This window comes from Muntiacus reevesi, chromosome 3 (assembly GCF_963930625.1).
Source record: "Muntiacus reevesi chromosome 3, mMunRee1.1, whole genome shotgun sequence".
NCBI classification, from domain to species: domain Eukaryota; kingdom Metazoa; phylum Chordata; class Mammalia; order Artiodactyla; family Cervidae; genus Muntiacus; species Muntiacus reevesi.
In genome coordinates this window covers 109522818-109629543 of record NC_089251.1, presented here as the reverse complement: position 1 = coordinate 109629543, position 106726 = coordinate 109522818, and the positions used below count along the sequence as shown (strand labels likewise).

Genomic DNA, 106726 nt, shown 5'->3' with positions numbered 1-106726 from the left:
GTGTCCAACTCTTAGCGACCCCATGGACTGTAGCCCACCAGGCTCCTCTGTCCATGGGATTCTCCTGGCAAGAATACTAGAGTGGGTTACCAGCATATTTAAAAGCAGAGACATTACCTTGTCAGCAAAGATCCATCTAGTAAAAGCTATGGTTTTTCCAGTAGTCATGTATGGATGTGAGTTGGACTATAAAGGAAGCTGAGCGCCAAAGAATTGATGCTTTTGAACTGCAGTGTTGGAGAAGACTTTTGAGAGTCCCTTGGACTGCAAGGAGATCCAACCAGTCCATCCTAAAGGAGATCAGTCCTGGGTGTTCATTGGAAGGACTGATGGTGAAGCTGAAGCTCCAGTCCTTTTGCCACCTGATGCTAAGAACTGACTCATTGGAAAAGACCCTGAGGCTTGGAAAGATTGAAGGGAGGAAAAGAAGGGGATGACAGAGGATTAGATGGTTGGATGGCATCACCGACTCGATGGACATGAGTTTGAGCAAGCTCTGGGAGTTGGTGATGGACAGGGAAGCCTGGCATGCTGCAGTCCATGGGGTGGCAAAGAGTCAGACATGACTGAGTGACTGAACTGAACTGAATAGTCTAGTGGTTTTCCCTATTTTTTCAATTTAAGCCTGAATTTTTTTTATAAGGAGCTCATGATCTGAGCCACTGTCAGTTCCATGTCTTGTCTTTGCTGACTGTATAGAGCTTCTCCATCTTTGACTAAAAGAGTGTAATCAATCTGAAATCAGTATTGACCATCTGGTGATGTCCATGTGTAGTGTCATCTCTTGTGTTGTTGGAAGAGGGTGGTTGCTGTGACCCAAAAGTGTATTCTTTTGGCAAAACTCTCTTAGACTTTGTCCTGCTTCGTTTAAGTTCAGGAACACAGTTTCTTCCTCTTGCTGGGGAAGAGTGAGGATGTAGGATTTTCCAGGTGTTGCTGGCAGTCACCTTGCCACCGAGTGTCGCCACTTCCCTTGGGTTGAAGCCAATGTGCACAGCAGGAGACAGATTCTAGGTCTTTATGCCATCATAGAACCACTGCCTCAATCAATCCTGAGGTCAAGAATGCCCAGGGACTTCCAGTTGATGAAATAACAAATTCCCTTGTTGTTTAACCCCATTGAGTCAGATGGTCACATCTTCACTGATGCCACTCTTGTGCTTCACTGTGAGCACAAGAGCTCACATTTAATTTATTATGTGCCAGTACTTGTGGCGCATAGAACTTACTCTGTGCCAGTCCATTCCCCGTCTTGTCTTTGCTGACTGTATAGAGTTCCTCCATCTTCAGCTCAAAGGACATAATCCGTCTGATTTTAGTATTGACCATCTGGTGATGTCCACGTGTACAGTCATCTCTTCAACTGTTGGAAGAGGGAGAAAGGCAATGCCAAGGAGTGTTCAAACTACCACACAATTGCATGCATTCACATGCTAGGAAAGTAATGCTCAAAATTCTTCAAGCTAGGCTTCAATAGTGTCTGAACAGAGAACTTCCAGATGTACAAGCTGGATTTAGAAAAGGCAGAGGAACCAGAGATCAAATTGCCAATATCCATTGGATCATAGAAAAAGCTAGAAAGTTTCAGAAAAACATCTACTTCTGCTTTATTGACTACTCAGAAGCTTTTGACTGTGTGGATCGTAACAAACTGTGGAAAATTCTTAAAGATTTGGGAATACCAGGCCACATTACCTGCCACCTGAGAAACCTGTATGCAGGTCAAGATGCAACAGTTAGAACCAGACATGGAACAGAATGGTTCCAAATTGGGAAAGAAGTACATCAAGGCTGCATATTGTCACCCTGCTTATTTAATTTCTACGCAGAGTACACCATGCGGAATGCCTGACTGGTTGAATCACAAGCTGGAATCAAGACTGCAGAGAGAAATATCAATAATCTCAGATATACAGATGATACCACTTAAATGGCAGAAAGCAAAGAGGAATTAAAGAGCCTCTTGATGAAGGTAAAAGAGGACAGTGAAAAAACTTGCTTGAAACTCAACATTCAAAGAACAAAGATCATGGCATCTGGTTTCAACACTTCATTGCTAATAGATGGGGAAACAATGGAAGCAGTGGCAGACTTTATTTTCTTGGGCTCCAAAATCACTGTGGACAGTGACTGAGCCATGAAATTAAAAGACACTTGCTCCTTGGAAGAAAAGCAATGACAAACCTAGACAGCATATTAAAAAGGCATATACTTTGCCTACAAAGATCTGTATAGTCAAAGCTATGGTTTCTCCAGTAGTCATGTACGGATGTGAGAGCTGGACAATAAGAAAGGCTGAGCACCAAAGAGCTGATACTGTCGAACTGTGGTGTTGGAGAAGACTCTTGAGAGTCCCTTGGACTGCAAGGAGATGAAATCAATTAATCCTAAAGGAAATCAGTCCTGAATATTCATTGGAAGGACTGATGCTGAAGCTGAAACTCCAATACTTTGGCCACCTGATGAGAAGAATTAACTCATTGGAAAAGACCCTGAGGATGGGAAAGATAGAAGACAGTAGGAGAAGGGGACGACAGAGGATGAGATGTTTGGATGGCTTCACAGACTCAGTGGACGTGAGTTTGAGCAGACTCTAGGAGATAGTGAAGGCCAGTGAAACCTGATGTGCTGCAGTCCCTGGGGTCGCGAGTGTTGGACACAGCTGAGAGACTGAGCAATAGCAACTATGTGCCAGGCACTGGTCTGTGAGACTTACACGAGTGTATTCATTAAACACTCACAGCTCCCTTAGTGGGTAGATGTGACATGTGTCATTTGAGACCTCCTGGGTTTTCGCAACTCTGCTACTTATTGTATAAACTTAAACTTCTTATGCCTCAGTTTCCTCATCTGAAAACAGAAGGTACTTCATAGGGTTGCATTAAGAATTTTAAAAAGGGTAATCCACATAAGGTATACTGATATCAGCGTCGAGCATGTACTAGGTGTTGAAAAAATTCATCTTTATTATTCCCATTTTATAGATGAAATCAAAGTTCAAGGAGTCTAAGACAGATGTAGTGAGTGTGTGACTCACATAATCTAGCTCTAAAGTTTGCACTCTACCACATGACTCAAGCCTCCAGCGCCTGCCTGTAAGAAGCCCAGGAGATGTGCAGGTTACAGACAGCCTGATTCACCAGCCTCCCAGGACTGCATTTACTGAGTTCTCAGTCTCGACATCTCTTGTGTCCCATGTGTGCTGTGCATACCCCCAAGTCCCATTCCAGGAACATGGCCCCACCCTTAACACCCTCACAATTTATCCCACAAGGCCATCTGGAAGGTTGGTGGTGATGGTGGGTGGAGGCACCACTAAAAGATAAAATCTGAATATTAAATATACTTCCTCTTAAAAGTTCAGCAACCATTTCCATCTTAGGAGCCTTCAGAGTCTAGACACGTTGCTTCTTTCTTCCGATTGCATTTCTCTGCTCTCGTCCCCTCCTCCCACTTTCAGACCTCAAGTTTCTCCTTATTTCCTTCCCGGGGCCTTTCTAGGCTGCCAGGCTGTGGTCAGCAAGTGGGCAGTGCTCAAGGAGGCCAATACTGAATTTGACCGTGCAGAGACCCTCATCTTCTTAGAGGGGTGCTGTGGCCAGGCTTTAATCCAGTATGTGTGGTCTGGGAGCATCTTGTGGTTCTGGGTGGGAGGATTCAGGCCTCTGGCTCCAGGGCCCAGCCTTATTCCAGTGAGTGCCCAGGAAAGGAGGGATGAACTTACTGTGCTGCTCGCCCTTCCCTCCCGGCTGCTCGCCCCGCCTCCCAGCGAGTCAGCACTGCAGCCAGGCCTCTGCCTTTCCTGTTAGCTCCTCCGGCTCCGGAAGAACAGCAGGATGTGAGCTGTTCCCAGGCCGTTTTTGGACTTGGCAGAGCGGCAGGTGTTGGCAGACTGTCCCCAAGAGGCTAGACCCATTGCTCAGTTCTGCGCATCTCACGGCCAGTCCCCGCCTCTCACCCTGAGGATGGGAGAATCCCAACCCAGGAGATGTGTAATGGATACCTGTGGATGGATGGGTACACTGTGTATGTCCGTTCTTGAACAGAGAGAGCAGGGTCAGAGAAGGTCTGAAGATGAACCTGGAGCCAGAGGACCTGGGTGTAAATCCTGGGTACGCTATCCTGACTCCCTGCCTCAGCTGTTTCACTTGTGAAAAAAATGGAGATAATAAGAATCCCTCCTGGAGCTTCTCTGCTGGTCCAGTGGCTAAGACCCTGGGTTCCTACTGAAGGGGAACCAGGTTTGCTCCCTGATCAAGGAACTAGATCCCGCATGCCAAAACGAAGATTGAAGATCCTGTGTGCTGCAACTAAGACCTGGTGCAGCCAAATACATAAATTAATTAAAAAAAAAAACAAAAAACAGTCCCTTCCTCCAAGATCACAAAGAGTGAACGCATTTATATCTGTCTGTAAAGACTTCAGAGGAGTGCCTGGAACATAAAAATCTCTAAATCAGTGTTTGTTTCATTTAAAAAAAAAACACACATAAATTCAGTAAACATTTACTGAGGGCCCATCATGTGCCAGGTCCAGGTCAGGCTTTGGTGACCCAGCAGGGAGTGAAGTAAGATGAAGGAGGACACAGCGACTCCCAGAGAAAGGATATCTGGCCTCTCTCCCAGAGGGAGTGATTCAGTGGTGGGGGCTGGAATCAGAAATCTCAGGAAATGGCCCCAAGAGCCAAGTCTAAACTTCACTTAATAGATGGGGAAGCCAAGTCTTGGGGAGGGGCTGGTTGTCTCCCAAGGTCTTACAGCTGGAGAATAATAACAACAAGCACTGAAATGTTTGGAGCATCCTTAAGGTGCCAGACACAGTTGTTTCATTATGTCTTGTCATTGTCCCAGATTCGCAAGTGAGGAGCTGACCACAGAGAAGTTGAGTAATTTGCTCAAGGTCCCACTACTAGGAAATAGTAGAGCCAGAACAGAGTCCCAGACAGCCTGATTGAGCAAAAAGCAAAATGAGACTGATACTCAACTGTCTTTCACTGAGTGCCCGCAACACATACTGCAAAACACACCATCTTTCATCTTCACACCACCAGATCAAGTAGATATCACAACTGTCCCCACTTTACAGATGAAGAAACTGAGGCCCAAGGTGATTAAGTGATCAAGTCCTCATATCCAGGCAGTGGCAGAGTTGGGGTTTCTAGAAACGAGGTCCTCTGGCCACCCCAGACCTCCCAATTCCCAGAAGATTTCCCTAGCCTGGCTGGAGTCCATGCTGTCCTCTTCCACCCCTTCTGCGCCCAGGGAAGTGCATGCAGAGAATGCAGAAGCCATTGACCCACAGTCTGGACAAATGAGCATTATGAGCAGAATCCTTCTGCCAAGCAGAGAGAGCCCTAAAATGCAGCCAGAGCCACGTGGACACTGTCCCGGCCAAGCCACAGCCCCACTGCTTCCCTGGCCCAGGATTCTCTGGGAAGACTGGACTTTACCAGGCTCAGAACACACCAGAGGTAACAGCAGTGCTCAGCTCTGCTAGTCCTCTGCACACATTATGTCAAGGTTGACTGTCACAACAACCTTGAAAAGAAGGTGCTAGCACTGTCCTCATTTTGCGAGGGGCAGGACTGCTCTGGCGACTGACTGTGAGTTCCAACCCCAGTTCTGCCACCTCCGAGTCATGGCTTCAGGCAGCACTTAACCTCTCTGGGCCTCTGTTCCCTCATCTATTATGAGGATATTATTAGTGCCTCCACCCCAGAGGGTGGACAGAAGAATGAGGCACGCTGGCACCAGTAAAGCATTTAGAACAATGCCCAGCATGTAATAAACCCTATGCACTTGCCACTTTAAGGAAACTGAGGCTCAGGGAAGTTCTATGACTCACCCCATAAACACGTGTGCCGTGTGGAAGGGCCAGGACTTGGACTCAAGTCTGTTCAATTTCAAAGCAGCCTTCATCTCATATATTAAGAGCTTCGAGCTCCTTGATGGATGAGCAGGATTTATAGGTTGAGGGGAGACAAACTTTTTTTTATTATTAATCTGACTGCATCAGATCTTAGTCACAGCAGATGAGCTCTTACTGATGGCATGCTGAATCTAGTTCCCTGACCAGGGATCAAACCCACATCCCCTGCATTGGGATCATGGAATCTTAACCACTGAACCACCAGGACGGGCTGAGACAGATATTTTAAGCTGAAGAAAGAGCATCCACACAGAGGTGGGAACGGGCCGCAGAGTTGCCAATAGTGATGCCAGAGTCAGGGCCCAGCCCCATGATGCCAACCCCAAGTTGGGAGCCACCCAGTCTGATGGCAATTCAGATCATTTCACGATGTGCCAGACCAGGTACTGCACACTGAGAAAAGAAAATCACAGTTGCTGCCCTCGAGAAGCTCAATAACCCAGCGAAGGAGATGGATTCACACACAAACTACTGTGATCCAGCCAAATAATGGTTCTATAGTGACCAGGGGCAAAGAGCAAATTCTCCCCGGGGAGGAGCTGGCAGAGGCTCTGTGGAGGAACTGGGTGTTTGAACTGGACCTTTAAGAGCTGAGCAAAAGCAAAAGGGAAAAGTGAGCTCACCATAGGCAGAGAGCCCAGTAGAGTCATAGGGTACACGGGGTGTTTGGGAGAGCAGCAAGTTCGGTATATCCAGAGGGAGGCAGAGAGCATGCTCCACGCTGATGCGGTGGACTAGGGAGGGTCTCTGAATTGGTCAGAACTCCTGGGTTGCAAGACACAGAAAACACAATCCCAAGAGGCTTAAATGAGAAGGAAATTTGCCCCCACCAAAACCAAAAACTTCATTTTCTCTGCTTCAGGAAAGAGCTGGATCTAGGGATTGAAATGCTGCCACGAGGACTTATTCTCCATCTTTCTGCTTCTCCCTGTGTTGCCTTCCTTCTGGAGCAGTTCCTTTCCAAACGAAGGCCTCTCCAGACTGGTCCCATCCCAATTTCCAGCCCAGGGGAAGGAAAAAATCAATTTCTCCCAGGGTTTAAACACAGGTTCTGCAGTTGACTCTCCCTGGACTGGTCTGGGTCACATGACTACGCCTGAACCAATCACTGTTTGGGGGTGGGGCTTGACTACTCTGATTGGCCAGGTTGGGGTCACCTGCCTTTCCCTATATCCCTGAGCCCCATCCAAACCGCACGGACAGAGGGAGGGAGGGATGGCTTCCCTGGAATAAAGGAAGTTAGAGATAATAAGGAAAAGGAATGGCTACTGGGTGGGCAAAGTTGACAGTCCAGACTTTGAGGTCATGGTCCTTTGGGTAGTGGGGAGCCAGTGAAGGCTTTAATTTGGGGATTGAGTGGCTTAGATTAGATTTAGGCACTAGGAGTGGAGAAGGGGGCAGCTAACAGGGACAGAGTGCCGAAGAACTGACGCTTTTGAACTGTGGTGTTGGAGAAGACTCTTGAGAGTCCCTTGTACTGCAAGGAGATCAAACCAGTCCATCCTAAAGGAAATCAGGCCTGAATATTCATTGCAGGGACTGATGCTGAATCTGAGATGCCAATACTTTGGCCACCTGATGCGAAGAGCTGACTCATTTGAAAAGACTCTGATGCTGGGAAAGATTGAAGGTAGGAGGAGAAGGGGATGACAGAGGATGAGATGGTTGGTTGGCATCACCGACTCCATGGAGATGAGTTTGAGTAAACTCCGGGAGTTGGTGATGGACAGGGAGGCCCAGCTCTCTGCAGTCCATGGGGTTGCAAAGAGTCAGACACGACTGAGCGACTGAACTGAACTGAACAACAGGGACAGAGATACTTGTAGAAAGATGCGAGTTCCTTTAAGAGCTCCTGGAGGCCTGGGGCAAGAGGCATGGGGACAAAGGGGAAGGGCAAAAGGTGCCTGGCTGGGATGCCCGGATTGTTACGGGAAGGGCTGTTTCAAGGACCAAGACCACGTCACCCTTTTGCTATGGGCCTGGAGATGCCAGCCAGAGCGTGGGCTGAGGGCCCAGCCTCCCTTCCCCCAGAACCCCATGACTAACTCCTTCCCTCCATCTGCTCCCACACTTATTTGTCCCCCCGCACCCGGGCCCCGGGGAGTCTGATCTCTGTGGTTTGGCTGTGCTGCGGGCACCTTGCTGTCTGTTGTGCGGTGGTGGCGGCGGCAGGGCCTCAGCACCTTGCTCTCTCCCAGCCTCGGCCGCCCCCTCCTGAGTTCTGACCTCCTCCTCCCTGCCCCTGGGGCTGGGACGTCACCCCTGGGGCTCCAGGGTAGCCAGCTCTCTCCCTGGTGAAAGGGGCCATTGTGAGATCAGCCTGAGAGCTGGCAGGCGCTGGGCTGGCACACGTGGCTCTCCCAAAGGCGCTGGGTCCAGCCATGCCTGTCTCTGGCTGCTTGGGCCTGCTGGCAGGGGAGGGCAGAGAAGGTGTGAGGAGGCTTGGGCAGCTATGGGGGCTACTGAGCGTGCCGTAGGTGGGCCCTGAAGAAGTGCTGAGTTCTGATTTCTATCTGCTTGGGGGCTGAAGGAGGCTGGAGGGTAGAACACCCTGCTGGAACCTTCTGAACCTTGGAGCAGGAACGACTTGACAGCTGAGCCCTGGTATATCTGGAGCCTTTGCCAAACTGAAAGCCACGGTGTGCCTGACAAGGCCAGAACCCTGTTCCTCAACAGCCCAGCCAAGCCTGCAGGGCCCTGGAGGAAGAGATCAGGCGCTGAGGCCATCCAGGAAAGGTTAGGAGGTTTGGGAGTGGGCGGTGAGAAAGCAAGGCACTTAGGACCTGCAGTTTCACCACAGACTGCCAGACACCTTCCAGACAGAGCCTGTGATGAGGGTGTCATGATATTTAGCTACTATTTATTGAGCACTTACTAAGTGTTGGGCATGGTGCCAAAGACTTTATGTCATTTAGTCCTTAAAACAACCGTATAAGGCAAGCAGCTCACTGATAAAGAACCCACCTGCCAATGCAGGAGACTTGGTTTTGATCCCTGGGTGGGGAGGATCCCCTGGAGAAGGAAATGGCAAGGCACTCCAGTATTCTTGCCTGGAAAATTCCATGGACAGAGGAGCCTGGAGGGCTACAGTCCATAGGGTTGTAGACATGGACTACAAGAGTCAGACAGAACTTAACAACTAAACAACAACAATCTGTCTCCAGGGCTGTTGTGTGTAGTTGTTCACTGCACAGCGGAGGTGCTGTTGTTGTTTTAGTCGCTCGGTTGTGTCTGACACTTTTGCGACCCTATGGGCTGTAACCTGCGGGGCTCCTCTGTCCGTGGTGTTTCCCAGACAAGAATACAGGAGTGGGTTGCCATTTCCTTCTCCAGGGGATCTTCCCAACCCAGGGATCGAACCCACGTCTCCTGCAGTGGCAGGCAGGTTCTTTACCACTGGACCATCAGGGAAGTCCCCTGGCCCTATCTCTTATCATTCACATTTCCACTCTACACCTCATCCCTCTTACCTGTAAAGTGGGTATGTCAGTTAGAGTTCTTAAGAAACCAGGACAGAAAGCAACTTGGCTTTCCCTAAACAACAATAAATGGAATGCCTTGGAAGGATCTGGGGCTGCCCAGAGAATGGGAGGAGGAGCTGAACGAGGCTTTGGAAAGGCCAGCAACCAGGGTCACTCAGGGGACCCAGCGGCTGGGACTGATGAACAGTACCTTTAAGCTGATTCCCTAAACAATCGACCAGGCCCTGTTATCAGAAGCCGGTATGATTGTCGTGTAGCCTCAGGCAGCCCATGTGCACCTCAGGGAGGAAGATGGTCTGCTCGTAGGCATGGCCTCCATCAGGTGAGCTCTGATGGGGAAGCTCTTTGCAGGCTGTAAACGAGTAGGGAGATGAGATGGTTGGATGGCATCACTGACTCAGTGGACATGATTTTGGGTAGACTCCGGGAGTTGGTGATGGATACGGAGGCCTGGTGTGCTGCAGTCCATGGGGTCTCAAAGAATCGTTGGACACGACTGAGCCACTGAACTGAACTGAACTGAGCAGGAGACCCACGGGACTACCCCGTGTCCCTCCTATGGGATGAGGAAGCAGGGCTGTCTTCCGCTCCTGCTTTGCCACTGACCAGTTCTGTGCCCTCAGGCACGTTCCTTCTGGACCAGAGTTTCTTCATTTGTAGGAGGAAGGTGATCGTGTTCAAGACCCGCTTTTAGCTCAATAAGGTGTTGGTGACCCACTTCAGAGGGATTTGGGGATATTACAGGATGTTTCTGGGAGCCGTTGCTCAACTTGAAAGAATGAATCATGAATGCTAGAATTTCAGGCATCCATGAAGATAATATGGATTGGGTGGGGTTTGGCGCGGTCCCACCAAGCGGAAACACCCAGTTCCCCTGGAAGACCAAGTAAGGAGCGGGGCAGTGTGAGCACAGGGTCCTGACCTTGTCCCTCCGGAAACTCTGCCTTGAAAGGCTTGTGGAGATCCCCGCACAGAGGTCAGAGGTCAATCACAGTTGAGATTTCGTTTGCTGAAGGATTTATGGGCAAAGGAAGCAGAGTTACCTGACAGGAGAAAGGCCCACTCATGTGGGAGTGTCTTTGTTTTTATGTTTGGTTGTTTGGTTTTTTTTAGCTTGTTGGCCACACCCCACTGTGTGTGGGATCCTAGTTCCCTGACCAGGGATCAAACCCACACCCCCTGCATTGGAAGGCAGACTCTTAACCACTGGACTGCTAGGGAAGTCCCCAGTGTGCCTTTGTTAAAGGGACACATTGATTTGTGCCTGTAGACAGAGGCACTGTGCAAAGAGGACATCCATGCTCCTCTCTGGGCCTCAGTTTCCACCTCTGTCAAATGGGGAGAAGGTCACTGTCATGCCAGCCTCATGGACTCTTTCTGGGTTTTTTTGTTGTTGTTTGTTTTAATAATCTCTTCCTGAGGATCAAAAGGGACAATACTCATGAAAGAAAACTTGAGGAAGCCTAGGGCCCAAGTGCTGGATAAGGACAAAAATGTAAGCCTCATGTGGCAGGGCTTGTGTCTGCCTAATTCTCAGCTGCATCCTCAGTGCAGTAAGGGGTCCAGCATAAAGATTTTTTGTTGAACTGTTAATAGCTAACATGTAATATCTACTTATGTTCCAAGTACTATTCTAAAGGTTTCCAAGTATTTGCTCTTTTAATCTTTATAATAATATAAATACTGTTATTATCATTCCTGTTTAGAGATAAGGAAGCTGAGGTACCAAGAGATTATGTTACTTGCCCAAGGCCATGGTGGATATGGGTAGGAAGAGGTAGAAATGGGCTTTGAACCCAGGCAGTCTCTAGAGTCTGGGTTCTTAAATATACCTGTCTGTCTGAATGGGTTACTAAATGAGTGAATGAATGGATGAATAAATGAATGAATGAGTGAATTAGCATGGGCATTGACGAATGAGGACTGAGGTTCTAAGCTGAAGCTTCCAGAAAGAATTCCTCTTTTTTTCTCAGTCTATCTGCAGGCTCTTGTATTTATAGAAGACACTTGGCAAATGCAACATTGTGTACAGAACTGATCTCATCATCTCCCTCCAAACCTGCTCATCCTCTTGCTCTCCTCTTTTCCAGTTTCATCTCCTGCTATCACCGAGGACAGTTGCTCAAGATAGAAACTTCCAAGTCATTTTTAACACTTTCTCTCACCTGGTGAGTCTCTGGCCAACTCCTAAAGGTCACAGCAGAAACTTATCTCACTCCAATTTCCTCCAGATGTCACTGCTTTCGACCTCCAAGTTTAACAGCTTGCTAGGGGTCCCCCTGTGCTTTAAGATCTCATGAAAAATGGGCTTTCCTATCCTATCCCACTGTGAAAGGATTCATAGCTCGTCTCCTATTCCAGTTAAACTTTTGCTGTAAAAGGAGCCAACCAAAAAACTTAGTTGCTTGAAACAATATCATTTGTTATTATTTCTCATGAATCTCGGGTCAGTTGTACTCAGCTAGGCTGGGTTCTCTGTCAGGGTTCTTCGTGTGGTTGTGATCAGATGGTGGATGGAACACTTCTCGGCCTTTTGACTGAGATCAAGTGTAGATGGTGGATGGAGTTGGAGTATTCTAGAGGCTTCCCCCACTCACATGTCTGGCAGTTGATACTGCTTGTCAGCTGGTATGTCAGCTGGGGCTGTTGGCCAGAACACTTACACATGGCCTCTTAAGGTACCCTGGGCACAGTATGGCAGCTGGATTCCCAGAATAAGTGTTCCTGGAAATAGGAAGTGACCTTCCAGTCTCTTAAGATTTGGGTCATTTCCTATACTCTATTGGTCAGTCACAAAATCCATATTCAAGGGGAAGGCATACAAAACCCCACATTCTTATGGGAGGGTCAGAAAGCATTTGAACACCATGTTTTAGGACCACCACACCTCCTAATCTCTATGGGAATTCTTGGGAAGGGGATCCATTTCTCCTAGTCAGCCTCTTCACTTCCTCCTTTCATAAAACCTACTCCTGCTGAATTCTTGATCTCCTTCAGTTCTCAACTCCCTTAAAGGCCCTTTCCACTCCATTGGCAGCCCAAAGGTTGAACATAGCCCGCCCACTTTGTAAAAACTTTCTCCAAGGTCATGTGTGAGGATGTGGTAGACTTTCACTGATCCATGGGTGACGGGTGAGGGGAGTTGCCTTTCAGTGAAGCTGCATACAGATGGGGAAACTGATCCCAGAGAGGGGAAGGGAATTTCCCAAACACGGAAAATTAGATGGCCAAGCTGAGGCTTGAAGTCAAACCTCTTCTCTCTCCTGGTCCAGCTTTTGATCAACTTAACTAAGGGCTGATGCCAAAAGGAAAGACCAACACTGAGTTTGTTTAGGATTCAGTTCTGTGGAGCTTGCCCATACATGGACTCCTTTCATCTTCTCAGTAATCCTGTGAGATGAGAGCTAGAAGCCCAGCATTGACTTCCCAGTTGGCTCAGTGGTAAAGAATCTGCCTGCCAGTGCAGGAGATGCAAGAGATGCGGGTTCTATCCCTGTGTCAGGAAGATCCCCTGGAGGAGGAAATGGCAACCCACTCCATAATCCTGCTTGGAGAACTCCACGGACGGAGGAGCCTGGTGGACTACAGCCCATGGGCTAGGACGTGACTGAGCAGCTGAGCACACACACACACACACACACACACACAGCCCCAACATACACACAGAAAAACTGAGGTTCAAAGAGGATAAGAGACCTGCTCACAGCGATACATGTGATCGTTGCTTGAAATGATCAGAACTGTGTCCAAAACGCACAATTGGCAGGCAAAAGGTGGAGAAACACTAGGAAGGAGAAGAATAAGCCTCTGTAAACAATGAGCAAAGAATTCTGGTGAAAGAACTGGCCCAGACCCGCAGGAAACTCAGGATAAGAGGAGAAAACACTTTCAAAAGCCAAAGCTAAAAAATGACCCCAAACGTCTCTGTCCAGAAATGGGTGGGGCTCTGGTCTTTGGACAACCATCTATAGGTTGGCTAGCAACCAGTGGGCAAGCTGGCATGAATGCTCTGGCCAACAGGGGAAGCATTGGCAAGCTAACAAATGAGAGAACCAGTCACATCCTCTCTTACATGAGGTTTGGCTCTACAAGGTATAAAAATTATTTAGAAAGAAGCAGAATGAGGAAACAGGTTGTTGCCTTGACTTAAAACTGTGTAAATGCTGCAGCCACAGATGTGAGCATATGAGCAATGGTGAGTTCAGCAGAAGGGATTACTTAAGAGCCTTCAACCAATAATGAGTAATAAGGGACAATGGTCCGATGCCGTAAAGAACAATTGCATAGGAACCTGGAATGTCAGGTCCATGAATCAAGGTAAATTGGACACAATCAAGCAAGAGATGGTAAGAGTGAATATCGACATTTAGGAATTAGTGAACTAAAAAGGATAGGAATGGGTGAATTTAATTCAGATGGCCGTTATATCTAGGGTTTCCCTAGTGACTCAGTTGGTAAAGAATCTGCCTCAATACAGGAGACCTGGGTTTGATCCCCAGGTTGGCCATTATATCTACTGCTTAGGCAAGAATCCCTTAGAAGAAATGGAGCACTCCCCCACAATCAACAAAAGAGTCCAAAATACAGTACTTGGGTGTAGTCTCAAGACAGAACAATTTTGGTTAATTTCCAATGAAAGCATTCAACATCACCGTAATCTGAATCTATGCCCCAAACACTAAAGCCAAAGAAGCTGAAGTTGAAGGTTCTGTGAAGACCCACAACACCTTCCAGAGCTTACAGCAAAAAAAGATGTCCTTTTCATCATAGGGTATAGGAATGCAAAAGCAAAAAAGTCAAACGATACCTGGAATAACAGGCAAGTTTGGCCTTGGAGTACAAAATGAAGCAGGGAAAAAGCTAGAAGAATTTTTCCAAGAGAGCACACTGGTCACATCAAACCTTCTCTTCCAATGACACAGGAGATAACTACACATGGACATCACCAGATGGTCAATACTGAAATAAGATGGGTTATAGTCTTTGCAGCCCAAAATGGAGAAGCTCTACACAGTCAGCAAAAATTAGACTGAGAGCTGACTATGGCTCAGATCATGAACTCCTTATCGAAAAATTCAGGCTTAAATTGAAGAAGCTAGGGAAAACCACTAGACCATTCAGGTATGACCTAAATCGAATCCCTTATGATTATATAGAAGAGGTGGTATACATCTCTCAAATACATTTAAAGGATTAGATCTAGTAGGCAGAGTGCCTGAAGAACTATGGATGGAAGTTCATAACATTGTACAGGAGTTAGTGACCAAAATCCATCTCAAAGAAAAAGAAATACCAGGAAGCAAATTGGTTGTCTGAGGAGGCCTTACAAATAGCTGAAAAAAGAAGAGAAGCGAAAGGCAAAGGAGAAAGGGAAAGATACACCCAACTGAATGCAGAGTTCCAGAGAACAGCAAGAAGAGATAAGAAAGCTTTCTTAAGTGAATGATGCAAAGAAATAGAGGAAAGTAATAGAGTGGGAGACTAGAGCTCTTCAAGAAAATTGGAGATACTAATGGGACATTTCAGGCAAAGATGGGCTCAATAAAGGACAGAAACAACAGGACCTAACAAAAGCAGAAGAGATGAAAAAGAGGTGGCAAGAATGCCCAGAAGAACTATACAAAAAAGGTCTTAATGACCCAGATAACCATGGTGGTGTGGTCACTCACCCATAGCCAGACACCCTGGAATGTAAAGTCAAGTGGGCCCTAGGAAATATCACTACGAACAAAGCTAGTGGAGGTGATGGAATTGCAGTTGAGCTATTTCAGATTCTAAAAGATGATGCTGTGAAAATGCTACACTCAATATGCCAGCAAATTTGGAAAGCTCAGTAGTGGCCATGGGACTGGAAAAGGTCAGTTTTCATTCCAATCCCAAAGAAAGGCAATGCCAAACAATGTTGAAACTACTATATAACTGTGCTCATTTCACATGCTACCAAGGTGTAATCCTCACAGTCCTTCAATTAGGCTTCCACAGCATATGAACTGAGAACTTCAAGATGTACAAGCTGGATTAAGAAAAGGCAGAGGAAACAGAGACAAAATTGCCAACATCCATTGGATCATAGAAAAAGCAAGGGAATTTCAGGAAAACATCTCCTTCTGCTTCCTTGATTATGCTAAAGCATTTGACTGTGTGGATCACAACGAACTGTGGAAATTTTTTGAAGAGATGAGAATACCAGACCACCCTATCTGCCTCCTGAGAAACTTTATGCAGGTCAAGAAGCAACAGTTTGAACCAGACATGAAACAAGAGATTGATTCAGAATTGGGAAAGGAGTACCACAAGGCTGTATATTGTCACCCTGTTTATGTAACTTACATGCAGAGTACATCATGTGAAATGCCAGGCTAGCTGAATCACAAGCTGGAATCAAGATTGCCAGGAGAAATATCAACTACCTCAGAGATGCACATGATACCACTCCAATGACAGAAAGTGAAGAGGAACTAAAGAGCCTCTTGATGAGAGCGTGAAAGAGGAGAGTGCAAAAGTGGCTTAAAACTCAACATTGAAAAACTAAGATCATGGGATCCAGTCCCATCACTTCATGGGAAGAAGTAGAAACAGTGATAGATTTTATTTTATTGGGCTCCAAATCACTGTGGATGGTGATTGTAGCCATGAAATTAAGAGAGAATTTTCCTTGGAAGAAAAACCATGACAAACCTAGACAGCATATTAAAAAGCAGAGACATCACTTTACTGACAAACGTCAGTATAATCAAACTATGGTTTTTCCAGTAGTCATGTGTGGATGTGAGAGTTGGACCACAAAGAAGGCTGATTGCAGAAGAATTGATGCTTTCAAAATGTGGTGCTGGAGAAGGCTCTTGTGAGTCCTTTGGACAGCAAGGAAATCCAACGAGTCAATCCTAAAGGAAATCAGCCCTGAGCATTCATTGGAAGGACTGATGCTGAAGCTGAAGCTCCAATACATTGGCCACCTGATGGGAAGAGCTGACTCACTGGAAAAGACCCAGTGCTCGGAAAGATTGAAGGCAGGAGGAAAAGGGGGCGACAGAGGATGAGATGTTTGGATGGCATCACCAACTCAATGGACATGAGTTTGAGCAAGCTCCATGAGACAGTGAAAAACAGGAAGCCTGGCGTGCTGCAGTCCATGGGTCACAGAGTCAGATGTGACCGAGGCGCTGAATAACAAGGGACAATGGATGGCATTGTGCTGCATGGGTAATAAGAGCGCCATCACGGGAGATACTCAAGACTTCTTGAATATCCTAAAGGATGGGGGCTGTGAAGGCATCACTTCCTCTACCCTCCATGTTCCTGTTAGAGAAGGCATGTGCACTGGCATTTTCAGGGTCTGCCCCCACCATCATGGGTCCTGGGCGATGGCCCCTGAACCGGAGGTGGCTTCCAACCCCAGCTAGCCAATCAGATTCACTCTCAAAGAATTTGAAATTGAGACCTAGACACCAGTCTCAGTTGGGTGCTGGAACTGAGAGGACCTGCACACCTGGGGTTGAGGTAGCCAGGAGTCCTGAGAAAGCTAGTGTTCAGAGAAGGGGAGAGAAGAGGAGGTATTCAGCCCAAATGGGCAGGGGTGGTGGCGGGTGATGTAATTTTTTCCCCTCGTTTTGTTTCTGACCCTTTGGAGCTCAGGCTGCTTTTCCTGATCTTACCCTTATACAAGGGTCCTGCCAGTGACCCTCTCCACCTCCCGCCACCCCGTTTATGCTTAAGTAGGCTGAGGGGAGTCTGTCCTTGAAACCAAAGTGAGGTGTGTGTGTGTGTCTGCATGTGTGTGTGTGCATTGGGGGAAATGTATTAAATGTTGTGTCTGCGAGAACCTGTGTGCCTTGTGAGGGATACCCCCAGTACTCTCCCCATGTGGGACGTCAGGGACTGAAGAAGAGGCTGCTCTTTAAAAAAAAAAAAAAGTATTTATTTGGCTGCACCAGATCTTAGTTGTGGCCTTGGGGATCTTTTCAATGGTGGCATGTGGGATCTCGTTCCCGGACCAGGGATTGAACCCTGCCCTCCCCCACCCCAGCATTGGGAGCAGAGTCCTAGCCATTGAACCACCAGAGAGAAGTCCCGAGACTTGGTTCTGATAGTCAGCTTTCTGTTGCAATTCTAAGTGCCTCCAGAAAACCACCTTCATTCAACAAGTCAGTCATTTTAAAAATGTTTATTTAGTGCCTACGATGGGCTAAGGACTGTTCTAGGCCAAAGGATGAGGCAGTGAATAAAACAGATAAACCAGACTTTTATGCAAGGTCAGCCTCAGTTTTTCCATCTGGAATGTGGAGCAGGGGGCTCAGGCAAGAATCTTGGAACTTGAGAATCAGGCAAGGTGGGTGGCTGGGGTAGCCTCCTGGGCTTGTGTTACGGGCTGGGCTGGGCTTGCCGGCCAGCCTGGCCCCAGACCTATTCCTGGCAACTGGACTTCCCAAGCAGCTGACCCTTACCTGTCACTGCTCAGCCATCACTACTTGGCCTGGGGGCTGCCCCACCTGCCCTCTGATTCACTCACCTGGGCCTTCTCTAAGCCCCTCCCTTGATCTTTGTGTGAGGTGGGATCCAAATACCAGTTCAGTTCAATCACTCAGTCATGTCCAACTCTTTGCGACCCAATGAACCGCAGCATGCCAGGCCTCTCTGTTCATCACCAATTCCTGGAGTTTATTCAAACTCATGTCCATTGAGTCAGTGCTGCCATCCAACCATCTCATCCTCTGTCGTCCCCTTCTCCTCCTGCCTTCAATCTTTCCCAGGGTCAGGGTCTTTTCAATGAGTCAGTTCTTTGCATCAGGTGGCCAAAGTATTGGAGTTTCAGCTTCAACATCAGTCCTTCCAAAGAACACCCAGGACTGATCTCCTTTAGGATGGACTGGTTGGACCAGTAACGCTGAAGAAGCTGAAGTTGAACAGTTCTGTGAGGACCTACAAGACCTTCTAGAACTAACACCAAGAAAATGTTCTTTTCATTATAGGGGACTGGAATGCAAAAGTAGGAAGTCAAGAAACACCTGGAGTAACAGGCAAATTTGGCCTTGGAGTAAGGAATGAAGCAGGGCAAAGGCTAATAAGAGTTTTACCAAGAGAATGCACTGGTCATAGCAAACACCCTCTTCCAACAACACAAGAGAAGACCCTACACATGGACATCACCATATGGCCAACACTGAAATCAGATTGATTATATTCTTTGCAGCCAAAGATGGAGAAGCTCTATACAGTCAGCAAAAACATGACTGGGAGCTTGTTGTTAAGCCAAATTCAGACTTAAATTGAAGAAAGTGGGGAAAACCACTAGACCATTCAGGTATGATCTAAATCAAATCCCTTATGACTATACAGTGAAAGTGAGAAATAGATTTAAGGGATTATATCTGATAGACAGATTGCCTGATGACCTATGGACAGAGGTTCGTGACATTGTACAGGAGACAAGGATCAAGACCATCCCCAAGAAAAAGAAATGCAAAAAAGCAAAATGGCTGGGGAGGAGACATTACAAATAGCTGTGAAAAGAAGAGAAGTGAAAAGCAAAGGAGAAAAGAAAAGATATACCCATTTGAATGCAGAGTTCCAAAGAATAGCAAGGAGAGATAAGAAAGCCTTCCTCAGTGATCAGTGCAAAGAAATAGAGGAAAACAATAGAATGGGAAAGACTAGAAATCTCTTGAAGAAAATTAGAGATCCCAAGGGAACATTTCATGCAAAGATGGGCACAATAAACGATAGAAATGGTATGGATCTAATAGAAGCAGAAGAGATGAAGAAGAGGTGGCAAGAATACACAGAAGAACTGAACAAAAAAGATCTTCACAACGCAGATAATCACGATGGTGTGATCACTCACCTAGAGCCAGACATCCTGGAATGTGAAGTCAAGTGGGCCTTAGGAAGCATCACTACTAAACAAAGCTAGTAGAGGTGATGGAATTCCAGTTGAGCTATTTCAAATCCTGAAAGATGATGCTGTGAAAGTGCTGCACTCAATATGTCAGCAAATTTGGAAAACTCAGCTGTGGTCACAGGACTGGAAAAGGTCAGTTTTCATTCCAATCCCAAAGAAAGACAATGCCAAGAATGCTCAAACTACCGCACAATTGCACTCATCTCACATGCTAGTAAAGTAATGCTCAAAATTCTTCAAGTCAGGCTTCAGCAATAGGTGAAATGTGAACTTCCAGATATTCAAGCTGATTTTAGAAAAGGCAGAGGAATCAGAGTTCAAATTGCCAACATCTGCTGGATCATCGAAAAAGCAAGAGAGTTCCAGAAAAACATCTATTTCTGATTTATTGACTATGCCAAAGCCTTTGACTGTGTGGATCACAATAAGCTGTGGAAAATTCTGAAAGAGATGGGAATACTAGACCACCTGACCTGCCTCTTGAGAAACCTGTATGCAGGTCAGGCAGCAACAGTTAGAACTGGACATAGAATAACAGACTGGTTCCAAATAGGAAAAGGAGTACGTCAAGGCTGTATACTGTCACCCTGCTTATTTAACTTATATGCAGAGTACATCATGAGAAATGCTGGGCTGGAGGAAGAACAAGCTGGAATTCCAGAGTTCAAATACCAGGGCCATCACTTTCTGGTTGTGTGACCTCAGGCAAACTTCTTGTTCTCTGAGCTTCCATATCTCCCTCTATAAAGTGGGTGTGATGTTAGCATCTCACCTCATGGTGGTGGGATAATACCCAGCTGGCACATCGAGCAGTAGGGCTGCCTAAGGAAGCTTCTGGTTTCCATAACAGGAGCCACAATTTTCTCCTCTGACCAGCTAGATGACATTGTGCAGGCCTCTGTTCCTCCCATGGCAGATCCCTTCTTCCTCTAAAACAAGACTCCCCTCTCAGCATCCAGCCTCCAGAGGGATCCCACCCTGGAGGTGGGTCCGGATGGGTCTGGGCCACAAGTGAGGTCCGGTCCCTAACCCAGTGATGGTTTTAGGCAATTCTGGCTGATGGTAGGGGTTTCCCAGGTGGCGCTAGTGGTAAAGAACCCACCGGTCAATGCCGGAGACATAAGAGACATGGGTTCGATCCCTGGGTCAGGAAGATCCCCTGGAGGAGGGTTTAGCAACCCACTCCACTCTTCTTGCCTGGAGACTCGCTTGGACAGAGGAGCCTGGCCGGTTACAGTCCACTGGTCACAAAGAGTCAGACACGACTGAAACGACTTAGCACACACACAGCTGATGGTAAGTGAGGGGAAGTGTGCTGGGAGCGCCAGGAGGGTCTCCTCCCTCTTACACGGGGTAGCAAGGGGGAGAGGGTTCTCTGTTTGCCTTCAGTTGTCATGGTTGGCTTGTGGCCCCTGAAACCGTTACAGGCTTTCTCAAGGCTGTGAGGGAGGGATGAGCCAAGACATGAAGGATGAAGGCCTCCATGAGGGGAAGAACCCAGGTCCTAAGGGGCCGTGGGGCCTCTGGACAGCAACCTGGCTCTTGCCGAACCTAGAGCTTTGGAGGTTTTGTCAACTAAATGTATTTATGGTTTAAGCCACTTATTTATTTATATTTTTTTGACCCAGGATCTTAGTTCCTCGACCAGATATTGACCCCGGGCCCCAGCAAGGACAGAGTGCTAACCACTGGACTGCCAGGGGATCCCCAAAGCCACTTTCAGCTGGCTTTTCTGCTACTGGAAGCTGACAGGATCCTGACTGAGAGGCCCTCCCGAGCCTCCGTTTTCCCATCTGGAAGATGGAGATGGTCATTCTCACGTCTAGGAATTGCGGTGGACATTATAGGAGAGAACCTGTGCGGGAAGCCTAGTGACCTCTGCCTGAGGTCTTCCTCGGCCGGGCCCCCGACCCGGTGGCCCTCATGAGTGTGGCTGGCTGACTCACTTCCTGCCCCTGCTCTGGCCCCAGCTCCCCGCTGTGCCTTCCAGGCTTGACTGGTTATCCCCAGCGGGCCCAGTATGACAAAAGTCAACACAGACGTCATCGCCAGCCACACAATGAGTCAAGAAGGAACCAGTGCTGGTTCTCTTCACAGGCGAGGGGCAGCTAGGCTTTGGGCCTGAGTCATGGCTCTGCCCCAGCCCAGATATGTGGCGTCAGCTAGCCGCATCCACGCCTCTAGGTCTCAGCTATTTTATCTGTAAAGTAACAGTGGCACCTGCTTTCCAGATGTGCTATAATTAAATGAGCAGATGTGGTCAGGTTCTTGGCACCAGTAGGAGAGCAAAACAGCAGCTCCCTGAAGTCCTTGACTCTCCATGACGGCTTTCTGGTCCTTAAAAGCCTTCAGTTGGGAGGAATCACATTGTCTAGCTTAAAAAAAAAATATGTACACACGTATACATTTTTACCTGCCTCTTGAGAAACCTGTATGCAGACCAGGAAGCAAAAGTTAGAGCCAGACGTGGAGCAACAGATTGGTTCAAAATAGAGAGAGGAGTTTGTCAAGGCTTTATATTATCACCCTGCTTATTTAACTTATAAGTAGACTACATCATGTGAAATGCTGGGCTAGATGAATCACAAGCTGGAATCCAGATTGCCAGGGAGAAATACTAGTAACCTCAGATATGCAGATGATACCACTCTAATGGCAAAAAGTGAAGAGGAACTAAAGAGCCTCTTGATGAGGGTGAAAGAGGAGAGTGCAAAAGCTGGCTTAAAACTTAACATTGAAGAACTAAGATCATGGCATCCAGTCCCATCACTTCATGACAAATAGATGGGGGGAAGGGGAAACAGTAGTAGATTTTATTTTCTTGGGCGCCAAAATCACTGCAGAAAATCACTGCTGATGGTGACTGCAGCCATGAAATTAAAAGACACTTAATCCTTGTAAGAAAAGTTATAACAACCCTAGATAGCATATTAAAAAGAAGAGACGTTACTTTACCAACAAAGGTCAGTATAGTCAAAACTATTGTTTTTTCAGTAGTCATGTATCGATGTGAGAATTGGACTACAAAGAAGGCTGAGCGCTGAAGAATTGATGCTTTTGAATTGTGGTGCTGGAGAAGACTCTTGAGAGTCCCTTAGGCAGTAAGGAGATCAAACCAGTCAATCCTAAAGGAAATCAACCCTGAATATTCATTGGAAGGAATGATGCTGAAGCTGAAGTTCCCATACTTTGGCCACTGATGGGAAGAGCTGACTCATTGGAAAAGACCCTCATGGGTGGGTCATGATGCTGGGAAAGTGAGGGCAGGAGGAAAAGGGGACAACAGAGGATGAGATGGTTGGATGGCATCATGGACTCAGTGGACAAGAGTATGAGCAAACTCCGGGAGATGGTGAAGGGCAGAGAAGCTCAGCATGCTGCAGTCCATGAGGTCACAAAGAATCAAACGTAACTTAGCAACTGAACAACAGCAATACCAATTAAAACATTTATTTATTTATTTATTTGCTTGTTTGGCTGCATCAGATCTTCATCGCAGTGTGAGGCATCTTTGTTGCATGCTGCTGGGCTTTCATTGTGCGTAGGGGCTCTGTAGTTGTGGTGTGGGCTTAGCTGCTCCATAGCATGTGAAATGTTTGTTTCCGGACCACAGGTCAAACCTGCATCCTCTGCATTGCAAGGCAGATTCTTAACCACTGGATCACCAGGGAAGTCCCCTAGCTTTTTTTTTTTTTTTTAAATAGTGCAACTTTTTCAGATAAAATCCTGTGAACTGGAACACTCATAGCAGGAACACGCATTTGAAATAGCTAAAAATGGGAAGCAACCCAAATGGCCATCACCAGGTCAGTGGGTTAACAACTGCAGTGCATCCACACAGCAGAACCCCAGGCAACATTAAAAGGGGATGGGCTACTAATACAGGTGCCTACATAGACGAATCTCAGAGTAATTATCCTGAGTGAAAGAAACCAGGCAAAAGACCGTACTAGGTGAGTACATTTACATAAAAAAATGTCGAACATGATCACTGGTGTGTGGTGACAGAAAGCAGACTGGTGGCTCTTGGGTAATGGGGGGAACTAGAAAGGGGCGTGGGGCAAGTTTTGAGGGTGATGGATACCTCCGCCCTCATGATTGTAGATGATTTCCTGTGTGTACATGTATGTCAAAACTTATCAAAGCATACACTTTCTTTTTTTAAGTCTTTTTAAAAAAAATTATTTTTGGTTTCTCTGGGTCTTCGTTACAGTATACCAGCTTCCCATTTTAATAACTTCTCGTTGCAGAGGACTGTCTCTAAAGCACAGGCTGCATAGTTGTGGTGCATGGGCCTAGTTGTCCCATGGGATGATGGCTCTTCCCAGACCAGGGATCCAACCTGTGTCTCCTGCATTGGCAGGAGGATTCCCTGGTAGCTCAGCTGGTAAAGAATCCACCTGCAATGTGGGAGACCTGGGTTTGATCCCTGGGTTGGGAAGATTCCCTGGAGAAGGGAAAGGCTTCCCACTCCAGTATTCTGGCCTGGAGAATTCCATAGACTGTATAGCCCATGAGGTCGCAAAGAGTCGGACACGACTGAGCAACTTTCACTTTCTTATCCACTGGACCACCAGGGAAGTCCAAAAGTGTCTACATATTAAATATGGCTGTTTATTGTGCATCAGTTTTGCCTCAGGAAAGCCTTAAACACACACACAACACAAATCCCAGGTTTGCCCAGTGCATACAAGTTAAAAGCAGAGCAGCTCTGGGGGCAGGGTGGTATTGAGGTCTGAAGTACCGGCTCCTGCCCTGGGCCTCACCCCACCACCCAGGAATACCCACTGCTCACTCTCCTTGGAGCCGCAGTGTTCACTGGGTCTCCACTGAGCACGTTTCAAAGAGCCACGGATGCTTCTGGGAGAGGGGATGGGCCCTGAACAAAATCATGCAGTCTGAGTTGGGGGCAGCTGGGGTCAGAAAGCAGGACTGCCCCATCTCTTTGGCCAGAACTCTTTACGACAGGCACTGGGAGTGGACTGAGTGTCCATCAGGGGTCCCCAGGAGGGCCCAGCAGCACGATCAGGAAAGAGCTCAGCCTTGGGCTAGGCTCTGAGCGGTGCAGAGAAGCGAGCAGGCCCCCCATACTCTCAGCCTTAAGGACCTCTCAACCTTACTGGAAGCAAGAAAGACCTAGAATTCAGGAAGCATCAGAGATACAGAATTATAAAGATGGCAGGCAGGTGGAAGCCCTGGGCTGGAGGACTGTGACCGCGACCCAGAGGGCAGCCTGGGAAGAAGGATGAGAGGGGCACTTTGTGACCGGGTAGCAGGGACTCTGACTTCACCCCAGGGCTGCGGTGCCCTTCCCTGACATTCCTGGTCCACAGGGGGGACACTGAGGTCCAGAGAGGGGAGAGGACTAAACAGAACAGAGGCCAGGCCCCCTGAGTCCAAATCCCAGTCGCCCTTAAAGCTGCCGCTCCGGAGGGTTGGGCGGTGGGCCATCACTGCTGGGGCCTGCGGTCTGCGGCTTCTCTTGGGCGGACCAGTCTCTGGGGCCTCGGGTAGGACAGTGAGACCAGGGCAGGGCGAGGATGGAGGCTGCAAGGCCTGGATTTCCGCCAGCCCTTCCGGGCCTCTCTCTGGCTGCTGCTGGCTCGGGCGGTGACAGCCTTCCTCCCCGCTGAGCCCTTTGGAATGCCTGGAACTCGGTGGTGACAGTTCAGAGTTGCTCTTCCCCTGGAGGGCCCGGGGCGGAGGGAAGTTCTAGATAAGAATCCGAGCCTTGGGCCTTTCGTCCTGCCCTGTCTCTTCCTTTCCAGGGGACTTGGTGGACGCCAAGCGTGGAAACAGCCACTCTGGGACACTTGGACCATCCCGATCGGCCTGCCTACTTCCTGGCCCAGCCCCTGCTCCGGGATTAAGAAAAACAACAGTCTCTTCATTTAGACCGCTCTGCAGTACACAAGGGATGCTCACTTACACACCCTCGCTACAAACATTTTCCCCCGAGTCCTCACACTTCCGATGAGAACCATTAGCCCCTTTTTAAAGAAAAGGAAACCGAGGCTCAGTGAGATGGGAGATTTTTGCCCTGGCCACAGAACTAGTAAGTGTATAGAGCTGGGTTTTTGGTTTGTTTTTTTTTTTTGCTGTCTTTTCTTTTTTTTCAACTTTTTTGCTTTGTGCGTGTGTGTGTGTGTGCACGCACACCCCCAGTGTGTGCTAAGTTGCTTCAGTCCTGTCCTTGAGACCCTATGGACTGTAGCCTGCCAGGCTCCACTGTCCAAGGGATTCTTCAGACAAGAATACTGGAGTAGGTTGCCATTTCCTTCTCCAGGGGATCTTCCCGACCCAGGGATCAAACCCACATACCTTATGTCTCCTGCATTGGCAGGTGGGTTGTTTATCACTAGCACCACCTGGGAAGCCCTTTTTTAGTGAGGTATAATCAGTTTACAGTATAATATTAGTTTCAGGTATACAACATAGTGATTCAGAATTTGTATAGCTTATACTCTATGTAAAGTTATTATAGATTATTGGCTATATTTTCTATGCTGTATAATATATAGCAGGGCTGTGGTTTTTCCAGTGATCATGTGTGGATGTGGGAGTTGGACTATAGTGAAGGCTGAGCACTGAGGAATTGGTGCTTTTGAACTGTGGTGCTGAAGAAGGCTCTTGAGAGTCCCTTGGGCAGTAACAGGATCCAACCAGTCCATCCTAAAGGAAATCAGTCCTGAATATTCATTGGAAGGACTGCTGCTGAAGGTGAAACTCCAATACCTTGGCCACCTGATGTGGGGAGCTGACTCATTTGAAGGGACCCAAATGCTGGGGGGGATTGGGGGTGGGGGGAGAAGGGGACGACAGAGGATGAGATGACTGGATGGCATCACCGACTCCATGGACATGGGTTTGGGTAGACTCCGGGAGTTGGTGAGGGACGGGGAGGCCTGGCGTGCTGCAGTCCATGGGGTCACAAGGAGTTGGACACGACTGAGCAACTGAACTGAACTAAACTGAATTGATAGCTAACTTATTTGTTTTTATTAATTTTTATTGGAGTCTAGCTGCTTTGCCATGTCTGTCAGTTTCTCCTGTGAAGACCTGGTAAGTGTTCAGAGCTTATTTGCCATCCCGAGTCCCTGCATTCCTGTTTTGCCCCTCCCTACCCCCATCCTGGTGCTCCTGTTAGCACCAGAGTGAGTGCTGTGTGATGGAAAAGCACAGGCAGCCTCTGAGACATTGGAGCGGCATCCGAATCCCAGCTCCACCGCTTCCTTTTCTTCCTTTTCCTTGGACAGTTACGTCACCCCTCTGAGTTTCAGGGTACTTATCTGGAAAAGAGACTAATAATAGTAGCCACCCAGCAGGGCTGACGTGAGAGTGAAACAAAATGATCACACATAAAGGACTTGGCACACAGTCAGCAGAAAGTACTCAATAATCCACGGCGGCTATTTTATCCCAGGCCCTGGAGGTGAGACCGTATCTGTCCGCAGTTCTGTCTGTCCTGTCTCCTCACTGGCTTCTGGGAGGATCAAATGAGATGGCAGATGGCAAAGGGCATAGAGTGTATGCCTTTATCTCTGCTAGGATACCACTGACCGCGCAAGACTCAGATTGTCTGAGCGAGGCTCCTTCTTCAATTTCATGTCTTCTCTGGACAGAAGGGAACTAAGGACGTCCTAAAGCAGGTTCTGACATGTTGGTGTAACCTTCACCTCCTTTTGTAAGGGAGGGCGCTGACAACCAGAGAGAAGCAGGTACCTGCTCATATTCACATGGCGAGGCAGGGTGAAGGTGGACACAAAACTCTCTCCCCTTGGAAACTGACAGTCCCCATGGGAACTGAGTCCTCTGTCTCTCTCCTCCCAGAGGGGCCTGACTCAGAAAAACTCGGAAACTGTTGCCAAATATCTAAGGGCAGGTTGTGGATGGAAGAGGCATGTTTTAGCAGGAGCCACCAGTGGAAAAATCAATCTGAAGGATCATGAGTCAACAAAGCAGAGTGTTTTCCCACATCCGTCTTCACCAGTGGCCGTGGGACTGTGGCGTGTACTTTGTTGCGGGATAAAGGACTTCTCCTGGAGCCTGGGCCAAGCTCTCTTCTCTGCACTTCAGAGGGACACGGTCAGAAAAGGCAGGCCTGGAGAAGGAGAGGAGGCAGACAAAAGCTCTTCCCGTGAGGCACCGGAGGTATTCACCAAGGCTCTTTGATTTGCCGGGATCAGAAAACCCAGCCCAAACTGGCTTCAGCAACAAGGAGAACTTGAGGACTTCCCTGATGGCCCAGTGGTTAGGAACCCACCTGCCAATACTGGGGGCCCAGATTGGATCCCTGGTCTGGGAAGATTCTACATGCTGCAGGGAGCTAAGTCTGTGCGCCACAACAAGAGAAGCTACCGCAATGAGCAACCCATGTACCGCAACGAAGAATAGCCCCTATCCGCTGCAATTAGAGAGAACCTGCATGCAGCAAGGAAGCCCTCTTCCCTCCAAAAACATAACAGCAACAAGGAGCATGAACTAACTCGGGTATCAGAGATGGATCCTCAGGTGTGCGCTTGACTGAGCAGCTCCAGTGGTATCACTGCTGCTGCTGCTGCTGAGTCGCTTCAGTCGTGTCCGACTCTGTGCAACCCCATAGACGGCAGCCCACCAGGCTCCCCCATCCCTGGGATTCTCCAGGCAAGAACTCTGGAGTGGGTCGCCATTTCCTTCTTCAGTGCATGAAAGTGAAAAGTGAAAGTGAAGTCATTAAGTCGTGTCCGACTCAGCAACCCCATGGACTGCAGCCTACCAGGCTCCCCCGTCCTTGGGATTTTCCAGGCAAGATTACTGGAGTGGGGTGCCATTGCCTTCTCCAGATATTGCTACAGTGGTGGGTTAAAACCAGTCCATAAGAAAAGGGAACCCTCCTACATTGTCAGTGGGAATGTAAATTGGTACAGCCACTTATGGTCAATAGTATGATGTTTCCTTAAAATGCTAAAAATAGAGTTCCCGCACTCCCTGGCACATATGTAGACAAAACTATAATTCAAAAAGATACACACACCCCCCAGTGTTCATAGCAGCACTGTTTACAACAGCCAAGACATGGAAACAACATAAATGTCCATTGAAAGATGAATGGGTAAAGAAGGTGTGGCACATATATACGATGGTATACTCAGCCATAAAAATGGATGAAATAAAGCCATTTGCAGCAACACTGTTATTGTTGCTCAGTTGCTCAGTCCTGTCTGACTCTTTGCGACCCCATGGACTGCAGCACGCCAGGCCTCCCTGTCCTTCACCCCTCCTGGAGCTTGCTCAAACTCATGTCCATTGAGTCAGTGATGCCATCCAACCATCTCATCCTCTGTTGTCCCCTTCTCCTCCTGCCTTCAATCTTTCCCAGCATCAGCGTCTTTCCTAAAGAGTCGGCTGTTTGCATCAGGTGGCGAAAGTCACCTGAGCTTCAGCATTGGTCCTTCTAATGAATATTCAGAGTTGATGAACCTGAAGATGATCATACAAAGTGAAGTAAGTCAGAAAGAGACAAATACCATATGACATCTCTGATCTGTGTGTGTGCCCAGTTGGGTCTGACTCTTTGCTCCCCCATGGACTGTAGCCTTCCAGGCTCCTCTGGATCATATCCAGGCAAGAACACTGGAGTAGGTTGCTAGTTCCTCCTCCAGAGAATCTTCCTGACCCAAGGATCGAACTGTGTCTCCTGAGTCTCCTGCAGTGTCAGGCAGATTCTGTACCACTAAACCACCTGGGAAGCCCCACTTACATGTGGAATCTAAAACATGACATGAACTTATTTATGAAACAGAAACAGACTCACAGACATAGAGAGCAAACTTCAGGTCACTAAAGGGGCAAAGGGGTGGGAGAGGAAGGCAATAGGAATTTGGGATTAGCAGATACAAGCTACTACCTATGAATAGATAAGCAACAAAGTCCTACTGTATAGCACAAGGAACTAGATTCAGTATCCTGTAATAAACCATAATGGAAAAGAATAGGAAAAAGAGTATGTATATGTATATCTGTGTAACTGAATCACTTTGCTATACAACAGAAATTAATACAGCACTGCAAATCAACTATACTTCAATTTTTTTTTAAAGTCTCCACTAAAAAAAAAGCCAACTGGTCTACAAATTCTTCAACACTCCCTTCAAAGGAAGCCTAATGATCCTCCCCTTGAGTGCAGGCTGTACCCAATGACTTGCTTCTGGAAGACAGTAAAAAATGGAAATAATAGCATGTGACTTGAGAGACTAGTTCTAGAAGGCATGGTTGGTCCTCCCTGGCTGTCCAGGGTGGGTGGGAGTGGGGGAGCCACGTGCCATGGAAAGGTCTACTTGGTGAGCATCCGAGGCCGCCTCCCAACGTTCATGTAAGTGAGTCATCGTGGAAAGGGATCCCCCAGCCTCAGTCAAACTTCAGATGAGTGCAGCCACAGCCAGCATCTTCCTATAAACTTGTGAGAACCTGAACCAGAACCACACCCATCTGGGCTCTCCAAACTCCCAACCCTTGACCATGTGGGAGAATAAATGTTTGCTGTCTTTACGTTGTTAAATTTAGGGTAATTTGTTATACAATAGTAACTAATGAAAAACGCAGACTGGGTTCTATTTCTCAATGAAGTCTCTAGGCTCTGCCTGCCTCTGTATATTGACTTCATCCTCAAGAGGGATCCTGCTTGGACAGAGGAGCTGCTGCGCCTCCAGCTCTCACATCCCCTCAGTACACTCTGCGGGCAACCATATCCCGCCCAATACTTCGGCAGAAGCAAAAAGCAGCTTCTCCCCTCTAAACGCTGTGCTTTTCCTTTTTTTTTTTTTTTTTAAAGAAAACCTTTATTGAAAGTTACAAAAATGCTTTTGTTTTTTAATGTTTTGTGTGTGTGTGTGTTTTTGGGGGGGGGTAGCAGTGAAGTTTGTGATATCTTAGCTTCCCAATTAGGGATCCAAAACGCACCCCTGCTTTGGAAGGTAAAGTCTCAATCACTGGGCCGCCAGGGAAGACCCCCCGCTGACTTCCTTTGGCAGCTCCCTGGCTCAGGTAGGGTCTGTCTCTGTGACTGAGTGTAAGGGGATGAGGCATTGCTTGGTCCAAGCCGTCAGAGCCCACCCTGGAGGTGGAGGTGCCAGCCCTACCCCCAGCCAGTCACATGGGGTTCCAATAGAGCCAAATATGGTTCCGACGTGGGAGAGACGAGGAACGCGTGATGAGAAGCCACACAATACCATGACGTCGCGGTGGTGGTGGTGGAATGCTCAGGAACAGGAAATGAACCACAGGCTCCAGCATCCTCCAGAGCGAAGGGATGACAGGACTGAGGGTCTAAGGTGCAGGCTGCGATCAGACAGGATCCAAATTCTGGACCTATACTCACCAGCTTATGTGACTTTTCTGGGGTAAGTCCTACTGTTCATCCAAAATCTTCACTGAGCACCCACTGTTGCTTCACTGTCTCTTTCCATGGCTAGACAAAGAGGCACCCAAAGAAAACACCGTGATCAAGTCTTTGTTGTAGTCACCCAAGTGCCTGGCACACAGCAGGCGCATGTGGCTTGCAGAGTTGAAGCATTTGGAGAAGTGAGCAAATGCTCTTCATGGCTCCAAGGAATAGAGCTAAGCTGAAAGGAGCTCTAAAGGACAACTTTCAGATAAGAGGAGCAGAGATACTGGAAATACAAAAGAAAATGAAAGAAGTAATTATGATACTTACTATGTGCCAGGAAAAAGCTTGTTTCAGGTCCTGTTGTGTTAATTCTTCGCAAACATATGAGGTGAACACTGTTATTAACCCATTTCACAGGTGAAGAAACTGGATGCAGAAGACAATTGACTCTGTTCATTTACTTATTTACCAGATGAGTGCCTTTCCTCTGCCAGACCCTGGTGATTCACTCATAAACAAAGCAGCAAGGGTCTGAATCACTCGTTGAGCAAAGAGCAAAACTGGGACATTAGAACCCAGCTGGGTTTATCTTCACAGTTTGAGTGCTTGACTATTATATGGAATTCCTTGCAGAACAGAAGCCTCATAATGTAGCGAGTTTCTCCTCACTGAAGGTATGCAAGTGAGAACTGGAGAGAGACTGGCTACAAAAGAATTACAACTTGGGATGGACTAGGTGAGCTGCAAGGGCCCTGGAGCTGTTTTTCAAGCTCTGGAAGCCTCCAGAGAGCCTCTGAGCACTGAATCTAGTGTCTCACTGACCAGAAGAAAGATAAGGATGGAGGGAGAAGGAAAGAAAAAGAGAAAGCAGGAGAGATGGACTAACATCTAGGGCGTCTGCTCCTGCTGCGGGTCCCAGGGTCCGGGCGCCACCTCGTGGAAGAATGTGAGAAGCTGCTGGAACAGGAAAGAGAAATCCTTTCGGCAGCTGGGAGTAGAGTCCAGTCGCTAAGTCCCGCTCTCTGAGACCTCATGGACTGCAGCTCACCAGGCTCCTCGGTCCTCCACTATCTCCCAGAGCTTGCTCAGATTCATGTCCACTGAGTCGATGATGCCATCCAGCCATCTCATCCTCTGCCAGCCCCTGCTCCTTTCGCCTTTAATCTTTCCCAGCATCAGGGTCTTTTCCAATGGATCGGCTCTTCACATCAAGTGGCCGAAGTATTGGAGCTTCAGCTTCAGCATCATTCCTTCCAGTGAATATTCAGGGTTGATTTCCTTTAGGATTGACTGGTTTGATCTCCTTCTGACAAATCATGGTCCACTGGAGAAGGTAATGGCAACCTACTCCAGGATTCTTGCCTGGAGCACCCCATGAACAGTTTGAAAAGGTAGAGATGAGGACAGAGAAACTGAGTGTGACAGATGAGTGTGTTCTTTCTTCAGGGTTCCAGACCCTTCTGTGCATAACATTGTATATAATGTAAGATATATATACATTGTAAGTTATAGTGTAAGACCCACCCCACCCCACCCCCCGCCCGCCCAATTTTCACTTCTCCAGAATTACCACATGCCTTTACAATGAACAGATAACATTTACTAGATGGTGGTACATCCTCTAATTGCCAGCATCCAAGTTTTGATAAAACTCGGTCATAACTCTCACTAATGAAGTCCTCATGATGCTCCAGGCACAAGCTAAGCCCTTGATGTGCATTATCTTATTGAATAATTGAATTTATGCCCACTTTACAGGAGAGGAAACCGAGGCTGGCGATAGATCAAGAAGGCAGAATCAGAGGACATGAAGCTCATCTCCCCCCACAAACACAACGAAGATAAATGTACATGTGGAACAATTCTCAGAGAAAACCAACTGGAAACAGGCTGAGGGAGGTGAAGTCACTTGCCTCGTCGTATCTGGCTGAGATGCTGCTACGGAACGTTACTCCTGACCATTGCAGCCAGCACTGCACCGCTCCTCTCTTTTATGTCCTTGAGCATGAGGTTTCACCCCTGATTCATCACCCCTCTTCCTGGTCGTGTGCCAAGAGCTTCACTGGGGCCGGGACTACATTTCGTTCATCTCATTCAATCCTCCTCACAACCCTGTGAGGTGGGTACCATTATTACCATTTTACCCAAAGAGGCAAGAGTTCAAATAAACTAGAAGTATCTAATATATACATAAAAAAGACTAGATATTAATAATAAGTATACAAAAGGGAGAACTGTAGCTGTGTTTTGATGTTGGCATGAGTTAATTCACTTTCTATTTTCCAAATTTCCTGGTTGTAGAAAATCTTTACAATGTATCCACAATTTTAGTTCATGGTATATCAAATGGAAAAAAAATTACTAAATTTTACAAGGGACTTCTCTCGTGGTCCAGGGGTTTGGAATCTGCCTTGCAATGCAGGGGACGCAGGTTTGAGCCCTAATCAGGGAACTAGGATGTCACATGCTTTGGAGAACTAAGCCCATGTGCCATAACTAGAGTCCCTGCACCCCCAACAAAGGACCCCACATGATGCAACGAAGATCCTAAGTGCCACAATTAAGACCTAACACAGACAAATAATAAAATGTTATATATACATGGTTTGATCCTGATATGCTCTGTGAGTACTTCTAAATATATTTGGGGGAAAACCTGGTTTGTTCCACATATTAAAGGAGAGGTGCTCAGTGATGGTTGAGTATTTTCAAGTACAGTACTTGACCTGAAGTAGGGGCCTTTGGTTGTATTTGGATGATAGGATTGATAACAATTTCTTTTGTTTTTTGAGGGGGATGGGGTGGGGGGCATGCTGCTGTGTTGTGTGGCTTGCGGGATCAAGTTTCTAGACCAGAAATGGAACCCAGGCCCCCACAGTGAAAGCCTGAGTCCTAACCACTGAACTGCCAGGGAATTCCCCAAGTTTTTCTCTTCTTGTTTTCCAATTTCTCTAAAAGTGAACATATATATATATATATATATATAATGGTTAGAGATCATCATCTTAAATACACTTCTAAGTCCCAAAAGGACTTGGACATTAGGAGACAAGAAAGGGTATCCCAGGTAGAGAACAGCAGGAGAAACACAAAAGAACGGAAGTGGGAAATCACAGGGTCCCTCCGGGCTGCTCAGGACACCTTGGCTGGCTGTGTGGGTCCCCCTGGTTAAGGTGAGCTTCTCCCCCCAGGTGGGGTCCAGACCCGGCAGGCTTACCACCCACTCTGAGCCTGTGGGCTACGTAAGCCAAAGCCTCCACGCTTAAACTGCTAGAAAGGTCCCTACCCAGCTATGCTCTAGGTAAGGAGCGGATTTTCCTTCCACGTCTCCACTCTTCACTGAAAGCTACTGCTACCCCTGCCTCAGAAGCACCTGGGTACTGCTTCCTTTGACTACAACAGAATTAAAGCTGGGCACCCTCAATTCCTTGAGGGGATGGAAATAAGTCTATCTTTCCTGTAGTAGTGTTTATATGACTGTATACATTTGACAGGGCTTCCCTCGTGGTTCAGCTGGTAAAGAATCTGTGCAATGCAGGAGACCTGGGTTCGATCCCCTGGAGAAGGGAAGAGCAACCCACTCCAGTATTCTGGCCTGGAGAATTCCATGCACTATCCATGGGGCCGCAAAGAGTCGGACATGACCAAGCGACTTTCACTTTCATTTGACAGAGTTCATAGAATGATGCTCCCAGGAAAGCTGGATTTTACTTATGCAAATTATATCTCAATAAACCTGCCTTGGGCTTTTCTGATGGCTCAGACGGTAAAGAATCTGTCTGTAATGCAGGAGACCCGTGTTTGATCCCTGGGTCAGGAAGATCCTCTGGAGAAGGGCATGACAACCCACTCCACTATTCTTGCCTGGAGAACTCCATGGACAGAGGAGCCTGGTGGGCCTATGGTCCACGGGGTTGCAAAGAGTTGGACACGACTGAGCGACTAACACTTACTTTCAAACCTGCCTTAAGAACAAAAACTAAAAACACTCAGTGCCCCTAACTGCCCTCGGCTGAGGTGGGGGGAGGAGTGGGCAGGGCACCTGGAGGAGCGAGGCTTTGCTTTGGGGCAGTCAGTTCCCCTTTGCAGTCTTTATCTGTTGATCACCAGGTCTAAGCTAAACGGCTGGTTTTCACATAGTTTTGGTTGTGGAACCCCAACAGGGAAGTTCAAAGTTAAAGGGAACAAAACCATCAGAGCAGAGCAAAGCCCTTGCAAAACTTGTATCATATCTCAATCTTACCTGTATCATCTCTCAATCCCTCAAAGATCGGTATTGCTAGAGACCCCATCCTACAGAGAAAATCTGAATCATACCACCACCACTCAGGGCTCTGCAGGGCAGTTTAAAAGCTGGTGGACTAGGCAATCTGTGAGGTAGCAGTTTTCCATCTTGTTGACTATATTAATTACATTGTAACCCAGTACACAAGCACATACGCACATACATACTTCATGAAATAATATTTAACCTACTATATGTGATTCATACTTCAATTCACTGTTTCATTTTCTTCTTTATATGCTGTGACCCATTCAACTTTACAAGTCACTGCTGCATCTCAACCTGCAGCCTGCAAAACACTTCCTCTTAAGGAAATCGCCAGCTGAGTTTACGACTGCCCTGTTGGGTGAGAGGTACCACAGTCCTCTGTACATATGGTGTCACTCGGGAAATCAGCACATCAGCTTCTCCTACCATGATACACCTGAAATAAAAGGGCATCTTGGCAAAAATCCCTTATGATGTGAAAGCATGCCAACTTAACATCATTGACATATGCAACATATGATGTGAAACTTGACAAATGTGGAAGATTTTGCAAGGAGCTCTGGACAAACCTGTATTTCAGATCCTATCTTTCTTTTAAAAAACAGATTCGCATAGACCAGTTAGGAGTATAGCAATAACTGAGTTCCAAAGGGCCAAAAGACATGTTTTGTATGAGCTAAGATGGATCTTTTATGTGAAGGATACTGCAAATAAGCTTTCAAAAGACAAAACAGTCTTACAGACTTTTGGAACTAGCCTTTCAGAAAGGAACGAGCAGAGTTGGGCCTTTAGAATATTAATGCCTTTCAAATTTCAACCTCTAAACTTGGATTTTTCAGAGTCATAAGCTCCATCCTTAGTTCCAATGCCTTTCTAAGAACCATACATATTTGGGTAGAGTTTCTACTTCCATCATCTAGTGTGGTTTTAATACCAGGCAGGTATATTGAGAAAAAGTGTTCTCCACCAGATGATAGGAGGGACAATATCAACCAGACCTGCATGGATCTTAAGGAAGTCACACTCTTGCTCAGTCTCCTGATCCTTTTTACAATATGGGAACAAACTTTTGTTTGGCCATATCCCCCAGCCCCAACCCCGGCAACAGGCAGTTTACAAATGCATTATCGATTTGTTTGTTGGTGGTGGTCACTAGGTCGTGTCCGATTCTTTTGCAATCCCATGGACTGTAGCCCCCCAGTCTCCTCTGTCCTTGGGATTTTCCTACTGGAAGGGGTTGCCATTTCCTCCTCCAGGAAATCCCGACCTAGGGATTCAACCTGCATGTCCACTGCCTACTGGATGGCAGGTGGATTGTTTACTGCTAAGCTCTACTCTGCAGAAACCCTGAGAGCCTACAATTTCAGAGATGTTCTCATAGATACAAGTCTGCCTTAATATGGCGTTGAAGTCTGTCAGCACATGGAAAGGCGCTCAACATCATTAGCCATCACAAGACAAGCGTATCAATCCACAGCGAGATACCAGTTCACACCCTAGGCTAGTTATCATCAAACAGTATTATTAAGAATGTGGGGAAGTAATAATCCTCATACTCTGCTAGTAACAGTGCTAGGTCAGTATAGCTGCTTTTGAAAATAGTCCAGCAGTTTCTTAAAAAGTTGAATTACATATGACCCAGCAATGCTACTCCTAGGTATACATGTTTATGTATATACATACCCAAGAGAATATATGTCCACATAAAAACTTGCATGCAAACATTCATAGCAGCTTTATTCACAATAGCTGGAAAGCGCGAACAGCTCAAGTGTCCAACTGATGAATGGATAAACAAAATGTAGTATATCTATATAAGGCAATACCACTTAAGAAATAAAAAAATATGAAGTACCATTGGTGAACCTTAAACACATGATGTTGGGCTTCCCAGCTAATGCAGTGGTAGAGAATCCACATGCCAATGCAGGAGATGCAAGAGATGCAGGTTCTACCCCTGGGTTGGGAATATCCCCTGGAGGAGGAAATGGCAACCCATTCCAGTATTCTTGCCTGAAATATTTCATAGACAGAGGAGCCTGACAGGCTACAGTCCATGGGGTCGCAGAGTCGAACACAACTGAACAGTTTATAAATTAAATGACAGAAGTCAGACACAAAAGGGCACATACTAAATGATACCAATGAAATGTCCAGAACAGACAAATCTATAGACAGTTGGGTCTGCTAGGACTGTCAGTAGAATGGGAAGTGACTGCTAATGCAGTTTCTTTTTAGGGTAATGAAAATGTTCCGGAATAATGGTGATGGTTGCATAACCTTGTGAATATACTAAGTACCACTGAACTGCACACTTTAAAATGGTGAATTTTATTTAAAGAAAAAATTACATTGAAAAGGGATGATTAAAATCCCTTTCAGACAGCCAAACTAAAAGTTGTCATAGTTAACAGGATGACCACACATTATGTTACCTAAGAAAATGGGGACTTCGCTTTGTACTATCACTGCTTTGTATGTATTAACTAACACATTTAACTCTTTAAACACTGAGGTAGTTCCATTATTTGACTCCGATCCAAGAAATGGAAGCACTTAGAGGCCAAGTAACTTAATCAAGGTCACACAGTGGAATGCTACGGTAGAAACTTTGGCCTGCCAGAGTCTTATGTTCTTGCCCACTCCAGATTGTATGTTTTTATTCCCAGTAGGCAAATACTAGCTAGCTGGCAGCAATCACCATGTCTTCGTTTTCCTCACCTCAAGCCCTAGCAGTGCCTGGCAATGACAGTCAATTAAACTTATTTCTCATCTGTTCATCAAATATTTGTACTTCTACAGTGTACTAGGCACTGGGGACACAGTCACAAGCAAGACCAAGTTCCTAGAGACCAAAAATACATCATTTCAGGTTGTAATCATCACTACAGATGAAAAAAGAGGAGTTAGGGAAGCCTGTCTGAAGAAAACCTAGTAAAGAAACAGGTCAGATTGGGCAGTGAAAACAAAGGACCCTAGAGAGAACACTTTGATTGAAGCAGAGCAAGGAGGTAGATATGGCTTGAGCAGACTGAGGGGAGATGAAGATGCCCAAGCAGGTGCTACTGGGTCTTGTGGGCCAGAGCAAGAAATTTGGATTTTACTGAGGGTTTTGAGCAGTACTATGATTTGACAAGGCTCCCTGGTAGCTCTGTCAGTAAAGAATCCCCCTGCCAACGCAGGAGACCTGGGTTGGAAAGATGCCTGGAGAAGGAAATGGCAACCCACTTCAGCTTCTTGCCTGAAAAAATCCCGTGGACAGAGCAGCTGGGCAGGCGACAGTCCATGGGGTTGCAGAGAGTTGAACACAACTTGGCAACTAGACTACCACCATGATCTGACAGGCTACTGGGAACAGGATGGCCTTGTGTGCCTGAGTACTGGAGGGTGGACAATGCTGCCACTGACGGCATCAACTCAATCTTCAGCGAATGTGACAGGTACCAAATGAGACTGAGACAAGATCAGAGGATGCGTTCAATTTGGTATGCCTTTTAGACACCCAAATGAACCTATCAGTCAGGTAGCTGGATAGAGGTCTAGGTCAAGGCGAAGTTTAACTGGAAAATTTGACACATCAACAAAAAGATATTTAAATGTTCCATCTAGAAGGTGAAGTGTTTCAGCAAAGGAGTGAAAAAGTCAAAGTCTGCCAACAGGGCTAGTAAAAGATGGAGACTGATTGTTCATTTTGGCAAAATGAAGGCTGCTGCTCACCTTAACAAGTTCAGCCAAGTGGAGGAATGAGCCTACTGAAAAAATGGGACAAGTGAATAAATGGACTGAATGAGCGAATGGCCAGACAGATAGAAGTAACCCCCAGTGATGTTCACTGGTTTGTTCATATTGGAAGGGGTAAGTCAGGAGCAACCACCTTAGGAACTGGATATTCTGTACATTTCCAACATTACTGAACTATAAAATCAAAAGAAGTCACATGGAAGATCCTTGAAAGCTCTATATTCTTGCCCCATACACACAGAAGATGTGAATGCTACTGTTTTACCTTATATAAGTGTTATTACCTTCTAAGTTCTCTCAAATTATATTACTCTCCTCAATCTTAAAATTCAAAAATGGTCTGTAGGGAGCCAACCACCATACCCACCCACACCATACACCACCTGTACCACCCCCCCCCCACACACAAGTGCACGCACACCCCTCTGATACAGGAAGACAGCTCCAATCATTTTTTAGCCTTCATTCACTTCCTAGAATGTGCCAGACTCCTTCTGCCTTGGGGTATACACATACTGTGTGCTCTGCCTGAAACTCTTCTCTTCCCCTATGCCTGGCTGACCTGCCCATTATATATGTTCCAATCTCACTGTGCACTTCCCTCTCATGGCACTTATCACATTAATTACTAACATAAAGATGCAAGGACAATTTTATCACCTTGCATTTCCCTCGCCTAATCCTCCCTCTGCCAGAGTTGCCAAGAGGGTAAAATATAGACACTGTGAGATTTCTAAGGTTGGTTTCCTGCAGTATTCAGATGGGTAATAAAAGTGAGTGGCCAACATTTTTAAATTTAGAAATTTATTCTGTTTAATCCACAAGCTTTATATAGCTTTAGTTTAAAAAAAAAAGAAACAAAAATGAAACAAAAACAGTGAAAACAAGACACTATTTCAAAGTCTGGGCCCTTCCAGCTTTCCAAATACAAGAGCTCTGAAAGTTGTATATACCGACTGGAACAAGACAAAATTATGAATGGAGCCATGACATTTCATAAAACAAAATTTTATGTAACTGAAGGATCCTTCCTGGGGCTAGTTAATTGCCTTTACAAGAAAAGAGAAAAGAATGAAATTCCAGTGTTCCAAATCAACTTGTTACACATCTATATAAACCCACAGTGTCCTGGCAAACAACATGCTTTCATTTTCTGTCTCATCTTAGAGCTTGAATCCTGATTCATTTCAGCAGAGACTCCACAGGCAACAGGAAAGATTGTGGCATTAAAATATTCATTTATACTTTTGTGGTAGTTCAACAGTGGTCTTATTTCTGGGCAAGCTTGCAAACCATCAAGGTTGAAAGCCTCATAACTTAAATGGGTGCTAAGACTCAAATGAGAAAAATGAAAAAGGAAAGAAAAAGTAGAAAGAGAAACCTCTGGGAATAGCCAGGGGTATTTAAAGGAACCATAAGAATGCCAACGATATTTAAACCCCCTTTTTTAAAAAGGGGATTTTTCTTTTTTGGCTTAAAATATTTCAGTCTAAACAAATTTATGTCAGCTGTCAATGAAAGAATGTCACTAATACACTGTGGACACCTTTTGCAATGTAAATCCATGCCCTTTTTTTTTACATGGTGAACTTCAACCTAGCAATTATTACAACAAATGTTATAGTCTAAAGCTCAAACACATTTTAGCAATTTTGAAATTGAATTGCGTACAAACCAAATAAAATTTACATCATAACAAACATTTCCATCTAGGACTGTGGGGACACTTGAGCCTTCCGCATTGATCTCAGGGCCTTTTCACGCAGGTGCTTTTCTAAGTCATCAAGGTTATCTTCAGCCTCACTTTCAGTCTCCTTAAAAAAAAAACACAAAAAACTAGAAAGGTCATATCATTAAATCTTGAGACAATGGCTGGCAATGTTGAGTCTATCTGTGGTGATGGCAGCACAACTATGAATATATTAAAAACCACAAAATCACTATACTTTAAATGGGTGAATTATAAGTTTAATAATATCAAAGTTCTTTTTAAAAATATAAACTTTTTGGACGTTAGGATTCCTAGTCTCATCTTTAGCCTTAGCAAATCCTGCTCTTGGTAGGTGGTCCTAGAGACAACAATCAGAAGACAGTTAACATGGGGCATCTAATTATTAGAAGAAACTTCCTCAGCTGCTTCTCAAACCAAACGACTTAGCTATTTGTACAAACTTCAGGACGGGGCCCACAGGTACCTTCTTAGGCTCTGGCTCTGGCTCTGGCTCCTCCTGTGCTGATGTGGTTGTGGGAGCAGCCACGGCTGCAGGGGTCACGGCAGCTGCAGCCGCAGCGGCTACGGCCTTCTCCTTCTTGTGTTTTTTGTGCTTCTTGTGCTTCTTATCCTTTTTGTGTTTCTTGTCCTTCTTTTTCTTCTTTTTCTTTCCACCTCCTTCTGGGTCTGAATTCTAGAAATCCAGAAAAACAAAAACCAATAAAGTCAACCTGTCCAAAGAAACATTTTATTTCAAGGGAATAACCAGTTGGATTAATCTCAGGATTTCATACAGCTTCAGGAGGAAGAAGGTCCAAGGCCAGTCACCACCAAGAAAAGTACTCCAAAAGATGGGAGTAAAGACTTCCAAGAGCTGAAATGGACCCTGAAGGTAAATGATTTAAATTTCCCCAACTAACTTTAGGCTTTCCCGGTGGCTCAGAGGTGAAGAATCTGCCTGCATGCAGGAGACGTGGGTTCGATCCTTATGTCAGGAAGATTCCCCTGGAGGAGGGCATGGCAACCCACTCTAGTATTCTGGGAAATCCCACTGACAGAAGAGCCTGGTGAGCTACGGTTCACGGGGTAGCAACATGTCAGACATGACTGAAACTACTGAGCACGCACACACCTAACTTCACACGAAACCAGGCCTCCCAGTCGCACACTATGAATCAGGTCTCCAAGAATGGCCTGAGTCTAGGTCTACTTCTAGATGCAAGGAAAAGTGCCATGATGAATAGGAAGAAAAGTCTCTGAACTCACTCAAATTGAATTCTGGTTTCTGAACCTACTGGTCAACCTCACACAAATTGCTTGACTTGTTCTGAGGCATTTTTATTAACCCCAATTGGGTATAACAATCCCTAATAAAGCTGTTTACGAGAATTAAATGGGAATATCTGTAAATCACCCATCATATCACCCTAAATAATAAAAAACTACTATTACCCTAATTATAAGTGTGTGTGATTGCCACATCTCTAGTCACTGATCTCTAGAATGCAGGGTTATATTCTCCACTGCATACATTCCAAATTTAAGCCAAGGGTAGGCTCTGCTATAAATTAGTCTGTAATGTAATTTTTCAATCTCATATTTCTAAGCAATTACTTAAAATTCCTCATCATTCAATTAGTCTGCACAATAACACAACCCTATTAAGATGGACAACTAGCTACTGATGTTTTTTATACAATATAAGAATCTGCCACGATTAATGAATCACAAAGGCAAACAGTTTAAGCTCTGATATGTTAATATCCCAATGATATGTAAGCTTGATGATGTAAAAACAAGAATGTGATTTTTATTTATGTAGCCTGCCAACGATAAGACTACCTGGGTCAGTAATGTGCTTTGTATTCCATCTAATATTTCACACTTTGCAACATTCATTTGTTATTATAGAAATAATGTATTTCCACTATAGGAAAAATTAAGAGCATTAAAATGTAAGGAAGAAAAAGATCACTCATTATTCTCCTCCAAAACCACTGGTGACATTTGGATATCTTGTGATTTTTTTTTTTTTAAATAAAATGTAATCATACTAACAGACATGATCCAAGATCAAAACTTTTCATTGCCTGTGTAATCGTAACCATCCCCAAACCTGTCAAATACTAGAGAAAACAACAGAAACACTAATTTCCTCCTAGATAATTAGGACTTAGGAGATAATTTCTCCTAGACAATTATCTCCTAGTTAATATTAGAATCAAGGTTTTTATTTTTTTCCTGTTTTTCTAAGTTATCTATATAGCCCAGTCTCCACCACCAAGATTATAGAAATTAATACTATAAGACACTGGAAATTAATGGATGTCTAGAAAATTAAGCATGCACAGTGATGCAAACACCACCACTTAATATGCGCCTCCTTTTGAAGTTCACCTGAATCAGAAAATTATGCTCTGAACTACTAAAAACAAAAACCCCTCTCATTGCAAGTAACCATGTACACTTATAAAGGATGTCCACAACAGGGCAGACATACCCTTGCCGGTGATGGGCTTGGTGTTGGGCTTTTAGCCTTTTTAACCGGTACCGCTGGTGACCAGTTGGTGGAGGGTGACTGAGACTGGACAGGTGATGGAGGTGCTGGGGGCTTTTTAGCTGCTGGCTCAGGAGATCTCGAGACAGATCGGGAAGATGAGACCCTCCTTACTGACTGAGGGCTTGGTGAGGCAGCTCTAGAAACAGAAGGAAAAAATAAAACATTTAATCTTCAAAACAGAGATCCTGCTTTAAGAGAAAACGACCAACTACCATTACACAACCTGATCACCAACTTTAAATATTTTACAGCACTTAGCTTGCTGGTTGATTGTTATCGACACAGTTTTTATCATCTAAGTCTCCTGGAGAGTAGTTCCAAGTCCCACTATCCTCTACCCATTCTGTTAATGGTTCTTCCTGTAGGAAATTAGTAATGCCAGTTGCCATATTTAACACTGCTTTTATCAGTCTTACAGACATGCAAGAAACATTCTATACATCACTTCAGAGCTGGGTTTGGAAGCACACTTCTGAATTAACCTGATATCCTTAAGAACCAAATAAAATCCTCATTTAGCTTATACCACAAGGAACTAGCCTGAAAACAGAAAAGGATATATGAATAGGACCAAGAATTTGCCTTAAAATTTGTATTCACAGCTGTTCTTTCCTGTGATTTCTCAGTAAGTGTGTGGGGTGGGGAGGAGTTTTCAAACATAAAGAGCTATGCAAGGTAAGTGTTCCTAACCAAAAAGGAGAAAATATTTTTACTTTTTTATCTTTTTGGGTTCCGGAGTCCTGGAGACTCTCCTAATGGGCCTAGAGCTTGGAGATGGGGACTGCCTTCTTTGGGGTGACGATGATGCTCCTCTGCGAACAGGTGGAGGACTTGAGGTCTGAGGAGCGCGAGGCCGTGGTGAGGGCGAGTGCCGTTTGTTTGGCTGTGGTGACCGGGCCTCCCGGGCAGATCGGCTCGGGGAAGACCCTTTCCTATGCTTTGATGACAATGAAGGCGAACGTCTCTTGGTGACTGGGGAGCTTCTTTGTTTGGGAGGTGGTGAATGGGAGACCCGACGCTTTGGTGGTGGAGATGGTGATGCCCTTCGTTTAGGAGGGGGAGGGGGTGAAGCCGTTCTTCTCTTTGGAGGTGGAGAAGGAGAGTATCTCCTCTGAATTGGAGGAGAGTATCTTCTTGGGGAAGGTGAGCGACGACGTGGAGGAGGAGACGGAGTCCTAGGAAAAATACATCATGAAAGCTTAAAGGTCCAACAGACTAGAAACAGAATACAAAGAAAATTATGCACTTACAGCACCAGACAAAGAAAATATCTCTAAGTGGAAATGCCATGCCTTTAAGTTTAAAAAGAAAAATCACTTAGTAAATTACTGTGTATCCTAGATGATTACAAATAGGACATTCTGGTTCGTGGAGATTTAGTGTTCAGATTGAATTCAAATTTGTCAAGTCATTCAGTAAAATCCATGTAGATTCAGTTTAATTTTTTTTTCAGAAAAGAATCTTGCATTGCTCTGAAGAAAACTGAAAATCCATTACTACTATGTAGTAACTAGATAACTATTAATAAGATTCTATTGACTGTGTTCAACTTGAACTCAGGACGTCTGTGCTTTAAAGAGCTCTCCTATGGGGAACACTCTCTACACTGGTGTTTGGACTCTGTATTAGTAAAGAGCGCTCACTTGCACAAGGTTTAAAAGACAACACCCCGCCCTCATTGAGAGACTTGCACTTTGGGAAGAGTAGTATTCAATGGAAATCTACTGCTAGGGAGAATGCATTCCTGCCACCCACTTGGCCTTTCTCTTAATGTTTAATCCCTATATAACCTTAACTTGCCTCTTAGAAACTAAACCTCAAAATAACATTGTCTCAACCACTTGATTTTCTCCTGAAACATTCAGACCTTGAGCTCAAAAGTTTTACTGTCTAAAAATCAGCTTTTAGAAAGGCCATACACAGTGCAACATCATAGAATGCACTTCCATTTAGCTCTTATTATTAAATCTGAGCCTAGATTTCCTCACCTGGAAAATGGGAATACCACTATTACGCAAGATCATCTTGAGGACTGACGATAAACTACATAAAGTGTCTAATGCTTTAGCTAGCACATAAAAGGCATTCAGGGTGTAGTCACTATACTGCTTGATAATACGTTTGAGCAATTCTCTTAAAAAAAAAAAATCCCCCCTTTTACTTTGAAATCATTTTTCATTGACAGAAGAGATGAACAACAGTAGGCTTACCACTTAACATCTCATATACTATAGAAAAACTACCAAGACTATAAAATTAACCTTAGTGCTAATTTGCTATTAACTAAAAAAAATACTAATGCCGCCTTAGTTTTCCCAGTAATGTCCTTTTTCTGTTCCAGGTTCCAAAAATCAGAATCCTACATTGCACCCAACTGTCCCATGCCCTTAGTTTTTCTGCCAATTTGTAATAGTTCCTCAGTCTCTCTCACAATCGATTTTTTTTGAAGAGTACTCATCAGTTACTATGTAGAATCGCTTTCAATTTGGGTTTGTCTGAGATGGTTAGTGCTCTGTGTTCAAAGACCCAGTATCCAGAGATTCAACTAACCCATATTCAATGGGTTGAAAATATCTGAACATAAAAATGTTCCCTCTATAATGACTAGAGTGACTCTTTTAATTTACTTAACCTCTTTTAATGATATATGATTTACAAATCATAAAATTCACCCAATTTCAATTGTTTTAGTATATAGGTTACCCCCGAACATAGGTTTAACTGCATGGGTCCACTTATATGTGGATTTTTAAAAATATACACTGCAGTACTACACAACTGGCCACTGGCTGAATCCACAGATTTGGAAGGCCCAACTGTAAAGTTAGAGTCAGGTTCTCAGCTACTTGTCAGAACCCCCAACCCCTGACCTTGCTCAAGGTCAACTGCGTTCATGGTCTTCAACCATCACGACTCCTGGTTCCCATCCCACCCTGGGCACCATCATGAATCTACTTTCTCTCTCCCTCTAGATTTGTGTGTCCTGGACTTGTCAGGTAAATGGAAATGTTAATATGTGATATTTTGTAAACAGCTGAACAAGGCCACTTGAATAAATATTTCAATCACAGAAATCCAAAGTTGCTCCCATCAGCACCCACGAGCCTATCTCATAAATACCTCCGCCGTGGTGGTGGTGTGGGAGACCTGCGTCGACGAGGCGGAGGAGCAGGAGAAGGAGAACGTCGCCTTCTGGCAGGAGGTGGGGTGGGACTTCTCCTCCGTCTACCACTAAACCAAAGAAGAATTATAGTTGATTCAGAGTCGGTAACATCTGTAACTAAGTGACTGAGATGATTTAGTTTCAGGCACTGTCAACCCAAAGGGCAGCAGCCATCGCTTCATCCCTCACAGCAGTGTTTCTCAAACCACACTGCAGTCAGTCAAAACTCCATGAGAACAGATTAAAAAAAAGAAAGAAAAGAGAAAAGCTAAGTGTTTTAACTATGGCAAATTTTGTTGTGTGAACCTTTTGTTGCAGTATATAAATATGCAGTCTGGGTCACACAGAACATTCTTAACATGACACAAAGTGAAAACACTTTGATAACACTACCTCAGGGAGTTGCTTTCTAACTAGACTGTACATTGGAAACAGCTAGGAAACTTATCTGAACTTTGTGTTCACCAGGTCTTGGCTATGGTCCAGCTGATGTAGGTTAATAAAAAGGTTCTTCAAGTAATTTTTGATTCCTTGTTAGGAACAACTGCTGTAAAGCCTAGAAACATGCAACGTGCTAATACAGACATTTAAAATTAAAGGCCCCAAAGCTGAGTGTCAGTGCTCCAAGTTCTTGCTCTTTAAAAAAATACGTTCCTATGGTTGAACAAGAGTTCAACTGCAAACAATTAATTAAAAACACTACTCCAAAGACAAAGAAACAAAGTTGCCTGAGCACTTAAGCCATGATAAGGAGCACTATGGTTAAAATATAGACAAGAATCATAGACCTTAATTCTGAGCTCTGCTGCACAACCACAAAAGGCACACCTGTAAAATATGATTATCATCAACCGGACCAACTCATGGTAGTCTCCCAGTAGACCTACTAAAGTACATTTTGACATCTATTGGCTAAGTCTGTGTATAAAAAGCAGTCAAATAATGTACAATTGATCCTTGAACAATGGGGAGCTTGGGTTACTGAATCTGTGCAGCTAAAAATCTGCAGATAACTTTACAGTCAACCCTCTATATCCAGATTCTGCACTGGCAGACTCAATCAACTGAGGTATTACTACAATATTTATTTATTTGAAAAAAGAATTTTTTTGTGTACGTGGACTCCCACAGTTCAAATGTATGTTGTTCAAGGGTCAACTGTAATTAGTTCCTAATTTCTTGCCCAGTAAAGGACTGAAGCTCCCTGTGAATCTGGAAATATTTTCTCAAGTTTACTTGGCTTGATTCCCCAATAAAACTAAGGAGAGATCATTAACACAACAATGAACATTCTAACATCCACTAATAAATTTGATTTTTAAGTTAAACTTGCTTATGCTTTATGGAGACTAAGATTTCACTTTAAGCAGATTTAAAATATAAACTAAAAGAGGCAATAGGTCAAGACAGATATGTTTCAGATGACATGCAGACACCAAATTTTTAAATACAAGAAAGACAGTAAAGGAGAAGTCACTTTATTAGCAGGGTTAATCTGAGAATTATAGGACCTAGAGAAACAGGGTGGACTACTGTACTCCTTCAATAGGTAATGAAGATTTCAAATGGGTAAAGACATCTGGGTTTTGACTCAAAGAGAAAAACACTGACACTCACAAACCTGAGTGATGAGAAGATACAAAGCAGAACTCTTAGTGTGTTATCAGCAGATGTAATAGTACAAGAGGCTATTACTGTTGATTATATGGCTCCCCTTTTAAAATATTCTCATTAAAAAAAAAAAGTGAACTCAGATTAGAATCTATTATGATATACTAATGACCTGAGATATTCACCCTGTGCCTCAGTTTCAGCTGTAAAATGAAAGGCTTGGCATCACTAAAAGGTCCCTTTCAGTGATAACTTCCAATGACCTATGTTTCCATGTGAGAAAACTGCAAAGTAGAGAAGTTTCCCACCACCCCAAATTTTGTAAGAACCAGTTTCATTAAGCTTCAAAACACAAAGCAGCCCTCAAGAATTAGGAATAGACAAGTCACAGAATGAAGACAGCTTCCTGTCCGTGCAGTGACCTCTTCAGAACTACATCCTTTCCTAGTCACACTGGTAATGAGGACAAGTTATACATGCAACAATCTTTTTACACTAAGTATGATTAATATTTGGGCTTCCCAGGTGACACAGTGGTAAAGAATCTGCATGCCAATGCAAGAGATGCAAAAGAAGAGACGTGGGTTTGATCCCTGGGCTTGGCAGTGTCCCTGGAGAAGGAAATGGCAGTTCACTCCAGTATTCTTGCTGGAGAATTCCACAGACAAGAGGATGGGCTACAGTCTATGGGGTCACAAAGAGTCAGACACGACTGAGCACATGATTAATATATCTTTAACTGTTAAGGAAGAAATGTTCAACAGCCAGAGACAAAAGTTTAGAAGCATGAAAAATACTGCTTTAAGCCTTAGTCATTTTTTAACCTTTTAAATGTCTCTCCCAAATTTCTCTTGCCTTCCCTATTATTATCACCAAGTCCCTCCCCACTTAATCTAAAGAGCTATTATTACTGTCCTACCTCTTGTCTTACCTCATTAATTTGTTGTGTAAGAAAATATAATTAAATCAAACTAAGGAACTTCTCCATCATCATAACCTATAAACCTGTGAACAGGATGTTACCTAAACAGTAAATTAAGTCACTAGAACTTTGACATGTAATCCTAATTTACAAAATAGCATCTAACCAACCTTTTAGTCATTGGCGATTGCCATCGCTTTCCCATCTGCATCCTGAGAGCAGTGGAAAAAAACAAGTGTCAAGAATTCCATTCACCAAATTAATGGAAATATATATATATTTTAGTTGTTCGAAGATAGTCAGAAGTAATTTAACTGGTCTATTCAAGTCATGCACATGCACGACGACATGCTGGTACAAACTTACTAAATTCTCATTAAACAGTAATAATCACTGAACGAAAACCCAAATATCCCAAAATCTGACCATTTCCTACTATAAGCTCTAATGAAATGGAGTTAACCAAATTGTAAGCCCACAGCCCATCCCTTAAGTTATGAAGCTTTATCACAACTACAGATCAAGAGTGAAGACATTACCGAGGGGAAGCCTCTTTCTGGCGCTTTCGAGGTGATGGAGAGGCACTCCGGGAAGGGGAATGTCTCCGTCGCCTGCCTACCTCACCATTCTTCACATGGGACCTTTTGGGTCGTTCATCTTCTGAGGAAGAGGAGGAGCCAGAATCTATAATTATACAATAAGCAAAAATTTACATCAGATGTATGCTTAACAGCCTGTACCCGTTTTTGGAAGCTAAGTAGAGGGAGTATCCAAATTAGCAAATCAAGTTCACTAACATAAGTGAGCACACATACAAGCCATGAGTTCTGGAAAAAAAAAAGACAATTACCATTTGTGTACTCAACGACTTCAAAGTCAAGCATACATAAATACATATTATTATATAATTATTTTATACAAATCATTTCCACAGCACAAGCCGAGAAGACAGCACTCCTTAAGAATCTAGTGATTTTCCAAAAAGCTCAGTAAAAAAAGCATCTCAAGCAATTACTTAATTCTAGTTACTCTAAGCACTTTTAAGGTTACTGAAAGTCTGACTGGGGTTTGAATAATTTACTTCATATCCCTATTATTTATCAAATAAAATGTATCTGACATTTCCTATAAATATCAAAAAATATCCAAAACATAAATGCACTTTTCAAACATTTCCATGATTAACCACACCTTAACGGAGTTGCAAAAGCTATATAGCTTTAACTGACTTAATGTCACTGTGGAATGCTTTGGTTTCCATTTTATAAGTGAAAAGGAAAAGCAGTGCCTAGACTCCATCACAAATACCAACTGAGCTAATAAAACCAGGATATCTGATTTTAAAATCAGTTTTCTGTGTACACACTTTTTAATTCAGAAATTTCATTTTATAGATACACTCATATAAACACATACACAGAAAAAAAACTAGAAATAACCTAAATGTCCAAATAGACAAGTGGCTCGATAGTATGTTATCAATATTTTAAAAATGTTGCAGTCAGTAAATAAATGAGGTAGACCCTTAAGAACTAACAGGGGAAGATGTCTAGATATAGTAAGTTAAAAAGGCAAGCAATATAATCTACAGCTTGAGCCTGTTAGGTGTTTTTGGTTTGTTTTTAAACTACAGATACTTAATACATGCAAAGAAAATTTCTAAATAGTAGCTCTGGGGAGTAAGACTTAGGGTTGAGTAAGACTTTTCCAATTTTTATTCCTGTTTTAACTTATGTACTCTGAAGATCTATTACTTTTACAACAATCTAAAAGAAAATAAAGTTTTAAGGAAGTACTTAATAACAAAGCTCCAAAACTAACAATCCCTCATACTTCTATGAAGGCACAAAAATATTTCTCCTAAATACACTCACTACACTTGTGGATATTTTTATTTTAAATATTTTTATTAGGATATGCAGAGAGAAAAAACATGTAATCACTGTCCATACCAGATGAAGACTGCTGGTTCTGTCGTCTATATTGGCGTCTCTGCTGCACAGAATCTGCTGCAGCCATTTTGCCACCTTTATCTTCTTCTGAAAGAAGGATGCATTTAGAAAGTGTTTCTTTAGTTGTGCATACAGAAAATATAACACATTTGAGTTGGAAAATGTTCTCCTAAACTTTTATCTGTGATAGCTGGGTCAAGCACTATCTACTCTCCCCACCACCCCCCAATAAAGAAGGAGCTTAAAATGCCAATTTAAATGCTAATTTAGACTATCTTTACCAAATATAATGAAAAAATAAACTTATCTAGGCATTTTTGACAGTTCGGGCTGTGTGCCAAGCACTTATAAACATTATTTCAGTTAACCACCAAAGACTAAAGGATGGTACTATTATGCAATTCAGAGATGGAGAGAGATGGAGGGGAGGGGAGAAGAGGCTCAGATAAATTAAGTAATTAAAACAAAAAGTAGTGGAGCTGGGGATTCAAACAGGCCAGTCTGACTTCAAAGTCCTAGCTGTTAATCATTAAGCTATAGACTATAATTAATCTTTAACCAGAATTAAATTCAGCTTAAAAAACAAAACAAACACAAAACACTTACCCGATTCAGACAACTCTACTTTCCGAGGCTTCGGTGCTGGTGAAGGGGATTCTCTTTTCTCAGTACCTTTATGTTTTGTCACTAAAATAAGTGGGGATAGGAAAAAAAAAGCCCCACTTACATACATTTAAAAAAAAAAAAAAAATGGAACAAAAGGCTACACATCTTAATGATACAAAAAAAGTGTGACTCTTCTCATAATTTACTGACAATTAAAAAGTTCTTTTAAAGATCCTGTTCATTACCTGAAGCAAAAGAAGTAATTCATAAAAGTTTGGTGAAAAGCCTCAGAAAGTTCTACAGTGATTTTTAAACTTTCAAACTTTCTCCCAAGAGAAACAGTTAAGAGAATAACATTTCAGTTTAGTTCAGTAAATCTCTATGTGCCACCTTAAAATTTCAAGCACACACTCTTGAATATGTAAGCACTTTTAAGCACCACTACAGGTTGGTCCAGGAAAGTAATGAAGATGATAACTGATTTAAGACTTAAGATTTGATGAAACTTTCACAGCGAAAAATATCTGATCTGGAAATTTGAGGAACAAATTGGTCATCTAAGAGACCAAAGGCTCTTGATGTAGAGAATAGCCTTCACAATAGCAAGAGAGACTTAAACTACCCGTAAAAAGATTTTTTAAGAAGTAAGGCTTCCCTGGTGGCTCAGTGGTAAAGAATCTGCCTGCTAATGCAGGAGACAATCCCTGGTCTGGAAAGATCCCACATGCCACAGAGCAACTAAGCCCGTGCACCCCAACTACTGAGCCCTCACCACGGTCTGAAGCCCCCACGCCCGAGAGCCCAGTGCTCAGCAACACGGGCAGCCACTGCAGGGTGAACCCGGGCACCACTGGAGTGCAACCCCAGCGCGCCACCACCAGAGCAAAAGTCCAAGAAGCAGCCAATAGATAAAATTACATATGTATACATATGTAGACCTTCACCATGGTAAAAATATTAAATGCTAAGACTAGAGGTTTCTTTCTAAAGCTTAATTTAAAAAAGCAACCTTAACCAAAGTCATGCAAATAATTCCAGTGAACTAGGATCTGAATCCAAGACACTATTTCTATGGCACAGGCATGAGCTTTAATTTCTAACAATTACTATTTCTGTTTATACTATCCGTCCCATTGCTTCAACTAAAATCAAATGTTTATACATAACCATTAATCTTACCCAAGATTAACCTGAAATATCAGAGAACAGTCCTCTAAGAACTAAACTTGAAGACAAATGATCCCCTCAGGATCCTCACACTTATTTTTGTTTCACTGAAGCAATTAACATGGACTATTTAACCTAACATTTATATAATTTTGTTTAACAGACACACATATTCAAATTTCTCTAAAGATTTATTTTCAGAGGCAGTAACAGCAATCAAATCATCTTTGCTAAAGCATTCCAATCAAAGAATTTAACACTATACTTTTTATTAATTGTACCTAATAACAAGCCTTTTGGACAAATCACTGGAATGGCTAAAGAATCCAGTGATTAATCTAGTGATTATTGAATTAGTGATCAGTAGCAAGACTGCACTTAAAACTTGCATTTTAACAAAGTCAAAGGCACAAATAGAAAGGCTTTTAAAATTTTAAACATGCAAAGTTCTTTTCTGGATAGGTCCTCTTCATTTTTAAGTGTCAGTGAATCTTCAACTCTTAAAACAATATTTTAGGGAATCTAGTTTATAAACCTGCACATCAAAGTACCACTTTAGAGAAATGGGTTCTGAAATGTGTATTTGGATGCCAGAATGCATTTTCCTCTAAGAAACATTAAAAATGTGGTTATGTTTGCTATATATTTGGAAAATGCCTGTTTAGTAAATAATGCAATTGAGCTATAACACTGTATTTCCCCCCCACAGAAGCCTGTATTTGGAGTTTTATCCTGAGTTAATCTCTACAATGGCGTGGCTGCAATAGTCTTGAGTCCTTACTGATATGATCGGTGTTAAGCACACCCCCACCCTGGCTTAGTGAGACTAACGGAGCCATTGCATCGTTGGTGCTGTCTCATAGTGCTTGCTTGCCTAGTAAGATTCTTCAACAATTCATGTTTATCATAAAAAAAAGAGAGCTTATTTTTATGTTGATGTTTCGTTTTTAGTATTCAAGGGGGAAAATCATTCTAGCATGAAATCGGAAATCTCCAAAGTCACTGAAAAACCAGTATTTTAAATTTATTTCAGTAGTCCTATTAATCATTAATCTTGCAGACTTGCTTGAAAGATCAATCTGGTAAAGATATGTCACTCTATGACCAGAATTAGTAAAAGAATCATTAAGTATTTACAGAGCACAATTTATATTGCTGCACTGATCTCAACTTAAAATCACCACCACCACTACAGGTACAGATCTTCTGGAAACATATTTCATTAAATACTTCACTAATGGGAGGTGGGAGGGGGGATCGGGATGGGGAATACGTGTAACTATATGGCTGATTCATGTCAATGTATGACAAAACCCACTGAAATGTTGTAAAGTGATTGGCCTCCAACTAATAAAATAATATTTAAAAAAAAAAAATAAATAAATAAAAAAAATAAATAAATACTTCACTAATTTCAAAGCACTGTTTTATGTACTAAGATAATGGCAATTTAACTATAACATGCCACTGATTACAAAATGCTTCCTTTCAGATGAGAATGTGTATTATATTCCAAATAGTTTACCTTTAATCCTCCAAAAGTTTTCCTTCTTTCCTCCCACTCCATCCACCCACTATTAACAGTAGAACCTTAAGGCCCTGATTGATAACTACCACATGAAATACAAAAGTAAAATATACCATTTTTCAATGGTATCACTACTCTTATTAGCAGTGGAGACAAGAAAGGAATTTCTGAAATCACACTATCAGCTACAGAAGCTGAAAAACTTGATCCTGCCTTCCATCTCTCTCCCCTAGCAATCAAAACAGGCATTTGGGGATAGGAAAGCTGGGAGACATTTTTCAACTAAGAACCCAAATTCTAGTCCTGGCTGGTTGACCCTGACTAAAATCACTTAACCTGAGAACCTGTTTCTTGATGACAATCTCTGAAGTCTTTCCTAGCTCTGAAATTTCATCACAAAGAGTTGGGATCGCTTTACTATAAAAAGCTATTTATCTCCAAGTAGTTAGAACCAATATTCAGCTTCAGTGGACAAAAGGCAGCCTCTCACTACACTGCCCAGTTTATTTCTTTGGTTGGATTTTGCCTGGACATGGAAGACCTCTCCCATAAGCTCCAGGAATATAAGTGGTCCTTTGTCTTCCACCTTCAGTTCCCTTCACTGTGACTTGTTTTCAAAAAGCAGCAGTCCATTCTTTCTGACAACATATCAAAACAAGAGGTGGTACCTGTGCAGACCCTAACAAAAGTAATAAATAATGCTTAATCAACCTATTTAATAAGGATTCAGTCCTTCTGCTGGTACTTTTATTACGCTTCAGTGATACGATGTGAATGGAAAAATCATAATCTGATATATGTCTGCAAGGTAACATTCATAACATTTTTTTTTTTACTAGACAAATTTCTAACTCCAGAGAAAGGAAATAAGTATTCAGAAGTGCAAAAACTTCACCAGAAAAGAAAAATAGGTCAAGATAATAGGCATCAGAGCTGGACACAGTGAGTGGAAACTCTTCAACAGAAAGTAATATGGGACATGACTATTATGAAAGTAAGTAATCCTAAAACACCCATACTTAAGTCCGAATCTGGAAGACCTACAAGTCTGTTTTTATCCAGCTGTCAGTCTGATGAGTCAATGCAACAAAAATGACTGCATCATATTCATATTATCAGCAAATTAACCTGGTGAAGTTCAGAAATAATCTATACATTACTCTCTACATATTACCATCATCTGACAGTACCCTCATCCCTCACTCTGATAGCGTGTCTACACCTCACACTAACAGACTTCAGAAAGCAAAATTTGTCTTTCTAGATATCACCACATTGCAGAGTTGTGGGGCCAGGGGGTGATGGAGGGGTGGACACAAACCAAGCAGCAGGGTGCTGATTAGAAATGCTGCTCTCGTCAACCTCATAAAAACACAATAGTCAAGATTTCGTCTGGGATATCCTTATTTTTTTCATTTATAACCTGAAAACTTAAATGTGTATCAGAGCAATCCCAGTATATATTAATCTACAGATTGCTCCTTAAAACCCAGTTACTCTAACAGTTCTTTTATGATCTCACCCTTCCCCCTCTACTCACCTATCAGGTTGTTTATTATTCCAGCCCTAAGTACCAGAGGCTCAACTCAAATGGATACCATAGTTTTTCTCCATTGTGTATTTAACGCTTAAGAAAGAAATGCCAGCAGACCACAACCTTCACTCAAGACTAACATTAGCATTCTACTTGCCTGGCAGGATCACAGATCATAAATTCCTCAGAAATCAATCTGCAGAATAAAGCAAGGACAACACTCAGAAGAACCTTGCCTAGAGCCTAAATTAAAAAAAACAAACCAGCTTTTAGGAGGACACCATGTCCCTCCCTAGGGAGTACAATGTGGTCACAGAAAGAATTAAAACAGATTATTAAGTCTTCAAGTAAGATATCAAACAAAATATCTGCAGGGTATAAAAAAAAGTTAACTGGTCTCAGTAATAAAATGATCCCTTTACCATGACAACACAAACTTCTGGTAAGTTACCCCAACTCTTAACAGCCCACGGCTGGTAATAGTACATTTTTTCCACCTACTCAACGCCAGAGGGCAATGCTAAAAACAAAACCATTTTACATGTAAACTCCATTTCAGCAAACCCCCAAGAGCTTAAAGCAGGAAAGAAAAGGTGAGAGTCTAAGCAAATTTACAAAAAACATGACACAAATATTACCCAGCTATTTCATATTTTGAAGGGAGTAGGGACAACATGAAGAAGAACATACTGTTTTTGCGATTTTTACCTTTACCTGAAGTTCTCCCCGGAGAGACAGAAACACGACTTTTCCTTGTACGGTTCGACTGCTGGGGTGTTGGGGAATGACGAGTTTTTGGTGGCGGAGTAGTTGGAGGTGATGGCCTATGCCTTCGCCTCGGAGGACTTGCTGAAGGAGATAACCTACGAGTTTTTCGAGGAGGGCTGGATGTCCTCTTCGGAGGCTTCTTTGGCGGTGACCGGGAACGAGACGAAGAAGATGATGAACTACTCCCAGACAAGGATGCCGATGAACGCCTTCTTCTGTGGAACAAAGTACTCATGTTCATTAACTGCATGCTTAGAGAGAATGACCTTACAGGTATGTATGCACAGTTTACACAAAAATACAGCTATTTTTATCCAACTTTTGAGTTTATGTAGCTAAGCACATAAATGAGTTTGCCTTTTTAAAAAGGTGTGAAACAAAACCATAACCCAGGATAGGAAACAGCTAGTTCTGAGGCTAACTAAATAACTTATTCTGATAAATGCTCCTGTTTGAGAGTTTTCTTCCCCATAGTCATAAAATGTCAAGTGCTATACAACTAACCGGTCTCTTCTCGCCTTAGGAATGAGTGTTTTGGAGTCTGCATACAAAATTGGGATGGCAAAGTATTTTTTCATTTAATAACACAATGTCAAGCAACCTTTTATGTTGCATTAAAAAAAAAGCACAATATTAGGAATTCATTTAGCTACATAAACTTAGAAGCAGGGGACTCTCGAATTCTGCGGCAAAATCTGTGGTAAGTTCTGTTGCAATTATGTGTACCTGCAGAATTCACCTTTGGCGGAAGAATTCCTGAGAACCTGAAAAAAAGAAACCCTACCTTAAGTGTGAGACAAAAACTGGCTGAAAGGGAATCTTACACAATCTGCAAATTATCTTGACTGCTAAATGGCTTAGTAAGCAATTAAAACACACTGTTTGCAAAACTCCAGTATGAGAAGTAGCTGTTTCCACTAATCTTATACCACAAAGCAACAGCATTACTTTTCTCCTAAGGAGGAACAATAAATTTTAGAAAAGTGGGATGCCTAAATTGACTGACCATTTACATCTTTAGTCTCTTTACTAGTAACATCAATTCCATAAATTCTAGTAGTAAACTAGTCCAACATATCTTGACAACTCCTCCCTGAAAAAAAAATACTGTTTTTTTTGTTTGTTTCTTTTTTATTTTGGCCACATTGCAAGGGTTGTGGAATCTCAGTTCCTCAATTGGAGATTGAACCTGGGCCACATTAGCTAAAGTGCCTAATCCTAACTACTAGACCACCAGAGAATTCCTCCAAAATATCTTCTTTAAAAATATGGATTCTGGAAAATTTTAGACTGCAGAAACAAAACAAAATTACAGAGCTTATTATCTCCAAGTTGATTTGGGCCTTGAAAAACCTTAAGAGACTCAAAACACAAAAAATTCTGTCCTAAATATAATCTGAAGCACAATCATCAGTTCCTCTAAAAACAGGTTAAACGCATCGTCAAGACGGCACAGGACTCTGCTACCAGAACACTATACCTCTACTCGAAGCAGGTGTGGCAATAATCTTTTTGTTAAAAAGTGTTCGATCCTAACATTTACCTTATGCTAATTTAAAAATTGTTTTGATAAAAGAACACCAGTATTGACAAAGTGACTTTTATGCCAAGTCTCTTCAAAAATAGGACAAAACTGCCATTGATGGTTATATCTACGGAATGAGACTGTAATTTTTAAATCATTTCATTTCTACTTCAACTGTTTATCCTAAGTACTCATTATTTCTTTAATATGAAAGAAACATTAAGGTATAATGGATTATTTTAACACTCTAGCATTTTTGCCTGGGAAATCCCATGGCAGGCTACTGTCCACTGGGTTGCGAAAGAGTTGGACACGACTTAGTGACTGAACAGTAACAAAACTGGTTTATTGACTCTATAATCATCTATATTCAGAAGCTAGCGGTAATTAAAAGCCAAAGGGAGAAGGTGGACAATTCCCTTACTTGGTAAGATTTCCTGGAAGGGTCCAAAATGGTAAAGATTAACAAAAATACCCAACAGGATGGTGAATGTCTTTTTTTAATCTTCCAACACTGGATAAGTGTTATCACTCAAATATAACAGCATTACACCTCAAATGAGGTATCCCTTCATGAGACATTACCCTATTATTACTCATGAGTTCTTTTTTTTTTTCCTTTCCTGAAGGAACACTAACTCAAAGATCAGCCTGAAACAAACACAATGCACTTCTGTACACCTGACAGCTCCAAATTTAGAAACCCCCCCCCAAACCCCCAAATCCTCACCGTCTCACTGGAGATCTACTCCTTCTATGCCTTGGGGGAGGAGGCATTCGTCTTGGTGGGGTTCTTCTTCGAGGAGAGGGTCGTCTTCTTGGGCTTGGCCGCCTCCTAGGCGAGTATGATCTGCCACGACAGAGTTAGAATCTGAATAAACCATACGCAAGGAATGAATTCCTTAGCATAGTTTTCTCAACATCTACATTTAAAAAATGGATTTCAAGGGACACAATTTATTTGTATGGAGATTTTTAACAGAACATAGACAGTGTTCTCAAATCATCTCTGGAAATCCAAAACATAAACCTGTGCTAGATTATTTTCTACTGCTTTGAAATAATTTACCTAATTCTACCTAGGAGAACAACACATAAAAATTCAAGATCTATTCAGATCTTAAAGCCACTACTCACCTTGATCGAGATCTATGGCGCCTTCTTGGTCTAGTATGAGAAGGAGAGCGAGAGCGTGTCCGGGATCTTGACTTCGAACGTGTCCGAGATCTTGGTCGGGTCTTCTCCTTTTCCTTTTCCTTTTTGGAGTTTTTCTCCGGAGAAGGTTCTTTAGGTTCTAGTACTGGTTCAGTTTTGGGAACTTTCAGGATGTCACTGTGGGGTGGGGGTGGGGGATTGAAAAAAAGCTTATTTTGTGCCTTTTTTACTCAGACTCCTAAGTCTTAATACAGGGATATGAAAAAGTTATTTCTCTCTTTAAAAAGTTTTCAAAATCTATGAAAACATCTAGAAAGATATATACATCACTGAAATCCAGAGAACAACTAACAATCTTAATCACATGTATTTTTTAAGAGTGCAAAGTTGTTCATGATATGGGGGATGGGGGGAGCAAGTTACAGTATATAAAATGTCTGAAACAACACAACCAGCAGATAACAGTGGTCACCTTTGGGTCATCTTACTTATACTTTACTATAAAATTTGAACTTCTTTTCAACAATTTAACTTTATAATTTTAAAAACCTGTAAGGAAAACAAGTTTACGTTTCTAACTCACAAGTATATTAAGTATATTTATTGTGACTTAATAACAGCCTAAAACTGTGATATTTAAAAATGAATTTTTATGTACTTGCCTAGTAGAAGTGGCCTCTTGTACTGAAGGTTCTTTTACTTTCACTGATGGCTCTGGGAGGTCTGGAGTTTTTTCCTTCTTCTCTGGAGCAGGGGAAGGACTCCGGCTTTTGGTTCTGTGACGGGGAGATCGAGAATGACTGCGCTTTCTCTCTCTCCTGACAGGGGAAGATCGTCTTCTAGGGGAAGGAGATCTGGATTTGCGTCTAGGATGAAAGCAATTTTTTTTTCAGGTTTTTTAAATAAGGTGGACCAGAGAAAAGGTCAAAAGTGAGGCTAACCTTTTAAGTTACACCATTATTGTCTTACACCTGTGCAATTTCCTATAAATACAAGATACTCTCACATTTATTTAGTAGGAAAAGGGCCGAGAGAACACCAGAAAATCAAGCAAATGAAGGATAACAACATTCTCTACTGTAACAGTTGTAAGTGTTAATCACTCAGTCATGTCTGACTCTTTGTGCCTCTATGAACTGTAGCCCACTAGGCTCCTCTGTCCATGGGAGCTCTCCAGGCAAGAATACGGGAGTGGGCTACCATTTCCTTCTCCAGATCTTCTTGACCCAGGGATTAAATCTGGGTCTCCTGCATTGCAGGAGGATTATTTACTGTCTGAGCCACCAGGGCAGTCCGGTAACAGTTCTAAGAAAGGAACATATTGACCTAGGACTCTAGATTTAGGTTCTTAATCATTCCGAGAGTTGGGAAGACCAAAGGACAACTTTTTACAGGAAGAGGATGTGTAAAAGGAATGAAATATGTAATAATAATAAGAAAGTTGTCTGTTGAAAGTGAAAGTCACTCAGTCGTGTCCAACTCTTTGCGACCCCATGGACTATACAGTTCATTGAATTCTCTAGGCCGGAATGCTGGAGTGGGTAGCCTATCCCTTCTCCAAGGATCTTCCCGACCCAGGAATCGAACCAGGGTCTCTTGCATTGCAGGTGGATTCTTTACCAACTGAGCTATCAGGGACACCCTGTATATAAATCAGATCTAAAAAAGCAGTTTAGATCTGGACAGATCCCATCAAAATTCATCATATACTCTTGGAATTGCACAAAAAAGTACTAGGGCAATTAAAACAATATGCTCTTCAGAAGAGGATGAATATATCAAACTTGCCTAAGATAGCTTTTTGGGAAGAGAAGCCCCTTTTCCATTTCAACAGTAGTTTCCCTAACCTGAAATAAAAGAGTAAATCTGGTTCACTTCAAATAGTTACCACTATAATTTGTGCCTAACTCTAGATATACTGCTTCCCTGGTAACAGCTTTCAATATCAAGTATATCAATAAAAGGGACAAAGAAATTATCTGCTCTCTTTACTAATTCCAGCCAGCTAATCTATGAAGATACTAGAATCCTAAAAATGGAAAGCCTAATGGAATTCTCACCACCACAAATACACAAGTTGAATCATGGATTAAAAAATGGGAACCTAACCATAGTCTCAATGGAAGGAAAAAGAAACCAAACATCTGTTTTGCGTTCAGTACAATCATCTAAGAAAAGTACAATACGAAGGGCTAGTGGGTATAGACTTCTAATTAAAAAAAAAACTAGAGAAGAAAGAGTTGGAGTACATCAAAGTAACTCAAAATAATTTAAACCAATATGAAAGACAAGCTGAGATTTTGATTTAGGAATTAAGGGACTGACTAATTTACCTAGACTTGAGAGATAATTATTATAGTCAAATGATGACCTCTTAAAAAAAGAAATATCCTAGTCTGGAGGCAAGACACAGCTCACCCTGAAAACTCTATCATGGAAAAATTTCCTGAATTGTATTGTTAGCTTCCTTTTTAACTGTGTAACTTTCTGGGTCCATCTAGTCAAGGCTATGGTTTTTCCAGTGGTCATGTACGGATGTGAGAGTTGGACTGTAAAGAAAGCTGAATGCTGAAAAATTGATGCTTTTGAACTGTGATGTTGGAGAAGACTCTTGAGAGTCCCTTGGACTGCAAGGAGATCCAACCAGTCCATCCTAAAGGAGATCAGTCCCGGGTGTTCACTGGAAGGACTGATGCTGAAACGCTAATACTTTGGCCACCTATGCGAAGAGTTGACTCGTTGGAAAAGCCCCTGATGCTAGGAGGGATTGGGGGCAGGAGGAGAAGGGGACGAAAGAGGATGAGATGGCTGGATGGCATAAGCGACTCAATGGACATGAGTTTGAGCAGATTCTGGGAGTTGGTGATGGACAGGGAGGCCTAGCCTGCTGCGATTCATGGGGTCGCAAAGAGTTGGACACCACTGACTGACTGAACTGAACTTTCTGGACACAATATTTTAATACCTAAGTTATTCATAAAACATTAGGTATGCACCATATGTAAAATAGATAGCCAATGGGAATTTGCTGTATGATTCAGGGAACTCAAATCAGGGTTCTGTAACAACCTAGAGGGGTGGGAGGGAGGTTCAAGGAGGGGAGGACATATGTATACCTATGGCTTATTTATGTTGATGTATAGCAGAAACCAACACAATATTGTAAAGCAATTATCCTTCAACTAAAAATAAATTCACACACACAAAAAACAAAATAAAATAAATTCACATAAAAAACCCAAAACATCAGGTATGCAGATTGTACCGTACCTTCTTGGGCTTCGAGACCGCTCCCTTTTTTCTCTGCTGCTTTCTTTTTCTTCTTTATCCCTCTTATCCTTGTCTTCATCTTGCTTTTTCATAGATGCCAGCTTTTCCTGTTCAATCTGTAAAGATAAGGTTTTCAAAGTAAACAGCTAAATATTTGAGATTAATGAGCAAACTGAAGACTACATCTGATAAAAACCAATGTTAAATATAACTGTCTTTCACCACCCCAATTTTAGTTAACTGTCATTTCATCAGTCTCTGCTTCTCAACAAGACTGGTCTTTTATCATCCATGCTAGACTGAATAACTGATTGGCCTATAATGCAGGAGATGCAGGTTTGATCCCTGGGTCAAGAATATACCCTGGAGAAGGAAATGGCAACCCACTCCAGTATTCTTGTCTGGAAAATTCATGGATAAGAGGAGCCCAGACAGTTACAGTTCATGGAGTCACAAAGAGTTAGACACAACTGAGCACACGAGACTACAGACAAAACTTTATGATGGGTACTGAATGCTTGCTGAACTAAAGAGAACGGCTGTTGGCTGTTTTCAAGTTTACTAAGAAAAAAGAAATCATTTCCACATTTATATTATCCTTTTGTGATTTAAAATGTACTGCCCATATGAAGAGCTTGTGCTTACCTTTTACACTGTTACTAAAGCTCAATTTTCTTTTAAGCTAAATGTACTAGAGACACACACACACACACACACACACGTATTTTTAATGTATATACATATATGGTATGTTTTAAAAAATACATATATACACACAAACATATAGTTTAAATGTTTATATATATATATATATATATAATCTACAAAATCATTGGACTCTGGGACAATGACATTTTAAACTCACTGTTAGGGGGTGGGGGTGGGGGATATGAAAGTGAGAGAAGTAGAGAACTAAAGCCAAACATTCAAACATATTACAGTAGAGAAAAACATACTGCCCCTAGCCAGGACATGTAAAATTTAAAGTGTCTCAGCAATCTGGATACTACTCTCTCCAGTCAAACATTACAAAAAAGTAAAGGTCATTACCTGTCTCTGTTTTATTTCTTCCTTCTTCAGTTCTAGGAAAGCAGAAGGGATTCCAGCGATGTTTTCTTGTGCACTTAGGAGTAGGGGCCACAGTTCTCCCATAAATTCTCTAGCATTTTTTCCATTCAAAAACCCGGTCAGGTTGATTTGCATCATTTTCGAATCTGGATTCTGCAAAAAGACATGACAGGAAGAAAAACAGGTTACTTCAAAACAAACCAACCAACCAATCTAAAACTCATTTAAATTAGTATTTTTAAGTCTATCATAGGGGCTTAGATACATATATTCTTTACTATTTTAAAAATAGCTTTCCCTAGTAGTTTCTCAGCAATGTAATCTCTAGGACAGATTACCAAATTCTCTCTCTCACTCTACCAAAAGCCATCAGAGCAGCCCGTTAATCCTTTGTGGATTTCATTAAGTATTTTTAGACTATGGCTGTTAGTGGGCCTTACATTTATCAACTTTAAAAACCAACATGGAACATCCACAAATTCTTGCATTCACTAACAAGGAAAGTGTCTGCTTGTCTGGAAATTCTCCCTCATTGAGAAATAGAAAAGTACATAAACTGTTCACTTCTAACACTGTAGATAGCTTTCTACAAAATATCTATTGTCCAGTTATGCATGCACTCTGTAACTTTTGAAGACTAAGCTGAAAGTTTCACTTCTACATAAGGAAAATCTATTATAACAACACCTCAAATTCTCAACTGTCCACAAAGGGCTAAGAGGTCATTATTTCTCAGAAATAACTGGGTGTTTAAATGCTACATCTGTTGGTCAAGCAACAAGGTCCATATAACAAGCACAGCTCAATAGCACAAAGCAAGTACAGATTCCAGGTGTCTTCAGTTTCTTCTTGGAACCTTGGGGGTTTGGAATCGCCAAGTCCCCTGTAGAGAAAGATGTTCCCTTGGCTTGCTTCCGACTCCCTACTGCAACTCAACCACCTTGAGTTTAATGTTATATCATTTATCTAAATTGCAAAAGACGAACAAGCAATAATGAGTACACAACCACAAAAAAAGAAAAGATTGTTTAAAAAAGTTCTAAACTTTAATCTCATGCTCACTATAAGGGGAATACTACCAGATACTTAAGGTTTTTAAAATGTACTAAAATACAAATCAGTAAAGCATTTCTCCAATAAAATCTATCTTTAATCATCATTTAAAAAACTTTTTCCCATGTTCCTGCTTTTCTAAGTAAAATGCATACATTTTAAAAGAAACATGTTCTTAAAATTAAATACTATTTGCAAATATTCAAAACAAAATGTAATTACCAAATTATGTCTTAAAAATAGAAATACCTTATCAGTTGAAATGTCAACTGTTCTGTCAAAACACAAGGGTGAACTCTTTGGGAAAAGTAAATTCACATTGTTATATTTGCCAAAAGGTTATATGGTGCATCTTATTGTCCTTTGGGTTGTCGTGTCATAACAGCAAACTATCTTATAATAAAATTGTTTTTAAACATCAATTCTATTGTCATCTCATATCTCATGTATGAAGAAAGGAACAATTACATCAACTGGGTCTAACAATACTGTCAATTTATTTTAGTCTGAAGTTTAACTATAACGAAAACAAAAAATTCTGTGCCTAAAATGTAATCGATGACTAGCTGACATGCAGCTACAACTAAAAACTTTAGTTTCTTGATTATTTTAAAAACAATATCCAATCAAATCAGAATTGCCCCTCATGCTTCACATAAAAGTCCATCTCATAATAGTATTTTTAAAGAGCAGTGTACAGATTTACCCATTGCTCTTTCCTGTTTGTATTTTTTTGTTGTTGTTGTTGTTGATGTTCGGCCACTTTACACAACTCACCTCCAAACACACACTGCATCATCAAGGGAGTTGGGTCAGAGCGACATTGGGACACTCACTCTGCTGTGACCTAATAAGGTGATGGTGCTATACTTCAGACGCAAGGAATAACTTCCATTTTGGTTCAGGCCTTTTAAATCATAAATCACATTATCATTAGAAAATTGCTGTCAAAGTAACTTAACATGTAACAGCAAAATTACAAACAATAAGTTTGATTTTTCACCTGTGTAGCTTTCAAAACTATGTACCTTCACTAAACTTCCAGCCTTAATAGTTGTTTACAAAGTGAATTCTTTTCACAACAAACAATGTAAAATAACCCTCCTATATTTGTACTCCATAGAAAAATTCAGTTTCCATAGATTCACAAAATTATGTCACATATTCAGAAATAAGAGCCATCTGTATATTATTACCTTCACTTCCAGCTGGTTGAATATAAACTCAATCACAACATCATCTTCAAACCCAAGGATTTCTGTTACTCGTTTTGTTATCCAAGGCTTTATAACCTCCAAATTTACTTTGCTCATGTCCACCTGATAAAAGATACAAGCAATTATTACTGAGTACAACTTCACAATCCTGAAAGAAAGCTCACATAAGAATTTTATTTAACAAAGTTCCTCTTTGGTTTAGCATGATACAATTTATTAAGAGCTCCTTCTTATTTGCTTGTCCCAGTCTCCAAGGGTTTGCTATTGTTGCTAAAAGATGGAAAATGTTTAATTATAAATGTTTTCCTAAGTAGTCATGTTACAGTCCAGCTCCAAAACAGCAAAAATGTTTGAATCAACTGTGCTGTAAAAGTGCAGAACAGTTTAACCAAAAGAATACCTTTTTTTCTAGGCATTCTGCGAATTTCAGCTGCTTCAGTAGCTTCTTCTGTTTGTTGCTGAACCGGTTATCCTGTTCTGCACTTGTTCCCTGTAGGAAGAGAAGCACATTTCAATTAAGAGCTCAAAGTTACAATCCTATTTTTTATCTGCTAATGATGGTTATGACCTTTACAGTTTTGAAATAGGGTCATCAAGTAAACAGAAATATCATAGCTAATATTCACAGGTAAAAAGTATATACTCTTTTCCCAACATAGCTAACATTTTGAAAATTTGACTATATTTAAAACTTACAAAATAAAAAAAAAACAACAAAAAATTACAAAATATATGCTCACTATAACAAGTCAAACACAATACACAGAATATAGCATAAACCTAACACCTCCCCCATTACCAAGTTACATTTGATGTATATCTTTTTCACCTCTTTCTATGCTAAGACATTTAAGGTTCTCCTTGGTTTGTTTTTTTAAATGAGAACACACTGAAATATAGTAAATATTAACATATCCTTTTAAAACAAAACCATTAAGCTTCATCCTCTTCTGAAAGCCAGTAGCATGCTTGCAAAATTATTGTAACAATGCATATAAACAGGGGGAAAAGGAAAAAGAACACCCTGAGACCAAGCTGTCTTAGGTTTCACAACTTTTAGAACTTGAGATGTATGAAAAACATAGTAGGTTTACTTTAATAAACTCAATTTCTGCAAAGAAACTGGAAAATTGAGAGCCATCAAACACCACTTGGGCCATCAAGTAATCACTATGAGTTTTGTCATTCTTATTGGCCCAATTAAACACGGAAATAGCTGGCTGAGCTATGAAAACTACCGAATGGTTCACAGAGTTGGCCACTGTCCCTTGGAAAGTGATCAAGAAAATTCTTTTAGGAAGGTAAAGAATGTGGATTAGAATCCCAACTCTGCCACTACGTTAAGTCATATGACCTCAAACTTACTAAACCTCTCTGAGAATGTTTCCTTACTTGCTAAAATCTATTCAATATCTCGCAAGGCTGTGTATACCAGAAATTATATACTTAAAGTAACTGGCAGATGGCAGTAGTCCAGCAAATGAAAGCTACTATTTCTATCTCACTATCTGAATGGCTGTGTACTAAAAGAATATCTGTCCTAAAATCTGTTAACTCAGCTTAAGTCCAATCAATCCCCCTAAGGATTATATTGTAACCTTTTCTTACTGATTTTTACCAACACTAAAAGCAAACCTCATTTGTAAATTTATCAACCGTCTTGCTCTTTTCCTTTAGGAATGCCTTTCCATGCGAAATAATGAAAATATCAAAAGAATAGGCTTGTGTTTTAAAATATTACATTAACACTACAGGAAATAGTACTTACTACAAAATACTTTGATACAATTTGCAGTGTGAAAATTTGATAAACTCAATCGAAACTATCATTACATAAACAACTACAGTACTGTTTGCACAACCTGAAAACAGTCATATAACTGGCTGTGTTAAGTCAAACGCCTGGAATAACACTTCAACATTTAATGAAAAACTAACACATTTAAAGTCAGTGGAAAAGAAATTTCAACGCTGGTTCTGGAGTGTCAAGAGTTTTCTTTACTAAAGTCCCGGTCTTCCCCTCTTTTAACTTTTCCTTTAAACACACACACACACACACACACACAAGCTGCATATTTCATACTCCAGGGAGTGGAAAGAGCCAACCTATATTCTGACTTAACCAACTGGTCTCTACACGGTCCGTTCAGCATTAAAATGAACCTGCAAACTCTAGGTCTCTTAGTGTCACTAGCCAAACCAGGATCTAGATCTCCACTGGGTGATCATTTCCTACACGAGTGAAAAAGGGGATGAACAAGCTCCAACACGCGCTGGATAAATTATGGGTCCTGAGGGCCCATTTCGAGGCGGTAACGTCCCTGCTGGCAAGTGATGGGCCCGCAAACCCTTGAGAATCTAGATGCACCTTTCCTCCGGCAGACTTTCAAAAGAATAAAACAAACTGGAGAGGTGGGGGTACGGTGAGCGGGAAGGAGAAGCAGATCCATTCCATAACCCCGCCTTCATATACGCGCACTTTTTGTTGCGCTCTCTGCTCAGAGAGTCTCGGATTCAAACGTTCTATACACAAAATTATCCGCGTTCCCCTCCCTGAAGAGATATCAAATTGGGCGGGAGCTCCCGCGAACTCTGACCCGGAGCCTTCCCGAAGGCTTAGACCCGGGGTGGGGGTGGGGGTGGGGGGATAGGCGCCCGCTTTCTCAAGAAAAGCTGCTCAACGTCGCTTCCGGACCACGCTCTCCTGAGGCGGTACCCTCAAACCCGTAGTCTCTCAAGACCCTTCTGCAGCCAGTCACCTCAGGGTTTCCCTCCGCCTCCCCCCAGGGACTTCCTCCTCGCGGGCCCACTAGGCCCCAGGACCCGGCGGGACGCGAGGCTCGGTCTGCAGGCCACGTCAGGCAGGCCGGGAAGGCGAGGTATCGCTCCCTGCCATTCCCGCCGCCATTTTCCGGCGACCGTCGTCGCCGCCGCGTAGGGGGGACGATTCCGGAGGAGGAGACTGCGCAGGGGCGCACCGGTCCCCGCCGCAGGGCAGGGGGGAGCGTCCGTTGCCACCGAGGATCCCCAGAATCTTCGAAGCCTCTGCTCGCCGGCTACCCCGTCCTGAGCTTAGGGGTCCTGCCGGGCTTTGCGGATAACCCCCCCTCCAACCTCACCCCAGGTCCCCGCGTTCCTACTTACGCGGAAGAATCCCGCGTCCATCTTGCTGCCTCGCTCGGAGATCGCTCCCTATCCCAAGGTGCACCGCGCCGCCGCGACGGAGGGCGGGACCGGCAGGGAAAGTCGAGCGCCGGGACGCAGCGCGCGCCGCTACACCCGCCCCTCCAGCCGACACGAGGCTGCGCCTGCTCAGTGTGCTGAGCGCCCGTCACACTCGCGCACGCGCGTTTTGTAAGGCGTGGGGGTTGCTACAGGGCTCTGAACCTCCCCATTGGCCGGTCCGTGAGGAGAGCCTCGCGGTCTCAGCCAATGCGAGCGTGCGAGAGTCACTGACTCGCCCTGCCCTGCGAATCCTTTTGTGGTGCCTAACTAGCCCCGTTCGCCGACCGTGAATTGACCCATCCTTCTACCCGTAGTGTGGGAGGCTTCCCGCTTTGGGGGTTCCATGGAGCGATTCAAGAAAAAGACTGTTACCTCAGCGTGACGCTAGTGAGGCCGCCGCTGCGCAGAGGAAAAGCCTACGGCCTCCTCTGTCGTTATGAAAGTTGTGATTGTGTTGGTTTTACGAGTTTGTCAGTTACTGACTTCGGCCCTGAAGTAGCCGAGCTACGTAGTATGAGTGAAGTTTGCATTCTGGCCCTGCTTCCTCGGCTAGCTCCCGTTTCCTTCCGTACAACTCCTTAGCTTTAGGGAGAGGCTGGAACTGCCCTTTAGATGAGTTTCGATTTCGGCTGTCCGGTCCCCACGCTTACGGGCAGGAAGCTGAGGAAAGCTGTGACCCTGCCGGCCAGATTGGAGAAGCGGCCGGTCTCCAGGCCGGAGGCCAGGGCGTCGACCTCGCTGGCCCAGCTCTGCCTCTCCAGCGATCTGCTCCGACTGTGAGGACTCCAGCATCGGTGTCTTCTGCTACACTTACTCTAAGCGCTCTCTCTTTTTCTCTGATAAGCATGTGATCCTTTTCTGGCCACCTTTTGTCATTCCACCAACACACAGTCTCACCTCCCTTTGCTGCTTTTTGTTCACAGCACTCATCTGGAGACTGTATTCACTCTCACGGCTTTAAACACCAGCTCCCTCCTAGCAGCTTCATAGATTTCCACCTTAGATTTCTCTCCCAAACTTCAAACGTGTGTTGGCAACGTCCTCTTGGACGTTTCCACTGGAAAGACATCACCTACTTAACCTGACCCGGAACTGAGCTCCTGATTCCTTCTCCTCTCTCTCGAACACCCTCCACTCCACCAAAAACCGACCCTCTCCTCCAGAAGTCGTCCCTGCCTTGGTTGATGGCAGTTTTAATTGCAGACAAACACTGGTGTTGTTCTTGATTCCTCTTCCTCCTATATCCCACTTCCAAACCATCAAGAAACTCGCTCTGCTATCATCCTAGTTCAAAACACCGTCATCCTTGGCCTGAGCTTCTGCCCTGGCCTAACTGGCCTTCCTGCTTCTACCTTTGGCACTCAGTATCTGTTCTGAATACAGCAGTCAGAGTGGCCCCATTAAAAAAAAAAAAAAAAACAGAAAAACTTAGAAGTGTGTCCTAAGCTCAGAGACCTCCCATTAGCCCCTGGTATTTCCACCTGACTTCCTCATTTCTTTGATTTCATCTTCTAGTACCCTAACAGCTCAGTGCTTGAACTTCTTAAGCTAGCTTCTGTCTCAACATCTTTGCACTGGTTTTAACTTCTGCCTAGAATGCTCTTCCCCCCAGATACCTACTTGCAAATGTCAAGATTTTTACTCAAGCATCACCTTCTCAATGAGGCTATCATGACTGCCCCATTGGAAATTAGTCACATACTCCCTCTGCATACGGGATACCTCTTAATCTACTTTGTTTTTCCCCATAGCATATATCACTTTCTAGTATTTGTTTACCTATATTTAGTGTGTTTATTTTGTCTGTTCCCCACACTAGAATGTAAGCTGCATAAAGTCAAAGTGTGTGTCTTTTTGGTACACTGATGGCGCAGAACAGTGTCTGGCACATGTTAATAGTATAGGCTTGATTTTGTTGAATTAACAGAAGCTTTGTCAGAGGGTCAAAGATGGGGAAGTGACTGGTTTCCACAGAACAAGGCAGTTAGCTAGATGGGCCTATGAAATCACAATGCATGTCTTACTATTCTGTGTGATTCTGATCAGTTATTCTGTTTTATGCTTCCTTCACTGCCTTTGTTCTTTTGCTGCCTATCTTGTAAAAGTTGGTTTTCCTTCTGATTCTGTCATTAACTCTTTTTCTCAAAAAAAGAAGTTGACCTATCTGTCCTCTCTTGGTTTTGATTACCTTTTTGTCTCTCAAACCTGCGTATCTCGGATATAGGTCTGCCCCAGACCTGTATTTTCAACTTCCTGCTGACATTTGCTTGATGTCTGTAGGTAGCTCAAACTGAATTCATCTTCCTTGTACTTGTCTCACCCTCTGTTTTCTTATTATTTAATGAGCACACCTTTCTCCCTGTCATCATTCTTCTCTTCACACTCTATAACCATCAAAACTTGCCTTCTCACCTCAACTTCCTTCTAGCTCCATTGCCTCTTTAATTTAGGCAGTTTGGGTTATTGTCTGGCTCATTGCACTAACCTATTGACCATTTTCTCTGCCTTCAGGGTTTGATGTCTCCATCTTATATCCAGAGTGATTTTTTAAGATGATAATCTTGATTCTTTTGCTTCCTTGCTTAAAATTCATCAGTGGCTTCTCTGTTGTTCTCCAGATAAAGTCCAAACTAGCTACAGTGACTTACAAAGCCCTTTACGGTTTGTTTACTGCTCCCTTCTCCAGACTCATCTCCTGGGTTAATCAGCTCCCTTTCCCCATCTCTCACTTCTAAACTGCAGCCACGCTGAGCTATAGACTCTAGTCTAATTATGAACAGGTTAGGTTTCAAAAGTCAGTTTTGGGTCTGTATGTTGGTAAGCCAAAAGTGACTTAAGAAGTGACTGAAGTGTCACCTCCTCAAATATGCCTTTCCTGACCAGCCTTGTGGAAAATAGCAGAACCCTCACCACCACCACCACCCCCATCCTACCTTGTTTTATTTTTTATTTATAGTACATGACTTTATTATCTATTTGTTTACATGCTTACTGTCTTTGCCCCCTTTAAAAAAAAAGGAAGCCCTGTGAGGGCAAAAGTCTTGTCCATCTTGTTCACCATTAAAGCCTTAGTGTCTGGAACAGTATCTAGCACATTCTTGGACATCAATAAATACTTATTGAATGAATGTATGAGTGAGAGTCTAAGGCTTAGTCACCAAAAGCATTTCTACCAATGAGTGAATGGTCTTTGAAATATAACCATTGATTCTATAAGGAAAAGTCCACATTGAAACTTTGCTGAGACTGAGAAGCCTTCACCCTAGAGGTGCAGTGGAGATACTTCTCCACTTGGCAGTGAAGGTGTTTACAGACACCATCTCCTGTAAGCCTGATGCTCTGCAGTTGAAAATGGGCCTTAAACCAAGAAACCATCCCAGGGAGTCACTAATGGTTCTTGGCTATGCCTGGTCTTTAAGTCCTCAAATTCTGAACTTCAAAAAGCTAATAGGCATCCAGCCTTGGTGCTGATCCTCTAGGCTCCATTTCCTCTATCACTTATTCTCATTGCTTGTTGCTTGCTTGTTCACTTGTTGCCGATTTGCTCTGTCCTCTGGAATCACTACTGAAAATACATTCACCGCTGTGCTCAAAGACACTTTCCAGTGCAAAATGTATCAGATTTTATCCAGTCATTTTTATTCAGCTATGAGATTATTTTAGTCTATATAGATTATTTGGTAAATTTCTATTTTGTTTTGAGAGTGATAAATCTCTTGGGAATGAAGAAAAATAAAAGATTAGTTGAGTGTATCATTAATTAATCAAGCTGTCCAATTGTAAGATTTGTGGTTGTGTTTGCATATATAAATATCGAATATATGAAATATAGAAGTAGCAACCTAGGATTTTCTGAACCTCACCCTTTCCTAGTCTAATATTAATAACAAGAGTCACTAGATGGCGATCTACTCTCTCAGGATAATGTACCCTTTGGCGAGAACTTGACACTAGAAATAAGTGTCTACCACAAAGGCTCGTGGTTTGATTTATTTTTTACTGAGCCTTTACTCTATGCTCAGCATCGTGTTCTTAGATATGATAAGAGACACAAAGGAAATTTAAGGCAGTCCTCAAAGATAATGTAGCCAGAAGGATAACAGCAACAGGCAAAGAAGAATGCTGCTAATTGTCTGTCTTGTTTTCTAGCCAGAAGAAAGTCCCCTCCCCCGCCCCGCCCCGAGATGTTGTGTTCAGATGTTGTGTTGGCACATGTTTAACAGAAGGACTTGAAGAACACAAAATATCCATTAGATGAGAAATGAGAAGCCATAATTGGGAGAATTCCCTTTTTCCATCTGCGTTATCTTGTGTTTCAGTGACAGTATCTTTCTTTTATATAGGGCCACAAAATAATAGCATTTCCCATTTTGCGGGACATACTATGTCAGTGCGTGTGTCCACATTCCATCATGTCCGACTCTTTGTGACCTCAAGGACTGTAGCCCGCCAGGCTCCTTTGTCCATGGAATTCTCCAGGCAAGAATACTGGAGCAGGTTGCCCTTTCCCTCTCCAGGGGAATCATCCCAACCCAGGGATCAAACTGGCGTTTCCTGAGTCTCCTGCATTGGCAGGCGGATTCTTTACCACTGCGCCACCTGGGAAGTCATGTCAGGCTTTATGTTAATGCTTTAGACACTTTAGAAAATTCAGTCCTCACAATAATACCTAGTAGGTTGTTATGGGCTGAACTGTATCCTCCCAAAATTCAGTATTAAAAGTCCTAAGCCCAGGTACCTCATAATGTGATTGTATTTGAAGTTAAGGTCTTTAAAGAGATAATTAAGTTAAAATGAGGTCGTTAGAGGAGCTTCCCAGGTAGCTCAGTGGGTAAGGAATCTGCCTGCAATGCAGGACATGTGGGTTTGATCCCTGGGTTGGGAAGATTTCCTGGAGAAGGAAATAGCAACCCATTCCAGTGTTCTTTCCTAGAGAATCCCATGGACAGAGAAGCCTGCCTGGCCACAGTTGGCAGGCCACAGTCCAGAGGGTCACAGAGAGTCAGACATGACTGCAGCGACTGAATACCCATGCATGAGGACATTAGGTGACCTTAGACCAGTATGGTTGGTGCCTTTAAAAGGACATGGATGCTGTAATTAGAGAAAGAGGACCATGTGAAGATGCCAAGAGAACGTGGTTATTTACAACCAAAGAAGGAGGGAAGTTTCACTAGAAACCAACGCTGCCAACACCTTGATCTCAGACTTCTAGCCTCCAGAATGAAAGAAAATACATTTCTGTTGTTTAGGGGCTTCTCTGGTGGCTCAGTGGTAAAGAATCTGCCAATGAATCTAACAGTGCAGGAGACATGGGTTCAATCCCTGATCCAAGAGGATCCCACATGCCTTGGAGGAGCTAGCCCCGTGAACCGCAACTACTGAGTTTGTGCTCTCGAGCCTGAGAGCCACAACTACTGAGCCCGTGTGTTGCAACTACTGAAGCCTGAGAGCCATAGAGCCTGTGCTCTGCAATAAGAAAAGCCACTTCAATGAGAAGCCCACGCACCACAGCAAGAGAGCAGCCCCTGCTCTTCATAAAGAAAGAAGAAAGTGGAAAGTGAAGTCACTCAGTCGTGTCCGACTCTTTGCAACCCCATGGACTGTAGCCCGCTAGGCTCCTCTGTCCATGGAATTCTCCAGGCAAGAATACTGGAGTGGGTTGCTATTTCCTTCTCCAGGGGATCTTCCCGAATAGAGAAAAACAAAAACAAAGCCCTCACAGCAACAAAGACCCAGTACAGCCAAAAATAAATGAATAAATATAATTAAAATAATTTCTTTAAAAAAAAAAGTTCACCTTCTAATGCAAGTGAAACCATTTACCACAGCTTGGGACTTTAACCCGTGTGCTGAGACTCGAACCCAGCCAAAACCTTTCTTGGGACTCAAACACAGTCAAAATTCTATTTGGGACTTGAACCCACGTGGCTGGAACTCGAAAGTGAAATCGCTCAGTCATGTCCGACTCTTTGCAAGTCCATGGGCTGTAGTCCCCCAGGCTCCTCAGTCCATGGAACTTTTCAGGCAAGAGTACTGGGAGTGGGTTGACATTTCCTTCTCCAGGGGATCTTCCTGACCCAGGGATCAAACTGGGTCTCCCACATTGCAGGCAGATGCTTTACCATCCAAACCACCTCAAACCCAGCCAAAACCTTACTTGGGACTCGAAACCATGTGACTGGAACTTGAATCAGCCAAACCCTGCTTGGGAGTACCAACCATATGTGTTCAAGTCCCAAACTGGGTTTTGTCTGGGTTCGAGTCCCAGCACATGGGTTCAAGTCCCAACCTGTGGTAAACAGTTTCACAGGGGACATGAATTTGATCCCTGGTCAGGCAACTGGGTTCATGTGCCACAGCTACTGGGCCTGAGTACTCTCGAGTATGCATGCCACAATTTAGAGAAGGCACACAACAAAGTATCCCCATGCCAGAAAGAAGATCCTGCCTGCTACAAGTTAGACTGTGCATGTGTGCCAAGTCAATTCAGTCATGTCCACCTCTTTGTGACCCTGTGGACTGTGGCCCACCTGGCTCCTCTGTCCATGGGGTTCTCCAGTCAAGAATACTAGAGTGGGTGGCCATGCCCTTCTCCAGGGAATCGAACGCTGGCCTCTTACATCTTCCACATTGGCAGGCAAGATCTTTACCACTAACACCACCTGGGAAGTCAACCTGATGCAGCCAGATAAATAAATCAAATTTAAAAAATTAAATAAATGCATTTCTGTTGGAATCACACAGTCGGTGTCACTTTGTTGGAACAACCCTCACAAGCTAATGCATAGGTATTATCCTCATTCTAGAGATGAGTAAAGTGAGACCTAGGAAGGAGAAGGTACTTGGTCTAAAATCACACAGCTGGCATATAACAAACTCAGGTTCAGGGTTTGGTTTATCTGCTGGGGGTTGCAACCACAACATTACAAATGGCTTGACATTCATGTAGGTATTAAGCAAGTGACTGGAGGAGGGAATGAAGACAGACCTTATCCTATTGGTCAGTAAGCAAACAAGTTTGGGCAATGAAATGCCTCCTAGTCTCACCCAGGTGAGAGGAAGGGAAAGCCAGAGAAGCCTGGATCAACTTCCTTCAGCTTCTGGCCCAGAACTCTTCTGGCAGTGGTGACCATAAGTGGTCAGTGATTGAAAATCATTCTTGATTTCCTTTAAAATGAGCAACAAGTCCTGTCATTCTGAGGTCGTTCTTTTTTCTCTTTATCTTCCACACCCAAATTCCCTCGATGAGCAGGATCCTTTACACTGTCTTGTAGGGCTGGCTAGAGACCAAACACAGGGAAGCAAGTCAGCAAATATAAGTTTGGATCACACACTTCCACTTTTGGTCTTGTAGAACGCCTGAGGGGCTATGGTCCAGTGGCCCACCGGCAATTGATAAAGACGTTTAGACCAGATGTAGAATGTATGAATTATGACTTGACCCATTGCTTACATCCCAACGAGGGTCACCATGTCTTATCAATTAATTGAGGTTATTTAATTAACCTGTCAAACCTACAACCAGATGAGTGGGGGTGGTAGAGCCAGCATATGCACTGATCATATCTAGGTACCTATGGCCACAGTAGGAATTCCTGTCATTCCTCCACTCTCCCAAGGCCCAGGCAGCAGCTGGAAAGAGTGAGGAGCTTCCATACCTGAAAGGCAACTCGTGAACCCAATAAAGGCTAAGAAGCTATGGTCTATAACCTCATTCCAAAGAAGTGTGTGTAAATGTAAAGTAAATTAATAGAAATGTTAGTCTAGCATAGGTAGATTAGACATTTTATATTGGAAAATCTTTTGTTGTATTAAATAATCTTATAATAAAATCCGTAAGTTTTTTTAAAAGGCTACTTCTGATCTGTTTGTATTTTATATATTTCATATATTAAAGCCAATTGAGTGAATACAGAACAATTCACTGCACAGACACTCTGTGGCTTTGACACCCTGGAGTTGTGGAGGGTGACTTTTCATTTCCCTTGGACATTTATGAGGCACACCTGAACTGTCTTTATTGTTTCACCCTAAGCTCAAGATGGTGAGCCTGGGCGGCCCAATTAGAAAACAGAGATTCTTGGGCCTCACCCCCAGTGTTGTGATCTATGTGGAAGGTAGGAATCTACATTTTAAATAAACATGCCCAGATAATTCTGATAGGGAATCTTACTCTGAGAAACACTTTTGATTTTTCACCAAGAAGACCCTGAGAACTGATTCTTAAAACCTTAGTAATAGACCGGTTGGAGGGCAAGCATTGCAGTCAGGCTTAGATCACAAAATGGCTTAGGCCAGAATGGGTTCTCTTATGTTCAGAAAGTCATTCCTGGTTCTCTTTCTCCAGGGACTCCATAACCTAATCTGCTCGTGAAGGTTATCTTGAAGTTCAGGTTATTTCTCCAGGATATCTGAATTTCTAGAAATACTCTGTTATCTTGATAGATGGTCCTCTGTGATCACTCTGCTATGAACTCATGGTAGATCACTTTTTTCCTCCAACGGACATTTGTGAATCCAAACACGTATTGTGTCTGCCATAAACTTCTGAATTGTGATGCCATCTTCCAGGGAAGATGCTTCCCTGGTGGCTCAGCTGGTAAAGAATCCACCTGCAATTGAGGGAGACCTGGGTTCAATCCCTGGGTTGGGAAGATCCCATGGAGAAGGGAAAGACTACCCACTCCAGTATTCTGTCCTGGAGAATACCATGGATGGTATAGTCCATGGGGTCGCAAAGAGTCAGACGCAACTGAGCGACTTTAACTTTCGCTTTCTTCCAGGGAAAAGAGAGTGAAATTTTGAGCCACAAACATTGGGTGGGAAAGGAGGGTAGAGTTCTATTTAGATCTCTTGGGTTGTTTTGAGGGTTGCTATAGAAAATTGAATTTTATAGATAATTTAGTTAATAGCATATGTCAAAATTATATTATAATCTTGTTCTAAAGGAAAAGGCTTTTAGTAGGCCAAATAAAAATTTTGCTCCAGGGACTCCCTTAGTGGTCCAGTGGTTAAGACTCCAGTATACTGGTGCAGGTTCTATCCCTGGTTGGGGAGTAAGATCCCACATGCCCATGCTGCATGACCAAAAGTTTTTTTAAAAAGATTTGCTCCATTATGGAAAAAAGAAAATGGATAGACAACCATTGTTTGATCAGATAAAGAAAAAAAGAGTTTCTAGACTCTTGATAGAAGACTCTCAGCTAGAAATCAGTTGGGTAGTGTGTATGTGCTCAGTTCAGTTCAGTCACTCAGTATATTGTCACCCTGCTTATTTAACTTTTCTACAGAGTGGTGGTGGTTTAGTCACTAAGTTGTGTCCGACTCTTGAGATCCCATGGACTGTACCCTGCCAGGCTCCTCTGTCCATGGGATTCTCCTGGTGAGAATACTAGAGTGAGTTGCCATTTCTTTCTCCAGAGGTACTTCCCCAACCAGAAATTGAACCCGGGTCTTCTGCATTGCAGGCAGATTCTTTACTGATTGAGCTATCAGGGAAGCCCGGTAAGTGCTCTCTGCAGAGTACATCAAGCAAAATGTCGGGCAGGATGAAGCGCAGGCTGGAATCAAGAGTGCCAGGAGAAATATCAATAACCTCAGATATGCAGATGACACCACCCTTATGGCAGAAAGCAAAGGGGAACTAAAGAGCCTCTTGATAAAAGTGAAAGAGGAGAGTGAAAAATTTGGCTTAAAATTCAACATTCAAAAAACTAAGATCATGACATCCAGTCCCATCACGTCATGGCAAGTAGATGGGGAAACAATGGAAACAGTGACAGACTTAATTTTCTTGGGGCTCCAAAATCACTGCAGCCATGAAATTAAGAGCCACTTGTTCCTTGGAAGAAAAGCTATGACCAACCTAGACAGCATATTAAAAAAACAGAGACATTAGTTTGCCAACAAAGGTCTACATAGTCAAAGCTAAGGTTTTTCCAGTAGTCATTGTATGGATGTGAGAGTTGACCATAAAGGAGGTCGCTTAGCTGTGTCTGATTCTTTGTGACCCCATGAACTGTAGCGCACCAGGTTTTCCTGGTGTGAGCACCAAAGGATTGATGCTTTTGAAATATGGCATTGGAGAAGACTCTTGGGAGTCCCTTGGACAGCAAGGAGATCCAACCAGTCAATTCTAAAGGAAATCAACCCTGAATATTTATTGGAAGGACTGATGCTGAAGCTGAAGCTCCAATACTTTGGCTCCCTGATTCGAAGAGCTGACTCATTGGAAAAGACCCTGATGCTGGGAAAAATAGAAGGCAGGAGGAGAAGAGGATGACAGAGGACGAGATGGTTGGATGGCATCACCGACTCAATGGACATGAGTTTGAGCAGACTTGGGGAGATTGTGAAGAGCAGTAAAGCCTGGCGTGCTGCCGTCCATGGGGTTGCAAGGAGTCGGACACGACTGAATGACTGAACAACAACAAGAAACTAGTTTCCAGAATGTCTTGATCCCATTAAAATTCATCAGAAAATTGCTTAAAGTGCGTGCTCAGTTGCTCAGTCATGTCCGATTCTTTGTGACCCCGTGGGCCCTCCGAGGCTCCTCTGTCCATAGGATTTCCCAGGCAAGAATACTGGAGCAGGTTGTCATGTCCTTCTCCTGATTTAAACATGTCAAGTACAAATTGGTACCTGTCAAAAGTGTTTGTCAACGACTGAATAGCAACAAGGCCATTCCCCATCTGCCTCTGTGGGGACAGCGTACTGTGCTGCTGCAGTTGTTGACCTTTGACATGCCCTGAAGGCAGTTTAGGGTGGAGAGTGAGCCATTCTGTGTTCTCGGGAAACTGGTGGAACAGGTCTTTGTTGTTCAGTAGCCAACTTGTGTCCAACTCTTTGTGACCCGTCGACTGCAGCAGGCCAGACTTCCCTGTCCTTCACTGTCTTCTGGAGTTTACTCAAACTCATGTTCATTAAGTCTGTGATGCCATCCAACCATCTCATCCTCTGTCGCCCCCTTCTACTGCCCTCAATCTTTCCCAGCATCAGGGTTTTCTGCAATGAATTGGCCCTTCACATCAGGTGGCCATAATACTGGAGCTTCAGCTTCGGCATCAGTCCTTCCAGTGAATATTCAGGGTTGACTTCCTTTAGGATTGACTGGTTTGATCCCCTTGCTGTCCAAGGGACTCTCAAGAGTCTTCTCAGGCACCACCGTTTGAAACCATCAATTCTCAGGCGCTCAGCTTTCTTGATGATCTAACTCTCACATCCATACATGACTGTGGAAAAACCATAGCTTTCATTATACCATAGCTTTGACTATATGCACCTTTGTTGTCAAAGTGAGGTCTCTGCTTTCCAATACGCTAAGTTTGTCGTAGCTTTTCATCCAAGGAGCAAGGGTCTTTTAATTTCGTGGCTTCAGTCATTGTCTGCGATTTTGGAGCTCAAGAAAATAAAATCTGCCGTTGTTTTCAGAAACTGATTTCATGATCCCAATTCTTTTATCTCCTCATGTCTAGAAAAGTACTAAATCCCTTCATGGTAACACCAGCTCCTCTTGACTAGTAGAAAACCTTTTGTGAGGCGCTTGATTGCGTTGAACTCCCCCTTCACCAGCATCTTATATGTTGCTCTTCCCCCACTGTCTCTTTGGAGTAATTCCTCAGAGCTATCTGAGGTGCTGCAGTCTCCCAGGCTGCAGTTCTCATTCTGCCCTAAATAAAATTTAACTCTTACTCTGTTCATCTTTTTAGTCAACAACATATTCTCAGAAATTTTGTTTTTGTTTTTCCTAGAGGGAAGCTGTGAATTAGATCCTACAAAAGCATTTTGCCCTAGATCAAATTTGGGACAATTTTGATTAAACATGTTTATATTCCTAAAATGTTTAGTGTAGTTCTTGGTATATACAAAACTCTAGAAGTCTTCAAGAGAGAGAAAAAGAGAGAGAAGAAAAGAAGAAAGAAAAAGCCATGGTTATCTTTTAAGTCTTAGCTCTTAACTCTTGTTTAGGAAAAACTACTCAAAGTTTGCAAATAGGCTAAAAGGAATTATTGCATTTCTTTTTAATATTTTGGGGTATTGCCTAGCAGGTCTTATTAGTGATTATCCAATTCTTTACAGGAGTGTACTTTTATTTCATTTATTATTTACTATTGATTAAAACATTTAAAAACTATGGGCTTTCCTGATATCTCAGTTGGTTAAGTATCCACCTGCAATGCTGGGAACTCCAGTTCGATTCCTGAGTCAGGAAGAAGAGATGGCGGAGGGATAGGTCACCCACTCCCGTGCCCTCCGCCTTCCTTTGTGGCTCAGCTGGTGAAGAATCTGCCCGCAAGGCGGATTATCCAATTCTTTAAAGGGGTGTTCTTTTATTTCATTTATTATTTACTATTGATCAAAACACTTAGAAAGTATGTAAGGTTAGATATTAATTTGTAGAAGGCTGAGGCTGAAACCGAGAAAGGCCGTGTGCGGGGCTCCAAGGCACGGAGATCTTTCTGATCCGTTTTTTTCGTAGGCAGGACTCCTGCCTCCGTCACCTTCCTCGATTTAGAAAGGGCTGATTTGAATGGTTGCTAATTAAGGGCTTCCTTGGTAACTCAGGGGTAAAGAATACTGTCTCTTATTGTCTCTTGCGTTGACAGGATTCTTTACACTAGCGCCACCTAGCAGACCCAAAAAGCTCTTCTTTTCCCACACCGGGAGTCGAACCCGGGCCGCCTGGGTGAAAACCAGGAATCCTAACCGCTAGACCATGTGGGAGAGGATGAAGGAGGGGCGGCCAGGAAACTACGTGAGGCAAGATGAAAGGGACCAGAGTCGTTCTTCAAGTTCAGGAGGGGACCCACCCGATTGGAGGTAAGGGAGTGCAAACGGTTTCACACCCAGCCTTGTCAAGCGGTGGTTTAGTCACTAAGTCGCGTCCAACTCCTGCGACACCATGGGCTGTAGCCGGCCAGGGTCCTCTGTCCATGGGATTCTCTAGGCAAGGGTACTGGAGTGGGTTGCCATTTCCTTCAAAGACCCTACATTTGACCCAGTGTTATAAAAACCGTCATTAAGTTCTCTGGATTTGAGACACATAGGTTTTCGAGGCAAAAACCCAATGTGTGTCTCCCATCGCCCGGCAAAGCAATAAATCTATCCTTTCCTGCTTCACCCCAAACTCTTGTCTCTGGGATTTGATTCGGCAAGGGTGTACAGAGGCCGAGCTTTCGGTTAACGAGATTAACCCAAATGCTTTCTGTACAGAAAGAAAGAAAGAAAGTGAAGTCGCTCAGTCGTGTCCGACTTTTTGCGACCCCATGGACTGTGGCCCACCAGGCCCCTCTGTTCATGGAAATTTTCAGGCAAGGATACTGCAGTGGGTTGCCATTTCCTTCTCCAGGTGATCTTAACCCAGGAATTGAACCTGGGTGTCCTGCATTGCGGGCAGACGCTTTACCATCTGAGCCACCACGGAAACTCCATATTATTCTGTCCGATAGCAATACAAATTTTTTTTTTTTTACTAGAAAAAGATAATTCCAGGGCTCCCGTTGCCGCTCAGTGGTAAAGAATCCTCCTGCCAATGCAGGAGACACGGGTTTGATCCCTAATCTGGGAAGATCCCACACGCCGAGGAGCAGCTAAGCCCGTGCGTGCCTGCTAAGTCGCTTCAGCCGTGTCTGACTCTTTGTGACCCCGTGGGACAGTAGCCCGCCAGGCTCCTCCGTCCATGGGATTTCCCAGGCAAGAATAGTGGAGTGGGTTGCCATTTCCTCCTCCAGGGGATCTTCCCAACCCAGGGATGGAACCCACGCCTCAGGTCTTCCTGCATTGGCAGGCGTCTTCTTCACCACTGGCGCCCCCTGGGAAGCTAAGCCCGTGAGTCACAGCTATTGAGCCTGTGTCCTGGAGCCGGGGAGCCACAACTCCTGAGTCCACGTGCTGTAACTGCTGAAGCTCGCCAACTCAATAGGAGAAGCCACTGCAATGAGAAACCTGTGCATCGCAACTATAGAGCAGCCCCCGCTCCCCCCGCCGCAATTAGAGAAAAATCCTAGCAGCAATGAAGACCCAGCGCAGCCAAGAATAAAATTAAATTAAATTAAAAAGAAAAAGACAACTCCAAAGATTACTGTGTTATTGCCCTTTGGGCATTAATTGGTTGTCCTTTCTTTTTCCTTTTTGATTATGGACCTTTCATTCTCTCGGTTGAGACCATATCCACTGATCTGTTTATCCCTCCCCCACCCAACACCATGCAGCTTTCAGATTTTCAGTTCCCCTGCCAGAGGTTAAACCCAGGCGGGCCACAGCAGTGAACGCCCTGAATCCTAACCACGAGGCCACCAAGCAATTCCCATCTACTGATCTGTTTTTACCTTCGCTAGCCATTTCCTTGGTTATATCCAACCTAATGTTAATCACATCCAAAGCATTTTTGACTGCAGATATGGCATTTTCAGTTTGGGGATTTCAACTTGGTTTTTCTTTTATAGTTTCCAACTTTCTCCTGAGATTTCCCATCTCTTCAGTCATTATGCAGATCTTCTGCAGACTCTGACAAATTCATCCATGTTATTTCAACTTTTTGCGAATTTCAACGTTTGGGTCATTTGTGGATATCTGTATATTGACTGATCTTTCTCTTCATTACAGATCACAGTTTCGTGTCTTGTTGAATGTCTAATAATTTTTTTAAATGAATTAATTTTTTTATGTTTGGCTGCACGGAGTCTTCACTGCCTTTTGCTTGGGCCTTCTCTAGTTGTAGTAAGTGGGGACTACTCTTTGCTGTGATACACAGGCTTCTCCCTGCAGTGGCTTCTCACTATGGAGTACAGGCTCTTGGCGCCCAGGGTTCAGTAGTTGCAGGACCCAGCCTCATTTGAAAGGCAGGAGTAGAGATGCTGACAGAGAACAGATGTGTGAACGTGGGGAGGATGGGGTGCAAGGTGAATTAGGAAATTGGGATTGATATATGTACATTGTCACGGGTGAAAGAGATAGCTAGTGGAAACCTGCTGTATAGCGCGGGTTGCTCACCTTGGTGCTCTCTGGTGACCTAGATGGGTGGGATGGTTGCTGGGGAGGAAGATCCATGACGAAGTGGAAAAGTGCATACATCTAGCTGAAGTGAATAGACATACTCACTTCATTGTACAATGGAAACTAACACAACACTGAAAAGCAACTATAATGCAATTATAAAAAAAGGAAATTTTATTATCACTCCAGAAAACAATTTGGCCTTATTGAATAAAATTAAAGATATGCAAACCTTATGACCCTTACTCCAAACAGTTGTATGCATGTACCAAGAGATATGTATAAAATATTCATAACAATATTCTTTCTATTGTCAAAAACTGTAAACCTAAATATCTGTCATCAGGATAAGGGATAGATTGAAATATGATTCCAAAGTGGGATATTATGCAAAAAGAATCAGGATTAAGTACAGCTCCATTCAACAAAATAGATGAAACAGAAATCTAAAGCTGAGTAAAAAAAAAAAGTTGCAGAAGACTATGCACAGTATGATGGCTTTCCTGGGGGCTCAAATGGTAAAGAATCTGCCTATAATGTGGGAAACCCAGGTTCAATCCCCAGGTAGGGAAGATCCCCTGGAGAAGGGAATGACTAACCTCTTCAGCATTCTTGCCTGGAGAATTCTTTGGAGAGAGGAGCATGGCAGGCTACAGTCTATGGGGTAATAAAGAGTTAGACAAGACTGAGAGGCCTTCACTTCAATTTAGCTTCACATGCACAATATGAGCTCATTTATTAAAAGCTGGAAAAAAAAATAGCAAAACTAAACCATGTATTATTTTAAGAAAGCACATATTTATAACAAAATTATTTTTAAAGTGAGGAACATTCAGGAAAGTGGTTCCCTGATGGGGTGATGGTGGAGAATAGAAGATAAGATAGGGAAGGAGTGAGGAGGTAGATTTTTAAACAGCCCTGGTAATGCTCCAACTCTTGAATCAGGTGCTTGTTTAGAGCCAGTTTTTAGAAATGTTACTCTTTTTTGGGCTGCTCTAGGTCTTTGTTGAGGCACAAGGGCTTCTTCTAGTTGTGGCGCACAGCCTTAGTTGCTCCATGGCATGTGAGATCTTAGCTCCCTGACCAGGAATGGAACTCCCGTCCCCTGCATTGGAAGGCGGATTCTCAACCACTGCACCACCAGAAAAGTCCAAAAATGTTTCATATTAGGTATTTTACAAATACAATACAATGTGGCAGAGAAAAATTCCTGGCCATGTTATTATATCTTTGAACTCCTTAATAGCTGGGATGCCAAAGACAATGGACTAATATTTTCAAAGTGCTAGAAGGCAAAGAACTTTGGAACAAGAACTTTATCTCTAGTTATACTGTCATTTAAATACTCCAGGAAAATAAATATTTATTCAAGACCTCAGGAATGTTGCCATGAAAGACCTTTGAAATGCCTCCTAAAGTAAACACAGAGCAAGAAGAGAACTGAATCCAGGAGAAAGTGATGAGATATGGGGAATAAAGGAGAATATATGACTTAATAAATTTTATTAGTATCTAGATAGAGATTTCTCCCCTCCCTCCCTTCTCTCCCCTCAAAAAACAAAGCAAAACAAAACAAACAAAAAAACCTTCAAACATTGCAAATGTCAGAACTTAAAACTCTATGAGCTCTTAGCTGGTGATCAGAGAAATCCAAATGAAAGCAACAATTAGATGACATTTTATATCTGTTATAATGCCAAAAAGTAGAAACTCAAGGCAATTCAAAGGGCCAGTAAAGAGATGGAGAAAACAGAATTTTCCACAAATTGCTGATGGAAGGAGGCATGAATTTATGCGTGCTTTGTCCCAAAACGCTGTGCATAGGTAAGTATATCTATGTTTGTCCTGTGACTCACCAATTCTACTCCCGAGTATGTATGTATATACCATCCCACTCCCTCCACTCCCCACCCCCCAAATACCAAAAAGACCTTTCACACAGATTAATAAGGTGTAAGTTTCAGAAGAGGGCTTACCTGGTGCCTCAGTGGTAAAGAATCCGCCTGCCAATTCAGGAGACATAGGTTCGATCCCTGCATTGGGAAGATCCCCTGGAGAAGGAAATGGCTACCCACTCCAGTATTCTTGCCTAGGAAATTCCACGAACAGAAGAGCCTGACAGGCTACAGTTCTTGGGGTCACAAAAGAGCTGGACCCACACAAAAACATAATAATACAAAAGAAGAGTCAGACACGACTTAGTGAATAAAAACAACAGTAAAATTTCAGAATGTTTATTTCATGTAATGTATGTAGCTGAAGCTGGAGGCAAACTATGGTGTGTCCACCATTAAGAAGACAAATGAGGGGAGGAGCCAAGATGGCGGAGGAGTAGGACGGGGAGACCACTTTCTTCCCTACAAATTCATCAAAAGAATAACTGAACGCAGAGCAATCTTCACAAAACAACTTCTGATCGCTAGCTGAGGTCATCAGGCGCCCAGAAAAGCAGCCCATTGTCTTCAAAAGGAGGTAGGACAAAATATAAAAGATAAATAGAGAGACAAAAGAGCTAAGGACGGAGATCCGGCCGCAGGCACCCGACCGGCGCGGGCGGGGGCTGGGGCTGGGGCTGGGGACGCGGAGGGCAGAGGGCGCACGCACCCGGGGAGAGAGCGCCCGTCAAGCGCCTGGCTGCCTGAGCCACTCGGCCGGCGTAGGCACAAAACGCAGGCGCAGCTTTTTTTCCCCGCGCTTTTGTGGAACACCCGAGGGCTGGAACCGCGCGCAGCGCAGGGCATGCTCCATATAGAGCAGCCGGGAGCCTGAGCAGTGTAGACGGGGAAAGCAGCGCCCCCCGTCCCCGCAGCGTGATGGAACTAGCAGCCTGAATAAGAGGCCACCTCCGCCCGCCTGTGTCAGGGCAGAAATGAGGCACGAGAGAGACCGGCAAACAGAAGCCAAATAAAGGGAACCGCTTCAGAAGGGACGGGTGCAACAGATTAAAATCCCTATAGGTAACACCGACTACACCGGAAGGGGCCTGTAGTTATCGAGAAGTGTAAGCTGGAACGAGGAGCTATCTGAAACTGAACCGAACTCACACTGACCACAACAGCTCCAGAGAAATTCCTAGATATATTTTTACTTTTTTTTTTTAAGTAAAAAAAAAAAAATTTTTTTCCCTTTTTTATTTTTTATTTTCTCTCTTTTATTTTCTTTTAAAATTCCCTATTACTCCCCCATTTCTCCTTAACTTTCATTTTCATAGATTTTTACTATTTTCTTAATTAGGAAAAAAAATTTTTTTTCTTATGTTTTTTTTTCCTTTTTTTCCCTTTTTCTCTTCTATTTTCTATTTTTCTTTTTCTCTTATTTCCTTTTAAAGTCCTCCATTACTCCTCTACTACTCCTTAATTTTCACTTTCATTACACTATAACCTTACCAAAAAAAAAAAAAAAAAAAGAGAGAGAGAGGCCCTATTTTTAAACCAAACTTCATATATATTTCTAAAATTTTTTTTGTGTGTTTTGGTTTTTGTTTTTAATATAGTATTTTTAAGAGTCTAACCTCTACTCTAGATTTTTAATCTTTGTTTTTCAGTATATGATATAAATTGTGGACATTTAAGAATCCAATATTCAGTTCCCATTTTTATTCAGGAGTGTGTTGATTATTCTCTCCCAATCTTGACTCTCCTTCTTCTCCCTCAGATCACCTCTATTTCCTCCTTTCCCCTTCTCTTCCCAATCCAATTCTGTGAATCTTTGTGGGTGTCAGGGCTACGGAGAACACTCTGGGAACAGACAACTGCATAGATCGGTCTCTCTCCTCTTGAGTCCCCCTTTTTCTCCTCCTACTCATCTCTATCTCCCTCCTCCCTCTCCTCTTTTTCATGTAACTCTGTGAACCTCTCTGGGCGTCCCTCATGGGTGAGAATCTTTCGCCATTAACCTAGATGTTTTATTAGCAGTGCTGTATAGTAGGAGAAGTCTTGAGACTACTGGAAGAATAAAACTGAAATCCAGAGGCAGGAGACTTAAGCCCAAAACCCGAGAACACCAGAAAACTCCTGACTACATGGAACTTTAAGTAATAAGAGACCGTCCAAAAGCCTCCTTGCCTACACTGAAACCAACCACCACCTAAGAGCCAATAAGTCCCAGAGCAAGACATACCACACAAATTCTCCAGCAACACAGGAACATAGCCCTGAACGCCAACATACAGGCTGCCCAAGGTCACACCTAACACATAGACCCATCTCAAAACTCATTACTGAGCACTCCATTGCACTCCAGAGAGAAAAAATCAAGTTCCATGCACCAGAACACTGAAGCAAGCTTCCCTAACCAGGAAACCTTGATAAGCCAATCGTCCAACCCCACCCACTGGGTAAAACCTCCACAATAAAAAGGAATCACAAAAAAACAAACAAACAAGAAATAAAAAAAAAATAAAAAGGAATCACAGACCTCCAGAATACAGAAAACCCACTCCAGACAGAGCAATCTAAACAAGATGAAAAGGCAGAGAAATACCCAACAGGTAAAGGAACATGAAAAATGCCCACCAAGTCAAACAAAAGAGGAGGAGATAGGGAATCTACCTGAAAAAGAATTTAGAATAATGATAATAAAAATGATCCAAAATCTTGAAAACAAAATGGAGTTACAGATAAATAGCCTGGAGACAAAGATTGAAAAGATGCAAGAAATGTTTAATAGAGACCTAAAAGTGCGGGGAGCGGCCTGAACCAAAAGGCTGGCTCTGGGAGCTGCCTTGATCCTCAAGGGTCTGTTCGCAGACATAGCTCTCTGTCCCGCCACCCCTCTCTGGAATTTATTATCTAAGTTAATCTTAAAGAACATTTGTAAGCCTTGAATGCACACATGACGCAGATGGATAAGCCTTTCACGACCACCCTTAAGATAAACGGGATGCCTTTCTTATCCCTTGGCGTTATCAGAGAGTTCTGGTGATTGTTATCTCAAAGTGATGTTTATGGAAAAATATTTTCTCTTCTTAAGATTCTCTTCTTGGTTTAGTATAAATGAAACCCTGAGAAATAAAGAATCATCGCTGACTGCAGCGATCCTCTCGACCCCATCTGTTCTGTGTCTTTATTTCTTAGCCTAAAGGAACGTGTCGTGTTGCTCCCTGAAATCTTCCAGCTGGCCTGGCATAGAAGAAATAAAAAAGAGTCAATTAAAAATGAATAATGCAATAAATGAGATAAAAAACACTCTGGAGGGAACCAAGAGTAGAATAATGGAGACAGAAGATAGGATAAGTGAGGTAGAAGATAAAATTGTGGAAATAAATGAAGCAGAGAGGAAAAAAGAAAAAAGAATCAAAAGAAATGAGGACAACTTCAGGGGCCTCTGGGACAATGTGAAACGTCCCAACATTCGAATCATAGGAGTCCCAAAAGAAGAAGACAAAAAGAAAGGCCATGAGAAAATACTCGAGGAGATAATAGCTGAAAACTTCCCTAAAATGGGGAAGGAAATAGCCACCCAAGTCCAAGAAACCCAGAGAGTCCCAAACAGGATAAACCCAAGGCGAAACACCCCAAGACACGTATTAGTCAAATTAACAAAGATCAAACACAAAGAACAAATATTAAAAGCAGCAAGGGAGAAGCAACAAATAACACACAAAGGGATTCCCATAAGGATAACAGCTGATCTATCAATAGAAACCCTCCAGGCCAGAAGGGAATGGCAGGACATACTTAAGGTAATGAAAGAGAATAACCTACAACCTAGATTACTGTACCCAGCAAGGATCTCATTCAGATATGTAGGAGAATTCCAAAGCTTTACAGACAAGCAAAAGCTGAGAGAATTCAGCACCACCAAACCAGCTCTTCAACAAATGCTAAAGGATCTTCTCTAGACAGGAAATGCAGAAAGGTTGTATAAACGTGAACCCAAAACAACAAAGTAAATGGCAACGGGACCACACCTATCAATAATTACCTTGTATATAAATGGGTTGAATGCCCCAACCAAAAGACAAAGATTGACTGAATGGATACAAAAACAAGACCCCTTTATATACTGTCTCCAAGAGACCCACCTCAAAGCATGAGACACATACAGACTAAAAGTGAAGGGCTGGAAAAAAATATTTCACGCAAACAGAGAACAAAAGAAAGCAGGAGTCGCAATACTCATATCGGATAAAATAGACTTTCAAATAAAAGATGTGAAAAGAGACAAAGAAGGACACTACATAATGATCAAAGGATCAATTCAAGAAGAAGATATAACAATTATAAATATATATGCACCCAACATAGGAGCACTGCAATATGTATGGCAAATGCTAACGAGTATGAAAGAGGAAATTAATAGTAACACAATAATAGTGGGAGACTTTAATACCCCACTCACAACTATGGATAGATCAACTAAACAGAAAATTAACAAGGAAACAAACCTTAAATGACACAATGGACTAGCTAGACCTAATTGATATCTATCTATAGGACATTTCACCCCAAAACAATCAACTTCACCTTTTTCTCAAGTGCACACGGAACCTTCTCCAGAATAGATCACATCCTGGGCCACAAATCTGGTCTTGGAAAATTCAAAAAAATTGAAATAATTCCAGTCATCTTTTCTGACCACAGTGCAGTAAGATTAGATCTCAACCACAGGAAAAAAATTGTTAAAAATTCAAACATATGGAGGCTAAATAACACGCTTCTGAATAACCAACAAGTCATAGAAGAAATAAAAAAAGAAATCAAAATATGCATAGAAATGAATGAAAATGAAAACACAACAACCCAAAACCTATGGGACACTGTAAAAGTAGTGCTAAGGGGAAGCCTGCATTACAGGCTTACATCAAGAAACAAGTAAAAAACCAAATAAATAACCTAACTCTACACCTAAAGCAATTAGAGAAGGAAGAAATGAAGAACCCCAGGGTTAGTAGAAGGAAAGAAATCTTAAAAATTAGGGCAGAAATAAATATAATAGAAACTAAAGAGACCATAGCAAAAATCAATAAAGCTAAAAGCTGGTTTTTTGAAAAAATAAACAAAATTGACAAACCATTAGCAAGACTCATTAAGAAACAAAGAGAGAAGAACCAAATTAACAAAATTAGAAATGAAAATGGATAGATCACAACAGACAACACTGAAATACAAAGGGTCATAAGAGACTACCACCAGCAGCTCTATGCCAATAAAATGGACAACTTGGATGAAATGGACAAATTCTTAGAAAAGTATAACTTTCCAAAACTGAACCAGGAAGAAATAGAAGATCTTAACAGAGCTATCACAAGCAAGGAAATCGAAACTGTAATCAGAAATCTTCCAGCAAACAAAAGCCCAGGACCTGATGGCTTCACAGTTGAATTCTACCAAAAATTTAGAGAAGAGCTAACACCTATCTTACTCAAACTCTTCCAGAAAATTGCAGAAGAAGGTAAACTTCCAAACTCATTCTATGAGGCCACCATCACCCTAATTCCAAAACCAGACAAAGATGCCACAAAAAAGGAAAACTACAGGCCAATATCACTGATGAACATAGAGGCAAAAATCCTTAACAAAATTCTAACAAACAGAATCCAACAACATATTAAAAAAATCATACACCATGACCAAGTGGGCTTTATCCCAGGAATGCAAGGATTCTTTAATATCCGCAAATCAATCAATGTAATACACCACATTAACAAATTGAAAGATCAAAACCATATGATTATCTCAATAGATGCAGAGAAAGCCTTTGACAAAATTCAACACTCATTTATGATTAAAACTCTCCAGAAAGCAGGAATAGAAGGAACATACCTCAACATAATAAAAGCTATATATGACAAACCCACAGCAAGCATCACCCTCAATGGTGAAAAATTGAAAGCATTTCCCCTGAAATCAGGAACAAGACAAGGGTGCCCACTCTCACCACTACTATTCAACATAGTGTTGGAAGTTTTGACTACAGCAATCAGAGCAGAAAAAGAAGTAAAAGGAATCCAGATAGAAAAAGAAGAAGTGAAACTCTCGCTGTTTGCAGATGACATGATCCTCTACATAGAAAACCCTAAAGACTGTTCCAGAAAATTACTAGAGCTAATCAATGAATATAGTAAAGTTGCAGGATATAAAATTAACACACAGAAATCCCTTGCATTCCTATACACTAACAATGAAAAAACAGAAAGAAAAATTAAGGAAACAATACCTTCACCATTGCAACAAAAAGAATAAAATACTTAGGAGTATATATACCTAAAGAAACAAAAGACCTATACATAGAAAACTATAAAACACTGATGAAAGAAATCAAAGAGGACACAAACAGATGGAGAAACATACCGTGTTCATGGATTGGAAGAATCAATATTGTCAAAATGGCTATTCTACCCAAAGCAATCTATAGATTCAATGCAATCCCTATCAAGCTACCAACGGTATTTTTCACAGAACTAGAACAAATAATTTCACAATTTGTATGGAAATACAAAAAACCTCGAATAGCCAAAGTAATCTTGAGAAAGAAGAATGGAACTGGAGGAATCAACCTGCCTGACTTCAGACTCTACTGCAAAGCCACAGTCATCAAGACAGTATGGTACTGGCACAAAGACAGAAATATAGACCAATGGAACAGAATAGGAAGCCCAGAGATAAATCCACGAACCTATGGACACCTTATCTTTGACAAAGGAGGCAAGGATATACAATGGAAAAAAGACAACCTCTTTAACAAGTGGTGCTGGGAAAACTGGTCAACCACTTGTAAAAGAATGAAACTAGAACACTTTCTAACACCATACACAAAAATAAACTCAAAATGGATTAAAGATCTAAATGTAAGACCAGAAACTATAAAACTCCTAGAGGAGAACATAGGCAAAACACTCTCCAACATGAATCACAGCAGGATCCTCTATGACCCACCTCCCAGAATATTGGAAATAAAAGCAAAAATAAACAAATGGGACCTAATGAAACTTAAAAGCTTTTGCACAACAAAGGAAACTATAAGTAAGGTGAAAAGACAGCCCTCAGATTGGGAGAAAATAATAGCAAATGAAGCAACAGATAAAGGATTAATCTCAAAAATATACAAGCAACTCCTGAAGCTCAATTCCAGAAAAATAAATGACCCAATTAAAAAATGGGCCAAAGAACTAAACAGACATTTCTCCAAAGAAGACATACAGATGGCTAACAAACACGTGAAAAGATGCTCAACATCACTCATTATCAGAGAAATGCAAATCAAAACCACAATGAGGTACCATTACACGCCAGTCAGGATGGCTGCTATCCAAAAGTCTACAAGCAATAAATGCTGGAGAGGGTGTGGAGAAAAGGGAACCCTCTTACACTGTTGGTGGGAATGCAAACTAGTACAGCCACTATGGAAAACAGTGTGGAGATTTCTTAAAAAACTGGAAATAGAACTACCATGTGACTCAGCAATACCACTCCTGGGCATACACACTGAGGAAACCAGATCTGAAAGAGACACGTGCACCCCAATGTTCATCGCAGCACTGTTTATAATAGCCAGGACATGGAAGCAACCTAGATGCCCATCAGCAGATGAATGGATAAGGAAGCTGTGGTACATATACACCATAGAATATTACTCAGCCATTAAAAAGAATTCATTTGAATCAGTTCTAATGAGATGGATGAAACTGGAGCCCATTATACAGAGTGAAGTAAGCCAGAAAGATAAAGATCATTACAGCATACTAACACATATATATGGAATTTAGAAAGATGGTAATGATAACCCTATATGCAAAACAGAAAAAGAGACACAGATGTACAGAACAGACTTTTGGACTCTGTGGGAGAAGGTGAGGTTGGGATGTTTTGAGAGAACAGCATGTATATTATCTATAGTGAAACAGATCACCAGCCCAGGTGGGATGCATGAGACAAGTGCTCGGGCCTGGTGCACTGGGAGGACCCAGAGGAATCGGGTGGAGAGGGAGGTGGGAGGGGGGATCGGGATGGGGAATACACGTAACTCCGTGGCTGATTCACGTCAATGTATGACAAAACCCACTGCAATGTTGTGAAAAATAATTGGAAAAAAAAAAAAGAAGACAAATGAGAAAATGTGACCTTTGATGTCACACTATACAGTGGTTAGAAATGATGAACTGGATTTACATTCAGCAATATGGCTCTGTCATAAACACATTCAGTGAGAAGGCAAGAAGCAGAATATCTATACCACATTTATGTAAACTTATGTACATTCAAAACATTTATTCTTAAATGAACACTATGTTTTCTAAGACACATTCATTCACTCCATCAAGTATTCAATAGTATTCTTTAATACTTATTATATGTCAGGCACCACTCCTGACATTGAGGATATAGTAGCAAACTAAGAAAATTGTGGTTTTTATAGAACTTATATTCTACTAGAAGAAAAGAGATGATAAAGAAAAATAAATGAGAAACACAAGATGAAGATTGTGGATGCAGGAGATGTGGTATCTTTTTTAAGAGACTCACTGTATTTTTCTATTATTTATTTTTGGTTGCACGGTTCTTCGGTGCTGCACATGGGCTTTCTCTAGTTGTGGCGAGCAGGGGCTACTCTTCATTGTGGCTTCTCATTGCAGTGGCTTCTCTCGTTGCAGATCATGGGCTCTAGAGCACTCAGGTTTCACTAGTTGCAGTACTTGGACTCAGTAGTCGTGGCACATGGGCCTCTGTGGCATGTGGAAATCTTCACGGACCAGAGATGGAGCCTGTGTCCCCTGCATTAGAAGGCAGGTTCTTATCCACTGTTCCACCAGAGGAGTCAGAGATGTGCTATTTTTTAATACAGGGTAGCCATGGAAGTCCTCTCTGATAAGGGAAACTCTTTAAGAGGAGGAACAAGATTGGATATGTGGGGAATGTGAACTCTGGGCAGAGAACAGTATGTGCAAAGGTCCTGAGGTGGGAGTGTGTTTGGTATGTTTTAAAAACATTAAGGAGGCCAGTGCGTGGTCAGAGTAGAGAGAGAGTGAGTTATAGGAAGTGAGAGGTGTGGTAGTCGAGGTCACACAGGGCTTGACAGGCTGTGGTATGCACTTAGGGTTTTGCCTGGAGCAAAATGAGAGGTTTTTAGGGGAGGAGTGAAATGATCTGGCTTATTTTTATAGAATCACCACGGTTTTTGTACAGAGCTAAGACTAGAGGCTGGGGAAGTGTTAATGAGGGATTACAGCAATCCAGGACAAGGTGATGGTGACTTAGAAGAGGGTGGTATGAGAGATGTGAAAGGCCAATCTTTAGAGAAAAAATGAAAAGCTACCAGCGGATATCTTTAAGGACTAGGGATGGGGAACAAATACCTCAAACAAAATATTTTCAGAAGTGCTAAGCATCAAAGAAACAAATTTGACTACATTAAATGAAAAACATTTGTTCATCAAAAGATACCACCAAGAGTAAAAGGACCAGCTATAAACTGGGAGAAAAATGAGGATTTTTAAAAGAGCAAACAATTTATGAGTGAATGGGTGTTGAGGGAACTGGAGGTACCATGGATGTTGCTGAGGATTTTGGCCTGAGCACCCAGAAGATTGACAGAAAGACTGGGAAGGAGAGTAAGTTTTGGTTAAAAAACCAGGAGTTTGGTTTGAATGTTCAGGATGCCCATTAGACATCCAAGTGGAGGTATCAGGAGTCTGTTGGCCGTTTGTCTAGAATAGAATTCAGGGGAGAGGTCTGAGGTTACACTTTTAGAAGCTGCAATAGATAGGAGGTATTTAAATCATGGGATTTTTTTTTTTTTTTTTGGATACAGTATGTACTCTTGTATCTCACTTCTTCTTCTTCTTTTAGTATTTATTTATTTGACTGCACTAGGTCTTAGTTGTGGCACCTGGGACCCTTGGTCATCCTTGCAACATGCGGGGTCTTTAGCCGGGGCACACAGGGTCCCCAGCTGCCGCACACAAACTCCCAACCGCAGCATGTGGGACCCAGTTCCCTAATCAGGGATAGAACCTGGGCCCTCCTGGGGAGGAGGAGTCTCAGTCACGGGACCACCAGGGAAGTCTCTAAATCAGGGGATTGTTTTAAAAAGTTTATTTATTTATTTTTAAATGAAACAAAGATGAATATTTTTAATGATAAAAGGTACACTTCACAAAGAAGACAGACATCATAAACCATTAGACACCTTAACCACAAAGATAAGTACAGCAAAAATAAAAGAAAAATATAAGGGAAAAGAAAACATATATAATCATAGCGAGACACACTAGCATTTCTCTGAGAATAGTTTATCAAGGGCAGAAAAAATAAGAATAGGAACACCTTGACTGATGTCATTAATAATTTCAGTATAATAGATTTGTATTTAATTAATTTATATTAATCATATCCTACACAAAAAGTCAAGGAATTAAATGAAGTCACCAAGGAATGAGCAAGAGAGACTGAGATCAAGCACAGAGACGCTTCTTTATTTAGAAGGAGGGAAGGTGGTGAGGAGCCAGCAAAGGGGCTGGAAAGAAATGGTCGCTGAGGTTGAAAAACAACTAAGAGATGGTAGGGTTCTGGAGGGCAAGCGAGAAAGTATTTCCAGAAGGTAGGAGCAATAGGCTGTACCCACTTCTACTGATAAGTTGATAAAATGAGGCAGCACTAAAGGGTTTTGGTAAAGTTAACTTAATGCAATGATGGAATTAAAAGCCTCACTAGAAAGGGCTCTAGAGAGATCAGGAGAAGTGGGTAAAGCAAGTAGAGATGGTACTTTGTGTGTGGGGGGGGGTGCGGGGGGCTTGGAAGAACTCTATTTCCAGTTACCACCTCTGCTCTCCATTCTAACAGTGATATAAAAAGAATAGAAACACACACACTCACTCACACACACATACTCATATACAAATCAGGTCATGAGATTAGCAGCTAATCCCTTACCTCCCCAGTCAATGCCGGATCAGGTCAAAAGTTTTTAAAAATATTTTTTAATTTATTTGGCTGCACCTGGTCTTAATTGCAGCTTTCAGGGTCTTCAGTCTTTGTTGCAGCACTCAGGTTCTTTAGTTGAGACATGTGAACTCTTAGTTTCGGGGTCTAGTTCCCTGATCAGGGATGGAACCCAGGCCCCTGGCATTGGGAATGCAGAGTCTTAGCCACTGGACCATCAGGAAAGTCCCAAGTTTAACTGATGTTTATCCTCAGCTCTTTCTGCTTCCCTCTCTCTCCAGGACTCAGGCCTTCCCTGAAGGCTGCACCATCAGGAGGGAAAAGAGATGCAGGAGGGAAAAGGCTGTGTGGCAGTTTGGTCATCTGAGAACAGGTGGGGGGCACACGGAGTGGGCTGCCATCCCCCCTCTCTCCTCCAGCCTTCTTCGTTGACCCAGGTACCCCCCACCCACCCCCGACAAATCCAACAACATGGCCCACCCGTGCCCAAAGGCACCATCCCTCTGGCCTCTCAATTTCATCTCTACAGGCCCTGTAAGACTGCCAGACTCTAATGGTCCTTGTACCAAAGCACTGCTTCCCTCAGATAAGACTCCTTCCTTTAGCAGAGGTCCCTGGCCAGGTCCCCCAACCTCCACAGACCCCTGACCTGGAGGAATCAGAGGCTAGAAGTTTGGGGCATGAATTTATCAGTGAGTGCATGGGACCTTTTGAAGGAGGTCGCCATTATCTTCATTACCTCCACCATAGTTCGACCTCAGGTCAAACAACCGGGAGGGAACACAGCCCCGCCCATCAACAGAAAATAGGATTAAAGATTTACTGAGTATGGCCCCGCCCATCAGAACAAGACCCAGTTTCCCCCTCAGTCAGTCTCTCCCACCAGGAAGCTTCCATAAGCCTCTTATCCTCCATCAGAGGGCAGACAGACTGAAAACCTCAGTCACAGAAAACTAACCAGTCTGATCATATGCACCACAGCCTTATCTAACTCAATGAAATGATAAGACATGCCATGTAGGGTCACCCAAGATGGACGGGTCATTGTGGAGAGTTCTGACAAAACGTGGTCCACTGGAGAAGGGAATGGCAAACCACTTCAGTATTCTTGCCTTGAGAAGCCCATGAACAGTATGAAAGGCAAAAAGATAGGATACTGAAAGATGAACTCCCCAGATCGGTAGGTGACCAATATGCTACTGGAGAAACAACTCCAGAAAGAATGAAGAGACAGAGCCAAAGCAAAAGCAACACCCAGTTGTGGATGTGATTGGTGATGTAAGTAAAGTCTGATGCTGTAAAGAGCAGTATTGCATAGGAACCTGGAGTGTTAGGTCCATGAATCAAGGCAAATTGGAAGTGGTCAAACAGGAGATGGCAAGAGTGAACGTCAACATTTTAGGAATCAGCAAACTAAAATGCACTGGAATGGGTGAATTTAACTCAGATGACCATTATATCTACTTCTGTGGGCAGGAATCCCTTAGAAGAAATGGAGTAGCCATCATAGTCAACGAAAGAGTTAGAAATGCAGTACTTGAAGGCATTCTCAAAAATGACAGAATGATCTCTTCATTTCCAAGGCAAACCATTCAATATCACAGTAATCCAAGTCTATGCCCTGACCAGTAATGCTGAAGAAGCTGAAGTTGAATGGTTCTACAAAGACCTACAAGACCTTCTAGAAGTAACACCCCAAAAAGATATCCTTTCCATTACAGGGGACTGGAATGCAAAAGTAGGAAGTCAAGAGATACTGGGAGTAACGGGCAACTTTGGCCTTGGAGTACAGAATGAAGCAGGTCAAAGGCTAACAAAGTTTTGCCAAGAGAACGCACTGGTCATAGATAGCAAACACCCTCTTCCAACAACACAAGAGAAGACTCTACACATGGACATCATCAGATGGTCAATACTGATTTTGGACTGATTTTGGCTTTGCAGCCAAAGATGGAGAAGCTCTATACAGTCAGCAAAAACAAGACCAGGAACTGACTGTAGCTCAGATCATGAACTTCTTATTGCCAAATTCTGACTTAAATTGAAGAAAGTAGGGAAAACCACTAAACCATTCAGGTATGACCTAAATAAAATCTCTTATGATTATACAGTGGAAGTGACAAATAGACTCAAGGGATTAGATCTGATAGACAGAGTGCCTGAAGAACTATGGACAAAGGTTCACGACATTGTACAGGAGGCAGGGATCAAGACCATCCTCAAGAAAAAAGCAAAATGGTAGTCTGAGGAGGCCTTAGAAATAGCTGAGAAAAGAAGAGAAGCTAAAGACAAAGGAGAAAAGGAAAGGTATACCCATTTGAATGCAGAGTTCTAAAGAATAGCAAGGAGATATAAGAAAGCCTTCCTCAGTGATCAATGCAAAGAAACAGGGGAAAAATATGATGGGAAAGACTAGAGATCTCTTCAAGAAAATCAGAGATACCAAGGGAACATTTTATGCAAAAATGAGCACAATAAAGGACAGAAATGGTATGAACCTAACAGAAGCAGAAAATGTTAAGAAGAGATGGCAAGAATATACAGAAGAACTATACAAAAAAGATCTTCACGACCCAGATAATCATGATGGTGTGATCACTTACCTAAAGCCAGACATCCTGGAATGTGAAGTCAAGTGGGCCTTAGGAAGCATCACTACAAACAAAGCTAGTGGATGCAATGGAATTCCAGTTGAGCTATTTCAAATCCTGAAAGATGATGCTGTGAAAGAGCTGCACTTGATATGTCAGCAAATTTGGAAAACTCAGCAGTGGCCACAGGACTGGAAAAGGTCAGTTTTCATTCCAATCCCAAAGAAAGGCAATGCCAAAGAATGCTCAGACTACCACACAATTGCACTCATCTCACACACGAGCAAAGTAATGCTCAAAATTCTCCAAGCCAGGCTTTAACAGTACATGAACCGTGAACTTCCAGATGTTTAAGCTGGTTTTAGAAAAGGCAGAGGAACCAGAGATCAAATTATCAACATCCGTTGGATCATTGAAAAAGCCAGAGAGTTCCAGAAAAACATCTACTTCTGCTTTATTGATTATGCCAAAGCCTTTATGTGGATCAAAACAGACTGTGGAAAATTCTGAAAGAGATGAGACTACCAGACCACCTTATCTGCCTCCTGAGAAATGTGTATGCAGGTCAAGAAGCAACAGTCAGAACTGGACATGGAACAACAGACTGGTTCCAAATCAGGAAAGGCGTACATCAAGGCTTTATATTGTCATCCTGCTTATTTAACTTATATGCAGAGTACATCATGAGAAATGCTGGACTGGATGAAGCACAAGCTGGAATCAAGATTGCCTGGAGAAATATCAATAACTCAGATATGCAGATGACACCATCCTTACAGCAGAAATCAAAGAACTAAAGAGTCTCTTGATGAAAGTGAAAGAGGAGAGTGAAAAAGCTGGTTTAAAACTCAACATTCAAAAAGTTAACTAAGATCATGGCATCTGGTCCCATTTCTTCATGGCAAATAGATAGGGAAAGAGTGACAGACTTTATTTTTCGGGGCTCCAAATCACTGCAGGTGGTGACTGCAGTCATGAAATTAAAAGATGCTTGCTCCTTGGAAGGAAAGTTATAACCAACTTAGACAGCATATTAAAAAGCAGAGACATTACTTCACCTACAAAGGTCCATCTAGTCAAAGCTATGGTTTTTCCAGTAGTCATGTATGGATGTGACAGTTGGACTATAAAGAAAGCTAAGCACTGAAGAATTGATGCTTTTGAACTGTGGTATTGGAGAAGACTCACGAGAGTCCCTTGGACAGCAAGGAGATCTAACCAGTCCATCCTAAAGAAATCAGTCGTGAATATTCATTGGAGAGACTGATGCTGAAGCTGAAACTCCAATATTTTGGCCACCTGATGTGAGGAACTGACTCACTGGAAAAGACCCTGAGCTGGGAAAGATTGAAGGTGGGAGGAGAAGGGGACAACAAGAGGATGAGATGGTTGGATGGCATCACCGACTCAATGGACATGAGTTTGAGTAAACTCCAGGAGTTGGTGATGGACAGGGAGGCCTAGCGTGCTGCAGTCCATGGGGTCACAAAGAGTCGGACACCACTTAAGGACTGAACTGAACTGAATTCTACTGATAAGTTAATAAAACGAGGCAGCACTAAAGAGTTTTGGTAAAGTTCGCTTAATGCAATGATGGAATTAAAAGCCTCACTAGAAAGGGCTCTAGAGAGATCAGGAAAAGAAGTCAGTAAAGCAAGTAGAGACAGCACTTTGTGTGTGTGTGTGTTGGGGGGCATGGGGTGGCTTGGAAGACTCGAGAACTCTATTTCAAGTTACCACCTCTGCTCTCCATTCTAACAGTGATATAAAAAGAATAGAAACACACACACTCACTCACACACACACACTCATATACAAATCAGGTCATGAGATTAGCAGCTAATCCCTTACCTCCCCAGCCACTCCCGGATCAGGTCAAAGGTTTTTAAAAAATATTTTTTAATTTATTTGGCTGCACCTGGTCTTAGTTGCAGCTTGCAGGATCTTCAGTCTTTGTTACAGCACTCAGGTTCTTTAGTTGAGACATGTGAACTCTTAGTTGTGGCAGGTGGGACCTAGTTCCCTGATCAGGGTTGGAACCCGGGCCCCTGGCATAGGGGAGTCTTAGCCACTGGACCATCAGGAAAGTCCCAAGTTTAACTTGGGATGTCTATCCTCAGCTCCTTCTGCTTCCCTATGTCTCCAGGACTCTGGCCTTCCTTGAAGGTTGCACCATCAGGAGGGAAAAGAGACGCAGACCTTGGAAAATTCTGTGTGTGGCAGCTTTGTCGTCTGAGAACAGGTAGCGGGGCACACGGAGTGGGCTGCCATCCCCTCTCTCTCCTCCAGCCTTCGTCCTCACCCCAGGTAATACCCTTCCCAAATCCAACAATGTGGCCAGCCCGTGCCCAAAGGCACCGTCCCTCTGGCCTCTCAGTTTCATCTCTACAGGCCCTGTAAGACTGCCAGACTCTAGTGGTCCTTGTACCAAAGCCACTGTTTCCCTCGGATATGGCTCCTTCCTTTAGCAGAGGTCCCTGGCCCGGTCCCCCAACCTCCACAGACCCCTGACCTGGAGGAATCAGAGGCTAGAAGTTTGGGGCAGTTGATGCCAACTCTCACCTGAATGGACCGTGAGCACCATCATGACAACCTGCCCTGGCATATTCCGAAGTGACTGCAATGGCGATGCCTCCTTTAACAGCTCAGGCCACCCGCACACAGGGCAAAGTTGGTCTGTAGATCAGGCGGTGAGTGGCAGAGCCCAGCTAGGATTGAACCACCGGCACGTTACTGCCCAGGCCCCTCCTTGAGTGAGGAGGGCACAGCCTGTACCCACTGGCGCCCCTATATACAGACTGGACCAACAAGGCAAAGTCCCCGACTCCATGCGGCACTTCCTGCAGCAGGACAGCTCGCTGTGGTCAGCCCTGGACTTCCAGACCACCTGTGAAGTTGGTGCCAATCGGCAGCCAGATTCAGCCCAAGGCATACAGGCCTGAACCTGGTTTGTCCTCTGGTTCTCGGGGGTCTGCGGGCCCATCTTTGAGTCTTGTGCCCCTCCCTCTGCTCACCTGAGACCACCCAGCTCCCACTTCCTTTTCTTCTTCCTCTGAGCTGTGCTTCTCCTTCAGAGCATTCCCCCCACTCACCCCCCGTCTTCCATGTCTGTGACTTCGATGTGTGATCAGAGCATGTGCCGATCCTTCTAAAACGTCTCACAAAGAGGTGACAGTTTTCCTGAGGACCCGTCGTCTCGAGACACAGTGAGGACCTCCCGTGGTGCTCCAGAGGGTGGAGGGGGATGAGGTTTCAGAGCAGGTGGAAGGTCAAGGTGCCAGAAGACATCTATCTCCCCGGGGCCCACCCCAAGCAAAACCGAATAAGATCGGGGGTGGAGAGCGATGCTGGGGGAACTGGACTCCTTGGGGATAGAAAGAAGGAAGGGAAAGAAAAATGCAGCTGCAGAGCAGAGGTCAGCGCTGCGGCCCCAGCGCATAGGCTGTGTTCACGGTCATATCCACGTCCTCTGTGGGAGAGGCGGTCACAGAGTGGCAAATAGGAGCATGGGGCACATCCTCCATGGCTGTGACATGGGTGTGCCTGTGCTGGATGCTCTTGTGAATGTCCTGGGTGGAAAGCCACACCTGGGTGTCCAGCTGTGACCATGCAGGTCTCCCTGACCCTCGTGTCTGGCCATCAGCAGCCCCAAAGCCACCCAGTGTAGACCCCGGACCTCCAACCACCGAGCTGACCAGAGGGACAGAGGCAGTGACACCACTTAACCTTCAGCTCTATACCTGTGCGGGGTTGGTCTTATTCCACTCAGGCCTTCTTCTATGGGTCACTCCTCCATTCCTTTCTGTCCTCACCTGCATTGTTCCCAAGACTGTTCCCCAGCACTTTGGAAGAGTTTTGCTATCAGGGAAAGCAGAGATGTGGCCCAGTGCCAGGAGGGACCTGCATGGCCAATGGAAAGTTTTTGCTCATTTGTTTTCAATGAGATAAATTTTAAAAATTAAAGGGAGTGTCTATGGTGGAGAAGAGAGCAGGAGTGGGAATTCAGGGTGACGTTGTTACTGTTGTTCAGTTGCTAGCTGTGTCCCACTCTTTGGGACCCCATGGACTGCAGCAGGCCAAGGTGAAGTGGAGAACAGAAAATCAAGGATGACAGAGCTATAATCTGGAGAAAACGGTGGATCTGTCTCTGCTGGAGGCCAGGCAGGGTGGAGGAGCAAACACACTGAACAAAATGAAACAAAACAACACCCTCTTTTCCCCTCCTGTTCTTTATTATACACAGCAAACTGCCCAATTCACAATTCTTCCATTCAATTCTGTGAATACGCAGACATTAATGTGTTCTATCACTTTTACTCCATATGCCTCCTAAGACAAGAACTGAAAAGCTAGGAAGAATGAATGAATTGGTTGCTCTGTTTCTCTGAGATCAATTAAGACACTGCAACACCTTTAAAGAGCATCTGGGGTCCCAGGTACCGTTCAATTCAAGAGACTGAGTTTGAGCTGGGAAGGGGCCCTTCCTGATAATACCTGGGCTGTGATCAGACCGAGGGTTTTATGTCACTAGAGACGTGAAGGTCATTTTGTTTTTACCTGCTCCTCCCGAACGTGGGCAGACCATCAGAGTCCAGGACAGTAGTATCTACTGAACCACAGTTATTCGCCTGTTTGCCAGGAAATTTTTTGTGCAGGGAATGAGTGTCTGAGGACAAAGGGCTACAGAGCTGACACAATGCCCCGCTGTGTGCTACCGTCCAGTGGGCTTGAGACGATTCCTGGAGACATTTTTGTTGGGTTACTGCACACCCACAAATAGCTACTTAAAAACAAGGAAGAGAACAAAACTTCACAATTCGAGGGTTATTTAGAAAAGGCATTTAAAAATTAACAGACGCTCCTGTTACTTCTTGCAATAGACTCAAAATTGTCCTCCCAGCCTCTGGTCTCTCCCACACCAGTCCATTCTGCACAGTGTAGCAGGATCCATCTCCATAAAGCACAGCTCTGATCTGCTCACTTACATGCTCCAGCACGTTCCATGGCTCCACATTGCCTTTAAAACAGCAAAGCCCCGAAGATCCTTCATCCTGGAACCCCTCATCTCTTCCCCTCACCCATCTCCCACTGCTTCCTTGAACACCTGCTCAGCTGAAGCTTCTCCCTCCACCAGGGCTCTCTTGGTCTCCTCCTCTCCTCCCACCCTCCCCTGCTCATTCCTACTCAGTCTTTCTGTCTTCATACAGATGCTGTTTCAACTGAGGAAGCTTCTTTCCTACCTGCCAACCTCTGGGCTGAGCGAGGTGCCCAAGTGAGAGGCTTCCACAACACCCTGAACTTCCTTCTATCACAAGTATAACTGTTCCATTTGCAGGTGTTTGTTTAATTGTCTTTCCTGCTACATGGGAAGTTCGGTGACGTCAGGGCCACGTCTATCCCACCCTCTTCACCTCTCCAGTGCCCGTGAACGTGAGCCACAGAGAAGGAATAAGTGAACCCAACCGTCTTCTGGAATTTGATAGTGGTGATGGCTGCCCAACTCTGTGAAAATACCAAAAACCACTGAGGTGCATACTTTAAAAGGGTGAACTTGATGGAATGCAATTTACATTCCAAAAAAAACGGTTAGTTTTTTTAAAAGGCAAGCCATAAGATGACAGAGGACTTATATCCAGAACGGATACACAACTCCAGCAAGTCAACGATAAAAAAGGAAACAACCAAACACAAATGATGGATAGACAAATGGAAAGGCAACTTTGTGAAAGAGGAAATCTAATGAAATTGAAATGGCCAATAAACATGAAAATCAGTTCCACTCATCATTAGGGAATATAAGTTAAAACCATATTTAAATGTTGATACATGGCAGAAACCAACACAATGTTGTAGAACAGTTATCCTTCAATTAAAAATAAACAAGTTAAAAAACACAACGAGAGATTTCCCCGGTGATCCAGTGATTAAGACTCGGCTCTTCCAATGAGTGGGGTTGGGGGGTGGGGGTGGGGCTGAGATCCAACAAGTTGCATGTTGAGGCCAAAAAAAAATAAAAAGAAAAAAAATTAAACGTAATTTTTGTCACATGATGAAATACTACTACAATAAGAACTGATGCTCTTCAACTACAGGTGATGAGATGAACACGTATTACAAACGCCACGCTGTGCAAAACAACCCAGAAACAAGAGTCTACACTGTAATGCTACTTACAGACAGAGTCGTTCTATGGTGGAACAAGGTAGGATAGTGGGTACTCCTTGTGGGAGGTGAGTAGGGTGGGAGAAAGAGGGAGGTGCTAGGGTGCTGGGAATACTTTACTTCTTCATTTGCATGCCAGTTACACAAGTGTGCTCAATTTGTGAACATTTTTTGAGCTGCATACACACATTGTATGTGTGTGTGTGATATTTCAATTAAAAATTAAAAAAAAATCTTACCCATTCTTCCATGTACTTTTAAAATACTCCCTCAATAGCGTTCAAAAACTCACACAGTCTCTGGGTTAAGAGGAATTGATGGTAACTCTACCTCCTCTATAGTCTCATGGCACTTTGGGATCCTTTGATCACACACCTGGAAGCATCTGCATGGAAAGATAGAGAGCTCTGGGGACCTGGGTTCTAGGGCCAGTCACTTACCACATGGGTGGCCACAGACGTGAGTCCCCCACAGCCACACGGCACTTAGCTACAAGCAGCAGGAAGCGACTCTTGAGCAGAAAAAGGAATCAGGTAGTTGCTAGAATTCCTAGAAGGCCAGAAGCAGGCTCAGAGGTATGATGCTTAAAATTACACTATAGAACCAGTTTGGGACAGATCCCGCGGCTGTGGTTGTCAGGTAGAGCTCACACAGCCAACTCCAACGGGCACTGGGGCTGGACTCCAGGATGCCCCCTGGGACTTTCCCGGTGGTCCAGTGGTTGAGAACCTGCCTGTTTAGGGGATTCCATGCAGGGAACATGGGTTCAATCCCTGTTCCGGGAACTAAGATTCCACATGCCTTGAGCCAACTAAGCCCGTGCACCACAAGTACTGAAGCCTGTTCGCCTAGATGAGTCCATGCTCTGCAGCAAGAGAAACCACAAGGAGAAGCCCGTGCACTGCAATGAAAAGGAGCTCCCATCGCTGCAACGAGAGAAAGCCCACACGCAGCAACAAAGACCCAGCACAGCCAAAAATAAAATTAATTAATTAATAAAACAAAGAAAAAAAAGAAAAATTAAAAAAGAAAAGAATGCCCGATGTGGCAGCTCGAATCCCTGATGTGGCTGCCCCTTGAAGTGGAGGGTGCCAACACCTACCACCGGAGCAGATTCTGCACAGATCCTATCCCTTGATGTTGCCAACTCTGGATTTGAAGTCTGTGGCAGAAGTGTCTGATTAGCAGAGCCTAGGTCTTGTGACCTCCCCCTAACTGCAAGGGACTCTGAGAAAATGAGCGTCTGGCCTTTCCAGCTTTTATAGCAGGAGATGATCCTGCCTCTTTTTAAGTAGAAGATTTCCCAAACACAAGAATGGTCACTGTTGGTGCTCAGAGTAGCCTGCCCCAAGATACGCCACAATGACTTCTTG

General features: G+C 43.2%; 1 protein-coding gene, 1 long non-coding RNA gene and 1 other non-coding gene across 11 annotated transcripts; 1 reads left to right on the top strand and 2 right to left on the bottom strand.

Moving 5' to 3' along the window:
* The first annotated feature begins 7140 nt into the window (after positions 1-7140).
* LOC136163097 (uncharacterized) lies at positions 7141-33276 on the top strand. Of its 2 annotated transcripts, XR_010662192.1 has the most exons (5): positions 7141-7558; positions 8459-8664; positions 11501-11578; positions 25077-25363; positions 32432-33276. It is a non-coding gene; the product is annotated as an uncharacterized lncRNA (long non-coding RNA). The 2 variants fall into 2 exon arrangements; XR_010662191.1 differs by lacking the exon at positions 25077-25363.
* A 6180-nt stretch (positions 33277-39456) lies between these two features.
* On the bottom strand, positions 39457-68767 carry SRRM1 (serine and arginine repetitive matrix 1). 8 transcript variants are annotated; one of them, XM_065930071.1, is made up of 18 exons: positions 68642-68767; positions 65898-65987; positions 65477-65599; positions 63210-63380; positions 62160-62275; positions 59552-59755; positions 58872-59066; positions 58465-58584; positions 56156-56424; positions 51213-51293; positions 50607-50690; positions 49194-49338; positions 48825-48866; positions 46079-46189; positions 43672-44133; positions 42899-43094; positions 40883-41092; positions 39457-40501 (listed from the first exon to the last, which is right to left on the bottom strand). In XM_065930071.1, exons 1-18 carry the CDS (start codon positions 68660-68662, stop codon positions 40397-40399), a joined length of 2745 nt encoding a protein of 914 aa, XP_065786143.1. In that variant the 5' UTR covers positions 68663-68767; the 3' UTR covers positions 39457-40396. The 8 variants fall into 8 exon arrangements, with proteins under 8 accessions (XP_065786143.1, XP_065786146.1, XP_065786141.1 ...); XM_065930074.1 differs by having other exon boundaries at positions 50607-50693; positions 56150-56424; positions 59552-59665; XM_065930069.1 differs by having other exon boundaries at positions 56150-56424; positions 68642-68766.
* A 12609-nt stretch (positions 68768-81376) lies between these two features.
* Positions 81377-81448, bottom strand: TRNAE-UUC (transfer RNA glutamic acid (anticodon UUC)). The gene has a single exon. It is a non-coding gene; the product is annotated as a tRNA-Glu (tRNA).
* Between the last annotated feature and the right edge of the window lie 25278 nt (positions 81449-106726).

What these genes read in the sequence shown, in the direction of transcription:
- SRRM1 (XM_065930068.1), bottom strand. Translation starts at nt 68,662, where the DNA reads ATGGACGCGGGATTCTTCCGC. An exon ending in AAGAAATAAAACAGAGACAG is followed by an intron (nt 62,276 to 63,209) that starts GTAATGACCTTT and finishes TTATCTTTACAG; the next exon opens with ATTGAACAGGAAAAGCTGGC. An exon ending in GAACCAGCAGTCTTCATCTG is followed by an intron (nt 49,339 to 50,606) that starts GTATGGACAGTG and finishes GTATAATTATAG; the next exon opens with ATTCTGGCTCCTCCTCTTCC.